The 121,896-nt window shown below is 45.6% G+C and overlaps 3 protein-coding genes across 12 annotated transcripts; 1 reads left to right on the top strand and 2 right to left on the bottom strand.

Annotated features, from left to right (window-relative positions):
* Positions 1–15,265: 15,265 nt before the first annotated feature.
* Positions 15,266–46,935, bottom strand: Luc7l3 (LUC7 like 3 pre-mRNA splicing factor). 10 transcript variants are annotated; one of them, XM_070028369.1, is made up of 13 exons: positions 46,676–46,921; positions 38,634–38,700; positions 36,180–36,219; positions 35,872–36,016; positions 33,570–33,644; positions 31,077–31,181; positions 27,353–27,514; positions 24,534–24,817; positions 22,553–22,713; positions 17,245–17,385; positions 17,034–17,139; positions 16,522–16,587; positions 15,266–15,700 (listed from the first exon to the last, which is right to left on the bottom strand). In XM_070028369.1, exons 1-12 carry the CDS (start codon positions 46,772–46,774, stop codon positions 16,563–16,565), a joined length of 1,410 nt encoding a protein of 469 aa, XP_069884470.1. In that variant the 5' UTR covers positions 46,775–46,921; the 3' UTR covers positions 15,266–15,700; positions 16,522–16,562. The 10 variants fall into 10 exon arrangements, with proteins under 10 accessions (XP_069884470.1, XP_069884468.1, XP_069884469.1 ...); XM_070028367.1 differs by lacking the exon at positions 16,522–16,587 and having other exon boundaries at positions 46,676–46,935; XM_070028368.1 differs by having other exon boundaries at positions 15,266–16,587.
* A 6,802-nt stretch (positions 46,936–53,737) lies between these two features.
* On the top strand, positions 53,738–70,238 carry LOC138831167 (ankyrin repeat domain-containing protein 40). Its single transcript, XM_070028365.1, has 5 exons — positions 53,738–54,015; positions 63,566–63,714; positions 64,087–64,569; positions 68,175–68,356; positions 68,957–70,238. Exons 1-5 carry the CDS (start codon positions 53,882–53,884, stop codon positions 69,101–69,103), a joined length of 1,095 nt encoding a protein of 364 aa, XP_069884466.1. The 5' UTR covers positions 53,738–53,881; the 3' UTR covers positions 69,104–70,238.
* Positions 70,239–72,686: 2,448 nt separating this feature from the next.
* Abcc3 (ATP binding cassette subfamily C member 3) lies at positions 72,687–115,991 on the bottom strand. Its single transcript, XM_070028364.1, has 31 exons — positions 115,916–115,991; positions 102,067–102,243; positions 101,162–101,287; positions 100,812–100,949; positions 100,263–100,388; positions 100,021–100,082; positions 99,220–99,351; positions 98,006–98,197; positions 95,147–95,324; positions 94,896–95,057; positions 94,356–94,448; positions 92,560–92,763; positions 92,301–92,447; positions 91,916–92,003; positions 91,517–91,583; positions 91,169–91,295; positions 90,912–91,088; positions 90,256–90,423; positions 89,846–90,023; positions 88,250–88,352; positions 87,975–88,116; positions 87,669–87,876; positions 86,920–87,230; positions 85,199–85,398; positions 84,947–85,073; positions 82,890–82,991; positions 80,173–80,319; positions 79,850–80,008; positions 78,281–78,447; positions 76,472–76,666; positions 72,687–73,199 (listed from the first exon to the last, which is right to left on the bottom strand). Exons 1-31 carry the CDS (start codon positions 115,958–115,960, stop codon positions 73,091–73,093), a joined length of 4,557 nt encoding a protein of 1,518 aa, XP_069884465.1. The 5' UTR covers positions 115,961–115,991; the 3' UTR covers positions 72,687–73,090.
* Between the last annotated feature and the right edge of the window lie 5,905 nt (positions 115,992–121,896).

Here is a 121,896-nt window from a genome sequence, read left to right as displayed (position 1 = left end):
GGTGTTCTACCCCTTGAACCACATCTCTACTTACGGCTTTTGGCTGGTCAATTGGAGATAAGAGTCCTTACGGACTTTTCTGCCTGAGCTGGTTTAAACCATTATCTTCAGATCTTAGCCTCCTGAGTAGTTATTATTACAGGCATGAGCCACCAATGCCTGGCGACTTTATTGTTTTGCTTTTTAACTTTCATTGCTGATGATTGACACCTGCTATGCACATGCTTAGTACTGCTGAGCCAGACCCACAACTCCCTGAACCTAAAGGTCTTTAAGATACAGTTTCCATTTGGCTTCTAGAAACACTTGACTTTTCCAACAATGACTGCAAAGTTTTTGGAGTCTTTATTTCATGTTAGCTTTGCTTGCAGATCTATCCATTCTTGTCTGTGCCTGTCTTCTTCTTGTAAGACTTTGCTAAATGCTGACATTAACAGCCACAACTTACTTCTGCCTTCCATGTGCCAACAAGGTAACATGAACATAGGTAGGAGATCAACCCATACAGCTCAATTTCTCCACACAGTATATTTCTTGCTCGGTAAAAAGGAAAATGTGGAGGATGAAAGATGGAGACCTCTCTCTGCTGCTCTGTGACCAGAGAGGCCAGGCCTGTACCATGGTCAACACATGGCTTCTAGAGGAGATTTAGATGTCTACATCCACCAGGCAGCCAATGGAAGACACCGGGCTGAGGGCAGGATTGTCCCCGGTAGAGGCAGTTTGGTGTGAAGAGAGTCACAGCCTTGCCGTCTACATTGCTGACAGCTTCCTTGCACTACCTTACAGAGTTGACTAGCTGCAGAAGTGATGGCAGGGCCGGGTACCCGTGGCTCACGCCTGTCATCCTAGCTACTCAGGAGGCTGAGATCTGAAGACCGCGGTTCAAAGTCAGCTCAGGCAGGAAAGTCCGTGAGACTCTTATCTCCAATAAACCACTAGAAAACTGGAAGTGGCACTGTGGCTCAAGTGGTAGAGTGCTCACCTTGAGCTGAAGAGCGCAGGGACAGAGCCCAAGCCCAGAGTTCAAGCCCCACGACCGACCCCGCCCCCCACCAAAAAAAAAAAAAAAAAAAAAGTGATGGCAGGGCTCCCATAGCCTATGCTGGCTACTGATTCTTTTTAGAGAAAAATCTTCTAAACCTCCCCCACCCCCGGAAAGGCCGAGACTGACCACCCTGGGCACAGTGCAAACACTCCATTAATATTGCACTGATGAAAACAGAATGGTAATGGCAGGACCGACACTTGGTTGGACGCAGGAGGGAGAGCAGGACTTGTACCCAGGTCATGGGTCAAGTGCACAAGGATGTAGCGGTTTCCGTGGGTGCCCTGTACCCCAATATCATCCTCTCCATGTGGGAGGATCTGGCCTCAGCCATGTGCTTGCTTTGGCTGGGAGGATGTTCACAGACAGAAACAAGTAGAGGGCTTCTGCCTTTCTGTCTTCAAGGGAGAATATGCCTGGACAAGCCGGCTGGATGAGTAGAGACCTGCAGAAAGGAGGGGAAGAGCATCACTGCCTAGGGAACAGCTACAGCACCGGCCCCCTGGGCAACAGGAAGATGACAGCCATGGGTAGCTGCAGCTAAGTGAGAGGGAACTGAGGTCCACGCGTAGGAGCCAAATCTGGGAGATCCAGGGCCAGCTCAGGAAGGGACCTCAGACCACTGACCTAAAGAAAGCCGGGGCATGGTGGGGTCTGACTTGCCTGGTGGAAGGGCTCCAGCACTTATGGAGGGTGACACCAGGCCAGAGGAAGCAAGTGGATTGGGATGGTGCTGGAAGGTTAGAGCTCAGAGGATGGCCAGCAAGAACAGGCCAAGACTTTTGAGCTGACTCCTAGGGTACACCCAGATGTCCCCAGCTCTCTGTTTCATTGCTCTGGCCTTTCTTTGTTTTTGAAACAATCCACTCTTCCCTGCCACTTGCTGTCACCTTTTGTCCCTTGCTCTTTGCCTGGTTAAATCTCTGTCATTCCATCACCCTTTAAAAGTTCTGAAAGCCAGGAGCCAGTGGCTCATGCTTGTTATCTTAGCTACTCAAGAGGCTGAGATCTGAGGATCATAGTTCAAAGCCAGCTCAGGGCAGAAAAAATTTGGAGACTCTTATCTCCGTAGCCAGCCAAAAGCCAGAAGTAGAGGTGTGGCTCAAGTAGTAGAGCATCATCTTTGAGTGGAAAAAGCCAAGCAAGAGCACAAGGCCCTGAGTTCAAGCATCAGTCCTGGCACACAAAAATAAAACACTGAAGTTCTTCCTGAGACATTCAACCCACCCCCACCCCGTCCCCTTATTGGACTGTCTTTTGTTTCTCTCCATACCCTGTTCTTTCCCATTGAAATAACGTATGTGGTCCTGTTAATTGTTTTCATGTCTGTCTCTGCTGGATCAAGGGAGAGCAAGGCCCGACAGGCCCATGGTCTGTTCTGCTCTTTTAGACCTGTGTAAACGTGGGAAAGCCACAATCACTCCCTCCCATCCCTCCATGGAAAACTAAGTATAAGAACCAACACAATCATCCACTTAAAGCACTCAGCCCAGTGCCTGGCACACTGCTCCCATAAATGTTAGCTATGACGCTAGCCATGGTGGTGGAACTATCTAGAAGCGTTTGGTCTGTTTGGATGATGTCATTGTACTTGGCCAGCTTATAGAGCAGCATCAACAAGCAGCACTCTAGGTATCCGACTGCGTACGCAGAGCAGGTTAGAAACCGCCTCTTGGCAACTGTGAATTCATGGGAAAGTAAGAGAGATGGATGGTGTTTGTTCTTTGGGGTTGCTTAGCAGCAAACACCCATGGCAGGGGGTGGGGTGGATCCAATATAGACTGCAGGCAGGGGCCCTATGGGAGCCCAGGAAAGGCCAACATACATTTCCCTCCAGTCCCTGAAGAGATGACGCGGTCACTCATCCTGGGCTAGTCCTAGGTGAGAACCTAGGACTCTGACATTGCTAGAGGGGCCACTCTGGCACGGGCCCAGCAGCTGAGATCAGCAGAGGCGGGGGTAGGCTGCCCTGAGCACCGCACGACCATTCTTACCAGTCACTCCCTACGGCTCTGTCTCTCAGCCTTCTGGGTTCCTGCCCAATGGACCACCCAATTATTCTTCCAGAGAAGTCTCTTCAGGTGGCAGTTCATCAGAATTGTGTTCTGTTGTGTGCAACCAGGAGCTCTGACTGTCTATCCTCCCAGAAGGGCTGAACACGAACCCTCAGAAACTTCTTCCATGCTGGGTGCTGGTGGCTCAGGCCTGTAATCCTACTCAGGAAGCTAAGATCTGAGGATCACGGTTCAAAGCTAGCCTCAGTGGGAAAGCCTCTTATCTCCAATTCACCACCAGAACATCAGAAGTGGTGCTGTGGTTCGAAGTAATAGAGCACTATTACTTTCAGTAAAAGAGCTCAAGGATAGCACCCAGGCCCAGGCCCAGTTCAAGGCCTACAACTGACAAAAAAAAAAAAAAAAAAAAAGGGAAGGAAGGAAGGAAGGAAGGAAGGAAGGAAGGAAGGAAGGAAGGAAGGAAGGAAGGAAGGAAGGAAGTTTGGTTCTTCTAGCAGCCTTGACTCCACCCTACACTTAGCCAGGAACACAAAACGTCCCTGGGGTGCTACAAGGTGAGTCAGTCTATACTCAGAAAACAGGGCAAAAGGTGTGCCAGGCTAATGTTCAAAACTAGTAGCTTCTTTCCCTGGTGTGTCATACTATCCTGCCCTGGTACAGATGGCAACAAGGGTGTCCCCAGGGCAGGGGTGTTCTAGAAGAAACAGAAACAAAAGGCGCTAGGTCCTAGATATTGAGCATCTAAGTTGAAGCCATTTCTTCAGTAAAAATCCTGACCAGTCCCAGTCATCCTCCTGCCCCCCCCCAGCCCCATTCTCTGGAGGGTACTATAGAACTCAGAGGGGAGAGGGGCAAGATGATACTAAGCTTTCAGAATACCCTACAAGTATCTACATGAGAAACAGATGAGGTGGTGTGGCTTGCCTGGACAGAGGACCCATGACGCCCCTGCTCCCAAGGGTCTCAGGGAAGGGGATGAAAGAAGGTATGTGGCTAGAAGAGGGTGAAGGTCAGGATGAGATAGTGGCAGAGAGGCCACATGGACTGTGGACTCCCTTGGGGAGCGTTGGCAAGTGTGGGCACCAGCAGAGGTGGACACTGGCAGCAATCAATCTGATGTGGCACTACACCAGCCAGGGCTGCCTTGTGGGGTGGGAGGCCATTTGTATGGATGTTGACAGAGGAAATGAAGAGTGCCCAATAGCAGAAGCCCTCACCCTTCCAGCTGGGACTCCAGGGAGAAGGGAGGGCAAAACCCTCGAGAAAGTGTTTTTATGCCACGTGGCATGGAGATGAAATTGGTGCAGATGAAATCGGTTATGGAAAAATTAAGCACTCATATATTTGACTTCATGGCCTATGAAGCTGAGGTCCACTAAAGGGATTCCATCCCCAAGAAACCCTGCCACCACTAATGCCCAAGAAAACAAGGGGCAGAGATGGCCTGGATTGATGCAGTTGCGGACTTTGAAGCCTTGGTAAGGTGATTTGCTTTCATTAGGCACCTGCTGCATGTCATACACCAAAATGAAATATCTCTTTTGACACTTGCTCATCATGGGGAAAATGATTCCCATTTTGCAGATGAGAAAACTGCAGTGTGGTTGTATCCAATCAAGTAGCCAGGACACATCACACGAGGCTGCTTCTCACAAGGCAGCTCCTGTCACTAATGGCAGCTGCAAAGATATGCTTCTTGGATAACCAGGAATGCTGCTCTGGGGCTTTAAACCCGAAGGTGGTGTTGGGAGAGGTGGGAGGTCCCAGAGGGACAAGCTTGATTAAACAGCAGGTCCAGAGGGAATTGAGGACATAGGGCGACCTCTGGTGGACATCAGGAGAACGGCACCTTGGTGGCACTTGTCTGCTCTGCCAATGGCCTCGCGTGGGCAAACGGGGGCGCAAGGGGGCACTCAGAGACAGGCATGGGTTGTGTGTGGAGTTGAAATAGCTCAACCCTGTGACTGCGATTACCACTCATGTGGGAGACCGAGTCTGAGGAAGGGCAGAGAGGAATTGGGAAACAGAACTTTGTTAAGTGGTAACTATGCTTAGTAGAAACATATGGAAGAAATAAGTATAAAAGTTTTTTTTTTTTTTTTTTTTGGGTCCGGTCGTGGGGCCTGAACTCTGGGCCTGGGCACTGTCCCTCAGCTCTTCAGCTCAAGGCTAGTGCTCTACCACTTGAGCCACAGCGCCACTTCCGGCTTTTTTCTTTTTGCTTATGTGGTGCTGAGGAATCGAACCCAGGGCCTTGAGCATGCAAGGCAAGTGCTCTACCACTGAGCCACCTTCCCAGCCCTAGTATAAAAGTTTAAAATAAGCGAAGAACACACAGGTACATCCAATGGAGTCCATGACAAAGACAAAGCTGAATTCAAGTCGGCAAAAAAGTGTTGAGACAATACTGACCTCTTGTTCAACAGTTCAAGAGGGGACAAAAGCCCAGAAGATAGTGTGCAGAAAATGACACAACTACCTAAGTTGAGAGAACAAATGGGGGGGGGGGCGGGGGGAATGGAGAGAATGCTGGAAGAAGTGACACTGATAAAGCTGCACTGAACTCATAAACCTAATTTATGAAATTGTAACCTCTTTGTACAACTACTTAATAATAAATGACAACATACAAATACATGTACATCAAGGCCAAAATATGATTCACAAGACTAAGATTTAAATCATATATCTGATAAGAAAAAAAGAATATGGGTAGGGATTATTATTTTTATTTGCCGTTCTTGGGGCTTGAACTAGGCCTGGGCACTACTGTCCCTGAGCTCTTCAGCTCAAGGCAATCGCTTTACCTCTTGAGCCATGGTGCCACTTCTAGTTTTCTGGTAGTTAACTGGAGATGAGTATCACAGACTTTCCTGCCTGGGCTGTCTTTGAACCTTGATACTCAGATCTCAGCCTCCTGAGTAGCTAGGATTACAGGTGTGAGCCACCAGTGCACGGCTGGGGGGGGGGGGGGGATTTTTTTTTTTTTTAAGTGAAGCTGGGTGACTGAAGCTGGGTGGCTCATGCCTTTAATTCTAGCTACTCAGGAGGCTGAGAAATCCTCAAAACTCTTACCACAAATCGGCAAAAATCCAGAACTGGAGACATGGGTCAAGTGGTAGAGTGCTGAGTGAAAAAGAATAAAAATCACAAAGCCCAGAGTTCAAGTCCCAATACCAACCATTAAAAAAAAAAAATGCTACATTCCACCAGTGGCCAATACAAAGATAAAAGGGCCCACCAAGTGTTCAGCAAAATGAGTGAAAAAGACCCACACCAAGCCCGAATGGCAGTTACTTCTCCAACAAGAACTTCACCTTCTATGCCAACAGGCCCATTTTTAGAATCATTAACATATTTACAACTAGAATTTATGCTATTTGACTTTAAGATTTAAAAATAATGTCCCCCATATAAGAGAAACACGTCTAGTAGCCATGTGAAAAAAAATTAAATGAGGAGCAGGATGATGAACAGACCTGATAGGTGAGGGAAGAGCAAAGGGCCCTTGCGCCCCCAAGTACCAGGCCTTTCTACCCACAGTGCCTCCACTCCTCTGGCCTCACCAGTTTGAGTGAGGTAGTTCAGGACACCCTTTTCATTTTCATGACTTACCATACCCTGCAAAGTCAGACTGGCCGAAGTCCCAGGTCTTTCCATTAGAGGCAAGACTGTGGGCAGGAAGCAGAGGTGGTCATCATGGCTCCTTGTCAGACCTCGAGATGGGGTAGCCAGCCACTGCTGCTCCTCAACTACAGCACTACCCTAATTCTCCTCCAGGCACAGATCCATGCTTGTCAACACATTCAAGTGATAGTCAATCTGACAACACTTATCTAGGTGAGGGCTAAGTCCTGAACCATGTTGCAAAGCAAAACTCAAAGAGTTTACAATGGCTTAGTCCATTGCTGCTCCTTCTTGGGAGACATGTCAGTGCCACTGACCCTCCAAGAGTACAATCCTTTTCTCTCCAGGGATGTGGTAGAAATCACAAGGACCTTCACCCTCTTCCCCATCTCCCCCCACCACCACTGGCACATCAGTTACCCAAATGGTTAACAAGGTATAAAAATTGCTATACAGTGCCCACAGATAATCATGTATTTATTGCACATTTAAACCCTTGGCCAGTCGTAGAGCACTTGTCCTGGCATTCATGAAGATGAGACTGTGGAACTGATCCTCAGACTTGAAAGGGGGAAAAATCATCAGCAAACTATTTGCAGTAGGTCATGGAGGATCCTAGTTCTGTATCTCAGCTAATGAAATCTGCATGCCTACAAACGCTCCATGTTTTACTCATTAATGATTTTTTTAGTTTTTAAAATCATCTTCATTTTGAGAATACTGTTAACAATCTGTAAAATGAGCATTTTTTAACAAACATTTGAGCTTGCTGGTGATTAAAGAATTCAGAATTTCAAAGAAAATAACTTCTTTGAAATTAAACTGCAATGACAAGAGCTGAGTTATCAAAATCCACTAAGAAGTAGTTGTGAACTGGTGATTAAGTTGAAACAAGTGGAGACTTTAGGAAATAACTTGTTTCCTCATTTCCAACTTCTCTGAGCTGAGAAAAAAAAAGTTCAGGATTTAACATAGCTACAATATCCACATCAACACTGTGTGTGTGTGTGTGTGTGTGTGTGTGTGTGTGTGTGTGTGTGTGTGTGTGTGTGTGTGTGTGTGTGTGTGTGTGTGTGTGTGTGTGTGTGTGTGTGTGTGTGTGTGTGTGTGTGTGTGTGTGTGTGTGTGTGTGTGTGTGTGTGTGTGTGTGTGTGTGTGTGTGTGTCAGAGTTTGAACTCAGGGCCTGAGCAGTGTCCCTCAATTTTTTTGCTCAAAGCTACCTAGCACTCTACTCCTTGAGCTATAACTCACTTCTGGCTTTGTTTTGGGGAGTGGGTGGTTAGTTTAACAGTTTCATAAACTTCACTGCTCAGGCAGGGAACCACAATCCTCAAATCTCAACCTCTTGAGTAGCTAGAATTACAGGTATGAGCCACTGGTGCCTGATAAGATAAACTCACTTTGTAGTGTTGTACTCAAGTACCGGCACTCTACCAGAGCTATATCCACGGCTATATCTGGATATTTACAGATAGTATGCGGTATTTATTACCTGAGTAATAACTATGTTCAATGGTCAGGCATAGCAAATACCACTGAACTATTAGGTAAGTGTGAGTTGGGAGACAGGACAAAGGACTGATACTTGGTTACCAAGGCTGTAAACTCAAGGTTGCCTGCCAACACATCCGCTCAAGATTCCTCTACACTAGTCTAGGGGAGCTGTCTAGTTAGACGCTGTGAGCACGCATTAGCTGCTTGCTTACCTAGTTACTCAATGTACTGCCACTTCTTTTCACACACATAGCTCCTAAACCTTAGAAGCATCTCTAAGTGTTATGGATAATATATCTCCCAGCGGACATAAAAGGCTCACTTACAGCTGAGGATTAAAGCGAGGGAAGGGAAACATAGGCATGTGAACCTTTCTTACCCAAAGAGAAAACAAAGTTTCAAAAGGATGAGAGCAAAAATGTGTCCCACTGCACTTCAGGAGCATACTCTATGATCTGAATATAATTTGCTTGGTACTCATCACCTCTTAAGCACATAGCATGGCAGCAATGTGGCTTAGTATCTGCATCACAAGGCTTTCAAGATAGCATGCTACACGGGAGGCATAAATAGGAGAACCAAGGTCTGAGGGCAGCCCAACCAGGCAAAAAGTAAGATTCTATTTGGAAAAATAACTAAAGTAAAAACGGGTTAGAGATGTTGTTCGAGTCGTAGAGCCAGGCATAGGGCCCCGAGTTCAAATCCCAGTACAGACAAAAAAAAAGGCAACAAAAGACAACTCCACTTAGTGCTGGGAGCCAAAGAGGAGATTGTGATGACTAGTGGAGTCAGCTGTTCAGCCACACTTTTTTATTTTTGGTGTCAGTCGTGGGGCTTGGACTCTGGGCCTGGGCACTGTCCCTGAGCTTTTCAGCTCAAGGTGGGTGCTTTACCACTTTAAGCACAGCGCCACTCTCGGTTTTCTGATGGTTAACTGGAGACAAGAGTTTCACAGACCTTCCTGTCTGGGCAGGCTTTGAACCATGATCCTCAGATCTCAACCTCCCGAGTAGCTAGGATTGATTACAGGTATGAGCCACTGGGCCTGGCTTTCCCTTTCAGTATGAGGAAACTTTAGGCAAGGACTCAGATGCTAGAAACTCTATGATGTGAAGATGTTTGTGCGCACCATAACTGGGGGCCTGAACTCAGGGCCTGGGTACTGTCCCTGAGCCTTTGTTCAAAGAGTGTTCTACACTTGAGCCAAAGCTCTACTCTCACTTTTCGGTGATCACACTCAAGGACTTCCTGCCCTGACTATCTCTGAACTGCAATCCTCAGGTCTCCGCCTCCTGAGTAGCTAGGATTAAAGGAGTTGATTGGCATCTGGCCAAACTTAGGTGTGTGTGTGTTTTGCTTGTTTTTCCAGCTGTGGGACCTTAACTCTAGGCCTGGACACTGTCCCTCAGCTTTTCAGCTCAAGGCTAGCACTTTATAGCACTCAATCACTTGAGCCACAGTGCTACTTCTGGCTTTTTTCTGTTTATGTGGTGCTGAGGAATTGAACCTGGGGCCTCATGCATGCAAGGCAAGCACTCTACCATTGAGCCACCTTCCCAGCCAAATTTATGTGGTTTAAATGTTTAGTTGGACAAAAATGGAATTACTTTGAGTGAAAATGGCAGAAGCCACAACGGTGCCATCTAGCAGTTATAGCAAGACCACTGAGGGCACAATGGGTCTACCCTAAGTTAGATGAGCTAACCCACAGCTGTCCTAACATAGCCCACATCTCCACAGCAGGAAAACAAAGTGGCTGCAGATCAAGTTAAATTTGAACTGGGTAGCTGGTGGCTCATGCTGATAGTTCTAAGCCAACTTTGCAGGAAAGCTTGTGAAACTCTTACCTCCAAATAACCACCAAAATGTCAGAAATGGAGTAGTTCAAGTGGCAAGCACCAGCCCTTCATTTTGCCTTGAACAAAACAGCTGGGAGCTCAAGGCCCTGAGTTCAAGCCCCAGTACTGGCATACATAAATACTCAAAAGTTTCAAAAATGTGATTCATTTTCCCCCTCATATATATTGACTGAAAAATCTAATTCCTGCATAAGGTATAATGCCATTGAAATGTTTTAAAGGTGCTTTAAGTGAAATGAACCAGATAGAATGTGATTACATTGCACAACCTATGCAGGTTACAATGAAATATGGAATGGACTGGGGTTATTTAACTCAGCACTTCCCCTTCCCAACCTGTCAATCATTGGAGTTAAGTCAAGGGCACACTAACTCAGTGCAAATAAACCACCAGTTCAGACGTGTCCAAGGTTACCAGAGACATAACACCTCCTGTGTGCAGTGCTCATGTGTGTGCTGACTGCACTCACAGCCAAGCAAACCCTCAGCTCATCCTGATGACTGGAGCCTCATCTAGGGAACTGGGATGTCACAAGGCTTCTGGAACAATGATGAAGACCTTAATCTGTGACCCTTATGTGCCTGTGAATGCTTCCCAAGTTTCAATCCCTTTAGTGTTATCATTGTTTAACACTTCATAGTACCCTATGAGCATTAGAACAGGACCAACAGGAACAAGCTTGAGCAAGAGGAGGCAGAAGAGTTCGGCAGCTTCTTTGTAAAATGGCATGATCTTGAGGGGGAAAGAAAAACTTCTTGGAAGCTGCCTAGAAAGATATCTACCCTTTGCTGGCACCGAAATGAAAACCATGTCAAAATAAAACAAGGTATCTCAAAGAAAACATGTATTTCAAGTCTTGTTTTGTAGCTTTTAAAACTACGATTAAGCTGGCCAACAATGGCGCACACCTGTAATCCTAGCTACTCAGGAGGCTGAGATCCTTATCTCCAATAAACTACTCAGAAAAGGCTCAAAGTGGCACTATGGCTCAAGTGGTAGAGCACTGGCCTTGAGCAGAACTTCAGGGACAGCACCTAGGCCTTGATTTCAAGCCCCAGGACTGGCAAAAAAGTAAAATAAAAAACAAAAAATAAAACCATGATTAAAAATCCTAAGTGTGGGGCCGGGTGCTGGTGGCTCACGCCTGTAATCCTAGCTACTCAGGAGGCTGAGATCTGAGGATCACGGTTCAAAGCCAGCCCGGGCAGGAGAGACTGTGAGACTCCTATCTCCAATAAACCACCAGAAAACCAGAAGTGGCGCTGTAGCTCAAGTGGTAGAGTGCTCGCCTTGAGCTGAAAAGCTGAGGGACAGTGCCCAGGCCCAGAGTTCAAGCCCCACCACCGACAAAAAAAAAAAAAAAAAAAAAAAAAAATCCTAAGTGTGGCTGGGCATGGTGGTGCTCCCTTATAATCCTAGCACGTGAGACTGGCAGAAAAATTTTGTGTGAGGCTAACCTGGGGTACACAGCCAGACCCTCTCTAAGTAAAAGAACAAGTACTTTAGAAATTTGCTACACATTATCAAAGGCTAATTTCATGAAGTCCATGATGTAGTCACTCCCCTACATCAAGATCTCTTCCCAATTTTTAAAATTTTATTAGGAATTATATACATACAAAAGCACAAAAACATACAGCTTAAAGAAAATGCCCATCCAGCTTCGGAAGCAGAGCACCACCCACTCCTCTGAAGTCGCATGTTTTTGCCCAGACCACATCTCCCTCCAAGCTCCCAATCAGTACCAGCTAACATCAAAACTGTGTCACCGGTCCTTTGTTTTGCTTTATCATATATTTAATGTTTGCCTTCACAAAATAACCAGTGAAAATACTGTGACTTGCACTTAATGTAACACTGCTGAACCATCCACGTCCACATAAAGAGCTGTAGTTTAGTTTCTGTGAATTCTGTGGTAGAAATGTAGTGTACTATTTACCCAACATAATGTTAACTGGGGTCTTCACGGGCTTTTTTCCCGTTTGTATTTTCCCCCTTTTTAATTTTTTTTCTTCCTATTACAAATGATGCCATTATGACTTTATTTTCATTTCCTAGCACACATGTAAGAGTTTGTCCAGGATATGAACCTAAGGGCAAGTTATGGCACACATCCAGACATGCCAAACTATTTCCAAAGCTATTGTTCCTAAATTAATCTGTTGACAATTTAACTACTTGGGATGGCTGAAGGGAAAAATAAATCAACTATGACTCTTAAAAGGCATTTTTAAGAAAGAAAAATCAAAATTCTGACACATCAATGAAAAATACATTTATTTCTCTGCTTTGACTTACTTGAAATGTAGTTTAAAATGTCACATGTTCAACTTAAAAGCACTGTCTCCTATATCTCAAAATAAATGTTTCTAAAATATAATAAATGAAAAGGCAAGCTTTGGAACATATGGGGGTATCATATATAAAAAGACATCTACACATATATTCTTGTATCCCCCACAACCTATCCCACCCCCACCCTACCCCCCAAAAAAAGAACCACTTGGAAGAATAGTTAACAGAAGGAGTTCCTGGAGAGAAGGAACAGAGGGGACAGGACAGAAGGAAGACACAGGTCACTAAACACTCCCGTTTGAAAACCATGTGCATTCATACTGCTGTATTTAAACCAAGAGCAAGCATTACAATTGTAATACAAAATTAAAAATATATAGTCACCCTGGGTCCTTTTGCAAGCAAAACTCAAAACCTAAAAACCAACCTTAAATGAAGTTCCAACTGACAGAATACACAGTATTTTCAAGTGTTTGTTTCATGCGTGTAATAGGTATCTAAAATATACTTACATATACCTTATCTAGAATTTATTTTTTAAAAACAGAAAGTTGAACTAAACATTCTACCATAAGTTTCTCCATCTTTAGTCTTGGACCAGACATAGCTCAGCTCAATGCACATGTGATACAAATGTTCTCAGACCTTGCAAATAAGGCTGGTACCTTGTTTCTCATCTCTCAATGCACATGTGATACAAGTATTCTCAGACCTTGCAAGTAAGGCTGGTGTCCTACTGTGTGACATCAACTGTATTTTAAGATTGCCTACAGGTGAATAATATTCTAAGGAGAGAAGGTGATGTCTAGGCTGAGCAACCCTATTAAGTTATTATGAGCTCAAGAATAAGGTTTACAACGTAACTGAAAAATGTGACCTTAATCTGTTTGAAGAAAAAACAAAAAGGTGCATTATGTCTAGTCTATCTGCTTCCACAGGAGACAGATGTACTCTATTACCTAGGCCTCCACAAAAGAAATGCACTACTGGACCAGTACTATAGTTTAGCTATGGTGAGTAAAATCCCATACTTTATAAGAATGAACTGTTAAAGGAATCTTTTTTTTTAATCATACATGTGAAATTATTTACAGATTAAATCAATGGTACAAATAAAAGACATTTGATAGACACATGAACATGCACACACACATGCATACACATACACACAGAGGCCATGAATCTCAATGGTGATGAGTTTTAGAGGCTAATTATGCCACTATTTGTCTTAAAATTTCCAAAATTAAAAAGAAACTGTTATGATTTCAATCTTCCCTAGTAATTTTTCTGATTAATTAGAGTTGGTTCTCCGAAGAGAAAGGACACAAACATATTAACCAACTATTTTTTTGTGCACACAGCATAATGCATTTCTAATGTAGTAAATTATCATCCTCATGTCTACACCTGATTCTTGGGACTTTGGTTAGTAAGAATCAGTGTCTTTTGAACCAGATCAACTTAGGGTATAAATGATGTAAAATCTAAACTCATTCCAAAGTTAAGACAAGTCTTTAGCCATGGACACCCTAAGAAACCAGCTACTTCAAATCCCAAATACTATCAATAGTTACTAAAAAACTTAAGTGCTCATAGAAGTTACTTCACAGGAGCCCATCACTGTACTTCATTTACATTAGCTATTGACTCTAGATGAGGCAGAAAAGAACAAATTGGCATTTTTGTACTTAGTAGCTTTCTTCTGTTTCTTAAACTACAACCTTGTCAAACTACAAAGCAGAGCTTAGAGGTTGGGCTGCTTGACTGTTAAGCTGTTGGGCTGTTAAGATTTTGTTTCACTGATGACCATAATCCTTGGGGGAATCACCTTCTGCAAATTCAGAGACAACCTCCTCATCTATTGCTGCATGTCTAGGATCAGCTAGGGAAGTGAAGAGGGCCATCCTCACAGCATTTTCTTCTAGAGGGCCTTTAAAAATGATGGTTTCATTATTATTTATTATTGTGGTCAGTTGTGAGGTTTGAACTCTGGGCCTGGGCGCTGCCCCTGAGCTCTTCAGCTCAAGGCTAATGCTCTACCACTTGAGCCACAGCGCCACTTCTGGTTTTCTGGTAGTTAACTGGAGATTAGAGTCTCATGGACTTTCCTGCCAAGGCTGGCTGTGAACCGTGATCCTCAGATCTCAACCTCCTTAGTAGCTAGGACTGATTAGAGGTGTGCGCCACGGGCACCAGCTGGCTTCATTATTTTTAAGTTTGGTAGATAATGTATCATTCAGTAAATCGTTACTGACCATACTGCCTATCAGAATGAACAACTGGTACCTATTGAGGTACTGAACCAACAAGCAGATGCCAGACTCCATGTCTTAACATTCAATATGAAACATACAACTTGAATAAGCCATTTCATCCACTTACTTGGTTTATCTTTAAGCTGGTGGTAAAATTCAACTATAAATCACAAGAAATTACCATGAATTATATACACATACATGTAGCTAGAGATTAACACTTTTATACAGTTGATGTTTCTACAAATAGAGGTACAGGATTAAAACAAGACCCGAAACAAGAACAGCAAAAGTTCTTGAATGTTCTTCTACATTGTTTCATACCTAGTGGAAGATAGTGTTTGTCAGAGCTATTCGGAATCAACTACTACTAAAGGAATCTCTCAGGGATGTAAAAATATATTCTAATTCACTGCACATCTTCGCTATTAAAAGAAAAATGCAAATTTATTCATAACCCACACCCAAAAATTGAAGCACCATTATTTAAAACATCCAACTAGAAATTCTATAAAAATTACTTTTAAGTAGATAGAAAAAAAAGTACACTAATACCTCTAGTAATAGTGTACCTCTTATATTTAAAACAAGGGACTAGTTCAGAGTCAATAACTTTATTAGAAAAAGAGTAATACTAAAACTTTTCAATGACACAGACAAATCAACTCTGTAACAGAAAGTCAGAGATACTTTATTTTACTTCTAAATCCAAAGGCTAAGTATAGCAGAGTTGTAAAAAATGGAATCCCACTTAGTCTGATTCACATGAATACTAATGTTTAATCCTGTTTTCAAAGTCCAAGAATGAAAACTTGCAATTAAACACTGAGCGAGCCATATGTTTAGGTAATATTTCTTAAAAAGTCTTAAAGAGAAAATATGATACAGGACCTAAGTGGTATATATGCTATTAACACATGTTCTGAAATCTGGTAGGTCATATCAGTCCTGAATTAATTTTTAATTAAAAACAAAAAACAAAACCAAACTAACTGAGCTTTTTATACTTTTCTATGCAACTATAGCTTTCTTTCACCTCATTTTAATGTCGATCTTCACTTTATGCTGTTTTCAGTATTCTTCAAAAAATCTTCGAACAGTAGTCCTACAATGCAAAAGTTGGGGAAAAATGATAATTAGACAGCATATAAAAGGCAATGTTTTTATGACTAAGTGTTGGCCCAGTCACTAACTGCTAATAAGTAACCTGTGTATATGAAATGTCTGTATTTGTTTTTAATAATCAAGACATCAGTGTGATCCTTATTGCCATGTGCCTGTGTAAACTTTCCTACATGAGAATGGCTCATACAGATAGAACCCTATGTTGTTTTACTAGAAAAGGAACACTACCAATTCCTTTCATTAGGAATATTTTGTCCCACACCACTAGCCCAAAGAATGAATAGTGTAGAGGTTTTAAGAACACTTACAACACCTGGCTTTTTAACAGCTCTTTAAAAACCCAAATTAATTCTAGACAGTTTATCAGTGCTTTGCATGTCACAGATTGGAAATGTCTTTCCTGCCTTTCACTGCTGCTTGTAATATATCAGCCAGTGACTATTCCTATATTCCTATGGCTGACTGCAAATTCTCCTACACAGTAGGAAATATTAAACACATACCTCTTAAAGACTTGAGAATTGCATTGAATGTAACAAGGCGAATAATATGAAGTATTTACTGTATTTAAAATTCTTTAAAGATATCTAATTCTGGGCACCACTGCATCCCTACACACAGTTGAAAAAAAATTCCATTCTGTTAACATTTGATTTGTAAGTTTTCACGCAATACACAAAAAACCCCTCTGTGCTTCTTGTAAAGAACAAAAAAGATACACAACAGTTAAGCGTAAAAGATCACAGGCAATAGCATTCAAACATGGATGTGGGTAGAGAAAGGAGTACCTGGCATGAGTACCTGCTTAGTTTGACTGAATCCTTGATTTTTAATTTGGCTTTTCATGGGCCGCTCACAACACCAACGCTGTGTGAGGTATGGTAGTCAGCTGCAATAATTCATAAACCCTACACTTCCATCAATCCAATGCTACTGGCTCTCGAGTTACAGAACAAACTGCATTAGAATGCAAGGCAATAAAGCAAAAAACTAGAAACATCCTTGACAAAGAAATACTAGCAGTTTTAATTAAAGCAAAATAGTCCAACATGTGCCTCAGAAATAGTTAAGTTTTTAAAGCATATGTCTCTGCCAATGTACCAACACAAGATGGACTTAATACCAAAAATAAAAAAATAAAAAACAGTTCAACCTTTTTATTAAAAAAAAAGAAATGACAGCAAAATCCCTAAAAAAAAGGATAATTAACTTTTTAATGGCGACTATATTACAAATGTGGGCAATATTTTCCAAAGAGGCACACTAATGGGGGCACGAGTCTGCTACAAAATAGCTGAGACAAAACAATGTACCTCAAAATGTTTTGCAGGACTACACTGTCTTTTCCTTCAGAAGATGCTTTTGTTTGTCTTCTTACTCGGCTTAGTTCCATCTTCATCTGTGCATACTTACGCTGCACTGTCAAACAGTAACAAAAAGCCCTAATCAAAGTGAGAAACAATACACTTACCTCTGTCTGATCTGAGGTCTTATCAGATCAGTTTTAATTGGACTGAGTGTCACCTTCAGATTTAATGTCTTCACTGGTCCCATTGACCTCATTCTTAGAATCACTTTCCTTCGATTCAGTGTTTGTGTCTTCACTCTGTTTTTCTCGACTACTGGACTTCACACTACTTTTTTTATCATCAGATCCCCTCTTTTCTGCCATAAAAGAAGACATTGACCATAGACTTAAAGTACAATAATTATTTTGAAAGTGAAACAACTGAGAGACGAAAGACAATTGTTTTTCACAGACTACAAATACTGAGTTTACTGAATTTACCAAGAGACGCAACTTATAAATTATAAAAGAGAGAGCAAGAAAATTAAAAGCAGAAAGTAAAATAGTGAATTCTCTCAAACTGGAAAAGCTAATATGTATGTTGTAAAATCTAAAATCTAAACAAATTTCATTTCAGATAAAGAACACAAATTTCATTTTAGAAAAGAACATGAAAGGGAAGGCTATAAGAAGATAGAACACAAAACTGTACAAGGTTAAATTACGTTAGAAGGGTAAAAATAGTAACCTGGGGGAGGGGGAGCTGGAATGTTTAGTAGACATGGTCACCCAATCAGATATTTTTTTTCCCTTCCCCTTTTTAAGGTACTGGGATTTTAAACTTAAGAGCTAATAAATGGCTCAGCAGGAGTGATACCACTAAGCCATACCTCCAGACATTTCATGGTTACTTTTCAGGATAGGGTCTCACATCCAAGTAAACCCTTCATCTGTGATCTGCCTTACTTTAGGCTTCCCACTGTCTCTGGGATCCCAGACACATAGAATAGCATCCAACTTCCCTCTGTGGGGATGGTATCTCAGACTGGCCTGACACTACAATCCTCATAATTTCAGCCTCTCCTGTAGCTTGTAATGATAGGTACACACCACTGCTTTCCTGATTATGAGTTCAGAAGGTCTGACAGACTTTTCTGCTAAGCTAGCCTCAAACTACAATCCTCCTGATCTTAGCCTCTCAAGTAACTAAGATTCTAAAGGTGTGAGCAACTGGTGCCTAACTCCAATCACATATTTTTAAATACAAAAGCTTATGTTTGTTTAAATATCCTATAGCTAACATTAAGAAAATAGATCTTTCTTTTGAGCCACCTAATTAGAGCCTACCTTTTCCATAAACAGTGTACTTCCTATCAACCTCCTTGCTTCATTACTTTAACCAAAGTGTGCAGGTCTAACAATGAAAAGCCCCTATAACTGATTTTAAAAAGAAAAAGTATCTTAAATTCCAATCTAAGCAATTAAATCTTTGTGTGCATACTAAGAATATCGACAACTTTATCTAAGAGTTATTTGCCCAAAAAGAGACATTTCAATTTCCCCCCCTATTTCCCCTACTTTAGGCAAGAGGCAAAGTGGTACAAAGAACACGGGTACTCTAGCCTTTTTGGTCTTAAGTATCCCCCTGGCAGAAGATTTCTTCAGAAAAATGATAAAGCAAACTAGAAATTTTTTGCATAAGTTATTTTTCTTTAAAAACTAAGAAAAACTAGTATACCCAGTAGGTTGTTAAGATTGAAAGATGTTCAAATACTGGACAAAGCCATTATCACATAACACTAAATAACTTGGGGAGAGGGATGGAAACCAAACAGTATGGTACGGGAGGGGCCTCTTTTTAATTAAAGTGTAAGAACTGAAGGTCTCAATGTGATAGAGCATATTCAGCCCAACACTTGCTAACTATTCAAAGCAATGTGTAGGTATATATGAAACTTGCTTCATATCTGTCTGACCACTTGTGGGAACTGTGCTCTAACTGACCTTGTGGACAAGTCCTCCCTTTGTGCCTTATGGGCTTCTCCGATGCACAGGTAGCTTCAATGAGGAAGAGTCGTCTTGTTGCCCCGTAGAGGACTAGTAGTCAGTCCAATAATCTTATCTTCTGTCCTATGTAAATATGGTAAATCTTAATAGTCCTAAGGACATCTATAATGTGTGGTGGATTTTAGAGCTATGAATTAAATGAAAACTCTCTTTACAAAGAGAGAACCTTAAGCTGGCTTATGATTAAGATACCTTTGTGTGGAAAATCACTTCTCATTTGTGGAGTTAAACTGCTTCCATTACAGCACCTAGAATAGTAACCATAGTCTTACTCATCTGCATTATCAAATGCCTCCTACTGCTCATATTTGGCCACAAAGCCCAGACTTCAGTCATCACTTATATACTCAGGAATACCTAGATGGCTACAAGGAATTTCCAAAAGTCAACTAACCTGTTTTACCCCTCCCCTAAAGCTTAAGACAACACTATAATTGCATTTCTAATCATTCTAGATACATCTGACAGAAAAGCATATAGTCTTCTCTTCTTTAAGACTCACCAGAGCATCCAGCATCTGTCCATAATCTAACTCAGTTTATTTGGCTTAAAATTTGGCTTAAACAGAATAATTGTTCTACATTCTACAGTGCCATCATTACTGGAATTACAAGTAAGCAATTCAAGACTTTATCCAGAAATTACTCAAATGTTCTTGCTTTTAGGCAGACAGCCAGTGCAATTCACAACTCAATTCTAAGTTCAGATAGTTATGAAAGCTAGCTAGCTTTGTTCACAAGAATTGACCCAATTTAGGTGGTACAAATGGAACAGAGCACATAATCTAACAAGGAAACAGGATTAAAAATTTCTCTTAGAGCCTGGCACAGGTGGCTCTCGCCTGTAATCCTAACTACTCAGGAGGCTGAGATCTGAGGACCACGGCAGGGAAGTCCCTGACTCTTTATCTCCAATAAACCACTCAGAAAACCAGAGGTGGCGTAGTGACTCAAGTGGTAGAGCACTAGCCTTGAGCTGTAGAGCCAAGGGACAGTGTTCAGGCCCAGAGTTCAAGCCTCATGACCAACCAAAAAAAAAAGCAAAACACTAATGCAAATGGCCAGGTATAGTGGGGTGCATCTGTAATCTCAGCAGTTCTGAGGCCAATGCAGGATTATGAATTTGAGGCCAGCTCAGGTTACATAAAGAATTAAAGTCAGAGTTTACTAATGTACACTGGCATCCTTTTATAGAAACAGCTATTCTTTGGGGCTGGAAAGATGGCTCAGTGGTACAGAGCATGCCTTGCACGCATGAGGCCCTGGGTTCGATTCCTCAGCACCACATAAGCAAAAAAAAAAAAAAAAAAAAAGCCAGAAGTGGCACTGTGACTCAAGTGGTAGAGCGCTAGCCTTGAGCTGAAGAGCCCAGGCCCAGAGTTCAGCCACCATGACCAGCCCCGCCCCCCCAAAAAAAAACCAAAACAGCTATTCTTTTTTTGTTGTTGTTGTTGGTCATGGGGTTTGAACTCTGGTCCTGGGTCCCTTAGCTCTTCAGCTCAAGGCAAGCGCTCTACCACTTGAGCTACAGCCACACTTCCAGTTTTCGGGTGGTTTATTAGAGATAGGAGTCTCATGGTCTTTCCTGCCCAGGCTGGCTTTGAACCGCGATCCTCATATCTCAGCCTTCTGAGTGGCTAGGATTACAGGCGTGAGCCCTGTCAGCTTTTTCTTTTTTTTTCTTTGGGTCCAGTTGTGGGGCCTGAACTCTGGGCCTGGGCGCTGTCCCTCAGCTCTTCAGCTCAAGGCTAGCACTTTACCACTTGTGCTACAGTGCCACTTCCGGCTTTTTTTTTTTCTGCTTATGTGGTACTGAGGAATTGAACCCAGGGCCTCAGGCATGCGAGGCAAGTGCTCTACTACTGAGCCACCTTCCCAGCCCCCCAGCTTTCTTTTTCTGACTGGCAGTGCTAGGGACTAGACCCAGGGCCTCAAGCATGTTAAGCAGGCTCTCTACATCATTGATCTACATTTCCAACCTGGCAACTGTCTACATCATTGATCTACATTTCCAACCTAGCAACTGTCTTTTGAATCATAGAGCCATTTCCAAATTTAAAAATCAAACACTAAAGCTTCTAAGAATAGTTTAATTCGTTCCACATTACAGAAAAGGCCAATATCTACACAAAAAAAAGTGTGTGTGTTGTTGTCTATGTATGTGTATATTTTTAAAATAGTTTGTAAGGAAAGAAGTCCATTGCTTGTGGTACTAGTTCTGACTCAAGCAAAACACATTAAGTCTAACCAAACCGAATAGATCTATAAAAGAAACATCACATTAAAAAAAAAAGGCCAACATACAACTCAAATAGCACATATACTATATTGTAATCAGATGTGGACACAGACAGGCAAAACTGGATGGAGCAAACAGAGCTGAGTTAGAAACCAGCTATTTCTCATTTCTAAAATCATGCAAAAGCAGAATAGTTCAGCTAATATAACATGGAAGATGCTAAAAATAATCTGAAAACAAAACTGACTGAAAAGAATACTTTTTCATGAAGAACTAAAAGAGGAGTACATTTTTGTGAAGACACACCAAAGGTACATTTACAAGTCCATTAATAGTGCTAACAGCACAAGCTGTTGGAAAGCCACAGAACATCAAGAAAAAGATAGAAAGGAAAGTGAATGTTGACTCAGTGTAAAACTTGGGTAAGGCACTTGGAAGGTAGATATTCAACTTCTAGAAACTTATAAAGTTAATAATTAGAGGCAAGTATACGCTGCATACCAGAATCAACACAACAATGTACATTTACTTTATAAAATATCATGAGTATTTCTTTTTTGGTGCCAGTCCTGGGATTTGAACTCAGAGCTTTTTTGATGTTTAATTGGAGATAAGAGTCTGATAAGACTTTCCTGCCCAGGCTGAGTAGATAGATTTACAGGCATGAGACACCAGCACCTGGTTGAATGCTTATTTTTTTAAAAATGAGCCAAATAATGTAATAAATTCTACAGTCTCATTATCCTGAAAAGTGATACAATACTTAAAAGAAACTACATAAAAAACTTTCAGGTTACTGGTTCAAGGCTGTAACTTTAACATGTCAAGAAAACATGTCAAATGGGGCTGGGAAGGTGGCTCAGTGGTAGAGTGCTTGCCTTGCATGCATGAGACCCTGGGTTGGATTCCTCAGCACATAAGCAGAAAAAGCCAGAAGTGGCACTGTGGCTCAAGTGGTAGAGTGCTAGACTGGAGCTGGAGGCTGAGGGACAGTGTCCAGGCCCAGAGTTCAGGCCCTATGACTGGCAAAAAAGAAAAAGAAAAAAGAAAAAAAAGTCAAATATCATTCTCACAAATTAGAAGCAGTAGAGGTAAGAAGAATGTCTTTTACTGAATGGTGCTTCTTAAAAGTGTAAAGGAACGTAGCTTGAAATAGAATCGGGCTGTCTCTGAAGAAAAGTACACAGAAGAAAAGTTGTGAAAATAGCTTCTTGATGAACCAAACTCATGTAAACTAACCTTTCTCCTTGGATTTTCTATCTTGTTCTCTGTCCCGACTTTTGCTCCTGTGCTTATATGACTTTCGATCCCGGCTTTTTGACCTTCTTCGATCCCGACTTCGAGATCTATGTTTTCTTTCTGATCTATCATGACTTCTGCTTCTTCGTCGATCTCTACTTCTTAATAATTTAAGAGAGAGGAGGACAACTGTCAGCTGGTGTTACAATGAAAAAGACTTTAGGAAGTATGCATTATTGAATAATTATCAAAATTAAACAAAATTCATCACGTAAGCCAGGCACTAGTAGCTCCCACTTACAATCCTAGCTGCTCAAGAGGGTGATATTAGAGGATCACAGTTTGAAACCAGCCTGGCAGAAAAGTCTGCGAGATATTACAATTAATCAGCAAAAAAAGCCGGAAATAGAGCTGGAGCTCAAGTGGTAGAAAAAAAAGTATTAAGCATAAGTTTTGGGGCAGCACCCAGGTCCTGAGTTCAATCCCCAGGAGAGGCACATAGGCATACAAACATGTGCACCACACACCCCACACCCTCTTTCCCTTAAACAAGTATATAAAATTTTCTAACAGTTTTCTTTTCTTGGAGTGGGGGGAGGAATGCAGTGGTCATTAGTTGGCTGCAACTTAGGGCTAGGTGTTATCCTTGAGCTTTTGTCCTCAAGGTTAGTGCTCTACCACTTTTTGTTGTTTTTTTTTTCCTGTCGGGTCTTGGGGCTTGAACTCTGGGCTTGGGCGCTGTCCCTGCTCTTCAGCTCAAGGCAAACCCTCTACCGCTTGAGCCACAGCACCACTTCGGGTTTTCGTGTGGTTTATTGGAGATAAGAGCCTCACAGACTTTCCTGCCTGGGCTGGCTTTGAACCACGACCCTCAGATCTCAGTCTCCTGAATAGCTAGTATTACAGGCGTGAGCCACTGGCACCCGGCTTGCTCTACCACTTTTGAGCTACAGTTCCACTTCTGGTTTTCTGGTGGTTAATGGACTGGCTTTGATCCTCAGATTTTCTGGTGGTTAAAGGGCTGGCTTTGATCCTCAGTTTCAGTCTCTTGAGTAGCTAGGATTACAGAGGTAAGCCATCAGTGCCTAGGTTTTTTTCTAATAAATTTTACATTATAAATCTTAAGAATTGAGAACTACTGAAACTCTAAATTCAACTCATCTCAAATAACGTTGTGTCATCACTGTGTTCAAGACTCCTTGATTTTAATTCTAATTAAAATAGTAAAATTGATTTCCTGTATTATGTCTTCCTGAACCCAGTGCAAAGAGATGTATAGGCAACCATCCTGGGCGCCAGTGGACCATGCCTATAATCCTTACTATTCAGGAGGCTGATACCTGTCTGAGATTAGTGATTCAAAGCCAGCCTGGGCAGGAAAGTGTGCAACTCTCCAATTAACCACCAGAAAACCAGAAGTGGCAGTGTGGCTCAAACTGGTAGAGTGCTAGCCTTGAGCAAGAGAGTTCAGAGACAGCGCCATGGCCATGAGTTCAAGCCATATGACAGATTAAAAAAAAAAAAACAACTCTCCAACTTCAATAGACAGGACCTAGCAAAGAAGTTGCCCTAAAACCACTCACTGATTCAAATCTTATCATCTAGTAATTAATGATGGAGTATATGACTTATGTTTTAACTTACAACATTTTGATTTTATGATGGCATAAAAGTGTATGTATAGCAAAAATCCAATTCAGAATTTTTATCTTTTCCGAGTCTAGCAATAATGCTATCCTAGTGCTGGGCAGCCATGCAATCAGAAAGTAAACATCTTACAACATACTATGTTGTTAACACTATTGGTCTATTTCAACTTCCAATATTTTTTATTTATAACAAGGTTACCTAGTATAATATCACCATAAGTGGAACATTGATACTTAAAGAGCTTCTTCATACCATTAAAGGACAGCATCAGCAATAGTACTTGTTTACTGTGCCCTCATGAGCTAGACACTGCTTTTTAGCTTTTGTGTACCTGCTTCTCCTTCTTTCCCTACTTCGTGATCTTTTGTGGTCCCGAGATCTGCTGCATCTGCGGTCAGAAGTGCGGCTTGAGTGTCTACTTCGTGAACGACTTCTCTTTCTTCTTTCTCTATCACGAGCTCTTTCTTTCTCTCTCTCTTCCTCTTCTCTTCGTCTTTTCCTTTCCCTTTCTTCTCGTTCTCTCTCTCGTTCTTTTTCTCTTTCTTCTCTTTCTTGTTTCTCCTTTTTTAGACGCTCATCTCGATCAGGTTCTTCAGTTCTTTTCCTTAATTTTTCCTGAAAAAATCAAATTAGATTTTCCTTTGTTGTTGCCACGCCGACTCCAGTGGAGTCTGCTTAGCATGGGAAACCATCTATCAGACCAAGATAGGGGCTTCAGAGACCTATCTCTGAGTTTTAGGACTTCACTGAAGTCTACCTCAGAGAATGGGGCTTTACAGAAACCTATCTCCAAGTTTTGGGACTTCACCGAAGTCTACCTCGGAGAATAGGGCTTCTAAGAGGCCTACTCCTGGAAAAAGGCTGGCAAGCCCCTGGGAAAGATGTGTTTCTGTCTTTCTTCTCCTCATAAGAGTGCCTATTAATCTTTTACTGTTTCTGCTGCTCATTGTACTTACTCATTGTCAACGTTCCCTTATTCAAAGCTCTTTCTTAAGAGTATTGATGACTCCAGTATCTGATGAGTGTCTCAAAAATATGACTAACTCACCAGAGTTAAGTGCTACCCTGCAACCCCTCTTATGAAGGCTAGTAGACAAGTTATAAGTAAATATAAAAGTATTGGGGGTTTCACAAAGTCACTCCAGCATAAGGAATTGTAAGAAATTTACAAGAAGCTATAGGCGCGGCTAGAACAGAAGGAATGTATGGCAATTGCGGAGATAACTACTTAGGAGAAAGAACTTCCTGGTACTCTCATTTACTAAGAGACTTGCTAGATCTAGGCCTCCGTGACCTTACTATTAAAGAAGGAACAGGAAAAATCTTATGGGATAATTAAGGCCTCTATAGAAATAAGGTAATGGTGAGATGGTGACAAACGTCAAAACCCATTATATTTCTTAGAGATAAGCCGGAAACAAGTGCCTTTCAGGCGACCAGCTGGTGACCACCAAGAATGAAGCCCTGCAGCAAGATTGTGTAAACTTTTGCCCTTTCAGGGGACCAGCTGGTGACCATCCAAGAATGAAGCCCTGTAGCAAGATTGTGTAACCTTTTGCCCCTTTCTTATGAAGACTTCTGTTATAAAAGTTTGTTATCCTCTGCATTAAATCGCACTCAGCACTCAGCATCCACTCCTAATGTGTGTGAGTTGTCTGTTTGCCATCTCCCCATCCTATTCCAGGTTCCTCCCTTAGGTGTCCTCCGTCGTCCCGACAGAACCTGGTCCGCGGCAGTTGTGGTGCTAGGGACAGACTTGACAGCCTCAGGATATTAGGCAAAGTCTACCACTGAGCTACCCCCACACCCCTCAAATTGGGATTTTAGGTAACTCTAATCTTAAAAGACACTGTTCAACAACAATCGTATAATGTAAAGATGTAGCCAGGTGCTGGTGGCTCATGCCTAACTACTCAGAAGGCTGAGATCTGAGGATCACAATTCAAAGCCAACTCAGGCAGGAAAGTCCCTGAGATTCTTATCTCCAATAAACCACTCAGAAAACTAGAAGTAGTGCAATAGCTCAAGTGGTAGAGTGCTACGCTAGCCCTGAGCTGGAGAGCTGAGGGACAGTGTTCAGGTCCAGAGTTCAAGCCCCATGACCAACCCCTACCCCCCAAAAAAAGAATTATAATGTAAAGACGTATGTAGTCCTAATTTTAGGAACTGGTGTACTGCAAGGGAATGGAGAAACTCAAACACTGTGTATATATACTACACAAGAAATCATTACTTGGGGCTGGGAAGGTGGCTCCGTGGTAGAGCACTTGCCTTGCCTGCATGAGGCCCTGGGTTCGATTCCTCAGCACCACATAAGCAAAAAGAAAAAAGCCAGAAGTGGTGCTGTAGCCCAAGTGGTAGAGCGCTAGCCTTGAGCTGAAGAGCTGAGGGACAGCGCCCAGGCCCAGAGTTCAGGCCCCACGACCGGATCCAAAAAAAAAAAAGAAATCATTACTTGACTAATTTATAGGAAAAGTCTTAAAAAATTCTAGTGAAAGAAAAGAAAGTAGAGTGTTTTGATAGTTTGATGAGCAGCAAAATTTCATCCAAGATCACTATGGTTTTCTTAGTGCTAGGGACTAAATCCAGTGCCTTGGCCATGCTAAACAAGCCCTCAACACTGAAATACATCCCTAAATTACCACTGCTTAAATAATAAAAATCACCAGAGTATCAACACAGTATTTTTATTTTCCTGTGTTCAAATTTTAGCTATGCTGACATATAGCTATTTTTAGTGATGTCTAGTTATAGTTAAAGAGTTAGCATTTTTATTTATTTGTCATGGTGCTGGAACTCAGGGTCTAGGCACTGTCTCTGAGCTTTTCTCTCTTAAGGCTAGTGCTCTACCACTTTTGAACCACAGTGCCACTTCTGGGTTTCTAGTGGCTAACTGGAGATAAGAGTCATATGGACTTTCCTGCCGGGGTTGGCTTCAACCTGTGATCCTCAGATCTTAGCTTCCTGAGTAGCTAAGATTATAGGCATGAGCCACCAGTGCCTGGCTAGAGTAGTTAGTTTTAGCTACAGCTAAAATACAGGTTTCTTGTAAACTTTTTTTGATGGTACTAAGGATTAACCTAAGACAACCAATGTACTTGCTAGGTAAGAACGCCACCATTTGAGCTATGTTCACATCCCAAAACTTACTTTTAATTCTTCTACAGTAGCTTTAATTTTGGCATAGCCCATGTGTTGTTTTCCCATCAAATGATCATCTACCCGTGACTGGGCATCTCCTACAATCAAAAAGGCTCCACACACTTCACAGACTTCCATTTGTTTTTCTTGGGCAGCAAAACTTTCAATTGTCTGAAATGACAAGTCAGTTGTTATAAGAATACCTATGAAAGAAAGAATAGCAAATCAAAAAAAAAAAAAAAAAACCCACACATTTAGAACAGATTTGGTAAAAGTAATATTTAGAGCCTATTTTTTTAAATTTTTTTTTATTGTAAAAGTACTGTTCAAAGGGGTTACAGTTACATAAGCAAGGTAATGAGTACATTTCTTATCCAGCATTGTTGCCTCCTCTTTGTTTCCCCTACCATCCCTTCACTCCCACCTCCTCAACTACATACCCCACCCTACCCCCAGCCTATTTCTAATGAATCTAAAAGCTGTAAATATCCACCAAAGTTGTAATTTTGGATATTAACTGGACTTTTATAGCAGGAAGCATGGCAAAAGCAACCAACCTGAATAGCCTCCAGGGAAAGCACTAAAACCATCGGTCAACTTCAACTGTCAAATACTCATGCTGCCTTGGAAAATTTCAACTTCTAGAAAGTTATCGTTTTGTCTAATTTCTTACATGAGCTTAATATGTGTGCTGTATAAATACTAACATATCATTAATAAGAACTGGGAATGTGGCTTAGTGGTAGAGTGCTTGCTGGTAGCACGCATGACGCTGGGTTTGATTCCTCCATAACACATACATAGAAAAAGCTGGAAGTGTCACGAAGGCTCAAGTGGTAGAGTGCTTGAGCAAAAGCTCAGGGACAGTACCCACGCCCAAAGCCCCAGGACTGGCCAAAAAAAAAAAAAAAAAAAAAGTAAAACCCAAACTTAAAAATTCATGATTTAAAGATTTAAGGTGAGTTAGCAAGTCAGCAGTCAAAACAGCTTTTGTTTTTTTGGTCGGTCATGGGCCTGAATGCTGTCCCTCAGCTCTTCAGCTCAAGGCTAGCGCTCTACCACTTGAGCCACAGTACCACTTCCAGCTTTTTCTGCTTATGTGGTGCTGACGAATCAAACCCAGGGCCTCATGCATGCAAGGCAAGCACTCTACCACTGAGCCAACCTTCCCAGCCTCTCAAACTTGTAAATAAGTATTTTATTGAGCTGGGTGCTGGTACCTCACACCTGTAACCCTAGTTACCCTCAGAGGGCTGAGATCTGCATATTGCTTTTCAATGCCAGTCCAGGCAGGCAAAGTCATGAGCATCTGAACCAAAATAAATCCAGAATTGGAGCTGTGGCTCAAGTGGTAGAGCACTAGCCTTGAGCACAAAAGCTCACAGATAGTGCCTAGGACCCGAGTTGAAGTCCCAGGACTACAACTCCCTGTCTGCTTCCCCCCAAAAAAATTACTGGGAGGGGCTGGGAAGGTGGCTCAGTGGTAGAGCGCTTGCCTTGCATGCATGAGGCCCTGGGTTCGATTCCTCAGCACCACATAAGAAAAAAGAAAAAAGCCGGAAGTGGCGCTGTGGTTCAAGTGGTAGAGCGCTAGCCCTGAGCTGAAGAGCTGAGGGACAGTGCCCAGGCCCAGAGTTCAGGCCCCACAACCGGACTCCCACCCCCCCCCCAAAAAAAAAATTACTGGGAAAGTAATCATAACCATTTCTTCTGTACTGTCAGTGGTAAGATATTTTTTGCTACTTTTCTTTCTTTTTTTTTTTTTGTCGGTCGTGGGGCTTGAACTCTGGGCCTGGGCGCTGTCCCTCAGCTCTTCAGCTCAAGGCGAGCGCTCTACCACTTGAGCTACAGCGCCACTTCCGGGTTTCTGGTGGTTTATTGGAGATAGGAGTCTCACGGTCTTTCCTGCCCGGGCTGGCTTTGAACCGCGATCCTCAGATCTCAGCCTCCTGAGTAGCTAGGATTACAGGCGTGAGCCACCAGCGCCCGGCTTGCTACTTTTCATCTGTGGTCCTGGCTCGTAACTTTCTCTTCAAGGAAAAGTTGTAACTTGTCTTCCTTAAGGCAGGTCACAGAAACTTCGAATATTCTCTTACCTCCCTGTGTTTTGGAGCCAGACATAAAGTAATACTCTGACCTATCTTGTCTGACAGATCAGAAAACCCTTATTTCAGAAGTGTTCTTACTCCATAAAAGAAAGGAATGCTGCACTTAGGGGCCAAGAAAAATCTCCACAGTAAATCTTACTGGTTTTCCCTACTCAGTCTATTTGCAAACATCATGTTCTTTTAGTCAAATCACATTGTGCCTATGTTTCATAATGTATATGCAATGAAGATTAAAAAAAAAAAAAAGCACAAAGAACTTCCAGATAACTGAACACCTGGGGGTTTCTAGAAGGAACTTTGTAATACTGGTATACTTGTTTCAGAGTGGCTGAACCCCAGGTGAGGGTTTGCAAACTGATAACCAGTCAGAAGCACAGGTAAAAAGAACCTGGAGGGGCTGGGAAGGTGGTTCAGTGGTAGAGTGCTTGCCTTGCATGCATGATGCCCTGGGTTCGATTCCTCAGCACCACATGAGCAAAAAGAAAAAAACCGGAAGTGGTGTTGTGGCTCAAGTGGTAGAGCGCTAGCCTTGAGCTAAAGAGCTGAAGGACAGCGCCCAGGCCCAGGGTTCAGGCCCCATGACTGGACCCCCCCCCAAAAGAAAAAAGAACCTGGAATATATAAATGGCATTTAATGATCTGATATGGACATGCGTGTATATTGAGGGAACAAACACATGCACGAAATCTTAAGGATTAAGTCTGGTCTGACATTACTTCAGGTAGTTTAAGCATATGAACTGAAGTAAGTAAGAGACACCACAGGCTGTTGTCTGCTGCTGCAGAACTAATGGCTAGTTTGCTGATAGGGTGAAAACACTACACATTCTGGAATCACAGAAATATTCAGGCTACAGATATAGCTCAGGAGCATAAAACTTGTCTTGCAAGCATTAAGCCCTGAGTTTAATATCCAGCACAAAAAAGGAAATATATATTAATGAAGACCTATAGATATATATGTATTGATATATATTATATACAGAGAGAGAGAAAGAGAAAGAGAGAGGGGGTAGGGAGGGAGAAACAGTCTGAGGTTGTTTTCCTTTTCATTCTTTATCTTCAGGTTAGGTAAGGCTGCTTTGGTGATGCAAAACAGAGCTCAGCAGCCATCAAAGACCTTTTCATATCTAAAACATTGTATCTTTATCTAAAACAAAATGTTTTCGGTTGGTTGTCTGCCAACCAAAAACATTATTTGGCCCTTAAAAAAATGGAGGCATAAGCCAGGTGGCTCACACCTATAATCCTAGCTACTCAGGAGGTCTGAGGATCACAGTTCAAAGCCAGCCCAGGCAGGAAAGTCTGTGACACTCTCATCTTCAATTAGTCAAAACTGGAAGTGGCGCTGTGGCTCAAGTGGTAGAGCATTCATCCTGAGCTGAAGAGCTCAGGGACAGCACCCAGGCCCAGAGTTCAAGCCCCACGACCAACAGAAAAAAAAAAAAATAGAGGCATGGCTCAAGTGGTAGACTGTAAGCCAATGAGGAAAAGCATTGGGTAGCAAGTTTGAACCCCAGGTCTTGGACCAAAAATAAATGTTTTGATGATTTGTAATTCAGAACATTAAATCCCAACTAATTCACAATAAACAAGCTAAATAACTGTAAAAGTTTATTACTTACCGAGGTTGTGGATCTAAGTAATTCTCTCTCTTCTTTTAACTGTTCAACTAATTTCATCATTCCCTGGGCTTCTTCTACCTTTCCTTCAGATCCTAATTCCTCAATCTATGAAAGAATAAAAAATAGTTGAAATTCTTTCCTAATCAAACTGTTTTCCTCTACATCTCATTAGCATTTAGTGATTTTGTTTTCTGAAACTTGTTTGGATTTATTCCTTGTGACTTTTTTACAGCTTTCATAACATGAAACAAAATAATGTTCAATTTGATTAGTGTGGACATATGCAATACATACATGAGATCATCAGCACCATCTAGATAACGATCACATCCACCCGACCAAAGCTATCGTCAGTCAGAGTACTAACTACTCAGGAGACTGAGATCTAAGAATCAAGGTTCAAAGCCACACAGGCAGGAAAGTCCATTAACCACCAGAAAACTAAAGTGGTGCTGTGGCTCAAAGTGGTAGCGACAGCCTTGAGCAAAAAAAGTCAGAGATAGTGCCCAAGCCCTGAATTCAAAAGCCCCATGACAGACTCCCACCCCTCGTTCCCCCCAAAAAAGCTTTCCTTATGTACCACTTTGTTCTTCCTGCAAACTCAATCCCATATATATGCCCAAGAAACCACTGATCTGGCTCTATCACTACAGAATTTAGTTGAATACATTATGTTCTTTTTGGTCTGGCTTCTTTCAATCAAACTAAGATTCCTTCCACAGTTAATGTAGATAATTCCTCTTTATTATTAAGTAGTATTCCATTGCCGCCCTCCCCTTTCCCCCGATGCCAGCTTGAACTCAGGGCCTGGGTGCTGTTGCTAAGCCTCTTTGTGCTCAAAGCTAGTGCTCTACCACTTGAACCACAGCACCACTTCCAGCTTTTTCTGAATAGTCTCATGGACTTTTCTGCTTGGGCTGGCTTTGAACGGAGATCCTCAGATCTAACCCTCAGCAGAGAAGATTACAGGCATGAGCCACCAGTACCCAGCTAGTATTCCATTCTATAGCTACACCACAAATTAATTATTCATTTACCTGTTACTGGGCATCTGAATTATTACTATTTTAGGGGAGGACATTACAAATAATCTGTAAATGTCACTAAGTGGATATATTTTCACTTTACTTGGGTACATAAGAGAGGAATGGCTCATAGTGCACTTCTAACCATTTTTTTTTTGGGTCCGGTCGTGGGGCCTGAACTCTGGGCCTGGACGCTGTCCCTCAGATCTTCAGATCAAGGCTCTACCACTTGAGCCACAGCGCCACTTCTGGTTTTTTTCTTTTTGCTTATGTGGTGCTGAGGAATCAAACCCAGGGCCTCATGCATGCAAGGCAAGCGCTCTACCACTGAGCTATCTTCCCAGCCCCAATTTCTAACCTTTTTGTTGTTGCTGGTATCCAAGACTGAACTCAGAGCCTCACACTCTCACTGGGCTTTTCACTTCAGATGGGCTCTCTACCACTTGAGTAACACTTCTACTTCTGGTTTTTAGCTGGTTATTTGGAGATGAGTTGCTTGCCTGACCAGGCTGGCTTCGAACTGGGAACCTCAGAGCTAAGTCTTCTGAGTAGCTAGGATTACAAGCATGAGTCACCAGCACTGACTAACTTTTTATTTATTTACTTATTTATTTGCTGGCTGCTTTTATTTTTTGGGGGGGGAGGGGTATCCTAGGGCTTAAGTATAGGGCCTGAGTGTTGTACCTGAGCTTTTTTTTGCTCAAGAGTAGCACTCTACCACTTGAACCATAGTTCTACTTTCAGCTATTTTGGTAGTTATAGATATGAGTTTCAGGTTCCTGCCCAGGTTGGTTCTGAACTATCATCCTCCAACCTCAGCCTTCTGAGTAGCCAGGATTACAAGCCTGAGCCACTGACACCTGGCATTTTTTACCTTTTAAGAAACAGACTAAGAGCTGGGAATGTGACTTAGTGGTAGAGTGCTTGCCAAGCATGCATGAGGCCCTGGGTTCGATTCCTCAGTACTACATGCACAGAAAAAGCCAGAAGTGGCACTGTGGCTCAAGTGGTAAAGTGCTAGCCTTAAGCAAAAGAAGCTCAGGAACAGTGCCCAGGCCCTGAGTTCAGGGTCCAGGACTGGCAAAACAAAAACAAAAACCAACCAAACAAACAACAAAAACAGATAAAATCTTTCCCAAAGTGCTGAACTGTTTTTACAACCCCACCAGCAGTGTTTGAGGTTTCCAGTTGATGAATCCTTGTCAACACTTGGTATGGCCAGTCTTTTTCATTTGGGCCATTCAAACAGATGTTATTATAGTCTTGCTACTTAGCTCCAACTGGTTTTGAACTCCAACTGATTTCAACCTTCTCAGTGCTGAGATTACAATCATGTACTATCTTGCTCTGCTGGCATTGTGGCTTTAATTTGTATTTCCCTGACTACTAATGTTAAATCTTTTCAATTTAATTATTGAGAAAGTGTTTTTCTCAATTATTTTTTGACATTAATGCATATAATCCTCACCTGCTGTAGAAGCACATCAATTTTGTCTGTTAGAACCTGAATTTTCTCTTCATTTTTGCCTGTTGGGCCAGCAGCCTGTTGAAGAAAATAAAATGTATTATATTATCAATAAGTAAAGCAAAGGTAACATTTAAGCTCAGTGATAAAGGTATAGCTAGGTGGTAAAGCACTTGCTTAGCACATACAAGACTTTGGGTTCAATCCCAAGTACTAACAAGGAAAGCCTTTGAAGCAGGGTGCCAGTGGCTCATGCCTGTAATCCTAGCTACTCAGGAGAAGGCTGAGATCTGAGGATCATGGTTCAAAGCCAGCCCAGGCAGTAAAATCCGTGAGACTCTTATCTCCAATAAACTACTCAGAAAAGCTGCAAGTGGCAATGTGACTCAAGTAGTAGAGGGCTAGCCTTGAGCATAGAGAGGCTCAGGGACTGAGGCCAGACCAGGCCCTGAGTTCAAACCCCAGGACCAGGGGGAAACAAAAAAAAAAAAGAAAGAAAGAAAAAAGAAAGAAAGAAAGAAAAAAGAAAAAAGGCTTTTGAGACAGGACTGGCTATGTAGCCCAGAGTAGTCAAACTCAAGATTTCCCTGCCTCAGCCTGCTGGGATTATTAGCATACTTTGTCACACTCAGAATGTAGCTCATGCCAGTAATTGCGGCACTCAGGATAAGGAGGCAAGAGGATCTTAAGTTCTAGGCCAGTTCTTACTACCTAGTGAAACGTGGTCTAACATGGTCTCACTAGGTAGTAAGAAAGGGGAAAAAAAAGTCTGTCCATCAGTTACATATTTTGTCTGTTACCTATATTTCAGGAAAAGCTCATGATTAGTAAAATCAACATTTTACTAATGAAAGCTGAAAACGAACTCCAGACTCAAAAAGGGCTAAGAATCTAAGGTAGACTACCTTAGTCTTAAATTTAAACCCTACTACCTCCATAAATTAAATACATAAATGTATCTGAGACCTAGTGTCACCCAGGATAGAAACTGTTAGCACAAAAATTTCTCCAGCTTGCTCATCTCCATTAATTCTTTTTTTTTTTTTTTTTGCTTATGTGGTGCTGAGGAATCGAACCCAGGGCCTCAGGCATGCAAGGCAAGCGCTCTACCACTGAACCACCTTCCCAGCCCTCATCTCCATTAATTCTGCAGTTAACAGATGGTTTTTGTTTTTGTTTTGGTCCAGTTGTGGGGCCTGAACTCTGGGCCTGGGCGCTGTCCCTCAGCTCTTCAGCTCAAGGTTAGCGCTCTACCACTTGAGCCACAGCACCACTTCCGGTTTTTTTCTTTTTTGCTTATGTGGTGCTGAGGAATCAAACCCAGGGCCTCATGCATGCAAGGCAAGCGCTCTACCACTGAGCCACCTTCCCAGCCCAACAGATGGTATTAAGCTAAGATCTACGCAAGTACATGAATTTCTCCATTCCCTGGTCACCCAACTTCAATCCCCAAAGTCCTGTTTTTTCTACAGTCTTCATCCAAACTGACATTTCTTGTCTGAGTCACTACAAAAGCTTCCAAATATCTGGACTTGCTTCTTTCAGTGAGTCCTTCAAAACCACTAACCATTCTGCAGCTAGAGCCAGCTTTCAAGAAATGTAATTCAAAGTGGCCTTGGTGGTGGCACACCTATAATCTCAGCACTCAGGAGAATGAGACAGGAGGATCACCAGTTCAAGGGCAGGTGGATCTAAATGGCAAGATCCTGTCTTAAAAAAAACGAAATTCAGGGGGCCCTACTTCCTGATAGAGTACCTCAGTTTTGCTGTGGTTTTGTGTAAGATGTAACCCTTCTTTCCTTTTTCAACAGTCTGTGTTTGATGTCCCCTTTCTGGAATGGTTCCCCTGGTTTTTGCCAGACTTAGCTTCTTTGGCTTGGTTTCCAGTACAAAGGTCATTTGTCAAGGGAACTGTCTTTTCCAATTGTGCTCTCCATGGACAGGAATTTTCCTTAGACACCCCTGGCCTCTTTCCACATCCTACTCCCTTCCTCATAGAGCTGAATAGTTACTCTGTAGAAGGCAACAAGGATAACCCACCTGTACTGGTTTCCTTGCTAAAAGAGTGCCCAGATTGTTGGGAATGTAGTTGAATGACAGAATGATGCCCAGCATGCACAAGGCCCTAAGTTTGATCCCCAGAGCACAAGGTAAGGGAGATGGGGGTAGGGGAAGAAGGGAGGGACCAGATTAGGACTAAAGGGGGTGAGGGGTGTAGCTTCAAAAGATAAGTTTCAAACATTAGGTCTCTAGATCTTCAGAGAACAAGGATCCTTTACAAAGATTGTACTCATTTCATACTTACTCCGGAGGATTGCTGGTTTTGAGATAATGCCAAACGAGCATGGCCTCGTCTGATTCTACGTTCTACCTCTGCAAGTAAGCTCTGTAAGTATCGCAAAAAATCTCTCTCGTAGCCAACTTTCATAAAACGAGAACTCTTCTCATACCTGATAAAACAAAATAAACATTTATTCACTACGTCATATATTGTATATTAACTTGTTTCAAGGAGTTTGTATTTAGGACAAAGAGTAACCAGGAATATATGAAGTGAATTTCTGGTTGTCTCTCATATGCTGCCAAAGAGAAGACCAAAAAAGTACAACTTACTGTTTTCGTAGATTTTCATCATGAATTTTTTCACATGGACCTGAGAAAGGGAGAGAAAAAGGAAGAAAGTGTTTATGTGACATTTAACAAACTTTACTTCTCATACACCTAATAGCTTCCTATCTCCGAAACAGCCAATTCCAACTTTTAGCTGTCTTATGGATCTTACCTCTAAATTTATAAATGTTATGACTACTTTGCTTTTTTAACTTACCAATTTTTTTTTTTTTTTTTTTGGTGCTGGTCCTGGGGCTTGACCTCAGGGTCTGGGCACTGTCCCTACACTTTTGTGCTCAAGGCTAGCACTCTACCACTTGAACTACACTCCTCTTTCAGGAGGAGGGGTGGCTAATTGGAGATAAGAGTCTCATGGACTTTCCTGCCTGAACTGGCTTTGATCTGCAATGCTCAGATCTCAGCCTCTGGTGCCCAACTTAATTTACCAATCTTATATATTTAAGCTAAACAGCCCTTAGTATTTATTTTTTGACCACACAAATAGTATTCTCTGTAGAATCAAACAAAATGCGCCTAAGAAATATGCTTAGTAAGAGTTCTCTTGGATTTTTTTGTTTTATTTTCTGTATTTCTACTTGTTTCTCAAACATTTGAACTCAGCCAATGAAAACTCACTCAATACTAATTTACCTTGAGTATTAAAATACAGCAGAGGCCGGGACCGGGTGGCTCACATCTGTAATCCTAGCTACTCAGGAGGCTGAGATCCGAGGATTATGGCTCAAAAGCAACCCAAGGCAGGAAAGTCTGTAAGACTTTTATCTCCAATAAAACTACTAAAATTAAAAAAAAAAAACCCACAGTAGAGTAATTAGTTCTATTAGATTAGCCATTTGTCTTATTTGAATCTAGGATGTTAAGGCCAGAATGGAATCTGAAGCCTGTAACCTCTGCTACTTAACTAGGGACATGGAGATAAGGAAGATAGTGGTTTAAAACCAGCCGGGACAAAAAGTTAGCAAGACCTCCACCTCAACCAAAAAATAAAGAATGAAAATTAGAGAACATGCACGGCACCATTATCACTTATTCTACTACACACCCCTGTCTCTTGGTTTTGTTAATTAATCTATTATGTTGAATGCTTTCTTGAAATGTCTGAATAGTACTCCCTGGCAAGTGACTGATTTTGTTAATTAAAAAATATGGCTGGAAGTTGGTTTGGCTAGGCAAGGTTTGTCCTTAAAGGGCATTTCCAAATGAATATCAGACACTCAGACTTTCTTTTAGGAGATTCTCAGAGTCCATACTCAAAGAGACTACCTTCTCAAAAAGTGTTAACTTTCCCAAGAAAGAAATCCTTTCTCTTCTGAGGAAAAGTATCTAGCTATATCCTTCTATAGGGCAGGAGAATCCCACTTATAAAGGACTCATTTAATCTCTTACAACCTCATTTTACTCACTACTGACCTGTGCTATATGGAATTTCAAGAAGATCTTGACTCTTCCAGCCCTAATGTGCTCCTCGATACTCTAAGGCAAACACTGTGATGTATCTAGAATACAAGTTATGTACCACACTTGAGAGAACAAGTCAACTGTGTGCTGTATTTTTTGTTTTACATGACTAGAGCTTAGTTCCATTCTTGCAGAAAATAACCCTCTTTCTTCCTGGGGTGTTGGGATAGGAGCGGTAGGATCAACAGGTGCAAGGGACTACTTACCACTAGTAGCTCTCTACTAGGGAGCAATTTTGTACCCAGAGGACATTTAGAATTGTCTGAAGACAAATTTGGTTATCCTGGGTACAAGCTAGGGATTCTGCTAAACTCCTACAATGCATGGGAAAGTCAGTGAAAACTACTTCAAAATGTCAGCATTGTCAAAGTTGAAAATCTCTGAACTGAGGGAGAGAAGGGGTGACATAGGCCAAAAAGAAATGTATTCTTTACCTGGCTTATGTAACTGTAACCCCTTTGTATATCACCTTTGTAACAACAACAAAGAAAAATCCCTGAACTAATCTAGTGCTGGTGGTTTACACCTGTAATCAATCCTAGCTTCTCAGGAGGCTGAGATCTGAGGATCACAGTTCAAAGTTGGCCTGGGCAAGAAAGTCTTTTGAGACTCCTATCTCCAATTAACCACCAGAAAATACAAGTGAAACTGTGGTGGCTCAAAGTGATAGAACACTTGCCTTGAGCAAAAAAACTCAGGGACAGCACCCAGGCCCTGAGTTCAAGCCCCATGACGGACAACAAACAACGTTAGTGGGCTTTTAGGAAGAAGTAGAAATAAGACACGTGTTTAATTACGCTAACATTAGACTGATACAATTAACATGCAAGAACTTCAAGTAAGAAATTAGTAATCCTCATCCTAGGCTCATCCTTTCTCAGCTTACCCAGTGCTGGGATTACAGGTATGTACCACTCAGCCCAACCAAGAAACATTAAATCACCAATTTCATAAAAGTTACAAAGAAAATTCACTTACCAAGATCAGAGCGAGTATTTGTGAACAATTCCGCAGGACAAAAACCACAGAGATAATATTTACAAACCTAGTGGATGGAAAAGAAAGTACTTAACTTTTAAAAATTGCTACCTCAAAATTTTATTAGAAAAGGGTCCAGAAACTATTGTATTTCTTGACATACTCATATTTCAATCAAATATAACAATCTCACTTGTTGAACCTTATTAGTCTTCCACATTTCTAAATTTCAAGAAAGAAAAGATACTCAAGACTGACAGAATTACTGTCTACTTTTTTTTTTTTTTTTTTTTTTTTGGGTCCGGTCGTGGGGCCTGAACTCTGGGCCTGGGCGCTGTCCCTCAGCTCTTCAGCTCAAGGCTAGCGCTCTACCACTTGAGCCACAGCGACACTTCCAGCTTTTTTCTTTTTGCTTATGTAGTGCTGAGGAATCGAACCCAGGGCCTCTGGCATGCAAGGCATGCGCTCTACCACTGAGCCACCTTCCCAGCCCCTACTGTCTACTTTTTAACTGTTTCCTGGATCCATAATAGCAAGCAAATTTAGGAAGACTTCTCAGAATAAACCGATTTTTATATTTAAAAAAACCTACACTACTGTGGGCACTGGCAGCTCAAAAGTTCTGAGGACCATAGTTCAATGCCAGCATAGGTGGAAATGTCCATGAGACTCTTATCTCCAATTAACTACAAAAAGCTAGAAGGGAAGATAGCCTTGAACACAAAAGTTCAGGGACAGCACCCAGGCCCAAAATTGAGTACCAGTACCAGCACGTGCACACACACAAAACGAACTTTACACTAGAGCTGGGGCATAACTAAAGTGGCAGAGCATCAACCCTAATACAACAAATATATATATACATATATATATAATGTAATTTCTTTAAAAAAAACTCAGCTCTTTTACTGTTATTTATGTATTTATTTCAATAAAGGTACACAAGGGCTGGGAAGTTGGCTCAGTGGTAGAGCGCTTGCCTTGCATGCCTGAGGCCCTGGGTTTGATTCCTCAGCACCACCTAAGCAAAAAGAAAAAAACCCGAAGTGGCGCTGTGGCTCAAGTGGTAGTGCACTAGCCTTGAGCTGAAGAGCTGAGGGACAGTGCTCAGGCCTAGAGTTCAGGCCCCACAACCGGACCAAAAAAAATAAAAAATAAAAAAAAATAAAGGTACACAATGTATTTTCTCTTCATCCTAGTTTTTTTTTTTTTTTTTTTGATCGGTCTTGGGGCCTGAACTCTGGGCCTGGGCGCTGTCCCTCAGCTTTTCAGCTCAAGGCCAGCACTCTACCACTTGAGCCACAGCGCCACTTCCAGCCTTTTCTGCTTATGTGGTGCTGAGGAAATCCAGGACCTCATGCATGCAAGGCAAGCACTCTACCACTGAGCCACCTTCCCAGCCTTCGTCCTAGTTTTTTTAGTACCACTGTACCTCATATCTAATTCTGTAATATTACAAACCAAGTCATATTAATAAAATTCTAAGATACTGCCTTTCTGCCACAAAAAAAAAAAGTTCAGTCACTATGTGGATTACCAATGCAAAACTATCATCTGATGTCAGATGCTAGTGATAATGCTACTGAGGAGGGTGAGATCTGAGGATCACTTTTCTCTAGGGAAAAAAGTCCCAGAGACTCTCATCTCCACAATAACAAGCAAAGAGCCAATCTGGAGGGCAATCAGGTGAGCAAATTAAGCAAACACAAGGCCCTGAGTTCAAATCCCCAATACTGATTTAAAAAAAAAACCTATGACATATGAAATAATGAAAAGGCTGTGGATGTGGCTCAAGTAAGTATAATATTTGCACAGCATATACAAAGTTCTGGGCTCAATATTCAACACCACAAAAAAAAATTAAAACGAGTGTTTTTTCCCCTAGACCCTTAGAATTGAATGCTAAATATGAATGTCTCAAAGGCTTTATTACTTAAAGCAGTGTAGTACCTTAAGCTATCTCTAGAAGAATGTTACAATGCTTATCTAAAGATTCATTTATCAGCTAGACACTGGTGGCTCATGGCTACTCAAGTGGCTAAGGTATGAGGATTGAGGTTCAAATCCAGTCCAAGGCAGACAAATCCTTGAGACTCATATCTCCAATTAACCAGCAAAAAAATAAGCTGAAACTGGAGGTATAGCTTAGGTGGTGAAAAGCCAACCTTGCTTTCAAGATGGGAAGGGGAGGTTTGACTTGAAAACTTCATTTTATTCTATGTTTGTTATGTTTTCTTTAAGGGAAGGGTAAAGGAGGAAGAGATTTTACTTAAAATTTTCATATATATATATATATATATATTTTTTTTTTTTTTTTTTTTTTTTGGCCAGTCCTAGGGCTTGAACTCAGGGGCTGGGCACTGACCCTGAGCCTCTCTGTGCTCAAGGCTAGCACTCTACTACTTGAGCCACAGCTTCCGGCTTTTTCTGTGTATGTGGTATTAAGGAACCAAACCAGAGCTTCATGCATGCAAGGCAAGCACTCTACCACTAAGCCACCTTCCCAGCTCTTATAATTTTTTAAAATATTACCTTTAGCTGGGTGCCAGTGGCTTACACCTGTAATCTTAGCTACTCAGGAGGCTGAGATCTGAGAATCACAGTTCAAAGCCAGCTGGAAAGTCAGACTCTTAGCTGCAATTAACCATCAAAAAAATGGAAGTGGTGCTATGGCTCAAGTGGTACAGCTTTCGCCTTTAAGCTGAAGAGCTGAGAGACAGCACCCAGGCCCAGAGTTCAAGCCCAACCCACAAAAAAAAAATTATCTTTAAGTAGTTTTAGAAAGGGATGCTTGGTGGCCCAGCTGTGGTGGCCCACACCTGTAATGCTGCTCAGGAGGCTGAGATCTGAGGACTGAGGTCCAAAGCCAGTCTGGGCAGGAATGTGCTCAGTTTAACTCTCCGTCTCCTGAAGTGAAAAAAAGCCAGAAGTGAAGCTGTGGCTCAAGTGGCAGAGCGCTAGCCCTGAGCAACAAAAGGGAGGAGTTGACTTGAAATTTTTATTAGCAAGTTTCTGTCATCCTAAAATGAAATTGTTAGTGGGGCACAGGTGGCTCATGCCTGTAATCCTAGCTAATCAGGTGGCTGAAATCTAAAGATGATCATGGTTCCAAGCCCAGACAGAAAAGTCCCTGTGAGACTCTTATCTCCAATTAACCACTCAAAAACCAAGTTGCATTGTGTCTCAAGTGGTAGAGCACTAGACTTGAGTACAAAGAAACTCAGGGACAACACCCAGGCCCTGAGTTCAAGCCCCACAACTGCCAAAAAAAAAAAAAAGGAAAAGAAATTGGCAAGAAATTGAAACATCTAGCCTTATAGTGATGAGAAAATAATATTGCAAACAGTACTACAAGACTGAGGGAAAATCTAGTAGCATACACCCAAATGTAAAGTTAGCATTTCTTTAACTTAGCCATTATCTTACAAGTGGCTCAAATATGCACATGTCCGAGTGTGAGCTCATGCACACTTGTCATTTAGTTGGTAATGAAAAAGAATTAGATATAATCTACATATTTAACAGGAAACAAACAAGGTAGATCCATATGTATCAACAAGACTGTCCAAATTAAAAGTCCAGAAATAGCAGTATTTTAAATTATTTGGGGGGAAGACTTAGCAATAAGAGAGGGGAAGAAAACAACCTTACAGTTTACTTCTGTACTAAATTTAAGTATTGTTGTAGTAAGCAAGTTTACTTTTGTTAAAAAAATAAAACTTGCCAGGCCCCTCTAGCTACTCAGGAGGCTGAAATGAGGACTGAAGTATGAAGCCAGTCTGGGCAGGAAAGGCTGGGTATCTCCAATTAATTACCTAAAAACTGAAAGTGGAACTGTGGCTCAAAGTGGCAGAATGCTACACCCTTAAGCTTTTAAAAAAAACTCAGGGACAGTGTCCAGGCCCTGAGTTGAAGCCCTATGACCAACAACAATAATAAAACCTTAACAATTCAAAATGCAGAAGACACAAAATAAATACTAATTGCCAAATACTTCCATGGAATCAATCGTTAAACCAGACAATATTATTTATTGTAAGAAAGACATAGGTTGGGCTGTGTTAAATACAAATATTTGGGGAAATGTGGATTGACACTTGTAACAAAAATAGTTGTCCTCCCCACTCTACACACACCTACTTTAAACATAATCACTAGTCCAGGTCATCTATTTCTTCCAATCAGTAAAGCATACCAAGAACATCTTAATGATTTTTTTAAAAAATTCTTTACGTCCTAAATATTTAAGGGTCTCTGTGTGAAAAGCCCTTACTGGGTATTCCAATCTAAGTTAGGTGCCCCTCCTGTGGGTTCTCAGCACCCAAGAGCATGATTGTGTTAAATGTACTTACTCCTTCATAACTTGGCCAGCACTCTACCACTTTTGAGCCACAGCTCCACTTCCAGTTTTGGGGTAGTTAATTGGGAGATAAGAGTCTCATGGACTCTTCTGCCCAAGATGGCCCTGAACTGTAATCCTCAAACCTCAGCATCCTAATTAGGTAGGATTCCAGGTGTGAGCCACCAGCACCCAGCTCCTTCATAACTTTTTTTTTTGGTTAGGGGTCCGTTGGTCTTTGGGTTTGAAGTTGGAGCTTTAGTGCTGTCCCTGAGCTCCTTCTGTTCCAGGCTAGTGCTCTACCACTTTGAGCCACAGTGCCACTTCCTCCTTCATAACTCTTAACCATATTGATGGCTTCCAGGGCCAAGTGCTGTATCTACACTATTGTTTTCTAAGAGCAATAAACTAAATGAACACTGAAGTCCCCACCTAAGTTACCTTCTCACATGGGGTGTGGGGTGGGAGTCAGAAAGTCTAAAGTCTAATCACAAACCATATAGGAGGTATATAGTCACATACATTTTTTCCTAGTGCAACCACTCAGGAAATGTGACAATGGTATTCTAGTTATGTTTTGTTTGTGGTTGGTCATGGGACTTGAACTCTGGGCCTGGGAGCTGTCCCTGAGCTCTTCAGCTCAAGGGGAGTGCTCTATCACTCGAGCCACAGTACAACTTCTGGTTTTCTGGTGATTAATTGGAGATAAGAGTCTCTCAGACTTTCCTGACAGGGCTGGCTTTGAACCTCGATCCTCAGTCTCCTGAGTAGCTAGAATTATAGGTGTGAGCCACTGGTGCCTGGCTCTAGTTATTTTTTTAAGCCATTTTATTTTAAAGATACCTAATGACACTTGGAGTTAAAATAAATGCTTCAACATAATGGGAGGGGATAGGGGATAAAAGGAAATGCTTTGGCTATGTGTTAACATTGATTTGGGTAAGGTTACATACAGTTAATAATCTGAACCATTTTTTGGCAGCACTGAGATTTGAACTCAGGGCTTCACACTTGCTGAGTAGGTACTCACTCTACTGCTGAGCTATACCTCCAGATATTTTTTTGTTTGTTTTTTGGGTTTTTTTTTTTTTGCTAGTTATTTTCAGATAGGGTCTCACTTCTCACTTAGGTGCAATCTGTCTATTTTTTAGGCTACAATTGGAATTTTTTTCTTTTTGAGGAAAGGTCACTAAGTAGCTCAGGCTGGCCTGTAACTGTACATCAACTCCCTCACTTTCCTAACTACTTAGATTACAGGGAGATACCACCATCACGGGCTTAATATACTATTGCTTCTTTTCTTGGCATGTTCTCATCCCTATTTGAAAGGAATCAAAACAATATGACCCTGGCTCAACTTAAGGAGCTTTTCCCATTTAGTGCCAGTATGGCAAAGAAAAATTCCCAGATAGATTAAAAACCAAAAGTATAATATGCAAATGAGTTGGAAGCGGTGTCAAGCTCTTCTCTATTTTTTACTATCTACAGTAATCCCACTATTTAGAATAGGCTGTATATTTTGTTCTGGGTCATTATCACCACCCTTTCCCCCCCCTCCCAGACATGAATTTGAAATGCCAGTTAAATCACTTGAAACTTTGAATCTAGAATAAAGTGCAATCTATCATTAAAGGCATTAACATTTTAACTATGAACACCAAGTTAAAAATCAATAAAAAGCACTAAAACAAAAGGCAAGGCAAGGAGGCAGAGAAAGGCAATCATTTTTCTCTTTAATGCAAAATACTCAAACACTCTATTTTGTATCAGCTGAACTGTAGTTTTCTACTTTTGTAAAGCTTAGGCTGGAAAGTTACTAAATGATGAAAAGAAACTAGTTACTAAGTTATGTGGTTAAAAAAAAACTTTTAGTTACTTAATTATAACATATGTCTAGAAAGGAAAAAGGATCAATTACTAGCATAGCAGCGGGGGCAACTAGTAGCCAGGCTCATGCCTGTAATCCTAACTACTCAGAAGGCTGAGTTCTGAGGATGATTGTTCACAGTCAACTCATTCCATGAGATTCTTATGGCTAATTAACCACCTAGAAAAGGGAAGTGACTAGTCTTGAGCAAAAAAGCTTAAAGACAGTGCCCAGCCCTGAGTTCAAGCCCCAAGACCAAAACAAACACGAACACAGCAAATCTTACTCTTAATGTGACAAATGGAGGCCAATGTTTAAAAAAAAATCCACATAACTCTTTTTTTTAAAAGATTCACATCTTGTTGGGAGTGGTGGCTCACAGCTGTAATTGTAGTCACACAGAAGGCTGAGACCTGAAGATTGTGGTTCAAAGCTTGCCTGGAAGAAGAGTTGGTTAGACTGTCATCTCTAACCATTAAAAAAAAGCCTAAAGTAGACCTAAAAAGCTCAGGAACATTGCCCATTCTGAGTTCAAGTCCCCAGTACAGGCACAAGATTCCCATCTTGAAATCTGTAACAAATAGTGTGAATGAATCTGACAAATACCTTGCATAACAAATTCTACTATAGAATACTTTATATTACTCTTTAAAACACCTCAAAACAACTTTAGCCAAACACATTTTTAAAATGTAAAATAGCACCATTTTCCTGCATCGCAAAAGACAAACTTTATTCTATCCAAATACTGTGTTTTAAAAATGCAAGCACCTAATTTAATAATGCCCGCATGTTAGCTGGACAGGAGTCTGACTGAGGTAGGAAGATCTCGAGTTTCCAGGTCTGCGTAGACTTCACAGTAGTTTCAGGCTATCCTAGGCTCACAGAGTGACTGACACGTGCCAAAAAAACAAACAAAACTGTGGGAGCGGCTCGAAGTGCTTGAGCGCCTGCCTGACGAGCTGAAGATCTCTGAGTTCAAACCCCAGGGCTGAAAGTTTAAAAAGCGGCCTGTTGCACTTTTTCCTCAGAGTCTAGCCAGCAACTGCTTTAAAATTATGTTTGATTTTATGTGAAAAGTAAAACTGAAGTTCTCAAACTCGAAACGTATATTTAACACTGGATAAAGAAATATCAGAAACACACTAACTGTATTTGCAAAGAGCCAGCATCAGAGCATTGTGGAAAGTGAACAGGACTTCACAAGATTAAGTTTGGTTTCGCTAATTTCTTTCCAAGGGACTTGGGTTAGATGCTCCCCAGGCCCCCCAAATTTTGGGGGGGGCCTCTTGCTCTTCCACGTCGGGGGCAAAGAGGGTCGACTGAACTGAGATAGAAGAGAAAGCCTTTGACAACCGCCTATCTGTCAAACGTCTGTAAACCGAACTACCACCCCCCCCCCCCCGAAGCTCCAAAACTGAACCGCTCTGGAATCAGAGACGGCCACTCTTATCCCCCCCCCACCCCCATTAAGCTGGTCGGGTGTCTGTCTCGATCACGACGCTGAACCCACATAACGGAAGACGGTGCCCTTCTCTCCATTCCGTCAGGCGACAGCAGCGATCGCCAAACGCGCCCAGCCTTCCTTTCCCGCGTCGCCCCGCCTCACCCAGGTGCTTTTCCACCCCGCCACGGGCCGGGCTGGACTTCCTCGACCGAGCAACACCGGCGCCCCAGCCCGGGCCCGCCCCGGCCCCCCGGTCCAGAGCCGCGGCGCGGCGTGGCGCGGCCAGGCCCGGGCCCCCCGCCCCTGCCCCGGGCCCCGCCGCGGCCCGCGCCGCGGCCCTCCCCGCCCCCACGGCGCCCGGGCGCAGGCCCCAGGACCGCGGGACTTACGCTCTCGTGGTCCCACCGCACGTTGCTGCGCTTCTCGTCCGGGGCAAGGTTTCGGTCCCGGCCCATTAACTCATCCAACAACTGCGCGGCCGAAATCATGGTGCTGCTCTCGGGCGGCTGTCCCCACCAGCCCTAGCACCCCGTCCAGTAAACGCTGGCGACACGGTCGCCAACCTCCTCGCCTCACTCTCAGGCCGAAACACCTCCTCCGCTGAGGAGCCGAGAAGACAAAATGGCCGCCGCGCGGGCGCCTTCCCAGCGTGCCGTGCGCCCGCGGGGACACGCCCAGGCCCGGGTGGCTCCGGCGGCTCGGACGGCGCGGGGGCGGGGCCGGCGGGGGGGGGGGGAGACCGGCGCGGAGGTGGGGGGGTGGAAATCTGCGGGGAGGGGAATCAGCGGGGTGGGGGGGGGGAGGAATCGGCGTGGGCTCCGCCCCCAGCCGGGGACTCGCCGCCCGCCCGTGCCGGCGCCGGCTGCGGCACCCCAGCGCCCGGTCTTCCCGGGCTTTTTAACACTGGACGTGTCGGACACCGCCCTGGCATAGACAAAAGGCACGTGGTGCCCGCGCTGCTGTCTTCCGGCGGGGGAAACGAGATGGTCGCAGGCAATGTTCCGCCTCCATTTTCCTCGCTGTGCTGCTCCGGCGGGGCTTTGTCCGGATTCCCTGGTCGGCTGCGACCAGGCCTCGTGAAGTTTGGAGAGTTGGCCCTTCAGCCTCCGGGTCTGGGTTTTATTGACTCATTGCGAGGCTCATGCCAGTCACCGCACCTACTCCGGGGGCAGACATCTGAGGATCGCAGTTCGAAGCCAGCCCTGGACAGGGAAGTCTGTGGGACTCTTTTATCTTCCATAAACTACCTTCCCCCCAAAACGGCCAGAAGTGGGGCTGTGGCTCAAGTGACAAAGCACCCCAACCTTGAAAGAAAAAGCCAAGGGACAACACCCAGGCCCTGAGTTTTCAATCCCAGGACCGGTACAAAATATGCTACTGTGCTGGAAGCTAAATTCAAAACCCTTGAGAAGCAGTTGAGACAGCATTAGTGAAAGAACTAGTCGCTAGAGGACATAGTGATTACCCACAGATACTGATCTATCTCAGAAGGCATGCCTAATGCATAGGAAAGAAAAGTTGGAGCTGGGCACCGGTGGCTCACGCCTGTAACCCTACCTACTCAGGAGGCTGAGATCTGAAGATCGAGGTTCAAAGCCAGCCCGGGCAGGAAAGTCCTTGAGACTATTATCTCAAAAAAAAAAAAAAAAAAACCACACCACTAGAAAACCAGAAGTGGTGCTATGGCTCAAGTGGTAGAGCTCTCACCCTGAGCTGAAGAGCACAGGGACAGCGCCCAGGCCAAGAGTTCAAGCCCCACGACCGACCTCCCCCCTCAAAAAAAAAAAAAAAGTTGGAGTGGGGCTTGAGGATATGGTCTCCTGGGTTTGTGATTCCCAGCTCCATCACTCTGGGGGGAGGGGAGGAGGGGGAAGGGAGTGTTCCTCTTCTGCAATATGGGGCTTATGCTTGTTTCTGTGAAGACTGAATAAATTGATTCAATGTAAAACATTGTTACAGTAAACCCAACACACTAAGTTCATTCAATCATGAGAAAAAAACACTCCTGTTTCCCACATATCTGACATGGAGCAAGCTTCTCCCACCAACCAACTCCTACCCACCTTCCGCTCACAGCTCAAGTTTGGCCAACTCCCAGAATTCAACCTGGACCCTTATCTTCTACCTGCTGCATACCATGGATAAACCTCTTCTTGTGTTATCATTTTTTTGGAGCGGTTGGTTGTGGGGCTTGAACTCTGGGCCTGGACCATATCCCTGAGCTCTGCAGTTCAAAATGAGCACTCCAGCACTTGAGCCATAGCACCACTTCCAGTTTTCTGGTGATTAATTGGAGATAAGAATATCACAGATTTTACTGCCCAGGCTGGCTTTGAACCTCAATCCTCAGATCTCAGCCTCCTGAGTAGTTAGGATTTACAGGTGTTAGCCACCAGCACCCACCTTAAACATCCTTGCTTATTTTGCATTTTGTCTCATGTTAGTGCAATCAATCTCTTCCTTTAAAAATGGAAGTTATGGGCTGGGAAGGTGGCTTAGTGGTAGAGTGCTTGCCTTGCATGCCTGAGGCCCTGGGTTCGATTCCTCACCACCACATAAGCAAAAAGAAAAAAAGCCGGAAGTGGCGCTGTGGCTCAGGTGGTAGAGTGCTAGCCTTGAGCTGAAGAGCTGAGGGATAGTGCCCAGGCCCAGAGTTCAAGCCCCACGACCGGACCCAAAAAAAAAAGGAAGTTATTTAAGGTCAGGTGCGATTTCTTACTTATCTTCCTGTTCCCAGATGCCAGCAACCAGATTCTACAGACCTCTGTCCTCTGTGTGTGTGTGTGTGTGTGTGTGTGTGTGTGTGTGTGTGTTTGTATACATAGGTGTGTATGCAATATGTGTGTATGTGTGTACTGTGTACATGTGTGTATTTAGAATATAGCTCCACCTCACTACTAACCTCATTATAGTTCATGCTAGCATGTTTGTCTTCTTAAAACTTATAGTTTGAAATTCTAACCCCCTAGAAAGTGGATGCTTTGGGACAAGTCTAGGATTTTAGGGCAGAACCTTCAGGAATGGGAGTAGCCCATATAAATGAAGTCCAGGGCTGGGAATTTGGCTCAGTGGTAGAGTGCTTGCCTTGCATGCATGAGGCCCTGGGTTGGATTCCTCAGCACCACATAAGCAGAAAAAAGCCAGAAGTGGCACTGTGGCTCAAGTGGTAGGGTGCTAGCCTTGAGCTGAACAGCTGATGGACAGCACCCAGGCTAATGTGGTGGTGCTCAACTATAATCTCAGCTACTAGGGAGACTGAGACTGGGGATAACATGTTAAGGTCAGTCTTGGTAACTTAGGTGGGGGCCCAACAGATAGATTGATTGGTTGAGTTAAAAAAACAAACTAGTTTTATAGCTCAATAGTATAGTGCTTGTCTAGCATTCAGGAGGCCCAGTGTTCAATCCCTAGTATACACACCTTAAGACCTGCTTTATCCCTTCAACTATGTCCTGTGAGGATACAGTGAGAAGTTGGCTGGCTGCAAACCAGGAGAGAACCCTCCCCAGAACCTGACCAGGCTGCCAGTCTGATCTTGGACTTGCTGCTTCTAGAACTGAGAAATTTCTCTTGCTAAGTTAGGGTCTGCTGTTTGTGGGGCTTGAACTCTGGACCTGGGTGCTGTCCCTCAGCGCTTCAGCTCAAGGAAAGCACTCTACTACTTGAGTCACAGCACCACTTCTGCTTTTCTGGTGGTTTACTGGAGATAAGAGTCTCACAGACTTTCCTGCCAGGACTGTGGCTTTGAATGGTGATCCTCAGACCTCAGCCTCCTGACTAGCAAGGATTATAGGCATGAGCTACTGGTGCTTGGTGTCAAGTTAAGGTCTTTTGTTGTAGCAGCTCAAATGACTAAGGCAGTCTGCTCTTTCCCACCACTGTACCAGAACTTTTGTCTCCAAGGTCACCAGCAATCTCCTCCATGTTAAACTCATTTTCTACTTTTTAGTCCTTTCTTCCTTGCCCCTTCTGCTACATGAATCTGTGAGTCATTCCTTTATCACCAATCTCTCCCACTCCTTTGCTTTTCCTCCTACAATTCTAGTTATTCCTCTTCAGGCTCCTTCCAGGCTTTCTCTTCTGTCCATCATTGGAATGTTGAGTTGTTCTCCAGAGTTCTGTCTGGATGTCTTCTGTCAGCACTTACAGACTCTCTTGGGGGTTATCTCTTCCGTGCCTGTGACTTCAGCTAGCACTTTTTGCTGATGACTGCTAAGTCTTGATCACCAGCCCACATCTCCTTGCTGAAGTCAATACCTATGCACACACCATTCACTGGACATCTCTAAATAAAAACTTACAAAAGAAAACAGCTCTGGGCTGGGGATACAGCTCTGTGGTAGAACAATTGCTTAGTATGAGCAAGGTCCTGGGTTCAATCCTCAGCACCAAATGAATTTTTAAAAAATAATGAAGATCTTCAGACGACTCAATTCAGTAGATTTAAAAGTCAGTTCATTACGAAATTTCAGATCTCTTCATCTTCTGCTCCAAATCTCAGTAAACAGCATCACCCTCTAACCAGCCCCAAATCCAAGTATCCTGGCTTCCTGACAGCCCCTGCAGTCTGTCTCATTCCCTCAAGGGCTCTTCCCTGACTTCTGCTTGTTGTAACTCCCACCTGTGATCCACTGAGTGTTTACAATATCAGCACTTCACACAGAGCCATCCAGAATATCCAGAACAACCCTGCAAAGTAGGAGTCATTGTCATCCCTACTTCACAGATGCAGGATTTGAGACACAGGAAGGTTGAGTAAATCACATAAAATGAGTGGCAAAGCTGGCAAATGAACCCAGGCAGCCTGACATTTGTCTCCAGGCTCATCACCACTATGCTACATGTTATGCTATTTCAACACTAATGCACATTGTATTTTTGTTTATCTTGTTCCCCCCACCTCTTCCCCTTTAGCCTTTGTAGCATCCTTAGTGACTAGGACAGTGCTCCATAAAAACTACAAGTCATCTACCCAGTGAGTTATGCAATTCCCTAGAGAGAAGACAAATAGAAGTAATGGAGTGGATATCAGGTTACATTTAGCTATAGCTAGGATTAAGGGCTTGTTTTGGAATTGGGTTTTTTTGTTGTTGTTTTCTTGCTTGTTTGTTTTTGTGCTGGATATTGAATCCAGGAGCATAATTGTACTACTGAGCGATATCCTCAGCCCAGAGTTTTGGGTTTTATCTGAGGACTAAGAAGATGGGAATCCAAGATAAATAGAGGATGGGTTTAAGATAATATTGATGAAAAATAAATAAATAAATAAAAATAAGAAGATATTGATGAGCTGCTGCTGCTGCTCAGTGGTAGAATGCTTGCATAGCCTGCATGAGGTTCTGAGTTCAACTCTCAACATCATCAAAATTTAAAAGAATTAATTCACTGAGGGCATTGAGGACAAATCTAGAATCTTCATTTGTGTGTTTGTGTGTGTGTGTGTGTGTGTGTGTGTGTGTGTGCGCGCGCGCGCGTGCCCAGTACTGAGGCTTGAAGTCAGGAGGAAGTGGACACTGTCTCTCAGCTTTTTCACTCAAGGTTGGCACTCTACCATTTAAGCCACATCTCCAGTTCTGGCTTTTTGCTGGTTAATTAGAGATGAGTCTCTCAGATTTATGTGTCTTCAAAGATTGATTCTCAGATCTCTACCTCCTGAGCAGCTAGGATTCTAGGTGTGAGCCACTAGTTCCCAGCTTGCTAGTATCCTTTTAAAGTAAAAACATGTTATAACAAACTCATGTTAAAAACAAACACACCACAGAATTTACCAATTTCTGTTTCCTCTTATTTTTTATTTTTATTTTTTTTTTTTATCAGTATTGGGACTGGGACTCAGAGCCTTCTGCTCTTACTTAGCTTTCTTGCTCATAGCTAGTACTCTACCACTAGTCAAGTCTCTAGTCTGACTTTCAGCAGAAATCCTCCACCTTTCAGCCTCCTGAGTAGCTAGGATTACAGGTGTGAACCACTGGTGCCTAGCCCAATTATTTTCTTTTTAAACAAACTACTGCTTCCTCCCATGTCACTCAAATTGTGTTAAAAGATCTAACGCCAATGTTATATGTGTCAGTTTCAGATGGAATATCATGCTGGATCTGAGAATTAAAGTTGATACTGAGAAAACAAAAATGTAAGCTCAAGCAGAGTTCTAATTTGCCACAGATGTCAATTTAAGTGTTTTAGTCAGTTTATATTCAGCACTACCTGGGGTGCAGTGGGTACTGTGTGAATTACTTTATCATAATAAACAGATATTAGTTTCTCTTAAATAGTAACAAGAAAAATACTTTCAGTGCTGCCTAGCTCCCTTCTCCCCCTATGAGAAGGGAAGATTTCATGCCTACATAGGTCTCTTCCTATTTGGTCTTTCTTTGTTTGAGCCTTCCCCTCAGCCTTCCCAGGGAGATTGCCTTAATCCTCTCGCCCCATCTGCAAAATTCCATCCTGTGCCCACATCTTAGAGCTCTCCAAGGCACCTGGACTCAGCAAAACAATATTTTCCTTTTTCTCCCACTGGGTAATAAAGCAGTGCCAACCGAGATTCTGAACCTCATTAGAGAGATTAGGCAAGCAATCCAGCAAACTGCTGTTTATAAACACACTATGGCTCTACCCCCAGTGCCTGGGATCAGACCCAGGATGACTCCAAAGCTTCTTTGGTGTTCTTTTTCTCCCCCGCCCCCCAGCCCTTTCATAGCTTTCATAAAAGGGTAATTAATTATGATTTATAATCTGTACAAAATCACAGCTGAGATACTATAAACACAATGCTAGTGTTTTTCCTCAATGCCGACTTAGAAGAAATCTCAGTCTAAAAGGAGAGGTAAAACAGTAACAATAGAAATACATTTTCTGAGTGTGGTCCCAAGCACTCTCACAAATAAGAAAGCACAGTGTGATCTATCTCTGTAATAATGGGTGTATTATATAGTGAGATCATTGTCAGCCCATTTCCCCATCCTGCTGGGCAAGAATTGGCTCGGATAAGGAAAAAGAGCCAAACGCGAATGGAGGGCGTTGGGCGGTGGGGGGAGAGGGGGAGCGGTGCACCGACCACCAATTTATATTCTGTGCCTGGTAAACAGTCTGCACCCAGAGGATAAGGCTTTTTCTGGCTCTCAAATATGTTTTTTTTCCCTCTCTCTCTATTCATGTGTCTTCTCCTCCCTAGAAGCTGCGGGGTTGGGGAGGTCTAAAAATAGCCAATGAATCACAGCAGATAATACTGTGCAGTAGTTACATAAACAGCGGGCCGGGGCGGTGGGCGGGGCGGTGGGTCGGAACGGAAGGGATCTGGGTCAGCGTTGTCACACTGAATAGGGTCCCCCGGAGCCGGCCTGCCGCGGCGCGGCGGGGGAGGAGGCCTGGGCCTGCGGGCGGGGAGAGCTGCGGAGCGGCGGGCTCCGGGCGGGACGGGGCGGGAGGGTGGGGGGCAGGGCACCGGACCCGGGCCGAGCGCGGGCGGCCGCACGAGCAGGGCCAGTGAGCCCTGCGCTCCCTCCCCCGATGGCCCGGAGCGGGCCGCGGAGGCGGCGGCGGCGCTGACCGGCCCGGAGTGGGGCGGGGCGGCCTGGGGCCTGGGACCCGGGGGAAAGATGAGTGCCCTCCTAGAGCAGAAGGAGCAGCAGGAGAGGCTGCGGGAGGCCGCGGCTTTGGGGGACATTCGGGAGGTGCAGAAACTGGTGGAGAGCGGGGTAGATGTGAACTCCCAAAATGAGGTCAACGGCTGGTAAGTGGGGAGTCGGGGAGGCCTTAGGGTCAGGGCTGTTGGCCTTGTGTGTGGGGAGGGGGCGGAGGGGGGGCATGGCACCGTCAGCTGCCACCTGGGCCTGGCACTATACTTGAATGCCGGGCACAGAGGTGAGGCCTGGTGTCTCAGTCCTCCCAGGCCGTTCCCTCTTGAGGCCAAGTCTGGATCACCCTTGCCCCGTGCAATCAAAAGCGCGTCCTGCCCACATCCTGCCCATATCCTGGGCAGTGCCCGTGCGAACCCTGTCCTCCCCCTCCGCACCCTTCCCCCGCCCCTCGCCCTGCTGTTCCCGATGCGCTCCCCCCTCTCTTCCCCCCCCCCCCCCCCGTTAACTTTGATCAAGCAGTGCCCAAGGCTATAATTCTCAGCGACTCTACACTGGAGCCCATCCCAGTATTGAATTATTTGGTTGTAGGTGGTTCTGAAACACACTGCTACGATATGCATAGCGAAAAGCTCGTAAGCAACCCAGCAAATACGAATCTTGTAAACTAGCGTGATTTCTTCTAGCCAATACCAGATGGAAAACAACAACAACAAAATTGCCACCACTTGCATCACGATTGTGTATCATTGTTGTCTGCAACAGTGATCTGCTGCTGCCTACAGCTGCCTGGTGAAAGAAGACTCATTTGTTTATAGTGTTTTGCTTTGTTTTCCCACTACAATTTGCGATGGAGAATCTCACTCAGTGCCTTTAGATGTCTGTCTGAAAACTGGTTCTTTCCCAACCAAAAGGGAGTGTCATTTTAAGCTGATGCTGGTGGTCGAAGCTTTAGTTTCCAGTTACTTTATGTGACTATTATTCTGCCCTCTTTGGATTTACATTTAAAATTTGATCCAACAATGTTTAACCCGCCTATTTTTCTAGCTTAGAGTTAAAATACAAGTTTTTTTGAAAAATGTTTTATTTACTTATTTTGAATAGAACCCTATATTTTGGAACAAGGGACGATGGAGATGATTGCAACTCCAAAGAATAGCTCACCACCATTTGTCAGTCTGATATTCAGGGTCAGTACTGAGGTTCCCTTGATTCTCAACAAATCTGTCTGCCTCCTTTTCCTCAAGAAAACAGTCTAGAAAGCTGTGTGCAAAGCCAGGAAACAGTGGATATACTTTCTTCTTGTTTTTCTAAAAGTGTTTGGTAACATTTTGCTGTTTTGGTATATCTTTTCTGGGAATTGCTCTGTGAAAGCTGTGGATTCCTGACTTGGCACTGGGAGGCAGTGTTGTACAGGGTAATGGGTTGGCTTCAGGTTCTTCATGCCTGCCTAAGCTATACAACCTGGCCTGAGCCACTTCATTTTCAATTATTTCACATTTGTGAGCATTTAATGGGATGAAGGATAATACAGATAGCTAACACTTATTGCAGTTGCTCTGGAGCATAGATACAGTTCTGAGCACTTTCTATATATTGCCTCATTTCAACTACTTAGGAGACATTGCTGTTTTCTCCATTTTACAGATTAAGAAACTGAGGCCCAGAAACATGAAGTAAATTCCAAGTTACAAAACATCCCTAAATTGCTAGCAATAAGGGGTGGGAATGTGGCTTAGTGGTAGAAATGCTTGCCTAGCATGCATGGAGCCCTGGGTTCAATTCCTTAGTACCCCATAAACAGAAAAAGCCAGAAGTGATGCTGTGGCTGAAGTTGTAGAGTGCTAGCCTTGAGCAAAAGAAGCTCAGGGACAGAGCCCAGGCCTTGTGTTCAAGCCCCAGGACTGGAAAAAAAGTCTCCATAGGGCAAGAGTTTAAGTAAGTGGTAGAACTGGCAAATGGACTCATCATCTGACTCGACTCTAGATCTTTACCATCCTAGCACAATTCCTGCCATGTGGTGGGTGTTCAGTTGGTGTGAGATGAGAGTGTAGTAGTCAGAAGAGACTTCTCATGGATCTGATTCTAACTCAACATGGCCAAGATTGAATTCCCAGACTCCCCTTATTCACTTTCTGTCCCTGGCCTCCTGAAGCATTTTCATCTCAGCCTCTCATGTGTCAGCCTAGAATGTTTGGCAGCCTCCTCATCTTCCTTACCCCTACATCCAGTCAACCAGCAAATTCTGATTCTATCCGCTACTGCTTCAGATACAGTTAGAATCTAACCACTTCCCAAATTGTACAAGCTCTTCCCACTATATTACTTACCTCACTGGATTGTTGTGTAGCCTCCTAACTTCCTTGCTTATTACCGCCCCCCCCATCTTCTCCTTTTTTTTTTTTTTTGGTTCCGGTCGTGGGGCCTGAACTCTGGGCCTGGGTGCTGTCCCTCAGCTCTTCAGCTCAAGGCTAGCGCTCTACCACTTGAGCCACAGCGCCACTTCCGGCTTTTTTCTTCCAATCTTCTCAACACAGTGGCCAGAGGCATTCTTAGCAAGTCCCATTGTTTCACTCTGCTTAATTCAAACCAGCTTCATCTCACTCTGAAGAGAAGCCAACAGATCCTATAAATCCTTCTCCTTCCATCTAAGCCCTTGACTCCTTACTTTCTTCCCATGATATTCTTATTTGCTGGAATACCAGGCAGAGTCTGATGCAAGACCTTTGCCTTTTGTTTTTCTCCCAGTACACCATGGTTTGCTCTCTGTTCTCTTTCAGATCATAGCTTCATGGTGAAGCCTCCCTCCCTCCCTTTTTTTGTCGGTGTGGGGCATGAACTCTGGGCCTGGGCCCTGTCCCTTAGCTCTTCAGCTCAAGAATAGCACTCTACCACTTGAGCCACAGTGCCACTTCCAGCTTTTGCTGCTTATGTGGTGCTGAGGAATTGAACCCAGGGCCTCATGCATGCAAGGCAAGCACTCTACCACTGAGCCACCTTCCCAGCCTCCCCCCTCTCTTTCTTTTTTTTTTTTTTTTTTTTGGGTCCGGTCATGGGGCCTGAACTCTGGGCCTGGGTGCTGTCCCTCAACTCTTCAGCTCAAGGCTAGCGCTCTACCACTTGAGCCACAGCGCCACTTCCGGCTTTTTTTTCTTATGTGGTGCTGAGGAATCGAACCCAGGGCCTTGAGCATGCAAGGCAAGTGCTCTACCACTGAGCCACCTTCCCAGCCCTCCCCCCTCTCTTTCTGTCTTTCTCTTTCTCTTTCTCCCTCTCCCTCTCCTCCCTCTCCCTCCCTCCCTCTCTCCCTCTCTCTCTCTCTCTCTCTCTCTCTCTCTCTCTCTCTCTCTCTCTCTCTCTTCTCCTCTCTTCTCCTCTCCCCTCCTTCTTTCCTTTCTTTTGTGCCTTGTGTGCCAGTTTTGAACAAAGGTCCTGGCTGTGTCACTTAGTTGTTTTTGCTCAAGACTAGCATTCTACCACTTCCAGCTTTTTGTTGTTTAAATTGTAAGTAAGAGTTTCATGAACTTTCCTGCCTAAACTAGCTTTGAACTGTGAGCCTCATTTCTCAGCCTCCTTAGTGTCTAGAAATACAAGCATGAGCCACTATACCTAGCTATAAAGCCTGTTTATGTCCCCAGATTTAAAATTATACAATGTCCCTCTCCAACCTCTGCCATTTCCTAATACTTATTCCACATTATTAACCCTATAATACTTAATTATTACCTATCATATAGCATGTTGTACTAATTTACTTGCTGACTACCTCAGTTTCCTCATCTGTAAAATCAAGAGATGTTAATAATAGTACTTACCTCATCCTCATGGGATGAGTACTTACCTCAACTTCATGGGATTTTTTTTTTTTTTTTTGTTGGTTGTGGGGCTTGAACTCTGGGCCTGGGCGCTGTCCTTCAGCTCTTCAGCTCAAGGCGAGCGCTCTACCACTTGAGCTACAGCGCCACTTCCGGTTTTCTGGTGGTTTATTGGAGATAGGAGTCTCACGGTCTCTCCTGCCCGGGCTGGCTTTGAACCGCGATCCTCAGATCTCAGCCTCCTGATTAGCTAGGATTACAGGCGTGAGCACCAGCGCCCGGCTCGGGATTTTTTTTTTTTTTTTTTTTAAAGAGGTTTGGCTTGTTTGTTTTCAAAGATCAAGTTTCATGATGGGCATCAGTCACTCACACCTGTCATCCTTGATATTCAGGAGGCTGAGATCTAAGGATTGTGTTTTGAAGGCAGCCTGAGCAGACACATCTGAGAGACTTTTATTTCCAATTAATCAGCAAAAATAGTGGAGGTGTGGCTTAAGTGGTAGAGTACCAGTCCTGAGCCAAAACTCTAAGCAAAATTGACCAGGCTGGCCTCAAAGTAGGCTCAAGTGAACTTCCCTAGTAGCTAGTACCATGGGTGTTCACCATTGCACTTAACTATGTGTGTGATATTTTGAAGATTATTATATGTAGAGTTATTATATATAGCACATTTTGAATAATACCCAACATATAAAGTGTTAAACATTATTTTCTTCTTCTTTTTGTCAGTCATGGGCCTTCAGCTCTGGGCCTGGGCACTGTACCTTAGCTCTTCAGCTCAGGCTAGTGCTCTACCACTTAAACCACAGCACCACTTCCAGTTTTCTGGTAGTTTATTGGAGTTAAGAGTCTCTGGACTATCCTGCCTGGACTGGCTTTGAACCATGATCCTCAGATCTCAGCCTCCTTAGTAACTAGGATTATAGGCGTAAGCCGCTGGCGCCTGTCTATTTTCTTCTCTTTAAGGAACATGCTTAAAGTTAGCTTCAAAAATCTAGCATTTGGGCTGGAGGTATGTCTTAGTGGTTGAATGCTTGCCTACCAATCATGAGGCTTTGAGTTTAAATCTTAGTTCTACCAAAATAAAAGACTCAACAAGAACAAAAACTCTAGACAATCTTTTTAGCTTAGAGAAGTCAAACCATAGTCAGGCACTGGTTACTCAAACCTAGAATCCTAGCTACTCAGGAAGCTGAGACCTGAGGATTGTGGGTTCAAAGCTGGCCTGGGCAAGAAAGTCTGTGAGACTCTATCTCCAATTAACCACCAGAAAACCAGAAGTGGAGCTGTGGCTCAAAGTGGTAGAGTGCTAGCTCTGAGCAAAAAAGCTCATGGACAGTGCCCAGGCCCTGAGTATAAGCCCCCCCAAAAAGTAGAAGAGTGACTGTTCCCAGTTTTTAGTTGCTCTGTAACCATAATAATGCCAAGGCTCTGGTCTGAAATATTTTCCAGCACAATTAGGATATTCTAGCTACAGTTATAAAGTTTAGAGTTGAAGTTCGAAGAGTTCCCACATCAATTATAACACAAATGTCATGTGTACCCCTTGAGTTGCAGAAGCAAATATAGTAGCTGATGAAGCGGTTGAAAAAATTCTCTGGCTGCAGTGGTTATGAGTTATGACTGCCTAGAGTCACACAGCTCTAGATTGTAATTGATGATCACTGAGGGCTCAGGGCTGTGGGGGGACTGCTGTGTTGCTGTAACCCCACTTTATGTGGTGATGCTCTGGCTAGTTGGTTTGTCCCTGAGTCTCTCAGACTTACAGTAAATTACCTCCTTCACTCTCCAGCTTGCCATGAGCAAGTGATTTACTACTAGCAAGCAAGCACTTTATTTCCAAACGGGAGCATATTTTTCTCATCATGCTCCATTCATTTTTTGAGTGCTCACTTATTATAATCATTTCCTTTTCAAACATATGCCATGGACATCCACACACAAACACACTGATGCAATTTGCCCAGAATCAAGGATCTTTTAGCTCCTCCTACTCTAAGCAATGTTTACTTTATCTTAGGTTCACTCACTAAGTAATAAAAATCAAACACTTGGGCTGGAGGTGTTGCTCAGTAGTAGAACACTTGTCTAGCATTCATGAGCACCACAGAATAGTAAGAATTAAACCCTTGTATGTGCTCATGGAGCTTACAGTCTAGAAGTCTAGGTCAAGTTTCTTTTACTGTGGGTGTGGCTTAGTGATACAGCGCTTGACAAGTTCAATCCCCAGTATTACTCCCCTCCCCCCAAAAAATTAAAAAGTAATTTCGGTGAAAGCTGTTTATGAACAGGTGGTTGTGGGAAATGAAAGGAGAAATAGGCTCTTCAGGATCTGGGACTAAGAAGGGTTTCAGTTAATTTGGGTGAAAGGATGAATAAGAGGGAACTCAGTTGTTGGCATGAATGAAAACAGGACAGTGAAACCTGTGGCAATTGTGTTAGGAAGCAGGAATCAGATGGGAGACTGATGGGGGATTGAGTGGAATACATTGTATACAAGTGTGGAAATGCCATAAGGAAATATCCCCTTGTAGCCTACTCAAGCCTGTAATCCTAGCTACACACAAGGCTAAGATCCAAGGATTGTGGTTCAAAGCCAACCTGGGCAGAAAAGTCCCAGTGGGACTCTTCATCTCCAATTAGCCACACGAAAATGAAGTGATGCTGTGGCTCCAAGTGATAGAGCACTAGCCTTGAGCAAAAGCGCCCAGGCCCTGAGTTCAAGCCCCACAACTGACAAAAGAAAAAAATTCCCCCTTTGTATAGCTAATGTATGCTAAAAAAAAAAAAAAAATCCCACACATGAGCATTTACCTCATAGAGAATGAATGTATACAATGTCACCTGCACAGTGTATATATAGAATGTCACTCAAGATACCAGCAGGACAAGGTAGTTTTCTGTAAGTCTCTTGTAAGTGCAAAGGGTTGCTCAGCTTTTTTCCTGGTACCAAATGAACTTTCTAGATAATTGTATTATCAGGTACCCAGTGATATAACCCTCACTTGAACATGTCTTCTGTGTTTTATCTTATCTGTATTTGGCAATAAGCTCCAAAGATATTTACCTAAGTTCAATTAGAGAGTAACTGAGGACATTTCAGAACAGAAGGGAAAAAAAATGTTTTCCTTCCATAATATACTTTGCCACCTGAGGGTACCTAAACTCTGTTAAGATAGTTTCTTGCTGGGTGATGGTGGCTCACACCTGTAATCCTAGCTACTCAGACTGAGATCTGAGGATGGAGGTTTGAAGGTATCCTGGACAGGAAAATGTGTGAGACTCTTTTATCTCCACTAAACTTAAAAAAAAAAAAGCCAGAAATGGAGCTGTGATTCATATGGTAGCCTTTAGCAGAAGAAGCTCAGGGACAGAGTCCAAGCCCTCAGTTCAATCAAGACCCAGGAAGGTCACCAAAAAAACAACAACAACAAAAAAAGTGTTTGTCAACATGTGAATTACATTTCTATCTAGTATTAAAATATTCAGTGTGCAGAATCACCCCTCCCCACAGTGTATATACTGTTAAATAATTCGTTTTACTTAAATGAGTCTGATATAATAGAAGGGCATGATTCTAGACATTTTTGGTTATTAGAAACATGTTCTTTTTTCTTGTGCCAGTCCTGGGGCTTGAACTGAGGACCTGGGTGTTGTACTTGAGCTTTTTTGCTCAAGGCTAGCAGCGCTCTATCACCTGAACCACAGCTCCACTTTCAACTTTTTGCTGGTTAATTGGAGATAAGAGAATCATGGACTTTCCTGAACCTGGGTTGACTTCAGACTGTGATCCTCAGATCTCAGTCTCCCAAGTGTGTGAGCAGTGTGAGCCACTGTTACCTGGCTAGATAAAATGTTTTAAGCACCTTGGGAATGGAAGTATTCGTGTAGTTAGTATATTTCATTTAAGCAAATGAGGACATGTTTATAGCCTTCTGGAAAGAATTAGCAAAGCTAACTCTTTAAAAATGGAAATTTGGAAATCCTTTGTATGTGTGCAGGTGGAAAAAAAAAAGGGAAAGAGAATGAACAACTGAAATTTACACTAGGGTATCTGTTACAATAGCAATAACTGAAGTAATAGAGAAGCTGCAGATGAGGAAAGTAATTAGCCTGAGATTATTTATCATTAAGGGGCATTTTGATACATATGAAGTGAGTTTCCATAGTCCTTAGAGAGGAATGTGGTAATATCAAAACAGGTTTTGAAGAGAGTGAGAGGGTCTAATGAGTGCTACTAACAGAGTAACAAACACTCTGAAGTGTCATTGGAGTTTTCTGGAAGCCATTGAAATTGAACTCCAAAGATGAGGGCTGGCTGTGTACCTAGTAAGTAGAAGGCGCTGAGTTAAAAAAAAAAAAAAAAAAAAAAAAGACCCAGTTCCTAGAATGAACTGATCCCCTACCACCCCCATGGCTGTGCACATGCTAGGCAAACAGTCTATTACTGATCTACTACTTTTTTTTCTTTCTTTTTTTTTTTTTTTGCTGGTTGTGGGGCCTGACCTCTAGGCCTGGGCGCTGTCCCTTAGCTCTTTAGCTCAAGGCAAGCGCTCTACCACTTGAGCCACAGTGCCACTTGTGGCTTTTTCTGCTTATGTGGTGCTGAGGAATCGAACCCAGGGCCTCATGCATGCAAGGCAAGCACTCTGCCACTGAGCCACCTTCCCAGCCCGATCTACTTTTTTTAATTTAACTTTTTTATTATTATAAAGGTGATATACAAAGGGGTTACAGTTATATAAGTCAGGTCTGATCTATTAGTAACATCCCCAGCCCTAAAAATGAAACAGACTTTTTGATGATACTTTGTGAAGTGAAAAGTAGAAATTACTAGCTTAGTTTCTGGATTCATGTTAGACTCAGTCTTACATTATTTATTTATCTTTAAATTAATTTACTTTATTGTTATTATAGAGTGATTACAATTACATGAGTTAGGTAATGAGTACATTTCCTTTCATATAGTGTTTTCTGTTCCCTTATTCTTTCCCAGTCCCTCCCTCTCATCTCCACCCATGAATTGTATAGTTCACTTTCATCAGTGTCCAGTGAGCTCTAACCTTTTTCCCTTAAGTTCTGTACCCTCCTCAAACTTTCCAAGATGTGCACTTGAATACACCATACATAGTAGGTAAAGAGACAAAAATCATTAAAAACTAAACACTAGCTGGGTGCAGGTGGCTCATGCCTGTAATCATAGCTACCCAGGAGGCTGAGTTCTGAGGATTGAGGTTCAAAGCCAGCCTGGGCAGGAAAGTCCGTGAGACTATTATCTCCAATAAACCACTCAGAAAACCAGAAGTGGCACTGTGGTTCAAGTGGTAGAGTGCTAGCCTTGAGCTGAAGAGCTGAGGGATAGCGCCCAAGCCCTGAGTTCAAGCCTTATGACCAAAAACAAAAAACCCACACACACAAAAAAAAAAGAAAAAAAAAAGAGATCTCTTATTTCCTTATCTTGTAGTTCACTTCAGTATGTATGTATGTATGAATGTATGTATGTATGTATATATGTGTGTGTGTGTGTGTATATATATATATATATGAATATATATATATATATATATATATATATATATATATATTTTTTTTTTTTTTTTTTGCCAATCCTGGGGCTTGAACTCAGGGGCCTGGGCACTGTCCCTGCTTTTGTTCAAGGTTAGTACTCTACCACTTGAGCCACCATACCACTTCCAGGTTTTTCTGTTCTATGTGGTACTGAGGAATTGAACCCAGGGCTTCATGCATGCAAGGCAAGCACTCTACCACTAAGCCACATTCGCAGCCCTGTATATTATTTTGTATTATTATTAAGAGGAATGTTTAGAATTTGAAATCTGAAGTCACCTATCCTCAGTTTAAATCAGTCTCTTTGTTTTCTTGGGGATAGGACATGTTTACACTGGGCATGTAAACGCAACCATGGCCAAGTGGTCTCTTACCTATTAAAATCAGGAGCTGACAAAGAGATTCTTACTACAAAAGGAGAAATGCCAGTGCAGTTAACATCAAGGAGAGAAATCAGGAAGATAATGGGAGGTGAGTGTGTGTTTGAAAGAACTTTGAATTTTATCAAACTAGTTTAAGATGTGGTATTACGTCTACATTCTTGATGCTGGCCAAACAACTGGCCTATTTCTCAAAGCTACTTACTATGCCAAGATATTATTTCCATGTTATTTCTGGTCATGAGTTATAAGGTCAGCATTATAAAGTTTCTTTTTATTTGTGAAATTGAAGACAATAATAAAAATAGTAATCATAAACCGAGCAAAACATTCTTTTCTGACCTGAAGAGGGAGTAAGTGCTGACAAAATATTTGTCACATACCAAAGGATATTGGCTTCCAAAAGATACTCTTTCTTAGTTATTTTTGAAGAACTATGTGAATCTTCTGTTTTCTTTTAAAGTGGAAGAAGATGATGATGATGACAGCCTCCCCCAGTTGAAGAAGGAGTCAGAACTGCCCTTTGTTCCCAACTATTTGGCCAACCCAGCTTTCCCTTTTATCTACAATACTTCAGTGGAGGATTCACCCCAGCTGCAGAATGGGGGCCCCTCCACGCCTCCAGCATCACCACCTGCAGACAGTTCACCTCCATTGCTCCCCTCTGGGGATCCCCCCTTGCGGGGATCTTTCCCCCGGGACCACACCTCTTTGGCATTGGTTCAGAACGGTGATGTGTCTGCCCCCTCTGCCATACTGAGAACACAAGAAAGCACAAAGCCAGGTCCTGTTTGTCAGCCGCCTGTGAGTCAGAACCGCTCCCTGTTCTCTTCTGTCCAGTCTAAGCCACCAGTGTCACTGGAGCCTCCAAATGGGACATATGCAGGACCGGCACCAGCCTTCCAGCCATTTTTCTTTACTGGAGCATTTCCATTTAATATGCAAGGTAACTTTTCCCTAGCAAGCAGCTTCTGCAGTGAAGGAGTGAGATTTATTTATTTGTTTGTTTGTTTGTTTTATATATCCAGTATATAATTACAAACTTTGCAGTCTGGGAAGGTGGCTCAGTGGTAGAGTGCTGGCCTTGCATGCACGAGGCCCTGGGTTTGATTCCTTAACACCACATAAACAGAAAAAGTTGGAAGTGGCTCAAGTAGTATACTGCTAGTCTTGAGCTGAATAGCTGAGGGACAGTACCCAGGCCCAGAGTTAAAGTCCCACGACCACAAAAAAATAAAAAAATAATTACAAACTTTGAGAACACCTGTATATGGAGCTCCCTTTTCTTGGATTCACAAATTGTTTACCTTTTACTCTATTACCCTGCAATATTTGCGCATTGGTCCTATTGTATATTTCCTAGCAATAAGGATATTCTTGTATGATATTTACAAGTATTACATTTAGGAAATAGAACCGTGGTTTAATACGTATATAATTGGCAGTCCTTATTTAAATATTATTAGTTATCCCAACAAAGCCCCTGTGGGTATTTTTACACTCCCTACCCTGTTCCTGCCCAGGATCACCCATTGCATCCACTTATGCTGTCATTTTAGTTTTTGATCTGGAACATTCTCTATCCTTTCTCTGTCATTTGTATCTCAATATTCCGAAGGGTCCAGGCCGTTTATTTGGTCGAATGTGATTTTTCTATCATTCTTACTTTTCTAGTTGAAATTCCACTGAAAAGCAAGGCTTTTCCTTCCCTTTTTTGGGGGGGTCCGGTTGTGGGCCTGAACTCTGATCCTGGGTACTGTCCCTCAGCTCTTCAGCTCAAGGCTAGGGCTCTACCACTTGAACCACAGCGCCACTTCCGGCCTTTTGCTTATGTGGTGCTGGGGAATCAAACCCAGGGCCTCATGCACGCAATGCAAGCGCTCTACCACTGAGCCTCCTTCCCAGCCCTTTTCCTTCCCTTTTTGTTTGTGCTGGTACTGGGGCTTGAACTCAGGGTCTTAGATTCTTTTTTCTGGGTCCGATCGTGGGGCCTGAACTCTGGGCTTGGGCGCTGTCCCTCAGCTCTTCAGCTCAAGGCTAGCGCTCTACCACTTGAGCCACAGCGCCACTTCTGGCTTTTTTCTTTTTGCTTATGTGGTGCTGAGGAATCGAACCCAGGGCCTCAGGCATGCAAGGCAAGTGCTCTGCCACTGGGCCACCTTCCCAGCCCGGGTCTTAGATTCTTGCTTAGCTTTTGCATTCAAGGCTGGCACTGAATCACTTGAGCCACAGCTCAACTTTCAGCTTTTTGCTGGTTAATTGGAGATAAGAGAGAGTCTCATGGACTTTGCTGCCCAGGCTGGCTTTGAACTGTGATCCTCAGATGTCAGGTGTGAGCCACAGGTGCCAGCCCTTCTTCTCCATTTCATCAGTACGGAATTCCTTGGTTCTTATTAGATTTAGTGGGTGAGAATCTGTTCCTATCATTATTTTGATTTTCAAATTATTCCTAATGTGGCCATGGGGGCCTCTTTTTTATTTTTGATATATTTTTATTGTGAAAATACTGTACAGAGGGGTTACAATTACGTGGGTAAGATAATGAGCACATTTCTTATCAAGCATTGTAGCCTCCTGCTTTGTTTCCCCTTCCTGTCCCTTCGTATCCTTCCCCTCCCAGTCCTCCCCCACCAAAGTTGTAAAGTTCATTTTTCGACATAACGACTTGTACATCCTATTGTTGCAATGGGTCCTCCTGTATCCCTGTTTTTACAATTTGTTTTTTCCCTTCCCCTCCACATATACATGGGGGCCTCTTAAAGCTAGTTTGTAATCCCTTGGGCATACCTCATCATTCTTGGAATGTTTCCTTATTTTCTGTACAGCAAGATGCTGCAGTCTCATGCCCCAACCCAGAAATCAGCTGTTTTTTGTTTTTGTTTTGTTGTTTGTTAGGTTTGGTTTCCCACCCCTGTCTTGCAGTACTGGGATTTGATCTCAGAGTCTCATGCTTGTTACCACTTTAACCACATTACCAGCCTTTTTTTGCTTTTAGTTATTTTTTCAGATATTTTAGTTATTTTTCAGCTTTTTGCCAAGGCTGCCCTCTTACCTCAGTACTCCTGCCTATGGCTCCCACTTAGCTGGGATTACAGCAGTGAATCACTATGCGTGGCTTATTATTTGAGATACAGTCTTGCTAACTTTTTTGCTTGGGTTGACTTCAAACTGTAATCCTCCTATTTCTACCTCCTGAATAGCTGGGAGTATAGCATGTATCATTGCATTTGGCAACCATTGGTTGGGTGGATTCTCCAAGGAGTTGGATAGATTCTTCTGGTTTCTTTTGGTAGAGAATGACATTTAGAAACCAAATGTGGGCACTAGGTGTCCTCATTGCTACAGGTATATAATTTCTTTGAGGCTTAATCAGATTAAAGAGCTAAGAACAGAGGAAATATGAAAGAAAGGAAAAGAAAGAAACAGTCAAATTTATTAGCCATGTATTCACATGCCCAGGTATATCAATATTTCTATATTGATTTGTATGTATCTTCTTATGAACATTAGAAACCTTAAATTCATCCTAATAGTTCCAGTTCTGCCAAGTGCCACAGGGCACATCCAGCCTTGCCTTGCCTTTCCCCTTGGAGTCACTCTCAGTACCCGTTTTTTAGGACCTCGTGCTGTGAGGACCTATACTTGGGAGTGAAGCAGATTTGCCTGTAGGTCTGTAGCAGGTCTGTAAATGCCTTGCCCATTCCATCTTGGTACTTAGGCTCAGAATGTAGAGGAAGACTGCTTCCATTTCTGACCCACAAGTAATAGCACTGAGACCCTCCTTTAGATCCATCCGTCTGTCTGTCTAGTGTTGGGGCTTGAACTTGAGGCTCTACTGCTTGAGCCAGAGCTCCATTTCTGTTTTTTAGTGTTTAATTGGAGATAAGAGGCTCATGGGCTTGCCTGCTTAGGCTGGCTTCTAACCATGATTCTTAGATCTCAAGTTCCTGAGTAGCTAGGATTATAGGCATGAGCCACTGACATCCAGCAAGACCCTCCCTTATCAAGGGGTAGGATTTTCAAGTCATAAATATTAACCTTATTTAGTAAGTTATCTATTTGTTCATTTATACTTTCCTTGTAAGTTTCATATTTCATAAATACCTTTGAATTCATACTTATTCAGTATTCTGAGAGTACATCATGGATCATAACTTGTCCTAGCCTTCATTTCAGCTCTCTCTCCTTTCCCTGATCTTGTGTAGTTGTTACTCAAACCCATTCTAACGTCCCTACCTCCTTAGCAATGGCAGAAGGAAGTGATCCTTCCACAGCTGGGATGGCTGACCCTGTTGCCCCTGTACTTGCAAACCACAGTCTTAGATGCAGGGGAGACAGTTGAGAACAGCTCTGACAGAGCCAGGATTGATCTGAGCAAGTCGTGCTGACCTGGTGTGGATTTCTCTTTTAATTTCGTGTTGTCTTGTTTATTATTTGCTTGCCAGTCTTCTTCATAGAATTAGTGTGACCGTCTTCTAAGGTCAATCTTTCACTACGTGGGCTATATTATGTTAGACCATTCATGACCATTTCTCTCTCATTTTTATGTAGAGCTGGTACTCAAGGTAAGGATTCAGAATCCATCTCTTCGAGAAAATGATTTCATTGAAATTGAACTGGACCGGCAGGAGCTCACCTACCAAGAACTGCTCAGAGTGAGCTGCTGTGAGCTGGGTGTTAATCCAGATCAAGTAGAGAAGATCAGAAAGTTACCCAATACTCTGTTAAGAAAGGTAAGAGAAGCCTGCTATGCCTAAGTGATTGTTTTCTGCATTTGGAAAATACCTAACTTCCTCCTTGGTTATATGAGTCATAGTGGAAGAATGAAAAGCAAATAGTGGTTTTCCAAATGTCAGCAGTAAGTTTTATTTCCCTCTGCTAAGTCGATAGAGACCCTGAAATTTTGGAAAGTTGGAAGATTCAAGAGAATGTTCTGAATCATCATTCACATATATTTGTTTCCAGTTGTTTCTGTAGGGCCTTGTGGTATTACCTTATGGCACTCTTAGGTGTGCTTTGTGCCTTGTAAGACAAGACCCACGTTAAGTCATAGGATGAATACCTGTGTGGTTCTGCTGCTGGCTCCAGGTTCTTGAACATCAAGCTCTGGCTTGTCTGGTCCCTTCTTTTAGCTGCTCATCCTGCCACAGTGGCTGTTAGGGCTTCTGCCATCCTAACCCAGCTCATGCCCTGGAGTGAGTCACCACTTTCCTGCCTGGGATTTCATTTTCCTTCCAAATTCTGAAATGAGCCAGGACACTGGTATACTCATAGTCCTCCAAACAGCTCCTCTTAGACAAGAAACTCTTAACCTGTGATCTATTTTGTTTTAGGACAAAGATGTTGCTCGACTCCAAGATTTCCAGGAACTGGAACTGGTTCTAATGATAAGTGAAAATAATTTTCTCTTCAGAAATGCTGCATCCACACTGGCTGAAAGGCCTTGCTATAACAGGAGAGCTTCAAAACTGACATACTAATGCAGCAGGACTTTGTCACTGAATACTGTGACAATGTGTATAACCTCTGGGCCAAGGACAAGCCATTGATCCCAAAGCCTTGGATACCCAAAGGGCCCCTGGTGCCACTGCATAGTGTACATTGATGTCGTCCTGCCAGGACAGGAAGCCCCTGCTCCTCCCCCTCCCCCCAGCAGCGGTGCCACTCTTCCAAGCCTCTTGGTGCACAATAAACCGATCACTAAAGCTTTGAACAGCTAAGAAATGGTCTGAAGAAGCAGATGCTGAGGTTCTGTGCAGTGCAGAGTAGAAGAGATGAAGAAGTGGTTGAGAGAAGTGGAGCCTGCTCTACTCTAGCAACTCTTGTAGTCAGTGTGCCTGAAGAGCTGCTGCACTAATCTTGCTGCTGCGTGCCCATGACTCCTGAAATTGCCTGCTGACTAGAGAGGAAGGCTGGGGAAAGCACAGGTTCTGGACAAAGGGATGTTAGTATGTTATGTGGCTATAAGGGTTCAAATAACGTATTTATAAATGTTACTCAGGTTCAAAGTATTTAAGATTACAGATACCTAATTGTAAATACGCTGTTAACCAAAAGAGCTTTCCTTCCCGACCTCCCCACGTCTTTATGAACACTCACAGGACTGCTTCCCCGGCCGTCATCGCTCATTTGCTCCCCTTCTCCGCCACTAGAGGGCTCTCCTGATGCTTTCTAAAAGAGCCACTGCGTTTTTACTTGGACCCAGCAACCTGTCATCCACGTGTCTCAGTGCACCACTGAAGAGCACAAACATTGCCAATCCATGTTCTCCACTCTCATTTACCACTGGAAATGAAAAGCAGTTTTTAAGTCTGAATCTGTTGCTATTTTAAAGGTTATTGGGGGAAGCTGAATTAAAGGAGTAAGCATCTTTATTTTTGTATCAAAGATAAAGGTTATTTTGAAATTATTAGGATTTTTACACAGCTCTAAAATCTGTTTGCTTTTGTAAACAAGTTGTTTGATCATAAGGATCCCTACTGCCACCACCAATCCACTCAAAGGTTGTGAGTCAATCAGACTAAACAACACCGCTGGTTAAACTCTCTTGAGCACAGCATAATAATTTTTTTTTTCAGGAATACATTAAAGGATTCTTCTTTTTCTTCAGCATCATTAATGTTTTTGTTTTTTAAAGTCACTGTCTTGTTGAGACAAACAGCTTAACTTTAGACATAGGAACTCAGCCCATGTAGACCAACAGGAGAGCTGGGATTGAAGCCAGCTGTTAAAGAGCATCCCTGCTGTCTTAAGATGCTTTCTCCCATAGTGCCTAGAGTTTCTAAAGAAACTTAACTTCCTGACTGTGTTAACTTATTTTTATTAGAACGCTACATTGCGCATGAATGTGCAGATGTCAGTGGAAGAGGATGTTGTGCTTAAGGTAATGGCCTCCTGCTGTTGCCTGAGCGCCAGAATGAGGTTGAGGTGTTCTTCCGACTTAATTCTATCCCCCAGGTGCAGCTGGTGGCTTCCTCACTCTTGTCATCGAGTGTTTGCATAGCCCATAGCTGAGTGAAGGTTGCTTATCACCTTTCTCTCAAGTGCTTTGAAGAAGAAACCACTCTTGTGATTCAACTAATTAGAAACTACTTTGTCTAGCTGTATTAAACTTTTTAAAAAAATTTTCTTTGAAACAAGTTAACAATTTACAGACAAAATTATATGTGGGTCTTTCCTGAAAGAAATAAATTCTGTATTAACCCATGTCTAAATTACTGGGGTTAAAGTTTTCAAGTCACCAGATTAACTAGAGTTTCTGAGAAGCAGTGGAGGCGTTGGCTGGGAGGGAGCCTGCACAGGGTGTGCCAGCGCAGGGCCCAAGCTCAGAAGGGATCCAGGTGTTAGCGGCCCAGGCAGAGGTGTCCACGTGCCTCTGTTCTGGACTGGTTCCTCCTCCCCTTCATAAAACCTTCTGTGGTCCATGCCTATGACAGCAGGTTAAGACTGCACAGTTGCCGGTAGAAGAGTTTAACGTCTTAATCTATGCATTCAGAGAAGTATTTTTATATGCACTGTGTCATTTATAATGAGGATTTTTTTTTTTAGCTTTGTTAACTGAATTCACCCCTCCTCCACAGCATATTTAAAGCATGTGTTCACACTATGTGTAAACATTTCTTGGAAGATTCTTTTCTTTGGGCATCACAGATTCTTTATCTAACAGGTGTTATTAAAATTAAATATTCACTAACCAATCCCATTTTCTTTCATTTTGGCTTCCTAAATATCACTGTCCTCCAAATCACAGGCAAACCCAACTTACCAGGCAGTCTGAGGGAGCTAGTATACCCTACCTAAGCTGCCTCTCTACACAGTGCAGCACCCAGTGGACCTGGACACAGATTTTGTGTGGCATCCTCTCTCCCAGTTCACAGCAGTTGCTTCATTTCCCTGGAGTCTCTGAGTGAGCTAGATGGAGGTCATCCCCCATTAACCACATTTTTTGGTTATCCTATTTACTTGACACAACGGAGCCTCTCCTTTGGGCTGTCAGCACCTGTCAGCTTCTCAATGAGCTCAGAAGCAAACTCCCCCAAGACAGGAGAGGAAAACAGCCTTACACCTTCAGATCTTCAGCTGACAAGGCTGCTGAATGAACCTGCTTCTCAGTTGGTTTAGGCCAGCTAGTGCCTCACAAAGCAGACGTCATACCAAATTGGCCTAATAAATCAGAGAGCATAGCAGAGACCTTTTTCTTAGCACCAAGGAGAAGCAGAATAATTTGGGCATTTGTGCTTTCATACTTGCTTTATCACAAGGATGAAAGTTGCCTTCCATATACTCATAAACATCCTGGGCAGAAACAGCCTGCCAAAAAAAAAGGTAATTAACCTTTAACAAACGGTCCTGCGGCACAGATGGACCCAAAGCATACTGAAGAAAACCAGATCAAAGTGGCCATTTCCACATCTGCAAACAAACCACTTTGGTGGGAAAGAACAGAACTACCACTGCAAACAGTCATATCACCCTAAGATGAAGGTGAGACAGGAAGCCAGGAAACCCAGGATGGTAGCAGAGATCCAATCTATCAGCCTGGTGCCAAGAGGACTTTGACCTACATCCAATAAACTTGTTGGCTTGCTCAAACAGTTCATTGATAGCCCTTATGTTGTTGGCCTGCTGGGGTTAGGGAGCAAGGATGGGCCTCTGCTGGATTGAGAGCAGAGAACCCTGGGCCTCCGGACTTGTATGGCGCCTGGCTGCAGCCAACTTCTAAAGGAGTGAGGAAATAAAGCTCCATGTGCCCTTAGCCCCTGGAGAATCCACTCAGAGGCTGGAGGATGACATGGAGCTATTCTCAGTAGCTTTCCCACAAGTCCAAGGGTCAAATTTAAGGACCTTTTCATGCATCTGCACAGCAGAGCAGAAACTACTGGCAATGGCCCAGTGGATTTTGGCTGTGAAGACAGGTTTTCCAGCCCAAAGTTTTGAGTCTAAAGTTATCAGATAGCTAAGCTGTGTAGATATGGATGAGTTCCTCCTTTGCCTTTCCCCATTCATCCAAAGGTCCTTCCCCCAAACTTTGAGAAAAGGTAGGAAAAGGCAATAGCGAGTATATACAGTGTTGACCACACAGCTTTATTCAGTCTCTATTATAATGCATTCAGGCAGCACCCAGAGTATAACAGTTGGTTCCTAGGACAATCTGACCTGGCAGTCTTCTGTTTGAAGTGAAAAAAATTTTAAAAACTAGGTTAGAAAATATGAAAAGTGTAGTGCAGTGTGAAACTAATGCCAGATTGGGAATCAAGAGACCCAGGGCTAGATGGGGCTCTCCTTCACACTAACTGTGTCCTCTCAGGCCTTGTTTCAGCCTCATTCATGCATTCACATGACTGTTCTGTAAGGCACTTAACAGAACAACCCTCTCACAAATGCCCCCCAATGGCTATCAAGTCCATTCAATAGACATGTGATGTCATTTTCCAGCAAAGAGCAGGAAGAAATCCCAGGAATAGATTTCAGGCAAGTCCAGCATCTTTGGCCATCCCATAGAAGATGCCTCTGGCTGCAATGAGGTTGGTTGGAGAATCGAACTCAGCGATTATACCTTTGTCTAGGACGAGGATCCTGGACCCAAAAAAAGAAAGAGAAGTGATCAAGTCTTCATCTGCCCAGCTCCAGAGTCCAATCCTCCTGCCCTTCTGGGTACTGCTCAGGCTCCACAGTCCCATGCCAGCCCACCCACCTCAGTCTACCCACCCAGCACCGGCGCTCCATATGTGCAAGCTTGCAAAGCTGGTTATTTTTGCCTTTCTGTTAACTCTCCTGGCAAATGAAGCTGGTTCAGAGATCAAACACAAGGTCCTATTCATCTCTGCTAGTGTGGGCCCTGAAAACCTTCCCTAATGAGCCCTTCCCCTTGCTGGGGTCGCAGAGCTTCAGCAGGCTGAGCGCGGGGAGCCAGGGCCTGCGCTGGGCCCTGTGTACATCCATCTGCTTTGTGCCAGCTCACAAAGGCACCCGGCGGGAAACAGCTGCAGTGGTGCCTGACACTGGAATCTAGGGCTCGGGCTTCAGCTCTGGCTGCTGCTGCTGCTGCTGCTGCTGCTGCTGCTGCTGCAGTGTGGATTCCCCTCACCCACCCATGCCCCCACAGTTAAGCAGGCCTGAACCTGGTGCAAGGCCAACAGGCAGTTTACCCTGGGTGAAGTTAGAAGGGACAACCCTCCACCTCCCCAAGCATGGAGAGGTGATCCTCTGTGGGAAGGCTGGGCTGCTTTATGACTTCCTGCCTGCCAGGCTCTCAGAGCCACACAGAGAAAAGGAGTGTTTCTGTGGCTGTCATAGCCGCTGCTCAAATTGGGGCCAGGAGACTACCCCCACCCCCTCCAAAAATCATAGTCTTTAGTACTGAAGATGAGACAGGTTCTTCAGTTAAGAACCAAGTGAGTTCCCATGATCCTCAAAGTGCAGCCTTTGCTTCTCTCCACCTCTGGCCCCACCTTCCCCCCACCCAGCCTAGCGCCATGTGTCTCAGCCCCTCTACCCCCAAATCCTCATTTTTCCATTCTCACCCCTTGTTCATCCTCTGCCACCTGGCTGGTACTGCTTCTCCCTTAGGGCCTGAGCAGCCCCGTGGTGGATAGACTTCCTCCCTGCTTCCTTCCTGTGGGCTGATTACAGGTTCTGTAGCCTGACCAATTGATTTCTGCCTGCACTACTAGAATGAATGACCTCCTAATCCCCAAGGTGAGGCTAGGGCTGCTAACAATTTTTTTTTTTTCTTTTGCTTAGGGCTAGGATGGATCCTTTCAGTCCAGACCTATTCCTCTCCCAGACCCTGTCCACCCTCCTTTCTCTTCCTGCAGGGCTTTGGTAGGGACAGTTCAGAAAGAGGATAACATCAGACATTCTACCTGGACACCCCAGATCCTGCTGGCTACATGGAAACACTTCCAAGAGAGAATCTGCCTTACCCCCTAATCATGGTCCCTCTCCACTTCCACGCTGCCCTTCATGTGTTTACTGAGCACCTGCAAGCCTGATGATACATTTGCGCTATACTCCTTCCACATCCATGTGGCCTTGTTCCCACCTCCAGCCTCCTCCTTCCCTCAGAGTGCCCATACCTCAAGTCTCTAGGAAGCCCAGCCTGCCAGGCCAACACCAGTCTTACAGGAGGCTTCCGAGTCACCTAGCTCCTCCCCTTGCCCTCTGCCCTTTGGCATCTGGCACAAATATGTCGAGATCATAAAGTTTCCGTTTGTGAACGGCTTCCCCATGGAGGGCCCTTTTCTCAACCTTACCAGGAACTAGTGATGAGGTTACAATCAGTGGACCTGCAGGGGCTGGGAAGCAAACCAACCTTTCCCAAGATGGTATTTCATATGGAGTTTAAACATCATATTTCATCGACACCTTGCAGTAGTCCTGAGAGACATCATTTTCATTTGAAATAGGCTCAGCACAGCCTTTGCAAACCACCCAAGGTTTTACAGCAACCAGAGACTGGGTCCTCTGGCTGAGAAACAGGGCTCCCACCACCACAGGAAGGGGGATTCTTACGATGCTATCAGGGGCTCATGCACCTCCAGAGCTGCTATCTCACCAGTGACCCAGTGTGATTACCCAATCACACAGTGTTAGTGAGGTGGGAACAAAGTGACAGGCACTCCGTCAATGGGTTAAGAGGGGTGGGCATGAGGGACTTTCTCCCCTCTCCCCGCCAATAACAGGAGGCAGGATAGAAGTAGTTTATGCACAATTCCCTATGCTTGGAGACCCCCCCAGATTACCTGTTCCTACATGTTGGTAACTTTAAAGTGTCCTCTGGGTCTTAGAATATGTCACTGTGCCCTTACCTCTGTACCTAGCCCAGGTAATGCTGCTCTATTTTGCCTGCCTGCCTGCCTGCCTTTCTTTCTTCTTTCCTTCCTTCCTCCCTCCCTCCCTCCCTCTTTCCTTCTCTCTTTTTCTTCTCTTTCTTTCCTTCCTTCCTCCCTCCCTCCCTCCCTCTTTCCTTCTCTTTTTTCCTTCTTTCCCTCCCTCCCTCCCTCCCTCCCCCTTCTTTCTTTCTTTCTTTCTTTCTTTCTTTCTTTCTTTCTTTCTTTCTTTCTTTCTTTCTTTCTTTCTTTCTTTCTCTCTCTCTCTCTCTTTCTCTCTCTTTCTCTTTCTCTCTCTCTTTCTCTTTCTTTCTTTCTCTTTCTTTCTTTCTTTCTTTCTTTCTTTCTTTCTTTCTTTCTTTCTTTCTTTCTTTCTTTCTTTCTTTCTTTCTTTCTTTCTTTCTCTCTCTCTCTCTTTCTTTCTTCTTTCTTTTTTGGGTGCCAGGACTTGAACTCAGGGTCTGGGTGCTGTCCCTGGGTTTTTTTGTTTTGCTTTTTGTTCAAGACTGGTACACCTACCACTTGAGCCACAGCTGCACTTCCAGCCTTTCTTGGCAGTTAATTGGAGGTAAGAGTCCCATGAGGATCTCATGGACTCTTCTGTATGGGCTAGCTCTGAATTGCAATTCTCCAGATCTCAGCTTTCTCAGTAACTAGGATTACAGGAGTGAACCACCAGTGCCTGGCTTCTTGTCCACATCTTGGGAAATCCTTCTCCTAGGGGGGAACTTATTGTTATTTGTTTTTTTTTTTTGCCACGTGCCATTTGGATATTTATAACATAATTCAAGGGTCATACAAAAATATCAATATAGGCAGATGGGCTTCAGGCAGCCAATGAGAATGAGTCTGTTTCATCATGTACGAAATGATTTTGAAGCCCTTATTCAGCATGTGGAATGACAAACAAAATGGTTCCCTGGCCCTGCTAGCCAATCCCAGGATTTCTCCCATCCCCAGATACCCTAATCTGCCCTGCAACCCTCTCCCCCACAAAATCAGGTCCCCTCGTCCCACCTGGTGTAGTCCATGATTGTGTTAAGCCGGTGGGCGATGGTCAGCACAGTGCAGTTTTCAAACTGAGTGCGGATGGTTGCCTGGATGAGGTCATCGGTCTCCAGATCAATGGCAGCAGTGGCCTCATCCAAAACCAGGATTCGGCTCTTGCGGAGTAAGGCTCGGGCCAAGCACACAAGTTGCCTCTGGCCAACACTAGGGAGCAGGAAGGTAAGCATTCCAGCTGGGACCCTCCCCCCCCCACTTTCCAGGCCTTGCTCCCAGACTTGCTTCTGTCCCTGCTCCTCAACAGCCTAGGAATGGTGTACTATCTGCCTCTCCCATGTCTGCCACAGCCCAGCCCTCTTGCAACAGGATACCCCACCACTAATGAGGGCGTTGAGAGCAGGTAGGGTCACTGGTAAACATCACTGTGAACATTCTAATCTATTTGGCCGTCTAGGCCTCCTCTTTCTGTGCATTCTTCCACGTCCTCACTACTGTACTATTGCCATGGTATGTCTGCTTCACTTTAGTCATTAACACCTTAGTAAGAACATGTGCAGCCTATGATGATACCATTCAGACAGTCAGTGCCTAGTCTGTGGTATTACAGACTAGGGCTCTATTTGTGGGAGAAAGAGAGGGGCAGTGGAAGACCGGGGGACTCCCCATGTTTGTTCACTGGGGACCAGAAGGGGCAGATGCAAACTTTCAACCTCCTGCCTTAGAAGCCAAATTCCAGTAGACAAAGCAAGGCTGTGTTCCCAACCACAGAGGCCACAGCACCCCCACACCCAAGGACAAATACTTCACCCCTTCCCAGCGGGTGAGTCACAGCCAGAAGTGAAGGCCAGCCTCCTTCCCTGGCCCATTCCCGCAACTAATGAAGGTTTTGGCAGCAGAATGAGTGTCCAGATAGAACTTAGGGTTGATTTATGGTGGACTGGCACAGAATAAAGGTTATGAATAAAGTGGCCACAGGCTTAGTAAGAGAGGAGGGAAGAGAGTTGATTTCTGTTCTCCTGTGCTCGGGGGGAGATTGCTGGGGTGGGGGAGTGTTGGACAAACAGGACAGGAGGTCAGAGGTAGAAAGCCCATTCTGTCAGCCACCCCCAACATGATTATGCAAGTGAAAGGCAGTTAAAGTGCATATTCAGACTTAAAGGACTGTCTGGGGTAGCAGGCAGTTCCATCCCTGTCCATTTGAGGGAAAGGAGGGAAGGTTTGGGACAAGGCCTCTTGCTTCCGAACTCCCTACTTCCCTCCTGATTAGCTGAGCAGCTACATGGACAAATGATTTCATACCATGGAGACTTATTTCAACCCACTGGACTCCAGTAGAGATTAAACAAACCAGATGCTAGCTATTCTGGAGGCTGAGTTCTGAGGATCAATGTTCAAAGCTAGTACACATAGACAAATCAGAGAAACTCTGATCTCCAACTAACCAGCAAAAAAAAAAAAAGCCAGAAGTGGAAGTGTGGTTCAATGGGTAGAGCACCAGCCCTGAGCAAATAAGCCGATGGGGAGTGTGTGGTCTTGAGTTCAAGTCCCAGTATTGACAAGATTAAACAAGATAGTAGTGGCAGAAGTCCTTCGAATAGTGTCAATACTGCAAATGTAAAGCTTGCTGTGTCAAATGTTGAGGTCTAAGGACAGAGAATATGAACTGAATATAAAAATTGTCAAGGGCTGGTTGGTAGTACATTTGCTTAGCATGCCAAAGAAAGAAAACAGAAAAACGGCTGTCCTTTGATGCCAGACTTCAGCACCCCCAGATTTCCCCAGGGTGGGCTTGTGCTTCTCACCTTTCCACTTCCCTCCTACCTGAGATTCTCTCCACCCTCGGAGCACTGGAAGTCCAGGCCTGCTGGCTGGGTTCTCACAAATGTATGTAGGTGAGACAGCTCCAAAGCCTTCCAAATGTCCTCCTCTGAGTAATGGTTGAAGGGGTCCAGATTCATGCGCAGGGTCCCCGAGAACAGAATGGGGTCCTGATGATAAAAGAAGTCCTCAGGAGCGGGGCACTGGTGGCTCACACCTGAAATCCTACCTTCTTAGGAGGCTGAGACCTGAGGATCGAGGTTCAAAGCCAGCAGGGCCAGGAAAGTCTGTGAGAATTTTTTTTCCCCCCAGTCATGGGGCTTGAACTCTGGGCCTGGGTGTTGTCCATTGGCTCTTCAGCTCAAGGCTAGCTCTCTACCACTTGAGCCACAGCGCCACTTCCAGTTTTCTAAGTCGTTTATTGGAGATAAGAGTCTTACGGACTTTCCTGCTGGGGCTGGCTTTGAACTGTGATCCTCAGATCTCAGCCCTGAGTAGCTAGGATTACAGGCATGAGCAACAGGTGCCTGACTCATGAGACTCTTATCTACAATAAATTACTTGGAAAAAGCCAGAAGTGGGGCTGGGAAGGTGGCTCAGTGGTAGAGTGCTTGCCTTGCATGCATGAAGCTCTGGGTTCGATTCCTCAGCACCACATAAGCAGAAAAAAGCTGGAAGTGGCACCGTGGCTCAAGTGGTAGAGTGCTAGCCTTGAGCTAAAGAGCAGAGGGACAGCATCCAGGCCCAGAGTTCAGGCCCCATGACAAAAAAAAAAAAAAAAAGCCAGAAGTAGTGCTGTGGCTAAAGGGGTAGAGGACTAGCCTTGAGCAAAAGAAGCTCAGGGACAGCACCCATGCCCTGAGTTCAAGACCCAGGACTGGCACACACACACACACACACACACACACACACACACACACACACACACACACACACACACACACACACACACACACACACACACACACACACACACACACACACACACACACACACACACAAAGAAGGCCTTAGAGGGAAGCAGCTCAGGCTCGATTAACAGCCGTGGGACACAGGTGCAGAGACAGAGAGAACGATTCAGGTGGTAATATTCACACTCTGTCCCCAGCCCTCCAAGAAGAGATAGAAAATTGCCTGCGGGGGAGTGATAAACCTCAGCCTGGACAGTCACGAAAGCCCTCTGCTTATGCAGCAACCAGAGCCACTAATCTGCATGGAAGCGTCCAGTTGACAGAAAAAAAAAAAATACCTGGAGGAACCAGCAAAAGTGCCATGGAATTACAATTCCAGGCTGAGCAAACAGACCAGAATAGGGCGTTTCAAGGATAGGGTGCCTGCAGGGGTCTTACGGTCCTTCCCTTTTGCTATCCCAGGACATCCAAAGGTCTCAGCTGGACCAGGGCATGTCTGGCCCTTCCAGATCCCTGACTGGATGGTTCTGGTCCTTCTATAATGTTTCTGCCTCCCCACCGATATCCAAGGCCACTCTCAGTTCTTAAGCTAACAGAATAGGGGAGGGGCTTGTGCCCTAAGGTTACTGGCCAGTGCAGTCAGGTCATGGCAGGCTCCTACCTGGGGGATGATGGTGAGCTGTGAACGCAGGTCATGGAGGCCAATATTGGCCACATTGAGGCCATCGATGAGGATTTCACCCTCAGCTGCCTCCAGGATTCGGAAGAGGCTGAGGGTCATGGAAGATTTGCCAGCCCCGGTGCGACCCACGATGCCCACCTGCCAGGATTGGGGAAGGGGTTATGAGGAGAAGCTAGGTGTATACAGGAGCATTTCCAGGTTTCCCCGAGCAGCCAAGCAGAGGTCTGGACAGAACACTTGCTCAGCATGCAGAGACCTGCCTTGCCCATGAGCATCACGACTGCGTCCCCAGGCACGAGTACCTTCTCGCCACCTCGCACATGCAATGTCAAATTCCTCAGCACCAAATCCAGGCCCGGTCGGTACCTCACGGAATAGTTCTGGAACTTCACTTCTCCTTTCAAGGGCCAGTCTTTGGGAGGGCGGCTGCCCTCTATCACCCATGGGGCCTGGTGGGAAGACAGATTCTAAGCAAGGTGGCTACCAGCCAGGACCTTCTCTTGCTTTCCAGCACCTTCTCTCCCAAGCCTCCTTCCCTCAATCCTCACCCACTGTGGTCCCTGGGGGAAAGTCCTGGCACTCATGGCTCAACAAATCCTTTATCCCTCTGATCTTTTTTTTTTTTTTTTCTTGGATGGAACACAGAGGGTCAAACATGCTAAGCAAGTGCTTTGCCACTGAACTACATACACCCTACTATACAGTCCTTTTGCTTTTAGTTGCTTTTGTTTTTTCCCTCCCTCTAATTAGAATGTTGTGCCAGCTTTTCTCCAGCTGGCCTTACACAGCAGTCTTCCTACTTCTGTCTCTCAAGTAACTGGGATTGTAGATAAGTGCCACCACACTGAGCTTACTTGTGTGTGTGTGTGTGTGTGTGTGTGTTTTGTCAGTTGTTGGGCAAGTGCACATGCGTGTGTTGGTACTGGGGCTTAAACTCAAGGTGTTGTGCTCTTGCTTGGCTTTTTCCCTCAAGGCTGGAAACTCTGCTACTTGAGCCACAGATCCACTTTTGGCTTTTTGCTGGTTAATTGGAGATAAGAGTCTTATAGACTTTTCTGCCCAGGCTGGTTTCCAGGCATAAGCCTCAGATCTTAGCCTCCTGAGTAGCTAGGATCACAGGCATGAGCCACTAGGGCTTACCCAGAAAAACATTGTCTAGATTGGATCCCAGCATGTCACAAGTGATTGCGGTTAGTAGGAAGCAGGTTGTGGGAGGAGCCAAAAGCAGGTAACCAGGAAATGGAGATGGCCTGAGTAGGCCAGTTTAAAAGGAGCATAATGACAAAGGATCCCTCAGAACTGGGACATCAGGATGCAGGGAACAAGAAGGGTTTGCTTGTGTGTCAAGAATGGAAGATCAGACAGAACATTTTTGCACACGGATGGGAATCCTCCTCCAAGACAGACACCAGAAGAGACAGAGATGGGATGGAGGAAGTCATATCTCTGAGGCCTTGAGATGAGACAGAGGGCCTGGGTTTTGAAGCGAGGAGGGAAACCACCTGCTCAGGGAAAGGAAGGGGGTGATGAAGGCAGTTCAATTCTTCTAACCTAGTTTCTCATGGAAGGAAGTGGCAGGCAGGTCAACAGCTGAGCACAGGGAAATGTGATTTGAGGACAATGTTCCAAAGAGGTCTTTCTGAACATGGGAACATGTGCTTCTTGGGAAGCAGAGCAAGAATACTCGGCAATGATGTGGGAATAAACTTGAAATCCAATCAGTGATTTTTTTTTTCCTCCAGCAATGTTTAGCTGCTCAGTGCCAGGATGAAGAAGGTGGACAGATGGGTACAGGCAGGGAGGGTTTTTTATAGGTGATTATGAGAAAGAGAAGGGGGAAAAAGAAGGTCAAAGGAGGAATGGAGAAGCAGAGGGAGAGAGAGAGGAGAGGTGAGAATTCAAAGTATTCATGTCTCTGTGTGTGTGTGTGTGTGTGTGTGTGTGTGTGTGTGTGTGTGTGTGTGTTTTGTCAGTTGTTGGGCTTGAACTCTGGGCCTGGGCAGTGTCCCTCAGCTCTTCAGCTCAAGGCGAGCGCGCTACCGCTTGAGCCACAGTGCCACTTCCGGTTTTCTGGCGGCTTAATCGGAGATAAGTGTCTCATAGACTTTCTGCCCAGGCTGGCTTTGAACTGAGATCCTCAGGTCTCCTGAGTAGCTAGGATTACAGGCATAAGCCACGGGCACCCGGCTCCACTAGATTCTTCTTCTTCTTCTTTTTTTTTTTTTTGTCAGTTGTGGGGCCTGAACTCTGGGTCTGGGCACTGTCCCTGAGCTTTTTTTTGCTCAAGGGTATCTCTCTACTGCTTAAGCCACAGAACCATTTCCTGCTTTTTCTGTTTATGTGGTACTGAGGAATCAAACCCAGGGCTTCATGCATGCTAGGCAAGAGCTTTACCACGAAGCCACATTCCCAGCCCTGGCATTTTTTAAGGTGAGTGCTGTGAGTGATTGACACTAATTGCAGAGATGGTGTGGTTGTCAAATGTGAAGAGCTCTAAGGTGTGTGCATGGCAGGGGATGGCAAGAAAAGCTTGAATATCCCAGTAGAGACAATTCCTTTCCCCCTAATAAAGGGTCTGATGCCCAACTTCTGCTCCTTTGATCCCTGGTTCCTGGCTAGAATGTCTGCCATCTCAACAGCCCTGCTCATCTGACCTAGTCTGTCAAAACCTACATATGCTTCATGCTTCAGCTCACCCTCTGATTGCCTCAGCAATCCAAAATCTGCCTTCACTGGGTACTCCAGTCCAGAGTGTTTGTCATCTCCTGAAGAATCATGTGTCTTACCTTTCCACTGGATGGGAAACTAATGGATCCCTGTCTTGGTCAACTCTGAGCCCTTCTAGCACTGACCTCTTGCTGATACCCTAAGGTTGGATGGATGAACAGACCAGTGGATAGATGGATGGAGAGACACCCAAACAGCTGGCTTGATGTACAGGGAAAACAGACTACCAACCATCCTTTCTCAGTCAGTCCAGATTCCTTTTGTCCTCACCCAGGGTCATCTCTGGACTCACCTCAGTCTCTATCCTAGAATAGTCCTTGACTCTCTCCACCGCCACAATATTTGACTCCAGGTCTGATATCATTCGGATCATCCAGTTCAGCACGGTTGTTACCTGGCCAAAAGGACTGGATTATGAGAGGGCACTCATCCCACCTGCAGTGGCTTTGGGAAGAGTCCTGTCCTTGATCCTGGAATCCTTTTTACAGGTATATACTACTTGGAGCTCTAAGCAGGGTTGTGTCTCAGGCAATGGCAATGTGACTTAACCAAGGACTGTCTTACTTAGTGTTTTTCCACTTTAATATGTATAAGACTTACCCAGAGCCATCTTGTTAAAATGCAGCTCGTGAGTCTGAAGTGGGACCAGAGAGTTTTCATTCCTAACAAGCTCCCAGAAGATGGCACTGCGGCCAGGCCAGGGGCCACACTTTGCCTACTAAGAAGTCCTGATAGAACCAGGAGCTCTCTCCTGCACCCAGTGAATGTGAATGTATATTTTAATAAGCTCCCCAGGTGATGCACAAGCCCTGTTAATATTTGAGAAGAAAGGCTGACCTGTCCCAGTGGACTGGCCTTTTGTGTACCTATGCATTCAAGATCTGAACCATCTAAGGTACCAACGCTGATCATCTGCTTTATAATTCTATAGTTCTATCACTCTGTGTCAATTCAGGCTGGAATCAAGGTGAACTGCCTGACCTCTAGTCCAGCTTCCAGTCACCTGATCTGTGTAAACTTGCCCCACCCTCACAGATACTCCAATCTACAGAATGTAGATGAAATTATATAGTATTTGCATAAAACCTGCTCACATTCTCCTGAACACTTTAAATCATCTCTAAGTTACTTATAATACTATATACAATGCCCACACTTCATTTGCATGGATTTAGCATACTACACAAGGCATGAAGAATTCAAGTCTTGCTTTTATGGAAGTTTCTGGAAAATTTCCCTCCATTTCCATATTCCCCCCACCCCCAGGTATGTGGTTAAATCTCAAGGATACAGAACTCATTTAGCTTTCTCTGCAGGCATGTGAACCTGAAGTGCAGTCTAACCCAAACTTGCCTTAGCTCAGATCTCTGTCAGGTTCACCTACATTAGGTCCAACCAAACATGACCAAGTTCTGTTTGGCCTTTGGGGCTCAGCATCAAGATCCTTTCTCCAGGCTCACACCTGTAATCCTAGCTACTCAGGAGGCATCTGAGAATTGCAGTTCAAAGCCAGCCAGACAGGAAAGTCTGTGAGACTCTTATCTCCAATTAACTGCCCAAGTGGTAGAGCTATGCCTCAAGTGGTAGAGCAATAATCTTGAGCAAGAAAAAACTCAGGGACAGTGCCCAGGCCCTAAGTTCAAGACCCAGTACCAAAAAAAGAAAAAAAAAAGATCATCTCACCCCCACCCACCCCACAGAGCAGGGAAACTGTGAGATTGTGTGTGTATGTGTGCTGGTACTGGGGCTTGAGCTAGGGGCCTGGGCACTGTCCCTGTGCTCTTCTGCTCAAGGCTGGCACTCTACCGCTTGGAGCCACAGTGTCACTTCCAGTTTTCTGGTGGTTAAATAGAGATAACAATCTCACAGGTTTTCTTGTCTGGGCTGGCTTTGAACCATGATCCTCAGATCTCAGTCTCTTGTGTAGCCAGGATTACAGGCATGAGCCACTAGCGCTTGGCTCCCTTAGCATTTTTTGCTCAAGGTTGGCACTTAACCACTTTAGCTGCAGCTCCATTTTTGGCTTTTTGGTAATTAATTGGAGATCAGAATCTCACAGACTTCCCTGCCGGGGCTAGTTTCAAATCTCAATCTTTAGATCTTAGTCTACTGAGTAACTAGAATTACAGGCCTGGCTTTCTCTGGGCTCTAATCACATTCTGGACCACCCACCACAGCATGCTTGTCATTTCCCAGCTGATGAGTCTCTCCATGCCTGACAGAGAGCAAAACTGGTGGTTTATCTCCATATTGGGTAGAAAGGGCATTTAGGAGATCCATATGACACTTGCTTGTGGTTCCAATCCCAGAAAGCCTGGGAAGAAGAGAGGGTGGGAAGGTCCTCCATACCTCTAGCGCATAGGACACAGACAGGCCCACCAGCCCTGGGTTCAGGCTGCTTCTCCCAATCACTGCAAACAGCGCGGCAAAGAGCACCACACAGTTCCCTACAAACTCCACATGGATGCCCAGCCATCTGCAAGGGGAGGGGGAGACACCAAACATAGAGGAGGAGGAGGGGGGCAGGAGTTGGAAGGGCCAGGACTCAGAAAATTAAAGGGCTCTCTGCTCCTGGGGGAAAAGTGGAAGAAGACGTCTCACCTGTTGGAGGCGATGTAGGGGTAGCAGCTCTTCTGGTTGCTGTCCACCTTGCTATCACTGAGGGCCTTGAAGTCCTGGCTGCGACGGTAGGCTCTGATGACACTGGACCCAGTCACCGTCTCCGAAAAGTGGGAGTAGATGGGTGAGCGGCTGACTGATTCCAGCCGCTTCAGTTGCCGGGATGTGGCCACATAGAAACGCTGACAGGGGATGGGGAAGGGACTCAGCGTCAGGGCCATGGAACCCCCAGCCCAGTCATACCTGTCCTGCCCACCTTTGTTCCCATGGGTCTTCCACTGTCCCCATGGCACCTTGCTGCCTTCCCCTACCTCCCTTTAGAGACTTAAGATCTTGATGTACATTGTATCCTTTCCCTTTGCTCACTCGGCCAGTGTACTTCTTCCACGAAGCCTTCCATGATTCCCTCTTCACGCCTGTTCCACTCCCTTTTAGGCCTGGATCCTAACATTGTTCTTGTTTGGTCTCCAGTGAGATGTCTGGGTCTACCTAGTAGTCCTAGCAATGTGCTTACACTCCAAATGATTTGAAGCTGCTCCCTCTTAGCTCCCTCAAAAGTGTGGCTCTGGGGCTGGGAAGGTGGCTCAGTGGTAGAACGCTTGCCTTGCATGCATGAGGCCCTGGGTTCAATTCCCCAGCACCACATAAGCAAAAAGAAAAAAAGCCAGAAGTGGCAGTGTGGCTCAAGTGGTAGAGCGCTAGCCTTGAGGTGAAGAGCTGAGGGACAGCACCCAGGCCCAGAGTTCAAGCCCCATGACCGGACCCTCCCCCACCCCCCCACTCCCGCCAAAAAAAAAAAAAAAGTGTGGCTCTGCCGCATTTTCCAGCCTCAACATGGGCAGGGCTGCATAGGCAGCACAGACAGGAGGCGCCCTGGCCAGCATGGAGCATAACCCCAGTCACAGTGTCCACACCCAGTGGTTGGGCTTCTAGTCACATGGTAGGCCTCTATTATCAACTGACTTCTTCCCTGAGGAGCAAGTCTGTGACTGCAAAGCCATACAGTGAGCTCTATCTGGTTAGCCACGCATGTGTGCTGAAGCATACAACACATATGCTTACAGAGGTATAGAAGAAGAAAAGGACAATGGGTCCTAAATTGTCAATGTTTCACTAAAAACTAGACATCAGGAAAAGACCTCAGAGCCAGTCATAGATTATGAGTTGTGTATGTGTGTGTGTGTGTTGGTACTGGGGTTTGAATTCAGAGCCTGGATGTTGTCCCTAAGCTTTTTTGCTCAAGGCTGGTGCTCTATTACTTGAGTCATAGCCCACTTCTGGCTATGACTCATGGACTTTTCTGTCTGGGCTGGCTTTTCACCATGATTTCCAGATCTCAGTCTCCTGAGAGGCTAGGATTACAGGCGTGAGCCACCAGAGCTATGAGTTACACATTTTATTCTCATATCAACACTATGAGGCAGGTTCTAAGAATCTAATTTACAGGTAAGTTAAATTTGTTTCCAGGAAGTGCTGTACTATTCCTAAGGCAGCTGAGCTGTAACATAGCTCCCAGGAGTGCTGGGTCCACATAAAAGTCTGGCTGGATGGTACACCCTCCATGTTAGAGCCCTGTCCTCTTCAGCCCCACCCACTCATAACCACACCCACCTCAGCCCCACCCAGGACACATAGCCACGCCCACAAACCTTGTCCACACCTCGGCCCCGCCCATCCAGGTGCATGCTCACCCACTAGAGTACCTGCACAAAGATATAAAATACAACTAGAGGCAGGATGACCACAGAGAACAATGGTGTGCTGGCTATGATGACCACAAGGGTGGAGATGGAACTGTAGAAGGAATTGAGTAGCATGAGGATGGTGGGGGCCAGAGCCTCATCAATGACATGGATGTCCTTAGAGAAGCGATTGAGGATCCGGCCTGATGGAGTTGTATCAAAGAAGGACTGTGGTGAGCGCATCTTGTTGTGCAGCAACGTCTCGTGCAGCAGACGTGCAGCCTGGATGCTACCCACCACCATCGTGAAAGCAGACAGCATCACCAGGATTCCTGTTGGGGGAGACACAAGGCAGCTTGTTACCTGGTGGGAGGGGGGGTTAAGGAGAAGAGTTGTGAGTGTATGTGTGTGTATGTGTGTGGGCACACAGTACTAGGGCTTAAACTCAGGGCTTGGACACTGTCCTTCTGTTTTTTCACTCAGCCCTGCTGCTTTACCACTTGAGCCACACCTCCACTTCCAGCTTTTTGGTTGGAGATAGGAGTCTTTCCTGCCCCAGCTGACTTCAAACTGCAATGCTTAGATCTCAGCCTCCTGAGCAGCAAGGATTACCATTGGGAGCCACTAGCGCCTGGCTGAGAGCAGATTCTGAGACATGGAATGGCCCCGTGGGTTAAGGAGGCTCTGATGTAGAGGTGGGGTTTAAGGGAACCTGAGAAACAGAGGAAAAGGGATAGAAGATGCCTTTCCAGGCACCTCCATGGGTTCACCTTGCAGAATTCCCAAGGCAGCATAGACTCCAAGCCGCTGGGAGGTATTATTCTGTTTCTCGTCCATTGTAGCTTCATTGGCCCAGTTGCTAAGCCATATGTTGGCTCCAATGGAAGCTGCACTTTGGCCTGCGTACAGGAGACAGATAGCCACAGTGGTCCAGAGCCCCACAGCCTTGGCATAATCCAAGAATACATTCAGCTTCACCTGTAATGAAAAACCACGGCAGTTGGAGACAGAGGACATCAGGAGCCCTATGCTGCTGGGATCCTACCATCAGCTCCAGCCCTGTCCACCCTACTCACAGTGCCAGTCTCTGCCTTCTCCTCCTGGATTAGCACCCCAGTTTCTTTTGTCACTTCTGCCACCTCCTCTGATTGACTCAAGTGTCTCCTGAGTGCAGGCCGGCCCAGACCTTCCCCTTCTGAAGACAAGGCACTCGTCTGTCTGTGGAAGCAGTTGATCAGAGCCAGGCAGGAGGCCTCTGACAGCTCCAGGTCAGAGGCCCAGGATATGAGTGTCAGGGAGCATGCCCACCTGCACCCTACCTGCTGGGCCTTGGGAGCCCTTGGGAGCTCACCTCATTAATTGCCTCTGGATATCATATACACTGTTATCTGTCATGACTGTGCTGGTGCTGAATGTGTCGTCCATCAGCAGCATCCCATCTGCTCCTTCCAAGGCTGCAACAGGGATGGCATGGGGTGAGGAAAGGCATAGAGGTTGGCTGCTTCCTCTTCAGCCCTCGCGTCCCCCAACCTCCACTTCAGTGAGGAAGCATTAGACAGAATGACAGGACTTCAAAGGACAACTGGAAAGATATGGGTTAGATGACATGAAGAACTTCCTTCCAAGACTAAGATAATCTGGGAACTTGGGCTCTGACTGAGCCTAGATCCTGTCTTCTGGATGCATGACCTCAGGTATGTTGGAAGGGCTAGAAGTGCAGCTCAAATTGTAGAGGGGTGGCCTTGATCAAACTCAAGGCCCCTGAGATCAATCCCAGCACTATAAAAAAAATCAATCCAAACAATACAAAACAAAACCTCTGGAAAATATCAAGGAAAGAAGCTAAGTGCCGGTGGCTCACACCTGTAATCCTAACTACCCAGGAGGCTGAGATCTGAGGATTAAGGTTTGGAGCCAGCCTGGGTAGAGAAGCTCATGAGACTCTCATCTCCAATTAAGCACCACTTCTGTAAAAAATCCAGCAGTAGAACTGTGGCTCAAGTGGTACAGCACTAGCCTTGAGCAATAAAGCTCAGGGACAGCACCTGGTCTGAGTTCAAGCCCCATGACTGGCACAAAAGAAAGAGAAAGAGTAAGAAAGAGAGAGGAGAGAGAGAGAAAGAGAAAAGAAAACCTTATAAAGACTTTAGACAGGCATGAAAAATGGGTCACTCACGGCATCGCTATGAGGATAGAGGGAAAAATGTGTCAGTTTGGCAAGGAGCATAGACTGCACTTGACCGATGTTTAAGGCAGATGGCTACATATACAGAAATAGGGGTGCTGGGTCATCTGTCTGTTATTGGATCAAGCCTGTAATCCTAGCTACTCAAGAGATTGAAATCTGAGGATTGCTCTTTGAAGCCACTCTGGGCGGCAAAAGCCTCAAGACTCGTATCTCCAATTAACCAGCAAAAAGCCAGAAGTGGAGCTGTGGCTCAAGTGGTGGAGTGCTGCCTTGAACAAAAAAGCTAAGCAAGAGCTCAAGATCCTGAGTTCAAGCTCCAGTACCAGCACAACAAAGAAGAGGAGGAGGAGAAGGAGGAGGAAGAGGAAGAAGAAGGAAGAAGAGGCAGGAAAGTCCTGGGAGTCAAGCCAGATTGTGGAGTTTTGGAGGTCAGACTGTGCAACAAGTTGGGAAGCAGGACAGTCTGGGATGCCCGAGACTTTGGTTGGCTTGCTGGTACCTCTCAGTATCTGACACCGTGCCCGGACATAGTCATTGTTCAATAAGTCTTGGTTGGTAGGTAAATGATTTGGCCAAGTACTTGTACACTTGCTAAAGAATTCCCCTAGAAAACACCTTTGCCACATACTCTGGGCCTGAGTCCAGAGTATCTGTGCAAAGGTGCACAGATGGGAAGACTATGACTGATATTCTGGGGGCTGAAGTTGGGAGGGTATGGGAATTGGGAGGACCAGGGGTGGTGGGTCCCAATGTTGCTACCTTCCAGGGACTTCTGATCCTCATCTGGCACATAGTTGTGGAGAAAGTTGGCAAAGGAGCCATCATGCTGCAGTAGGGCTGAGTAGTGTCCCATCTCAGACACCTTTCCGTCAGCTAGTACTATGATGACGTCTGTCTGGGGCAGAAAGCTGATGCCATGCGTTACCAGCACCCGAGTCTGCAGAGAAGGCACCAGGTTCTCAGACCCACCAACCTTGGCACACACCCAAATAGACACCATGAGGAGTGAGCATGAGGCACTGTGCCAGGAACACTTATGCCATGCACATCCTGCTCAAGACCTCGGGGGTACAGTGCTCCCCGTGGGTGTCCCCTGGACCTAACCCCTGCTTCTCAGGCCTCTACACGTCCTGGGCTCACCCAACCTCCTCAGCCTCTCATGGCCTCACCTTGCCTGCCAGCACACCCTGTGGCCCAATCACTTGATCAAAGATATGTTTGGCCACATGAGAGTCCACAGCTGATAGTGGGTCATCCAGGAGAAAAACATCAGCGTCACTATAAACAGCTCGGGCCAGACTGACCCTCTGCCGCTGGCCTCCAGACAAGTTAATACCCTGGAAGGAGGAAGCATTAGGGAAGTGGGTACTTGGTGGAAGGGATCAGATTCCTGTTTTGGAGACAGGTTCTCACTCCCTGCCTGGGCATGTGCCTGGAAACATCTGCCTATGTTAGGCTTCCTAGTGGCTCAATAACATGCATGAACTACCATATCCAGTTCTTTGACCTTTGAGCTGAACGTTCCTGAGCTTTTTCTGAACTTTCTTGCCCTGGCTAGTCTTGAACCTTGATCCCAAACAATCCCAGCTTTCAAAGTAGCTAGGATTGCAGGTATGAAGCCTGGAGGCTTCAGAACATTTTATGGCTCCTACTCTTTATGAGTTGGCTTCCCTCAGAAATGATCTATTTCCCCTGGTACAGAGCTGGGCATGATACTACATGTGTGTGTTGAGAGAAGGGATGAGTGAAGGAGTGTATGGATCTGGGCTGGGCTGAGTTGGGCAGCTTACACATACTGGTCCGAGACATGGAAAGAGACATGTACCTTCTCTCCAATCTCTGTCTGGTCCCCACCAGGTAGCATCTCCAGATCAGCTAGCAGGGCACATGTCTCCAATGCCCGTTGGTAGCGTTTAGGATCCATGGCTCGGCCAAACAGCACATTTTCCTGAAGTGTGCAATTCTGGATCCATGCCTGCTGGGGCACGTAGGCTACGGAGCCCTGGCCAAGGAAGTTTGCCTCAGACTTTGCCCCAGGCTGTCAAGCCTTATGCCCTTCTCAGAAGCCCTTATGTCTCTCACCTTCACACACACCATGCCTTCCAGCTTTTCCATCTCTCCCAGCAGGGCAGACACCAAGGAGGACTTCCCACAGCCCACAGGCCCCACCACAGCCACTAGTGCCCCTTTCAGGACCTGCATGTCTAGACTGAAAGCAAGAGGCCCCAGTCAGGGTCAGGGATCATGTTTGGTCCCCAGCCCTCCTCCCATCCAGAGCTTAACCCTCTTCCCATCCAGAAACCACCCAGGCAAATGGAGGCTCTTCTTGTGCTTCCCGTCAAAGAAAGGGAAGAGAAAGGAGGCTGCTGCCATTGCTCTGATCTTCCTTCCACTCTGGGCAGCTGAGTAGAGAATAGGGGAAACTGGTACCTGTGCAGGGTGGGGGGCAGGTCCTGTGCCCAGGTGAAGGTGCCCCTGTGTATGGTAATGGCATAGCCTAGGAGGACAAAGGTGTTGAGGGTCAGGGAGCCCAAAGGGTGGAGAAACAAGCAGGGGAGTCTGAGGGAAAAAGGGCAGAGGAGGAGGGTGAGGGAAGGGGGTCCCCTGGAGGAAGGCCAGGAGGGAAAGTTATGAGGAGCCCTGGCCAGGGGGGCAGAGGGGAGGGGAAGAGAGAAGAGGATGCAGAAGAGGGAGAAAGGAAGGGTCATGGAACTGAAAAAGACACCAAAGAAGAAAAGGAGTTCCCCCCAAAAAAACTAGAAAGTGTGGAAAAGGAATATTCTAGAGTAAGGGCAGGGCCAGGTCAGAGCTGGTAGAAGCGGGCTGGACCTGGGGAGATGTTCTTTCTCTCCACACACTGTGGGTCAAGTTCATCTTGGTTCAGGAAATTCTGGATCCGTTTCAGAGACACGCTGGTCTGCAAAGGGCATGCATCCAAGAGGCCGTTTCTCAGCTCCCGCCCCTCCTATCCTTCACCTCCAACTACCTGGGCTAGCCAGGGCCATTTGCTAGTGCTAGGTTCCCTCCCAACCATGTCTTTCATGGTTCCCACTGCCCAAAGATCACATCTAGGTTGGTCAGAGGAAGCTGCGACCACACTCAGATACCATTTGATCAGTGGCCCTCCCTGACTTCAGGCTCTTCTCTGATTATTGATCCTTGATTGACCTCAACCTGACTCCAGAGGAGTCTAGCTCTGCCCGGGCATAATTACCTGAGTCAGGTTGCTGATTAACAGGGGCAAATAATTGAGAGGGGCCTTTAAGATGTTGAACAAGGACACAGACACAAAGGCCTTCTCAGCATCCAGCACGTTGTTTGGGTCCACACACACGTACATCCCGAGGGTGATCAGGGTCACCTGCGCAGCATGGAGGTAGATATCAATGTGGAGTCTGCTGGGCCCAAGCCACACAGGGATCCTGGGCTGATGAATCAGGAGGCCAGAACCTAGTACCAGTGGAAAGCCTCACCAGGAAGGGGGTGCAGACAAAGATGAAAGTATTTATGGCCTGCAGGTAGGCAGTCTTGCCCAGCACCTGGAGTTCGCTTTGCCTGATGCCTTCCACCAGCTCCAAGAAGCTGGGTTCCCAGGCATACAGCTTCAGCACCTTGATGCCACCCAGGATCTCGCTCATCACCTTGATTCGAGAGTCCTTGAGCTTCATTTGCTCCACCTGTGCCATGGGAAGTCAAGGGAGAGAAGGGGAGAGAGAGAGAGAGAGAAGGGGAGACCTGCTCCCCTCTTCAGACTCCCAACCTAGGAGGCTCACCCCTCCATACAACCTCATCCACTATAGACAGTCCACACCATTCTGTGTTTTCCTACCTCTCTATCTGGCCTGGAATGCCAGCCCCTACCCATGTCCTCAGCCTGAGACATCCAGCTCCATCTTCTGCACTACAGTCATTGGTCTTCCAATTGCCTGCATCCTGTAAGTTGCTGCCCGGCACCAGTGGCTCTCACCTATAATCCTAACTACTCAGGACACAGATCTGAAGATCCCTGTTCAAGGCCAACCTTGGGCAGAAAAGTCTATGAGACTCTGGTCTCCAACTAACCAGCAAAAAGCCAGAAGTAGAGGCCTGGCTCAAGTAGTAGAACCTCAGCCTTGAATGAAAAAGCCAACTAAGAGCATGAGACCCTGAGTTCAAACTCTAGTATGGCCATAAAAATGAATAAATAAAAACTAAAGCAAATTACCCTCTCCTTTCATCCCTATCACCATCCTTCTGTAATGCCCCCATCCCCCATTAGACCACGAATTTCCTAAGGGTGCGAATTGTTTATTTAGCTGTTCCAACCCTAATCCAAGGTCTGGCATACCAAATTAATTTATCCATTCAACCCTTACTATGTGCCAGGCTATGTGGCAGATGGAGAATACTGGTAAGCAATGCAGACAAGGTCCTAACTATCTATTATACAATCAGCAATGTGATGGCAAAAAGCAGATAAGAAGAAGCAATTATCCAAGTAAATGCTTAACTATAAACCAGTGTGTATATTCTAAAGGGAACTAACAGGTTTCTGTGGGAGGACAGGGGCAGGGGAACTAACTTAGCCTGTGTAACCAGGGTGGGTTTCTGGAGGAAGTGATGTTTATGCTGAGCAGGGCAGGGAGGCAAGGGGGGGTGAAAAGTGTCTCAGGCAGAGGAACTATGTGAAAAGTGTCCCAGCCCAGAGTTAGTACTTAGAAGATAAACAGGAAGATTAGCCTGGCTGAGATTTAGCCATACCACAGAAACAAGAGAGAACCTGGTGAGGTGTCTTCAGGGATCTTTTCTTTTATGTGCAATAGGAAGCTTTTGAGGACTTCAGCAAATGTAAAAAAGTGGTCATTTAGTCCATTAGGCTAGCTAAGCTTAGCTCAGCACAGGAGGAAAGTTCTTTTGCCTTTTCTTTCTGAGACAAGATCTAATGATGTAGTCCAGATTGGCCTTGAACCTGATGTCCTGCCGCAGCCTGGGATTACAGGTGTGCAGGTATACATCACCATGCCTGATTGAAAAAGTTCTTGTTAGTTAAAGTTCAGGTCTAACTGCCTGACTCTGGACTGCTGTAATCTCTCTAGGCTTTGGTGCCTCAGGTACAGAATGTGAATGTCACTAAACCCGCCTCAAGGTGGTAAGGGCAGAAAGAGCTAAGGTTTGTGCAAGTGATCTGTGGCTATTCACACTCAGTAAAAGGGAGTCAAGAAGTCCTGGGGTTGTGAGCACCCATTCCTGGCCCCCTGCCCCGGTGCTCTAGGAAAGAGTATGCACCCACCTGCAAGGCCCTCATCTTCACCGCCACAGCTGAATTGAATGGAATCAGCAAGACCATGAGAGCCACTCCTGCCAGGACAGAGGGACCCAGGATCTGAGGAGGCATGGGGTGAGAGAGAAGTCATAAGATAGACAGACAGATCACCAAGGTCTACAGAGTCTTGCTGACCTGAGATGTGATGGACAGGTGGCAAAAGATAGTGAGCCAAACAGACAGACAAGCCAGAATAGCCACGATATGGGCAGAAGCAGCCAGCTATCATAGTTACAACAGATGGGCAAATGTCAGACATAGAAGGCTGTCTAGACGCCCAGGAAGGACAATGTAAACAGACAATGACAGACAGAGCCATGGCCACCCTGCCTCCAAGTCTCCCTCACCCTGGTTCCTAGGGGATAGAGCTCAGCACAGAGTGGGGAAATCTCAGCCGTGAACACCAGCAGCCCCAAAGCCCCACGGTGCCTAGAAAAGCTCTCCTGTGCATTGCACAGTCTCTTTGCCAGCTCAGACCAGAGGAAGGGGTCAGGATTCAGGAGTCACCTGCCAGAGGAAGTAGATGGCTAGGATGATCTGCAGGGGTGCTGACCATATCAGGTGGAGGAAGGGGAATAGGTCCATGAAACGCTGGGCGTCCACTGACATGAGGTTGACCATTTCTCCCACTGTAGACTTACGTCTGACTGAACTGGTGATGACCAGTGCCTGTGGGAAGACAGAAGGGGATGGACTGCTCCTGACCCTCTCCTAAGCTTCCCAGACTCAGCTTCTCCCTATATTCGGCTCCAGCTGACCTTCCTGTAGATGATGCCTATGATCGCTGTGCGTAATCTCAAGGCAGTCACAAAGATGCAGTGGTAATACTGGTGTAGGATCAGCGTCTGCATCATGGAACTCATGAACATCAGCCCAGCCAGCAGGAAGCCCCACCAGGTGGGGGCCTCAGTATTAGAGATGAACCTGATCAATATGCTGACGGGGAGAAACAAAGCATGAGGGAAGGTGCTCGCTATCCCAGGCTGCTCTTTTTGCAGGTATGCTCTGCTTACCCCACCCGGGCCCCTGCCTCTGAAATCTCTCAGGTGGATGATGGTGCTACACAGCCACACTTGGGCCAGGCTGTCAACTCAGTGCTGATCACCATCTCGCTGGGAGCCAGTGGCTCACACCTGTAATCCTCACTCAGGAGGCTGAGATCTGAAGATCACAGTTTGAAGCCAGGGAGGGCGGTAAAGCTGTGAGACTCTTATCTCCAATTAACTACCAAAAAAAGCCATAAGTAGAACTGTTGCACAGAAGCTTAGGGACAGCCCCCAAGACCCTGAGTTCAAGTCCTGGACTTGCATGTGTGCATGTGCATGTACACACACACACACACACACACACACACACACACACACACACACACACACACACACACACACACACACACACACACACACAGAGGAGGCAGAGATCTAAGTGCTGCATTTACAGGTAAGCAACACCAAGGGCTGCTAGCATCTACCAGAAGTTAAGAGAGGCACAAGGCAGTGCCAGAGACAGATTCTCTGGGAAAAACCAACCCTGTCAGCATCTTGGTCTTTGGGCTCTGATTTCCATAACTAAGGGAATAAAATTCTGGCATTTCAAGTTACTCACATTGTAATTTGTTAGGGAACTCTGCAAATAGTCTCTCTCTCTCTTTATCTAGACTTTCATGTCCCTGTCTGCCTTGCAGTCCTCACTGCTCCTAGACCCTTCCTTTCTGTCCCAGCCTCCATTCTTGCCAAGCTTATTCTGCAACTTTACATTGCTTCTGATGGGTTTAGTTCGCTGACTTCTTATTTTCTTCCTTGCTTCATTCGCTCTCTGTTTTAGTAGCACTGGGGTTTGAACCCAGATCTTTACCACTTGCTAGACAGGCACTTGAACACTGAGCCATGCCAGGATCTTACTCTGTAGCCTAGGCTCCCTCAGACTCATGGAGGTAATCAGGAGGATGCTGCCTCTGGGATTTCTAAGTCTGTACCACTATGTCTAGCTTAATCCTCTCCTCTCCTCTGTGTTTTCCCTGCCTCTTCTCCCCTCTCCTTTTCCCTCCTCTCCTTTTTGCTTCTTTCCTTTCCCTCTCTCCCCTCCTCTCCTCTCTTCCTTCCTTGTTTCTTTTTCACAGTGCTGAGGATCAGACCCAGAGCCTTACCCACCTGCTAGGCAAGTACTCTACTACTGAGCCTCATCCCAGGCCTTCAGCAACTGGAGACTGGTCCTTCCTCAGGACACCTTCTCTATACTCTGCACTGTGTTCAAGGTTTTGTCTTCAGCTCTGGCAAGTAAGGGAGAGTCCATCCAGTGCCTACCCCTTACCTACCAGAACTCCTAGAGCTCTGCTAGGGTCCTCTGACCAATCCCTCATTGTTCAGGATAGCTGAATCCCAAATGTAGGACCCTGGGCTTCCACTTGATAGAAATCCGAGAGTCCACGAGTGCCTCTGGACAACATGGCCAGCATTTGGCTCACCACTTTGCTCAGCTGCTCTTCCCTTTGAACTCATCATTCAATGAAAAGTCCATTGTCCTTCAGTTACCTAGGCCAGAACCATGCTGCCCTGACTCCTTTTTTTTTCCTGGGACACACCCAACTCCAGATGAACTGCTGAATTGTTCTCTCTATTCCTGGCCTGTGTTCACATCTAACCTGGCTGGCTCACTTCCACCTGGTCTCCCTGCCCTACATCTTCTACCCTGCTGGCAGTGCTACCGTTCTGAAATGCAAACCAGATGCCCCTCCCTGGCTTCCAGTCCTTCAAAGCCAGCCTTAGCTGCCCTTCCCCTTATCTCCTACCCCTCCCTTTGGTGCCCTTTCCCTCTTCAGGTCCTGAGTCATGCTGGGACCTCACCTTCCTCTCCTCCCTCACGTCATTTGTCTCTCTGAGCTGGCAAGTGTCTCTATTTCCCAGGCCAGCTTCCTGGCCCTGCCACAGGGTTTTCCACGCACCTGGTACACCTTCAATTTGAATTGAATTCCTGGTGGTTTCTCCCCCAGGATCTCAAGGCCATATCTTATGATCTCAGCATCCTTTTCCTCTATCACTATTCTGGATCCCTAGGGGGGCTCCAGGTGTGTTTGCTGAACTAATGAAGTACACATGGACCAGCAAGCACTTGGAGGCTCGACTGCTGGGCAACTCTCCATGCCCCCTATCATTTGAGAGCACCTTCAGTCCAAACCACCCAAACCTCTGGTGTGACAGAGACTGATGGTGGGAGGATGTACCATAGCTGGAATTCAGAGCCCTGGACTCAGATGTGATTCGTTTTGTCATTTGTGCCTTTGACTGACTTGCTTTACCCCTCTGTATATCTGCTTTCTTAGCTATAAAGTGGGGGTCAGGGCACCTCCCTAAAAAACACTTTAGGAAAATGCCTGAAAAAGTTTGAAGAGAAGTTGATGGGTAACAAATCCACCATAGTGCCTGGGGCACAGAATGCACCCAATAATGAATGGGAAAACTGAGGTACAGAGGCAATGCCCACTTGCCAAGGGCCACACAGAAAGTAAAGATGGCCTCTTCAGTTCAGGGCCTGGGATTCTTTTCACTTGATATTGATCCTTTCCCAGACTTAACCCTCTGCCCAAGGAGGGGCTGCAGTTAGAGGGAATGTGATGAGACCTGAGCAGCTGTGGATTGACAAAGTTGAGCAGGTCCTGGATCAGCTTGAAGCAGCCGCTAATGATGAGGCTAGAGGTGAAGGCAGTCAGCAGGGCTCGCAGGAAGGAGGGTTCTCGTGATTTGGGGGGGCTCCCTAGCAGTGCTTCATCCTCAAGGGGGCCTTTCTTCCCAAATGTCGCTGAGGCTTTGGGTCTGGTTGGGGGAGAAAGAGACAGTGGGTGGGAATGGTATCTGGGCCACAAAGGCCATGGAGCAGGCCAACCTGGACAAGATGGGGAGAGGAGATGTTTCCTTGGCCAGCCCCCAGCAAGATGCTGAGATGGAAAGGGAGATTCTGTCTAGTATCTGGGCAGCTGAGTGTTGAGTGAGTAGAGGTAGCATTAGGGGGACAGAGAGGGAGTACATCAGGCAGCTGGGGGGAGGGTCCCGAAAGCCTCCCAGCGCTCCAAGTTGTGTAAGCCCAGATACTGCTAACCAAGCCAAGTCATGCTTCCTCTAATGGCTAGTGGCTGTCAGGGACTTCAGACTGAACATGGACTTCCCCAATCCCAGGTTATGGGTAGGAGAGAAAAAGAATCAGTCCTGGAAGCAGAAATGGAAGAGGATGGAGGGCTCTAGGCCCCAGATCTCTTTGCTGGGAAGTTGGCTGGGCATGGATCCTTGATGAGAGGCTACCAGTGACGAGGCCCCTCTGCTGAATGGTCCTCTCTCCCAGGCCCTGCATCCAGACGTGAGCAGAACTTAGAGGGCCTGGCCCTTGGAATCTACCCTTTAAAGTCAAGCAGGGTGGAGTGAAGGTAAGAGCAGGACTTCTAGGCCAGGAAGTTGGGTTCTGACTCTGCCACCACCAATGGGGAGACCCTAAGCATGTTGTTAAACCTCTGTGCCTCAATGTCCCCCTCTCCATAATGGGATACTAAGAACAGACACTATAAAACTGTTGAGAGATGGAAGGAGATGATCTACATGCTAAGGGCATTACCTAGGAGAGAAGACATACTAGCCATCCTCCTCTCTCTGTGGAGCTGAGTAGACAGGGCCTACCCAGCCCCACCCTTCTACTCCAGGCTTCCAGAACAGCCCCAGTCTTGCTCTTCTCCCCACCCCCACATACAATAATCCCAGCTTTACCAGGGACACCAAAGAAGCCCTGGGACATGAGAAGGAGCAGGACTGCTAGAGAGCAGGGACAAGGGGTGGTGGGGGGAACTCACCCCGTTACTTGCTTCTTTTGTTTCTGCCATGCTTCTAGCAGCCGCTGTACCACTATCTGGGAGCTGTCATCACTGTTCAGGGACCAGAGGTCCTGCTCTTCCAGGGGCTGTCGGTAGCCCAGGATGGCTAGCCTGGGTAGGTGGCCACACGCAAGGTCAGAGTTTAGCAGCCTGGAGCTGGAACCAGCTTCTCCAGAAACAGGGGGTAGGGGTGGGGTTTCTCTCAGTCACAGTCATTCTCACCGTGAACAAGCAGCAGGCCATTACAAGTCCTACCTCTCCTCTCCCCACCCCCTCCTCAGATGCCCCATAGCAGGTGCAGATAAACAAGGCTCAGGTGCTGAAATCCACCAGGGAAGAGGCAGGGGCACATTCAGTGCAGCCTCAGGTGCTGCCCCGAAGACACGTGTTTAATGAGTTGTCACTCAGGTCACAGATACAATTATCCCTGCTCAAGCCATTCTGAGGAGCAGCCAAGGAGATGACAAGCTGCAGGCTTATCCCAGACGGAAGAACTCAGAACTAATTATGGTCTCCTTCCAGCCCCTTGGGCCTGTCCCCACGGCCTGACAGATGCAAGGTTGGCCTGAAGCCTGGAAGCTGGGCTGGGCCAGGCCCCTTGCCTCTATTGCCCCAGCCCAAACAGCCATGTGTACCTACCCTGCCCTGTTGCTTGCCCACTGGGACAGGGGTACCAGGGAGCAGCCAGCCAAGTTACCTCCTGGCTTGCCTCCCTTCCTTCCTCCTTCCCTCTCCTCTCTTCTCTTCTCTTTCCCCAGCCTAGAGGAAAAGCCAACTCACTTTGTAAACCACCAGAAAAACAGGCGGGAGAGGAAACCAGCACTGGCCTCTGGACAGGGGTTCTAGGAGGTAAGAGGACAGGAAAGAGGAATCAGGATGGTTACCCACCTCTCAAAGCTCATTCACCACAGGAAGGGAAAGTGGCATCTCCCTTTTTGGAGGAGATGAGCAGGGATGGGGCTGCTGTATACCAGTTGTGCTGGGGACCTGGGGGGCCTCCCTCCCCTCCATGGCAAACTCACAGGGTCATCATTCCCTTGGGAGAAGAGTGGTGACTTCTCCCTGAAGCAGGACATGATGAGGGCGCAGAGCACCAGGGCAAAGTAGATGTAGAAGGTGGCGAAGCGGAAGGGGTCTGAGATCTTGCCCTGGAGAGAGCGGAGAGGGTGTCAGAAGTCCCCAGGAAGCCTGGCCACAGTAGCCCTGGCCTTGGGGAGGCACTGGGGGTGGAGGAGTGGGGTCGTACCAGGCTCTTTGGCGTAGAATGCAGCCTCAGGGTACCTGTCCCTAACTCAAAGGATTCTGAGAGGCAGGGCATGATGATGGGGTTGGGAATCTGGTGGGGGACTTGCCCTGGGCCAGACATTATGCTAGCGGTTTACCTAGGCCATCTTGCCTAACAGAACAACCCACAGCCAGGGCAGCTTCTGACACTTGTGAAGGGCATCTTGCCTAAGATTCCACAGAGGGTCACTGTGCAGTGCAGAGCCTGTGTTCCTAGGTTTTCCCCTGAGAAGGAAAAAAATGGAGGGGGGGGGGCGTGCCAAATCCCCATACCCCACATCCCTTACCTCTGCTATGGCTGAAAGGATCTTGGAGCGGAAGGGGATGATGGCACAGATGACACACAGGAACCAGAAGATGATGAGGACCCCAGAGGACTGCACCCCGCGCAGCCTCTCATACTGGATCAACAAGGTGGCCAGCAGCTGTGCAGGAGGGCAAGGGGGCACTAGGAGAGCGCACACATAGCTGGACCTGCCTCCATCCCTCCCACCCTACATGGCCAGATGTTCCTGAGGGCACCCCGTCCTCTTCCAACTCCCAGGTTTCTAGCCTTCCGCCTCAGAGCCATGAGTCACCCAACACAGTCCACACCCCAGGGAGGCTTCCTTACACAGCCCTTGGGCCCCACACTGACCATGGTGATCCCCACCACTAGGGGTGTGACAAAGAAGACAGGAGCAGGGGCCCTGCCATGGATCAGGCCGTGGAAGGTGTAGAAGAGGTCTGCCCATGAGACACACCACAGCAGGACACCCAAGGCCTAGGAACAGAGCAAGCAGTGATGTCTCCATCCCTGAGGCAGACACAGTCCCTGCTAGGGAAAGAAGTTTGCTGAAGTCACAAAAACCAACTAGACTTGGGCCTAGGTCTGGGTGCTGGGAGCAGTATCGGCCATAAGCTTTTTGGGCATGGGTGTAGGGGTGGGATTTCCACTGTTGCTGAACTTGTTGGAATCTCCCCAGGCAGGGGAGTAGCTCAGCTGACTGTACGCCCTGTTAGACAGACATCTGGCCAAAGCTGCAGGTTAGGTAAATCTGGGGATCTAGTTCAACCAGTGGGGTGAGGGGTCCTGGCAGGCAGGCAGGGCCTCATTAAAAGTAGAATCCCGGTAAGGCGCTGGTGGCTCACGCCTGTAATCCTAGCTACTCAGGAGGCTGAGCTCTGAGGATCACAGTTCAAAGCCAGCCCAGGCAAGGAAAGTCTGTGAGATTCCTATCTCTAATATACTATTCAGAAAAAGCTGGAAGTGGGGCTGTGGCTCTGTAGTACAGCACTAGCCTTGAAAAAAAGAAGCTCAGGGACAGCACCAGGACCTGAGTTCAAGCCTGAGGATTGTTACACACACACACACACACACACACACACACACACACACACACACACACACACACACACACACACACACACACACACACACACACACACACACACACACACACACACACACACACACACACACACACACACACACACACACACACACACACACACACACCCCAGAATCCAGCCCTACCCAAAGGACAGCCCTGAGCTTCTGACCGTCTTAAGCCTGGAGAGGTGGGAGAGGATGATGTAGCCTTGACTGTGGTGTTTCAAGTAGAACAGGTAGCAGGGCAGGGCCACCCATAGGTAGATGCAGGGGGTCCAGGCTAGCAAGGAGTTCTGGAAGCAGGGAGTGAGGTCTGGGTTGTCCGTGTACACAGATAGGTTGGAATCCTGGGGACAGAGAGGACAATTTGGTCAGTGACAGTTTCCTGGGGGCCTGGACTATCCCCCAGGGAGGTAGCTGGACTGGAGAGCTGATCCATCCATCATGGATGGGAGTGAGGGTGGTGGGTAACAAGGATGAGAAGGCTGACAAGCAGAAGCTGCCCTTCTTGGGTAAGCTGTGGCTTTCATTTCTGCATACTTTCTCTCTTTAATTGAGGTATAATTTGAGCATTATGAACTGTACTCATTTGCAGCATACAATTCAATGAGTTTGGCAGTTGCACAACCATACAACCACTGCCCCAATAATGACACAGATTTCCATCCTGCTACAAATTTCCTGGTGTACCTTGGCTCTCTAGCCCCCAGCCTGATTGCTTTCAGTCATTCAAGATTCCTATCTCTTTTTTTTTGTGGAAAAAAATTACAAAAATTCTATTAAAGTACCATGTACCTAGTTCCAGAGCCTTCTTCCTCTCTAGGCCTCTCTAGGGGGATGGGAAAGAAAGTTTCCCTGGGCCTTCGTTATCTTTAAGATGGGTGTTAGTTTCAAACAAGGAGACAAGGACAGATTTTTTTGCAAATTGCAAAGTCTAAGCCTCTCTGTCCAGGCAAGACTATTCTGCTTCGAGCTCTGAAAATCTGTCCTGAGAAAATTGCTCTGTATCAGCTATATTACTTGCCTTGGTTACTATGACTACACCTAGAAAAAGTTCTTTGGCACCAGGAACCATGGGTGGCTTACACATGTAATCCTAGCTACTTAGAGGCTGAGATCTGGGGATCAAAGTTCAAAGCCAGCCCAGGCTGGGCACTGGTGGCTCATGTCTGTAATCCTAGCTACTCAAGAGGCTTGAGATTTGAGGATCAAGGTTCAAAGAAAGCCCAGGCAGGAAAGTCCATGAGACTCCTATCTCCAATTAATCATCAGAAAACTGGAAGTGGTATTATGGCTCAAGAGGTAGAGTGCTCACCTTGACCTGAAGAGCTTAGGGACAGAGCCCAGGCCCAGAGTTCAAGCCCCACAACAGACAAAAAAAATAAAAAGAAAGAAAGAAAGAAAGAAAAGCTAGCCACAACAGTATGAGAGATTCCATTTCCAATTAACCAGTAAAAACACAGGCTGGAGATGTGGCTCAGGTGGTAGAACAATAGTTAGGCAAGTTAAAGGTCCTTTTGGAAAGAAATGTGGTAATACAGTTATTCATGTTTTACTGAGATTGTTTCCTCTGAGACCAACAATGTACTAATTTTTTTAGATATTCTTTACAAGAAGCTCAGAAAATATAAACAAATAACAAGAAAAAAAATGACTCACAACCCTATCTACAGAGAGACAAACACTGCCTGAGGATACAACCACCTACTTTTTACCTGCCAATTTCAACGATTACCATGTAAAGTTTTTATCCAAGTTACACATATATATGGCTTTTTCTTATTTCTGTTTCTCTGAAAGGGTGCTTTGGTTTCTACTATTTGAATTGGAGTTTTCTCCCCAAAACAGGTAGTTAGAGGGTTAGCCAAGAGTGGTTTCCAATCCAGTGGGGCTGAACAGGGCTCGACAATTGTTAGGCCAAATAGGAACCTGATCATTTAGGGAAAACCTCACCCCCAAATGGCAGAATCTGGAGGCCTTTTCTCGTGGTCTGATTTGGCGATAAGGTTAGTGGCTAAATCCTTCTGTGTGCGTACAAACTTTTTTTTTTGTCAGTCATGGGATTTGAACTCTGGGCCTGGGCACTGTCCCTCAGCTCTTCAGCTCAAGACTAGAGCTCTATCACTTGAGCCACAGCACCACTTCTGGTTTTCTCAGTGGTTTATTGGAGATAAGAGTCTCACAGACTTTCCTGCCCAGGCTGGCTTTGAACTATGATCCTCAGATCTCAGCCTTCTGAGTAGCTAGGATCACAGGCATGAGCCACCGGTGCATGGCTTGTGTACAAACTTCTTATTTAACCTTAGAAAAAATAAATGTGTTCTTCTGCTGTGTAAGGTGGCTCGGGTTGGCCCAGCTTTGAGAGTGGGTAAGGAAGCAAGCTGGGTGTTTATCTTCCCCTTACACAGCGCCCTGTTCAGTTCTGGGCCTCCTTGCTATGTTGGTGATTCACCCCTCTGTCCATCCCCACACCTGCTCTCCAATTCTCAAGAAGGCACTAGTGTCTGGTCTGTTCATTCAGTTTCTCCCGTTTGTTCTTACAGGATTGCATCTTTTATACCTTTCTGTTATTTCAGTGGGAAATCAAGAAGGCCTGAGAATAATGCTCTAGAAGCAATTGTTTTCAAGTCATGAGACTTATTATTATTATTATTATTTTGGCCAGTCCTGTGGCTTGAACTCTCCCTCTGGGTATTGTCCCTAAGCTTCTTTTGCTCAAGGCTAGTTCTCTATCACTTGAGCCACAGCCCCACTTCCAGCTTTTTATGAGTAGTTTATTGGTGATAAGAGTCTCATGGACTTTCCTGATCTAGTGGGCTTCAAACTGCAACTTTCAGGTCTCAGCTGCCTGAGTAGCTAGGATTATAGGCGTGAGCCACTGGGGTCAGCATTCATGAAACTGCTATCTTTAATTAAGCATGAGCGCGCACATGCGCGCACACACACACAAACACACACACACACAGAGCAAGTGCACATAAAACAGGCCCTTTTAGCCCTCATGCAGGGCCTACCTGAACAATGTAGGCTTCCCCCAGCCCTTAGAAATGGTTTTTTCCTGGTTGGCCCCATTCCTAGGCAAGCATTCTTCACTTTCTCTTACTGGACTCTGACCCTGGCATCCTTTGCCAATCCACACCAATAGCTCCAATCTCCTCCTGAGCCTTGGCCCCCACTTCCTGCTGCCTCTCAAATGGCCTTCCCATCTGTTCTCAAGTCACCTCGTGTTCAATACTTCTCATACCAAACTTGTCCACTCCCTGCCAGAATGTCAAAGGGGCACTAAGGTCCTGTGGACTCTTAGTTGAGACAGGTGTCTACATCCAGGCTTTGCTCTGTGTGTGTGTGTGTGTGTGTGTGTGTGTGTGTGTGTGTGTGTGTGCTTTTATCAGGGTTTGAACTCGGGGCCTTGTACTCTTGCTTAGCCTTTCTGCTCAAGGGTGACACTCTATTACTTGAGCCACAGCTCCACTTCCAGCTTTTAGCTGGTTACTTGGAGATAAGAATCTCATGGACTTTTCTACCCAGGCTGGCTTTAAACTGTGATCCTTGGATCTCAGCCTCTTGAGTTTTAGCGCCAAGCTAAAAACTTTTTTTTTTTGTCCGGTCGTGGGGCCTGAACTCTGGGCCTGGGCACTGTCCCTCAGCTCTTCAGCTCAAGGCTAGTGCTCTACCACTTGAGCCACAGCACCACTTCCGGCTTTTTTTTTTCTGCTTATGTGGTGCTGAGGAATCGAACCCAGGGCCTCATGCATGCAAGGCAAGCACTCTACCACTGAGCCACCTTCCCAGCCCAAGCTAAAAACTTTTTATAGGGATAAACATTTATAGGAAAGCCTGCACATCCAAATTCACCTCCATGAATTCTGATACTTGGGAATGGTCAGCTATGTAATCACATCAAGAGACAGGACATTTGTGTCATCAAGTGGTCCCTTGCTCTCAACCCCGAGGGGATCCCCAGTTCTGATTTCTAATAATATAAATTAATTTTGCCCATTTTGCATTCTGCGAAATTGTGCAGTGTGTATCTTTCCTGTCTGACTTCTTTCCCTCAATACTGGACATGGGAGATGGCATCCTGGAGAGTATTTACAGTAATCCTTTGCGTGTTCTACTGTGTGAAAGGTCCTGCTGTACCCATCCACTCTCCTGGGAGAGGGAGGCCACACCCTGCTTTTAAACCGGCAGCCCCAGATAGCCTACCCCACTCCCGTAGGCACACCTAATATCTTGGCAGGTCTCTGGGCCTCACCTCCTCCAGGAAGTCTCTCTGGGACATTCCAGCAATGACTTTGCTTTGTCCTGATGGATAAAAGCAGCCAATTAAGCCAGGATGACAAAGTCGCCTAAAGCTTAGGTGGCATTTTATTGTCCCACTTACATAGATCATTATCTGCTTATATCTGGTTATTGTCTCAGAAACAGCTTGCAGAGGTATTAAAGAAGTACTGTTAGGTAAAGAAGTACTGTTAGGTCCAGTTTATAGAGGAGAAAGTGGGCTTTGGTCAGCAGTTCAAGGACACTTGGCAACAGGGAACTGGGACAAGCACCCACGCTTTGTAGTGCTAGGGTCTCTCCCCACCTGTGCTGCCTGGACCTGTGTGTGTGTGTGTGTGTGTGTGTGTGTGTGTGTGTGTGTGTGTGTGTGAACACCCTCTCTCTCCCACAATCGCGGGAGCCATTGGACACAAGCCCTGTTCCTGCTCCATTTTCTACCCTGTTTCACACCCTCTAGCTAAACGACAAGGAAGTGTCATTGACAGAGTGGCTGCATGACTGGGCAGCCTGATTGATTACCTGATTTTTTAAGGCTGGCAGGGAGTGGCCACAGGCCAACCCAACCTGATAGAGAGACACGTATAGCTCTATCACTTTTTTGTTTTGTTTTTGTGCCAGCCTCTTGTTCTTGCTTGGCTTTTGTGGTGGTTGTTGTTGTTCAAGGCTGACATTCAACTACTTAAGCTGTACCTCCTGAGCATCTAGCTAAGATTACAGGCATAAGCCACCAGCCCCCACAGCTGGCTTGGTTGCCTTTGAGTGACGTAACTGTGGGCTAATACTTTTAACCCTCTGAACTTCAGTCTCCATGTATGAGGAAGAACAGCCCCTCAGCCACCTTCCACAGGGAACAGAATAGATAGCAAAGACATGGCCTCTGCCAGGCAGCACCCGGGGAAGCTGGTGACAAGACATCAAGCTGGCTGACCACTGTTTTATTTCACAGACATCTACACTGTGCCCATAACCAAGTGACGTGGGGGTGTGAGGATGGACCCAGCAGGGCCATTCACCAAGGAACACACACAAAGGATTATTTTGGATGGCTGCCTTGATCTTAGGAAGAGCCAGATTTTGGGACTCCAGCTAAAGACAGACCTGTTTGAAACCTAAGTCAGACCACACAGCCTTCTGTCATTTTCCCAGCTTCAGACTAAACCAGGGCTCCCCAGCTCTCTGAGGAACAGCACCAAGACCCAACAGCTTCCCTCACTTCCCTGACCTCCAACTTCTGGACTCCATTCTCTCCTAGATCCCTGGGGTTTTTGTACTTATCTTCAAATATGTTTGTGATAGCTGCCTCAGGGCATGCCCTCAGAACTTGGAAAGTTTTGCTCAGATGGCTCCTCCTCCTGAACGTTCACTTTGACCTTCCCAATTAAAACGGTAACTCACTCCCCAGCGTCCCACTGTTAGCCCATTCTACATCTCCCACAGCTCTTAACACTCCTGTCATTCAGTATACAGATATCCCTCACTATATGCTACTTGGTGGATGTTCACCTATCATGGGATTCTCTGGAACGTAACTCTCATGACAGGTGAGGGATCACTGTACTTTATTTATCATGGTTATTGATTTCTCTGCCTCCTCTCACTGGATGATGGACTTTCGTAGGATCATTCTGTTTCTGCCCTGGCATGGTGGTTCTCACTGCCCAGAGCAGGGCCTGACCTAGAGAAGGTATTTGCAGAATGAAAAACAGAACCTGAGTAAACAACAACAACAAAAAAAGAGTGAGTACCTGTGGCTCGTATCTGTAATCCAACCATGATCCTCCTGATCATGGTTCAAGGCTAGCCCAGGCAAAACACGCATGAGACTCCATCTCAACTGTGTGTGGGGATGAGGACCTGCCATTCCAGCTACACAGAAAGTATAAATAGGAGAAATAAAGTCATGGCCAGCCTGAATAGGCAGCAAGACCCCATTCAAAAAGTACAGAAAGCACTGGGTACTGATGGCTCATGCCTGTAATCTTAGCTATTCAGGAGGCTGAGATCTGAGGATCAAGGTTTGAAGGCAGCCCAGGAAGGTGTAGGAGAGTCTGTGAGACCCTTCTCTCTAATTAACCACCAAAAAGCCAGAAATGGAGCTGTGGCTCAAGTGGTAGAGTAACAGCTTTGGGTAGAAAAAACTAAGGGACAGCACCCAGACCCTGAGTTCAAGCCCCAGTACTGGCACTAGGACCCCCCCCACCTCCGCCACGCACACACAATGCCCTCTCAAGTTTCAGCTTCAGCAGCTGCTGGCTCTAAAATACACGTGTTCTCTTCCTGGTACTAAGACCGGGGTCCTGGTAACCCCAAAAAGGCTCACCAAAGCAAGTTCAGGGTAAATGAAGGTAAGGACAGGGTCAACAGAGATCATTTTCTGGATCCCACCATACTTCCTAAAGCCCTGGGGGACAGGATGGAGGGTAGATCCTCACAGCTCCCTGCCTTAGTACCAGTTTGAGGAGCCCCAGCTGGGAGACAGCTCAGAACCCACAACCCTGCCCCCCATCACCCATACAGTTTCCACAGCAACAGCAGCTTCCTTAATGCTTTGATTAAACAGCTAGATGGGGCTGATAAGGCAGAAAGTCCAACATCCAGAATAGACCACATGGCAGATGCCCCTCTGTGGGCACTGAGGCTGAAATCCCTACAGATACTCAAACTGATGGGTAAGAGGCCCCTGAGTCTTCCACCCTAGCTCTGCCAGGGACTTCCCAGCCCCAGGGCCCAGCCTGCTGACAGTCACAAGCGTGAGAAGACAGTCATTACTTCCTTAATCCTAGATGGTGACAGAAGTGGGGGGAAGGGTGGGCACCAGTGCTGAGCAGCTCCTGTGGTCACTGAGAAGAGACTGGCTGAGAAGATCATGCATCTCAGCAGAAATTATGGTGTGGAAAGAAAAAGAGCACGCACTGATCACGTTAGCCCTCACTGAGCTCTTGAGTAGCACTGAATCAGTCTGTGGATTGCAGACCCAATGATCTTACTCCTTTTGTGTGTGTGTGTGTGTGTGTGTGTGTGTGTGTGTGTGTGTGTGTGTGTGTGTGTGTGTTGCCAGCTCACAACAGCTTCGGTTAATGGAGCATCACAGTGTACCAGAATTATCATGTAATGTTCATTACACCAAGAAGCATGGCTGATGGAAGATTTGAGCTTGGGCAATCAGTGAGCCCCAACTTCTGTTGATAGGTTTATGGGCAACTCCTTCTGTGCCTGTACAGCTCCAGTGTGGCATGACAGGGTTCCTTTAGCTGAGTAGCCCACCCTGGAATCACCTCCATTTTTCAGTTCTTCCCACAGAGCTGAGGGTCAAGGGCTGAGTAATAGAACAGCTGGGGTTTCCAGAGGGAAATAAACTAAAAACCTGAATATCCAGTTGGAAATAGAGAAATCTAATCTAGGGTGAAGCTGCCATTCTCACACCCAGTCCTTGAAGCTCTGCCTACTGGACCAGCCTCAGAAATGAGAACAGTTACAAGTGGCAGAATCATGGCCTAGTCATCCTAGCAAGGGTACACATAGGTCTCCTGCCTAGTAAGCAACCTGTCCTTGGGACAGCCCCAAAGTATGTTAGAGTGTGTGTGTGTGTGTGTGTGTTGTTGTTGTTGTTGTTGTTGAGAAAGCTACCTTCCCAAGGCCATGTTCCTGATTTACTTCCTTTCCTAAGTTTCTGCCTTGACTCAGGCTGAGGGGACAATGTGTCCAGTCTGGAGTCACAAGGGGTCAAATCTTCCATCTGGAAATGAATAGCTCAGATGTCAAAGCTGTCCACAAGAACGGATTTCATAACCTCAGCTGCAAGGGAAAGCGATTGCTGAGGCTCTGATCAAGTAAGGAAAGTTAAAAACCTAGAAGGACAAGGAGAACTCTGGTGATCAAATAAGCTAAGGAGTGTCTATTTCCTACCTACCTGTCCACCTTGGGGGCCCTGGCACTTTCAGCTTCCCTAGCCCCAGCTTTGCATGTTATCATCTTTATTTGAGAGCCAAAATATATTGAAATCTGTTAGAATAGATCTAATGGCCACTCCTTCATACTAGGTAAAGAGAAGGGAAGATGCTGATAGCTGAAACAGAAAATTCAGAGTGTCTCATGCATGTGGTCATTCCCAAACTAGAGACTCATCCTCTGGGAATTGCTCCAGACCTGAGGGGTACCCCAGAACCCACCTAATCCCAACTAGAGCCCAGGGGAGGTAAATGAATGGTCAGCCTCAAGCAGTAACCGATGACAGAGTTGAGACTTGCTGGAATAGGGAAGAAGATCCAGGGAGCTGGGCCTCCAAGGGACCAGAGCTTTGCCCCTCCCTGGGGTAGGTAATAATCAAAGAAGCAGTGAGAATAATGTTCTTATATGACCTGACCAGTGGTGGACCCATGGGCATGTACCAAGAGCTGTTGTTCACGCCCTATCAGTAAGCATGCAGGAGAGGGAGGGGTCTTGAAATCTCTAAGGTGGACCTAAAGAATCCCCATCTGGCTATGTCTAATGGGTCACACAACATCAAGGTAGCACTCCATCTATTCCCTGGCTGGGATTCTGTTTCTAGTATCTCCACTAAGTGGTTTGTAATTAAGGTTGCTTACTCATCTCCAGTGGCAGAGAACTTACTACTCATCAGGAAGTCACAATCAGTTATGGACAGGTTCAAAGTCAGGGTATTTGGATTTTTGAGTTCCCAATAACAGTCAGGTGAAGATTAACTCTACAAACAGGCCAGTTCTCACCTGCTTTGTACTTCTTTCACCTCACAGGGTGTATAGCTCAGAACAGAGAGTAACCCCTTAGGCAAGGGCAGCAGATCAGAGCAAAGGTTAATTACAATCTCCTTTGTTCTAGTGGCATTACTAGCCTCAAGAATTTTTTTTTTTGGGGGGGGAGAATTTGGTGGGGGGGCAGGGGAGGATGGGAAGGGATGGGAAGGGGAAACAAAGGAGGAGGCTACAATGCTTGATAAGAAATGTACTCCTTGTCTTGCCCATGTAATTGTAACCCCTCCGTACAGTATTTTCACAATTAAAAAAAAAAAGAATAATGAGTTAGGTCATACAACTCATTCTTTGGGAACTTTATTCTCCCCACCCCCACCCCCACATCAAAACATGCTCACAAGTATTGGTACATTGCTCAGTGAGAGGGAGAGAGAGAGACGGAAAGTGGGAAATCAAGAGTAAATAGTGTATCCAGCACATAGTGCAAGTGAGGACATATGTGTGTGCCTACACCCAGCAGGGCATAGGTGCACCACTGCCCCACCCTCATCTTCTATTCTCAGTGGGCTGGGCTAAGGCTGAGGTAGATAGGATCAGCCCCTTAACCCTCAGGAAACAGCAGAAATGGAGGACTTCACCCAATAGCCCTGCCAACCCTTTTCTTACAAGACTTCCCAGCTCTCACACTCCTTCCAACCACACTTCCCTTTATCGTTCCTCCTCCTCCCGGGACTTTTAGGACGTTGCCAACAAAGGTTCTCAGTTTTCATTCGTGTGTGTGTGTGTGTGTGTGTGTGTGTGTGTGTGTGTGTGTGTGTGTGTGTGTGTGTGTGTGTTCTCAGTTTTCATTCGTGTGTGTGTGTGTGTGTGTGTGTGTGTGTGTGTGTGTGTCAGTACTGGGATTTCAACTTAGAGCCTGGTGCTAACATTAGCTTTTTCACTCAAGGTGTTGATATTCTACCACTTGAGCCATAGCTCCATTTCTAGATTCTCTGTTCTCAAAAATATCTAATGTTCCCTAAAGGAGGGTATTCTTAGGGGAGGGATCCAAAGGTGGAACTTCTCTGAATAGCTGATGTACTGTTTATCAAAATGAATACCAGGAAGTGGAAACACGTTTTGGGGGTGGGCGAAGAGGAGACACATGAATGGAGACATAAATGCAGTCATTATATTCAATGAACATTATGTTAAAAAAAAACAAACGAACCATGTAACTTGAGGGTAGGGACAGGAGAGGCAATATGGGAAGAATAAAGCATTGTATTTATAACCTGACTTAAGGAACTGTAATCCCTTTGTACAACTACTTAATAATGAATAAATAAACAAATAACAAAACTAAAAAAATAGCATTCCTTATTTGATCTCTATAAAAATCTTTCAGAGTGAATAGAAGGTAGTTAATTATCCAGTTCACAGGTAAAGAAAGCAAAATTATCACAGGTGAAGAAAGCAAAACTATGAGAAGTCTAGAGAAAGACTCTACTGAGTTCAAGGTGGGTCTTGAACTCTGGGCCTGGACTCTGTCTCAGAGCTCTTCACCTCAAGGCTAGCACTCTACCAATTGAGCCAGAGTGCCACTTCTGGTTTTCTGAGTGGATTATTGGTAATAAGAGTTTCACTGACATTCCTGCCTGGGCTGGCTTTGAACCATGATCCTCAGATCTCAGCCTCCTGAGTAGCTAGGATTATGGGCATGAGCCACCAGTGCCCAGCTACCTTTCCCTCTTGGATCAAGTAGTTCCTGGCTGCCCAGCCACTTCCTGCAAGATGGTTAACTAAATCCCCTTTGGCTCAAGAGCAGATTACCTGCAAGATATGCAATGCAGATGAAATATAACATAGCATGTCATAGGGCAGGTATGGTCATGCCTATAATCTCAGCTATTTGGGAGGCAGAGATTGGAAGGATTGAGGTTCAAGGCCAGCCCCAGAAAAAAGTTAGTGTGATTTTCTTCTCAGTAAGATGGAAGTGGTGGTCCATGGAAGGCCATAGGTAGAAAGATCTTGGTCTGAGGACAAGTTTAAACAAAAATGTGAGATCCTTTCTGAAAAATTAACTAAAACAAAAAGGATTGTGACTCAAATGGTAGAATGCCTGCCAGGCAATCTTGAGGACCTGAATTCAAATTCAAATTTTGCTAAAAAAAAACAAATAAAAATTATCAAAAGCATGCCAGAAATGAATGGCCCTGTACTCCCCTTTTGGAAATTGAATTATAGATTAGGTGAGACTGAGCCAGGAGAACCTTCCCCAGAAGCCTTTCCCAGAAATCCCCAGTCCTGCCAGAGCAGCCATCAGGACCCAAGGAGATCACATGGAAGTTGGAGGATGTCTTAAAATTGGGATGATCAGGAGAACAGTCAGTTCCCTGTCCTTGAAGATATCTTAGCAGAGAAATACCCCCCCACACCCCCACAGGCAATGGGAGTCATAATCTAGCTGAGTTCATTCTCACTGGGCCTGAGGTCCTTAAACAATCCACCTATAGCTCATACACAGCAAAGAGAAGTTCTGGGGCCAAGGGGCCCGAGACTCAAAGGTACAGCCAGGCAATGGCAAGGTTAGCACCATGTCCCAGAGCTCCCCTTCCCCAGTCCAGTACTCTGTAACATGTGACCATGAGCATGCCACCTCCACATCAGCCAGGTGATCTTTTCTCCTTGGGATTGTAAAATAGGAGATTGGGCTAGCTGTTCTAAGCCTCCAGACTCTGGCACTCTTGGATCCCACAATCACATGGAAGGATAGAGCTAAGGGGTCCCTGACTTTGAGATAGTAGTCCTGAGTTCCTAAGCTTTAGGTTCCATGAAGACCATTTATGTACAGTTCTAAGAACCCAGTTTCACTGTAATTCTAGACACAGAGCTAAAGAGCTCATTTGGCACTAAGAGCTAGTGGCTCATGCCTGTAATCCTAGCTACTCAGGAAGCTGAGATCTGAGGATAGCAGTTTAAAGCCAGCCAAAGCAAGCATATCTGTGAGACTCTTATCTTCAATTAATCACACACACAAACACACAAAAGCTAGAAGTGGAGATGTGGCTCAAGTAGTAGAGGAAAAAGCTAAGGGACAGTGCCTAGGTCCTAAGTTCAAGCCCCAGTAACAGTACCAAAACAAAATTATTTCGTACATGATAAGGCAAGCTTCTTGTATGCTCCCATTGTGTGCTTCAGCTGGTATTGATAATTTTGTATGGCCTCGAGTGATGTTGTAAATATCTAAATAGCTCTTGGCAGAAATAAAATTCCTGGGGCTGGGAAGGTGGCTCAGTGGTAGAATGCTTGCCTTGCAAGCCTGAGGCCCTGGGTTCGATTCCTCAGCACCACATAAGCAAAAAGAAAAAAGCCGGAAGTGGCGCTGTGGCTCAAGTGGTAGAGCACTAGCCTTGAGCTGAAGAGCTGAGGGACAGTGCTCAGGCCCAGAGTTCAGGCCCCACGACCGGACCCAAAAAAAAAAAGAAATAAAATTCCTTACACCAGCAAGTGAAAGGGCCCTGCATCTGAAACTTGAGTATAATCAGCTCTTGATTTTCCAGTCTGGTCACCTCTGTTACCATAACTGCACCACACCCAGAACAGCCAGGCCCAAGTTACAGTGAAGGGACATACACTTATAGTCAAAGGTACAACTCCTAGACCCTGGTCATCAGTCCAGACTGGAAGACAGATTTGATTCTTGACTCTTGTGGGGGGTGGGGGGAGGAAGAGGAGCAAGAGGAAGAGGGCAACTGTTGAGAAATAGCATTCCTCAGTGACCCAAAGAAAAGAAAAGATCCCAAACACTATTTTAGAGGTACTCTATTGCCTCAGGACTTAAAAAAAAATCTATATAGCACTTTTAGCCCAACCCAAACCTTAAATGCCAGACCAGCGTAACTTAAACCGAGAGCAGCCACACAGGCATATATGCCCATACAGGTCTGTGGCTAGCATTGATTCTCCCCACTTGCAGGTGCATATAACATACAAGTATTCAAAATGCAAAGGAAGAATTTAGACTGAGATTCTGAGTCTGGATTTGAGACCACCCTATGCTGGGCAGCCCCAGCCTGACTACAGATGGGTCCTTTTAATTTCAGCTCTATCTGTGAAATGGAGACCACATCTCATTTAGGCTAGGTACACTTAGTGTACCCAATCTGATGAGCATTTCAAGAGGCCTATTCTGTATGTATGTAGTAAAATGTGTGTGTGTGTGTGTGTGTGTGTGTGTGTGTGTGTGTGTGTGGCATCTGTGTGTGCTGCTGGAGAATGGAACCCAGGGCCTCTCACTGCTAGGCATGCATCTACTACTCTAGCGCAAAAGGCCCACTTTTGTATTTTCTTTTTTTTTTTTTTAATCGCAGCTCTAACTTCTTGGAGCTGGATACTTTTAGGCAAGTCCCTTCCTCTCTGGCTCCTTCTTGTTTTCTATCTGTGTGTTATGGGAATCCTGACAGGCTGTATCTGTATGGGCCTGTTTCCAGGCAGGTCTGCCTTTCTCTCCTAAGTCCAAGGTGTCTTGGAGACTGGCATCCAGCTGTCTCTTGCCCGAAGAAAAGGTGCCAGAAATGTCCTGAGGCCCGATGGGGGCAGCCTCCAAAGTCTCTGGGCTCTGGATACTCTGTAGGAGTGTCTAAGGACAAGGGTGCAAGGCATTTAGATAACCAAGCCACAGTCAGTGGACCCAGACGAATGCTTCTTTTACCCCTGCGGAGCCAACCCCACAGGGAAGGGGATGAGAGAGGAGGCAACGTGGGGACACTTCCTGATTCCCCAAGTACCACACTGGGTGCCCTCCTGGATCCTCATGCCTGCTAGCCAGAGCCCCTCCATGGGGCAGAGAGGGGCTCAACGGGGCAGGTCTCCAGCGTGGGATGCTTCAGGAAGCTCTGCTGGAAGCCACAGTGTCCCCATCGCCTCCTCCTGGGCTCCCAGGCCGAGTCCAGGCGGGTCCTGGCACGCCCTTCCTCCAGGAACACTTATGGTCCAGGCCGGCGAAGGGGACCGCTGCAGCGGTCCCGGAGCCCCTGTGCCTTACCCAGAATTTGGAGCCGATCTCGCCGGAGCTGCACAGGGCGTCCATGCGGGAGGCGCAGCGGGCAGGAAAACTAACGCCCGGCCAAGCCAAGCACGCTACTGAGCTGGAGCTGGGAGCCGCCTCCGCCTCCGCCCAGGCCCGCCTCTGAGCTCCGCCCAGGCCCGCCCCGGCTTAGCCCTACCCCCAGGCGCTCGGATCTGGCTGTCCTGCCCCCAACGGGTTGCCACAACCCCTCGGTGAAACCGCAGCACTGGGAGGGACTTTGGGGTGCAGGGTCCTTGACACACTGTCCGTCCCTTCTAGTGTCCTTCTGGACTGCACCGGAGAGATGTTCTATTAGATCCGGGGCTGATAGGCTTGGAGTCTGACCCAGAGGAGGGACCAGAACGCTCCCATGGGGACCCATGTGTCTGGGAGAGGATTGAGCAATTCTACATTGGTTTAGAAAAATAGTTCCTCATAGGGTCACAGGTATCTCTGAACTTCGGTGTTCTCATCAGTAAAATGAGAAGCGCCTGTGGTCTGGACGGCGATCTAGGTGGCCCCCACATTGTCACAGACAACCGATTGTGCGTGCACGTGTGTGTATGTGTGTGTGTGTATGAAAGAAAGATGGAAAGAGAGAGAGACAGAGAGACACAGAGAGACACACAGAGAGAACTAGAGAGAGGAGAAAATAGAATATGGAGCCTGGCACTGGTGGCTCACGCCTTTAATCCTAGCCACTCAGGAGGCTGAGATCTGAGGATTGCAGTGCAAATCCAGGCCCCCCCCCCCAAAGTCTGTGAGACTCTTATCTGCAATTAACTACAGAAAATGAGAAGTGGTGGCGCTGTGGCTTAAAGTGGTAGAGTGCTAGCCTGGAGCAAAAGAGCTCAGGGATAGCACCCAGGCCCCAAATTCAAACCCCCATGACCAGCCAACGCGCCCCCCCACCCCTCCCACAAACAACAACGACAGAACATGGGAAGTCCAGCATCAGCAGATGGTAGCCTCCTGTAGTCTTAATTACTATCTCCGGAGGCTCAGCGGCTCCTGGTTGTTTCCAAGTCTCTCCAGTACCTCTCGGGATTCCTGAGGATTTGGTGAGAAAAGTAGATAAGGCATATAGCCCGGCACACTCAGTAGACATCCACTGCGTCTTCATTTCCTCCTCTTCAGCTTGGCTATGGTAGCAGATAGACAGGAAGAAACTGCGGGAAGAGCCCTCCATTAGCACTCTCTTCCTAAGGGTGAGACTCACATTCTCCATCTGTAAAATGGGCTGGGTCATCAATGGTCTGAATTGGCTTTGCTGGGATCTCTCCATCTCTCACTCCTCCATCACTCACATTCTTTTTTCTAATAGGGTTCCAGAACACAATTCAACATCCCTTTTTATAGTTGAGAAGGAATTCTCCAAAGCAGCTCTTCATCTGGCCCCTCTCTCCTCTGACCTCACTTGCAAGCTCTGCCCAGGTTCAGCTGGTACTCCTTCTCCTGACATTGTTCTAAGGCTAAGGAGTTTCCTTGTCCTGAGACAGTGGACAAGGAAAGGACAATGGAAAGGAGCTGGTAAGATAATACACAAGTGATCAGCCAACTTCCTCTGGGCAGGCAGGAAGTTACCAGAAGGAAAGCCTGCTGTCTACAGTCTACAGAACAGAGCATGTGTGGAGTGAGTGGGTGAACAAGACTTCCCCTCACCTTCCAGGCAGGTGAACTGAAGACCTCTACACCACACGGGGCTCTCTGCCCGTCTCTCCTCTTCCCCTCCATTCACCCACACCGTCTGGGTCCTCACTTGCATTTCTGGGCAAAAGACTTCAGAGTTTTCACATCTCATCCCAGTGTGCCTTGGGTTATATTGAACTGTGAAAAGTCTGTCTTCTTTTCCAGTCAGAAAGGTCCCCAGAGGCAGAGACCAGTTGAATTACCTCCAGTCCCACTCTGTGCCTTAGCGCAGGCAGTCAGTACCTTTGTATACTGGGTGATTTCAAGACACTCTTTGATGTCTCTGGGACTCAGTTTCTTTTTTCTTTTTTAAAATAACTTACATTCTATTTATTTATTTATTTATTTATTTTTGGGTCCAGTTGTGGGGCCAGAACTCTGGGCCTGGGCACTGTCCCTCAGCTCTTCAGCTAAAGGCTAGCACTCTACCACTTGGGCCACAGCGCCACTTCTGGCTTTTTTCTTTTTGTTTATGTGGTGCTGAGGAATCGAACCCAGGGCCTCAGGCATGCAAGGCAAGCGCTCTACACTGAGCCACCTTCCCAGCCCCAGGGACTCAGTTTCTTGAGCAGCATGAACAAGATGTCATCTAAGCTTCCTGAGTTCAGTTGGAGTTGCTGCAATTCCGCTCTCATAGCGTTGTGCTGGCCCTGGTCAGGATTTCTCAGCCATTCCTGCTCTGTATCTTTACTTCGGTCTACCCATCAATACTATTCAGTTCACCATCCTTTCCTGCGGGGAGCCGGGGCAAACGCCATTACAAGATGGCGCCCACTTCCTTGCAGCTTTGAGGTAAACAACTCCATATTAGGCAGTGCTTGGCGGGACGGTGGGTCCTGGGCTTTGAGCATGCGCGAGCCACGTAGATTCCCCAGCCAATCCCGTGGCACCTGGTGACGGTGAAAGGCAGACGACCAATGATAGAACGACCCGTGTTTCTATTTCCCTATATAAGCGGCCATGTTTTTGTGCATGGGGTCTCTCGCTCAAGCTCTCCTATCAACTCAAAAGCTCTCCAATAAAGTGTGATCTGAGAAGACTCCTGGTGTGGTGGTCGTTCTTCCTCGCTGGCCGAGAAGGCGTTCGCCGCACTTTCCCATTCCTTCTCATTGGCTTGGAGGCCAAAGGCACCAAATAAAACTGAATCTGGGGCCTTTCTCTTGGGAGCCCTTCCAGTGCTAGGCTCCTTTAGAAAACCCCTTTTCTAAGAGAGGGAGCCCAGATGCCAGAACCTTCTAGTTCCAGGATCAGCCAAGCAATCCACTAATTAGAACTCTGATTTGGAGACAAGTTTTAGTTTGGCTTCTGCATTGTGACGTGAGCCTTTACATCTTGCCATTGGGCTATAATACAGGATAGCAGACTCAGAGTTGGAAGTGGGAGTTCTTGGTCCTCTTCAGTTCCCTTTGTCTCTCCCCCCTTTTTTCTCTTTCTCATTTTTTATTCCCAAGTATAATTTCCATTTTATTTTATTTTCCCAGAGGACAATTTTTCTTCAGTCATTGGAGACTCAGCTCCTTCCATGGGCTTTGATGGAGGTTAGAGGGCACCAGCAGGGCTGAATCAGGATTTGGGGTGCCCAGTCCTTCTGGCTCCGTGAGATTCATTTCTGACCTCCTTGCTGTATATGGCATAGCTCACACAGTAATGCAGCTTCTCAAAGCTTGAGAAGCAGGCAAGCATCAAAGACACTTGCTCTGAAAATGACCCTGACAGCTGCAGCCTCCACTGTGTTTTTATTTTGTGCTAGATAGAACTCAGGGAACCTCATACTCTCACTTGGCTGTTTTGTTTTTTTTTGTTTTTTTTGTTTTTATTAAATTGATTATGAGGCTTGAACTGGGGGCCTGAGCACTCTCAACTATGTTTTGAATGACAAGTTTCTTTTCTTTTTCTTTTTTCTTTTTGTTGGTCATGGGGCTTGAACTCTGGGCTTGGGCCCTGTCTCTCAGCTCTTCAGCTCAAGGTGAACGCTCTACCACTTGAATCACCATATCACTTCGGGTTTTCTAGTGCTTAATTGGAGAGAAAAGTCTCATGGATATTCCTTGCCCAGGCTGGCTTTGAACCGCGATCCTCAGATCTCAGACTCCCGAGTAGGTAGGATTATAGGCGTGAGCCACCGGCGCCCAGCTGAATGATGAATTTCTGAATGGCCTAGCCCTTGGGCACACACTGCACACAGTTTGTACAGTGAAAAGACTGTAGGTGGTCAGCGCCATTTTGGGGACAATTATTATTTTTTCCCTTTCTTTGTCATCTTGGAAGCAAGAACCAGAGAAAAGCCTTCATCTTTCCTGAGGCCTTGAAGGCTCATCTCTCCTGGTCATTCCTAGACCACGGCTCCTTTCATATAGACCTTGAAGAATAAAGACTGTATCTCCTGGATATGATTGTCTCTGTTGTTCTCTTCATCAGAGCAAAAATTCCAGTACTTGAGGTATCTTTTATAGCTTGCCCAGATCACAGAACTTCTTCTGGAAAGGGTAGAGCAAGCCTCTATCTTTGGATATTAGCTGCTCCAGGCAGCTACTTGGATAGGATGCATTACCTGGAACCTTGGCCTTGACCCACTGTCCCCAGCCTACGGCCACATTAGCAGACTCTTCTGTATCCTATTTCCCCTGGCAACTACCCTTCAGGATCTCTCTCAATCACAGAAATGGAGGGACAAAGGATGAACAAATGCAGCAGTGGTACTCATTAGACACTATGTGGAAAATGGACTGTACAACTTGGGGGTGGGATGGGAGAGAAAAACTGGGAGAGAGTGAGGGAAGGGGTGGCAGTGTCCAAAAAGAAATGTACTCTTTACCTGACTTAGGTAACTGTAATCCCTCTGTAGCCCCTTATAACAACAACAACAAGGATTTTGCTCAAGACCTCTGTCTCCTTGGAAGTCTTCATTGGATTTCCCTCACCCCAACCCTGGATTACCTATCTTTCCTCCACACATTCATTCCCCTGTCTGTATTATCATGGCTGGTTATCTTTTTCTTTCTTTCTTTTCTTTTTTTGTTGGTCATGGGGCTTGAACGCTGGGCCTGGGCGCTGTCCCTGAACTCTTTAGCTCTTTAGCTCAAGGCCAGGGCTCTACTGCATGAGTCACAGGGCCACTTCCGGTTTCCTGGTGGTTAATTGGAGATGAATCTTAGGGACTTTCTTGTCCCTGTCCAGGCCTCCTGAGTAGCTAGGATTACAGGTGCGAGCCACTGGTGCCTGGCTCTGGTTGTCTTTCCTAGAAGCACTGTTGGCACCTTTAGAATAGGGACAGAGCTTTGTTTTTCATGGTACCCTCAGCACCAAGGTCAGTGTCCAGCCAAATTAGTCCTCAAGATGTGTTTGTTGACTGATTAATTCAGTACCCTACTTCCTAAGAAGAGATCACAGGTAATGAAGTCACTGTGATATTAATGCAGTCTCAGCAGCAGAATCTGCCTGCTTTGCTTTTGAGTTTTAAAACCAAGGTGTTTCTGCTGAGCTTGTGGCATGCTGAGATCTGGCTCCAGCCTCCCTTTCTGCCTGATTGTGTGGCTCCAGACTGTATATCCACAATGTGTGTTGTATCTTGCCAGAGAACCAGCACCAGGGAGTCCCTGCTAAGGAAATGGCAGGGATGACAGGCATGACAGCAAGAGAGAACAGCAGAGCCAAGGGACAAGAACACCTAGGCCCAGGGAATGCTGCCGGGGTGTGGGTCAGGCTGGAGCTGACAGGAGGGATGGCCTGGGAAAAACAAAGCCCCCTCCATCTCACTGCCTCACTCATTTTTTACCCTCTTGGCCTCTCCTCCCAAGCAGAGGGATCTGTTTCCTCTAGATACAACCTGGAAGATTTTCCTGGTCTCCTCATGGCCCCCATCTGATTGGTGTGCATGCAAGAGTTTGAATGCTACACATAGTTCTAGAGTCCTTCTTCTTCTTTCTCTTTTCTTCCTTTTTTCTTTCTCTATATCTTTTTTCCTTCTTTCCTTCTCTCTCTCTTCCTCGTTCTTCCCTTTCTTCCTTCTTTCTTTCCTCCCTTGCTTCTTAAAGGCAGGGTCTCATTGTCCCACAGGTCGGTCTTGAACTTGAGGTCCCCCTGTTTCAGCCTCCAGGCTTCAGGGTGCTAGGATTATAGGTATGTCCATCTTGGTTCTGGCATGTTCAAAGAAAGAATTAATAATCTCTGTGGGCCACAGACAGTAGCTTCCACATCTAAACCAGGGCTAAGTCCCACAGTTTCAGAGTTCTAAGCAGATGGAACACTTGCCTCCTTTGCCTAACTTG

This window comes from Dipodomys merriami, unplaced genomic scaffold, assembly GCF_024711535.1.
Source record: "Dipodomys merriami isolate MVZ:Mamm:240054 unplaced genomic scaffold, mDipMer1.0.p SCAF_19, whole genome shotgun sequence".
Classification (NCBI taxonomy): Eukaryota; Metazoa; Chordata; class Mammalia; order Rodentia; family Heteromyidae; genus Dipodomys; species Dipodomys merriami.
The sequence above is the reverse complement of the archived record's forward strand: the minus strand, read 5'-3'. Positions and strand labels throughout refer to the sequence as shown.

Bases quoted from the DNA above. Each gene is read 5' to 3' on its own strand.
- Luc7l3 (XM_070028366.1), bottom strand. From the start codon at position 46,774: ATGATTTCGGCCGCGCAGTTGTTGGATGAGTTAATGGGCCGGGACCGA. The intron at 36,220-38,633 runs GTAAGTGAATTT...TCCCTTTCTCAG, and splicing joins AAATACTCGCTCTGATCTTG to GTCCATGTGAAAAAATTCAT. The intron at 33,645-35,871 runs GTAAGTATGAAA...TTTCTTCAACAG, and splicing joins AAAACCAGCAATCCTCCGGA to GCTGCTGGCCCAACAGGCAA.
- LOC138831167 (XM_070028365.1), top strand. From the start codon at position 53,882: ATGAGTGCCCTCCTAGAGCAGAAGGAGCAGCAGGAGAGGCTGCGGGAG. The intron at 63,715-64,086 runs GTGAGTGTGTGT...TTTCTTTTAAAG, and splicing joins AATCAGGAAGATAATGGGAG to TGGAAGAAGATGATGATGAT. The intron at 64,570-68,174 runs GTAACTTTTCCC...ATTTTTATGTAG, and splicing joins ATTTCCATTTAATATGCAAG to AGCTGGTACTCAAGGTAAGG.
- Abcc3 (XM_070028364.1), bottom strand. From the start codon at position 115,960: ATGGACGCCCTGTGCAGCTCCGGCGAGATCGGCTCCAAATTCTGG. The intron at 92,764-94,355 runs GTGGGTGCATAC...CCCATGGCACAG, and splicing joins TGAAGATGAGGGCCTTGCAG to GTGGAGCAAATGAAGCTCAA. The intron at 85,074-85,198 runs GTGAGACGTCTT...CTCCCCTTGCAG, and splicing joins CCCTACATCGCCTCCAACAG to ATGGCTGGGCATCCATGTGG.